The sequence below is a fragment of the Platichthys flesus genome, chromosome 17 (assembly GCF_949316205.1).
Source record: "Platichthys flesus chromosome 17, fPlaFle2.1, whole genome shotgun sequence".
NCBI classification, from domain to species: Eukaryota; Metazoa; Chordata; class Actinopteri; order Pleuronectiformes; family Pleuronectidae; genus Platichthys; species Platichthys flesus.
Window position 1 is genome coordinate 7,778,830 of NC_084961.1, and position 116,057 is coordinate 7,894,886.

Consider the following 116,057-nt stretch of genomic DNA (forward strand, 5'->3'; position numbering starts at 1 on the left):
AAATGGCCCTGTGATGGCAAAGGTTTTAATATAGAAACTCTTAACAACAAGCAACCAAAATTAAACCTAAAACTTTTGTATGTACTTATGAACGAAATTATCTATTTTTCTCAGAATCGCTCATAAATAAATAAGCTTTTTTTTTAGGGGGGAAATGGTATAAAGTATCCTCTCAGGTTGTGGTATGAAGAGTTCAGAGGTAGCACCCTGTACCACTGCAGCTAATACAGAGAAGTTTCAATAATATATTGTTCTAAGGTATATATATATATATATATATATAACATATTTTTTGTGTCTTTAAAATCATTTTCCTCAGTTTATGGATTGCAGCTTCTTGTAAAATGAAAACAGAAGTGCATTATAACATCTCAAAATACTGTATTGCAATGCAGGATAAAGAAACAAACACGTATTTTAAAAGAAGATGACTTAAAACTGCAATCCAGTATTGTAGAAAGCACCACAGCTGTTTGGGTTCTCACAACATTGGCAAAGATCTTTTAAGAATGTGTTCATGTGAGACAGAAGTGCTGGGAATTCGTCCGACCCTCGTCCCCTGAACGCATCAGGGCACCGGAGCTTCTGGATTGCAGCATTAAGAGTTATAATATATAAGAGTCAGTGTTTACCACACGTCCAACATGCCTGAAGGCCTACCCTTGATTTGAATACATTTTACATATAAGAATAAATATACATTAAGCTATTTTATACATTTCTTGTAACATAAACATATAATCTTGTGTCATTTTTATTTATCTTGAAAGAAAATGTCTTTTTAAAGGCAATAGGTTAAGATAAATGATATCAACCATGAAATCTGTAATATAAATGATTCTGACTAACATACGGAGTAAACCAACACACTGCTTATTAATTCATCACCTGACTACAAAAAAAAGGACATTTAATATACAAAGTTTACAAGTTGCTTTGTGTCTGCATTGTTATTTGGGGCCCTGTGCCACGGACTGTAAGGCAGTCGAGTCCTATGCACATATACTACACGTTTTTGCCGTCTCTCATCTTTGTGTTCATCCGATCCTCTCAGAACTTTCTTGTTGTATAATGCAAAAGACTGAATGCTGCCCTCTTTGGAAAAAGAACAGAAGAGTCAGCAGGTCGGAATAAAAAAAACAAAAAACAGATGCCTTCCGAGTAGAAAGCCCCATTTTTTTTGTACATCAGAATATCTGACTGCAAACTGATGTACTCGTCCTCATGTTTAAAAAAAACAAAAAAAAAGCTCATGCAGAAGTGTTGCACATCGATGCTTCAGAAACGAACACACAACATGTGAATAATTCTATACTTCCCTATAATATCATTTGTTTCCAGTTGCACGTTGTGGTTACAATCATAGATATTTAAATGTATTTATATTTCGCACTTTTCAAAGCAATGTTGCAAAGTGCTGTGAAAGAAATCGACGTAAACATGATAAAAAAGCAGAGGTGGACGGCTGAGAGGATTTGATCACTTTGAACAGGTTGACAGGTTTAAAAAGCTAAAGGTGAGTTGTTTAGTTTAGAATGGTCCCAGAAAGTGACCCTAGCCCTGATCAACACTGTGTCTCAGATTCAACCAGAAACAAACCGATTATTTTTATCTCTCAAGTAATTCACTCATTTGCGTGTCTAGCCAATTAAATATCAGAAAACTGTAAACACCAATTCCGAGACCCTCAAACTCAAACCCAAAGAGATTCAGCTGCAGCTGCGACAGGACGTTAATGTCGTAACTTCTTTGTTCCCTCGAAAAAGGATTTAGAAATGAATGACATTCACTGTCGAGTTCCACTGTTTGAAATGTTGTATATATTGATTATTATTGTTTTCATCACTATTATTATTATTACAAAGTGAACAACGCATTTTGACTTCCAATTTCTTTTGTAAAACCGGACTTTTCTATATAAAAAAATGTGTAGCTTTAAGAAATACTTTAATGAACAGAAATTTGAGATTGTATTTTAAGCATTGATAATATACGTTGATTGTAGGAGTTGTTTGGTGTCTATTCACGTAGGGTAGCTGGAATATAAATAATGCAAAACGATGCAAAAATCATTAATGACAACCACCTCTCTGAGTGCAAACATCTTTGCGGTGAGAATATGTTACGAAAGATTTTTTAGCAGAGTTAAATAGTAATAATGTACAGCAGGTCTCTGCTCAGGCTCTGATATAACAACAGGCTGGTTCCTCGTCACCAGGAGGAGATCTTGTGCTTGTTAAAGCCATTTCTACATTTTGTCAGCAGCCACTGAGGTGAAAAGCGAGCGTGGCACTTGTAACAGGGAAAAACAAATCATAACTCCATTTTCCTCCTCACCATATCTAGTCTCACCTCTCCCGATCAAATCAATAAATTCAATCGGTTCAGTATTGCCGTAATTGTGGCGTTGGCTTATATTTCAGTCGACGTGTGCAGAAGATTCCCCGCACGCGTCGGTCCTCACGCTAAACTGATTGTCAAGTTCTGGTACAGGCAAAGTTTGAATATGTGCAAAGTTTTTTGTTTCGTTTTGTTTTTAGGAAGGTCAGGAGATGAAGCCTCCAGTCGTCCTGCTGGATCCACTGCAGAGCTTCTTCTTCTTCTTCGTGTTTGTTTTCTATTTCTTTGTGGAGGATCTGAATCTGAGTCTTCTCTCGCTCAAATGACCATCAAGAACTCTGGTCACTCTGGAATTGGCAGTCAGGATCCTGGATGTCCACCATAGCCGTGGTTGATAGACTGGAGGGGAGAGAAAACAGGTGAAATTACTAGTTGCAGTTAAAACCTCATGACGGTGCAGCTTTAAAAGAACAGTTTAAACATTTTTGGGGTTAAATGTTTATTCCCTTTCTTCATGGAGATTAGATACTAGGGGCAGGAATCGCAGGGTAACTCACGATATTATACGCGACTACGATTATATCACGATACAACGATAAACGTGGGATGAACATATGTTGCAGAACCGATATTTCCTTCAATTAGCTTAGCACAAAGACTGGAAACAGTAGGACACTGCTAGCCTGGCTCTGTCTCAAGGTGATTTAAAAAATAGGAGAGAGGGTGGGGGGGGGTGGGGTTCTGTTATTTCTTGGCTGGGATCTATTGCCAGGCAACCAGCAGAGACTCCAGGAAGTCACTGCTCCTGGCTAATTATAGTCCAGCACATGAGCCCCTGCCTTAATTCTCCATTTCCAGTCTTTGTGCTAAGCAAAGTGATGCTAAACAGCTGCTGTCTGTAGCGTTATAGTCACTTGAGTGCTATAAAGTGGTACGAGTTCTTGGTAAAGGAAAAATTTAAACGTATTTCCCAAAACTATTGTTATGGATGTGAAAACTGTTCATTGTCACACATTGCTGTTGAAGCTAAAGCTTCGATAAGCTTTTGAATTCTTATTTTAAATTTCATCATGACTTTGAGCCACAGAGAACGGATACCGAACTATAAACTAGTTTTATTTGCAGGGTTTGGATCCGTCCTCATCGTATTTGTTTGAGTCTGGTGTAAAAACAATTACTCTCTCACAACAGACCCAGTGGAACGGTATCTTTAAACGGTCTGATTTTCCAACAGGCAATTAAGTCCTATTGCCCTCCATATTGATGGCTGCGAGGAACGGACAGCGAATTTCAAGGACGGCAGATGTTTCTACAGAGTCATTTTGGAGTAAACACAAGAGAACACAAGTGCACACACACACACACACACAAACACACGCACACACACACAAAGAGCCTCTTCCACCTGCGTCACAATCCAGCCCACATGGTGCATTTATAAGGCTGAGCCCTGAGGAATTACTGCGATGCTGCCGGTGACTCACAGACAAGGTTCCTCTAATGATTAATGCATTATGTGGTAAAACAATAACCTTTAAGTTAAGTGCTGAATACATCTTATCCCTTCACACAAACATAACAACCTCTGTAAGCTCAATCCAGCTGTCATTCGGACCCCCCCCCCCTCGCACATGTGCAGTTAAATGGTGAAAGCTCAGACGTGAGATGAACGGACTTCTTGAAAAGATGGGAAGTGGGTGACGTGCATGGCAGCTGCAAGCTCCTCTCCTGCACTGGCTTAAGCGAATGCTCTGGGTAATGATGTAAGAATGATGCAAACTGTTTTTTTTTTCTGTTTTTTTTCTCAGGACAAGACTTGGTTTGGCGAATAGAGATGATAACAGATGTAGACACAGGCACAAACCTGGTCTGTGAGGATTCGAGGCTTAATATCAGGAATGGCACCCCCTCTCAGCTCATCTTCCACAGCCATGAGTCTGACAACAGGGAAAATAGAGACAAACAAACCGGTTGACAAAAATAGAATGACGAACCCGGCGTTCTTCAGATTTACTCTAGGATTATGCGGCCATATGATGATATTAAGGTCCTGACACGTTTCCGGGCACGTTCAGCTATCCTCCTGAAGCTCAAGCTGAGCTGCCTGCAGAACGCTCAGACAGTTCAAATACAGCTGTCAGCTTGTGGAAACGTACGAGTGTGTGCCGGATAGTGAAGTGTGCACCCATCTGCCATATCTGCATTCAGACTATTTTGGAATAAGTTAACTCTAAAGGAGGCTTTCTGCCAAATGAGATGAGACCTCCGTGATAGTATTCAAATAATGCTGGCTTAGTCGCTTCTATGTTTATACTCAATTCATATGAAGTATGGATATTTATTTCTGCTTTCGTCATGGTATTTAAATGAGATACTTTTAAATGAATATTTGGGGAAATAATCAATTTATTTGCTTTCTGAGAACTGGATGAGAAAAAATGGTAAAAGTATAACCCTAGTAGTTCTATGGGGATATGTATATATTCATGTATTTCTATGTCATATTCCACTAGCATGGCCACAATAGTCATGTTCCCAAATATTGCACAAATACTAACTGAATTTCCAGAAAAAAATAAAAAACGAAAATGAAACTTGAGCCTGTGCATTTCATCTGCTGTCATTAAGCTATCATTGGCCTTCAGCAAAGGGGAAACCTGGGTAAGGTGTAGGTCACAAATATTTACGTTAAATAAATCTGTTGCAATATGCTATTAATAATAAATAAATTTCCAATTTCAGCATTTGCCTAGAAACGTAAAGTAATTCATTTGAGGTTTTACTGGGAAGTATTTTTTTAATGCTCTGACAAAGCTATTCTACCTCCTGCTTTCAAGCTTAATGCTAGGCTACGCTAACTGGCTCCAACACAAAGTAATGAGTAATATGTATTCTCCATTTAACTCTCAGAAAGAAAGCAAATAAAACTATTACCCTGGACTGTAAAAACGTTTCAATCAGATTCATACGACACAGCGCTGGTTGTATTTAAGTGGAAAATTTTTAAATTTCTCTCTGAGCTGGAAAACATTTTGTTGAATTGGAAAAGACTCACCACTTCAAACCTTTACGTTGCATGTTTCCCTCTGTGTGTCCCTGAAAACATTTGCAGCCTGTTACACTTTCCAGCAACAGCAAATACTGTTGTATAGTTCCCTGTCAGTGCCTGTCCAGGTCGCATGAACACGAGGGGCCTTGACAGACTGGAAAGTATCTCTGTGGTCAATGCACCGTCACTTATAGATGTACAGCTGGAAATAATTCGGAGATATGCCACATGTGGATTTTAAGTTTGCACAACATACTTCAACCTGAACACAAGTCACCTGTGGATGATGCCTGTGATCTGAGAGTCCTTCTCCACTTGCTGCTGCTTGAGGCGGCGCTCGCTGTCGTCCAGCCGGTTCTGATACTGCATCAGGATCTTGCTGGTCGTCTGCTCCTGCGACTGGAGCCGGTGCTCGTACTCCTCCAGCTTGCGATGGGACATCTTCAGCCGTTCTTTCAGGGAGTGGATCTCTTCTTCGTACTCTCTGACCTGAAAGAGGAAGGAAATATGGAAAAACATTTTTGATGAGTGATTTTTATATATCTATAAACCACAGATTACAACAATCTTTTTTTGTTGTTCAACCTTTGGTAGTTGTTTTTTTTCTTATTGTGCAGCACTTTGCAGCTGAAAAGTGAAATGCTTTTTAAATCAAGTTTATCATTATTATTAAAATACCACAGTCATGTAATATTTGTAGAAAGAAATCAGTCATTCTCCAAACAAACTCATGGTACTTACTGACGCCAATTCTACTACTGGTGATCCAAACTCCGTTATGGAAATGTTGTTCATGTACAATAAAATAAACACTAACACTTTGTTAACAAAATATAAAAGTCTTACATATAACAAATTAAACGTTGTTCTTTGATTTGGGTCAATAATTGATTTTTATTGTTGATACTATTTGGCTTCTGGATGGCTCAGCTGGCAGAGCTGAAACATCATGTATGTTTTGTGTCTAAATATATAGGAGAACAACTCACAACTATACAGACCAACATTATTCAGAAATGCATGATTCCCTTTAAACAATTGATTCTTGCAGCTTTTCTTAGTTGACAGTGTCCTGTACTAGAGTTTTACACTCAGACATTACGCCTTCAAGATAATGTTTCTTTGAATCTGCTTCTTCCTGTAAATCCCCATTTTCATCTCAGCTCTCACTTTAAATAGTCATATTTACGATAGACACACACACACACATTCCCACACTTGAAACTGCTGTATTTTTAGCCCACTATCAGGGGAAGCAGGTGAGCGCACTAACCCTCTCTAATCGTGACTCATCCATGCTCTTGGAGTACTCCTTCAGCTGCCCCTCTCGGTCCGGCCGCAGGCTCTCGATGTCAGCAGACAGATGTGGCATGTTGGAAACCCAGGCCACAGTCCGCTCGTTCAAGTTCGACTGAGAACCCTGGAACAGGGACACACATTTCAAACTGATGCCTGAATCATGTCCTAAAAAAATAAAAGTGTGTTTGACCGAAGTGGGAGGTTTTCAAATCAAGTTGTAAAGGTCCAGTGTGTAAGACTTAGGGTGAAAGGGATCTATTGGCAGAAATTAAATATAAAATCATCCTAGTGATGCTTTCACTAATGTGTTTCATCGGAATTGTATGAGTTGTTGTTTTCTTTACCCTAGAATGGGCCCTTTAGACTTAAATCATTTATATTTACATTGGGAGCGGGTCTTTGCTACAGAGGCACCTTGTTTTTTACAGTAGCCCAGACTGGACAAACTAAACACCTTTTGAGTATTTATGACAACTGAAGTCTACTAAGGTTCTCTTTCATGTTTGGAAGGGGAGGGTGAGGTGAGGGGTGTTCAGCTGCAACATTCAACTTCACCACTAGATGTCACTTTATTCTACACACTGAACCTTTAAATCTACTGAAGGTTTTCAGGTTGGACTCACCTGTTTATTCACTGGTTTGAGCAGATGCTGTTGTGGTGGCTGCAGCTGTTGAGGCTTCTTGGTGCTTTTCGTGGGCGTGTCAGTAGACTCCTCTGCAGCTGCTGACGGGCCCTGGTTCTCTTTGGCAGCGCTCGTCTGGTACGGAAGCCCGGGAGCCGGACTGTCAGTCACCGACAGCTGTGTGTCCTGTTGTTGCTGCTGAGTGTGTTGCTGCTGCTGCTGCTGCTGTTGCTGCTGCTGCTGCTGCTGCTGCTGCTGAAGCTGCTGCTGCTGCTGCTGAAGCTGCTGCTGCTGCTGAAGCTGAAGCTGCTGCTGTTGCTGATGATGCTGCTGCTGCTGATGATGCTGCTGCTGCTGCAGTTGCAGTTGCTGTTGCAGCTGCTGCTGCAGCTGCTGCTGCTGCTGCGATTGCCGTTGTTTCGGCTGACTGCCGCTGAAGCTTGCTTCAGAGGAGTTGAGGAGGAGGTTCCTGCTCTGTGGGCGAACCTTCGGAGGCGTGGCGGTGGCCGGATTGTTAATGGACCGCTGGGACTTGAGGTGTTGTGGGGCGATGGATGACTGGCGGACAGGATGGACTGTGGTGGGAGGTGTAGCCAGAGAAGCGGGGGTGCCCGTCCCAGTGGGAGTTTGTGATGCGACTCCCATCAGGTGCTGCTGCTGGAGAGATTCCTGAGAGGAGGGAATAAAACGAAACACACACGGAAAAAAAAGGAAAAAAAACCTTAAACTAATTTACTGAATGAATTATTCACTTAAATTTGTTTCCTGAAAATCTGTATATAGAGAATTTGAAATGATCACGCTCTAATGCCCCCCAGTGGTCAAATCCAGTAATACACAAAGGCAGACGTGAACATGACTACCCCTGAAGTACAAGTGATGTGTTTGACCCAAGGATATAAAAGAAATTCTAAATTTCACCACTTTCTTAAACAGATTCAATTGTTTTTGTTCCAAACAATAACCATATGACTTCTGGATCGTTACGAGATGCTGCGAAATGATTACATGGATGGACATGCAGATGGATTTATTCAACACATAAAATGACATTAATTCAAGAAATAAAAAGTGTCCAAGCTTATATAAAAAGGTAAATAAGGAGGATGTAAAAACCTAGCACTAAATAGAAATACATCAAAAAAATTAGCAAACATTTATGAAATAAGAATAAATGTTAAAGCATTACTTCATCTAAGTGGTGCTGCTCCAAATTCAATTTTAACAAAAGGCTTTTTCTAACATGTTTTGACAGTTTGAGCTCAGGTTTTCTGGGGCATGAAAAGCCGAATGCTGATGTCTTGGTGGGACTCTGGACTCGGATGAGTGTACAGCCGAGACCTTTTGTGTTTGGGTAGTTACATCATTTTTTGTTGTCCCGGCTCTGAGCTTCATTATATAAAATTTGACATAAAATAATGGATGTTACATTAGTCTGAGCATTAATTGGAGTAGATTCACCTCATCATAAGAACCTCGAGCATTTGCATACTTAATTGTGGCATCAATTATTTTATTTAATGTATAAAAGCGCAGAACCTAAAAATAAAACATGTGTACCTGCTCCTAGTATGGAGGCATGGATGGATGATTGATGCCTAAAGCACAGTCCTGATCGCACCATCTGTATTAATAAAACAGGACGCTCTTGTGATGTTTGTTCCATTAAGGCCCACGCAGCAGGACAGGAATAGCTGCAGATGACATGACAGTGTCATTAAACCCTGTAATTCTACACGGACGCGCTGTAGTAAACTAATGAGTGTGATCGTGTCCACCAGTCACTCGTTTCAACAAAATACAATCATCTCCTGAGTTTAATTTCTAGGATTTGACTGAAAACGCTCAAACTGGAGTCATCAGTGTGGATGAGAGTTTAACATCTCTCACCAGCAGAATCTAAGTCCGGTCTGCAGCAGGGCGAGGTTTTGAGTTCATATAACATGATGATATTTGTACCGTCCGCAGTTACGACACTTCTCGCCGCTCCATTGACCTTAAGCTAGCTTCCAGCCCTGTTGACACAAGGACGCACAGTGTGATAGATGTCAAGCATCCTCCACAGCTCGGCAGAGGAGGTGAGGGAATCATCTGGCCTCAGCGTGCTAGCTGTTGCATAACGAGTGTCTCTCAGAGGTGTCCTTAGATTTACATATTCCACACTACTCAGGAAAACCAATTGTGGTAGAAATTTGCCATTTTGTCTGGATCTTTGTTTCGTACGGGAAAACAGAAGGGCTGATCCGAGTGGGGCGATGGTAAAGGGGATTATGTCTGTCGGGCAGTTCGGCTTGGAATTTGAAAACTAGTCTGCCTTTTTTTTTTTTTATAAATTCTAGACTGACCTCATCGCAAAGAGGAAGGAAACTGTGAAAAAATTTGGATTTTCAAACTAGCATTTCCACGGGTGTTGCCAAAAAATATAAGAAGAGTTAAGATGTAAAAGATTTTGGTGCCTCATAGGTCAGGTTGGTCGTGATGGTGCATCAATAAATGCATTTGAATACACAGGTTATGGGTTTGTAATATTTTGGTTGTCACCTACAGTAGTCATCATCATGTTAACGTTAAGGGTTCAGCAAGAGACAAATATAGTTTGAGAGTTTCCTACCTGCACCTGCAGCGACAGCTGGTGCCAGGCGAAGTCATTATTCTGATTCTGTCGGGTGAAATCATCACTGTAGCTGTGCGAGTGGACGATGCTGGGCTGCACCAGGCTGCTCTGTGACCGCAGGCCGGACAAGTCCTCGCTGCGGGAGAAAGCGCTGTTGCCAAAGGCGGGTGTGTAATCATGGTGGCCATTCTCCGGCTCTGGGGCGAGCAGGAGAGGGGGGGGATGTTGCTGAGACTGAGCTGGAGAATTCTGGGCGGCCAGATGGAATAGCGGGTTCTGGAAGGATAGTGGGAAGTGCATGGCCGCTGCTGCCTGCTGTTGCTGTTGAGAGATGGATTCTGTGGGCCCCCCGATGTGGCCCATCTGGCTCAGCCTCAAACCGGAGCCCGACGAGCCCGCCGCCATATGTCCTCCCATACGAAGAGGACCGCCGAGGTTCCCAAAGCTGTGGCCGAGCCCGGCGATGGAGGCTTGAGAGGAGGTGAGCATGTCTCCCACCGAGTTCAGGTTGGAAATGCTGTTCATGCGGGAGTCCTGAAGGTCCATCATAGAGACACTTTTATTCACACTGTGGACCTGAGACACAAAAGACAAACTGTGATTGTAGATTAATGAGTTTTCAAAACACAGAATATTTACAAACACTAAAAAAATTCTCTCAGTTCCCTCTGAGGATTTTATTACGGCAGAGATAAAAGCTTTATATCTTAAATCTCCTTCTTAAAGCACTTTGAGTAGCTCTGTTGTTTTAAGGTGCTTTGATTACCTCCTTCCTGTTGTATGGCTCCACAAACCAGTCAAGTTAGAGTTAACATCCACATCTGTCCAAGCTCAAACTATACTGTATGTAGTGAGGATTGTAAAGCAATTTAATAAAAAGTATATGTTTTGGCAAAATAGAAGTTTTCACTCTATTGACATCGTCTGATTCCAAATAACTTCTATTGAGAAACATGCTATTATTACTCTGAAACTTTGTTTTTCACACATGATGTTGAATAATGAGCAGAAAAGTATTTTTGCAGAACATAATGATATCACAGGGGAAGTTAACCTTTGACCTTTTGAATATAAAATCCCTTCACTTCATAATTGGACAATGATGTGAAATCTTACAATTAGTGTATGTTATAGCCAAGAAACAGATTTTGTAAAGTCACAGGGATCTTGACCTTTGACCACCAATTTCTTGAGTCCGACTGATTGTAGCAGGTGTAATGAAATGCATGGGCCGACGGCCTCTGACCGCTGCTGTCGCTAACGTAGAGGACTCAAGATGAATGCCTTTACTCCCTGAGGTCTCAAACACACTCACAAAGTTGTGAAAGAGCTTTAAAGCTTCTTAATTATGACACCAGATGGCAAATAAACGACTACATGTCCAATTTCTCCCCACACCTTCGGATCGGGCTCAGTAATGTCCGAGCTGCTCGTGCAGTACGCAGGGCTGGATCGAGCCAGCGGTGGACGGGTCACGTAGAAAACCTCCCTGGACGAGCGGAGGTCTCGCTCTGCGTGGCGCCTCATGTTCAGATTGGAGGAGAGGGATTCGACGGCTGACACTCCCGTCGTGGGGGACGGCAGGCGAGAGACGTCTATTGAGCTGCAGCAGCAACAGAGAGAGACAAAAACAAGTAAGACCAACTGAATACTGCGTTGCATCAAAGCATCTAATAATTATTATGCATGGGCCCTGGGGAGAGAAGCACACAATGAATAGTCCCAAGTGGTATATTCGGCTTTCTGTCCTGTGTTTTTACATTATTTTGGGATGTGTTATACCTTAATTAAACCGAGGACACTGGAGAGCTGAGCTGACAGGAAAGGAGAGCAAGAAAGAGGAGGAACATAATGGAACTAACTAGGAAAGACTCTTCAGATATCCTGTGCTCAGGCCTCAGCTAGTCTCACACTGCTTCTGCACACATGTGAGAAATCTGCTCTTTATAAGAATATGTTGTTTTTTTTATCATTATTTCTTATTTGGGCAATCATCTCAATTTATCCAGTTAACCATGCATTCATCTGCGAACCCCTTGCAGGGTGTAGTTACAGGCCTAGCTAAAGTGAGCACCCACGATTCTAGACAAGATGTTTTAACCTTCGCACACATGTCTATGGAATTAAAAGGTTTGTAAGACCTTCATGTTTTATTAAGAATGATGAACGAGGCCTGACTCCATCCTGTCACTCGCTCTGAGCACTCTCTGTGTTTACTCCGGCAGATTTTGCTCCCGGCAGACAGCCGCTCGGTAGGAGGAACTTCTAATAGAAAACACAAAATAGCTGCGGTGGCGTCCTCTGATATTTCCTCTGTTCTCGTTCTCATTTAAAGACTTCTAATTTAAACAGTTAGGCTGTAATTAGAACAACCGTCCCCCGACAGTAACAGAGTGCTGACGTGAATTGAAACACAGAGAGAAACAGGGTTTAGGGAAGAGCGTGTGGGAACAGATGGTGTCCGACAGTTATGGATTGATAGAATACTTTAAAAAAAAGCCAGAGGAGTATTATGGGCTCTTTAGAAATACACCAGTGTTTTGTTATGAGCTTTTGAATTCTCACTCGCTGTGTGGTATCGATCATAAGAAAAAAATCACGATACCTGTTTAAGTCCCGCATCATCAGGCTTTGGAAGTCGGAGGACATGAGACGATTGAAAGACGGCCGTGAGAACAGTCGGTCCTTCGGCCGGTCGGGCTGGTGATTTGCGGGCATGTGCAGCTGCGGGTTCCTCAGGGCCACACTGATGTCGTTCAGCAGCCGTGGTAGAGGTCCCAGTTTGAGAATGGCGTCCTGCAACACAGACACAGTCGTGAAATCAAGGAAATCAAGCTTTCTATGTTTAAAAGTAATTCAAAGTAACATTTTGATCTGTGCTCGGTATTGACAGATGTGCTAGGTTTAGACGGTGGAATGTGTATTGGAAGAACTGAAGTTGGATCAGTGCTTTCCAAAAATCATTATTCAGTGTTTGTTTTTGCAGAATGGTAGCGTTTCCTGCCTGGAGGCAAGTGTTACCGAACCAAGGCCCAGAGGCTGAGCACCTCGGCTGTAAATCTCACTTCATCGTTCTCTAATTTCAAATGATCCAGGAGGATATTCGGGGCTGACCGCAAAGTATTAATATCTTTAATTACCTTGAAGCTACAGTAGAAATTGGGTTACATTAACAGCGCAAGAGCTAGAGTTAAATATTTAAGTTCCAATTCCACCTCTGTTTTCATAGTTCAAATAAGATTCATTATGTGAGTTAAATGGGAAAATTTTATAACATCATTATCCAAATCAAATCCTATTAAATATTCAAATGATCAAATATTTAAATTGCTCTCCAAATGTATCGTATTAACTAATGTAATCATTATTCCACCCACCTTGCTGAGCTGGCCCATGACTTCCCACAGTAAGCTGTGGAGCATGGAAAGTTCTCTGCCGAGGTCGATGTAGCCCTCGAACCCGCCGGCGTTTCCTCCCGTCTCCATGTTGGAAATCTCGTAGAGAAACTGCTGCATGGAGCCCCACTCCATCTCCAGGAACTCGTTCATGAAATACATGTACTCCTCCTTGGGGCCAAATCTGTGTGACAGACAGAGAAGAGAGTGAATATGGTAAATGGTTTTGTCTTTATATAGCGCTTTTGTAGTCTTGATGACCACTCAAAGCGCTTTACAGTACAGTTTTAAATTCATCCATTCACACACACACATTCATACAGTGCATCTATTCACAGCACTTTGTCATGCTATGGGGGGCCATTCGTGGTTCAGCATCTTGCCCAAGGACAGTTCGGCATGCAGATGGGTCAGACTGGGGATCGAACTGCCGACCTTCAGGTTGGAGGACAACCACTCTACCCCACAGCCGCCCAATATAGCAACCAAAGAGTGGATATAATGTTTACACAGTTAGCCATAGTATGGGAACATCACATTTCTGGTGTGGAGCGCCACTGGTATGACAACTGTGATCATCAGAATATTTTTTCCAATGTTTCTGAAAAGTGGACTTTATTAAATTACATTCAAATTTGATTTTTTAATACATGTTCCAGTTAAAGTCAATAATACTCAATGAATGTCACTAAAACGTTCAGAGTGAAGGATTGAATCTGTTCAGAGCTCAATGACCATGAGTGACAGTCCAAACTGCAGCCCTCCGACGTTTCACTGTGCACAAGCATCAACGTCCACACCTCGAGAACACAATCAGAGGGTGTGGAGATCCCAGCGAGGACGAGCACTCACTTGTTGAAGCTGGCCAGGTTCTGCATCACCTTGGCGATGAGTGTGAGCGTGCGGGAGGTGCGCTCGGCGGGGTACTCCTGCATCAGGCTGAACAGGGAGGGCGACATGATGGCCGGGCACATGAAGCGCAGGAACAGGGAGGAGCTGATGAGGCTGTCGGCGAGGTCCTCTCTCCCGCGCTCAGCACATCTGGCTCTCCACGAGGCGAAGACTTCCTTCAGCTCGCGGGGGAATATGCTGAAACGGGAACATGACCTTAGTACCAGCTGTCGAGGAGGAGGGAGATGTGCAAATCTGGCGTTTCATCCAGTTCCAGAGATGTACGGAAAATTACTGGACTGTACCCAGCTCAGAATAAAGAGGATGCTTATAAAACCTTTTCCAAAGAGACTAACATGGTGGTGATGTTTTATAACACTGAATGATAATGTACTTATTTCTGTTTCAAGATGAGAGTTCACAAGAAGAAAGCTTTTACATTGATTTTACTTTGTTTTGATAATTTATCAGATACATTTGAAAAAGAAGGGGTACAATTAGCAATCGAAAGTTGTCATCCTGATTCAAAAAATCTAACAATATGTGATTGTGTTGTGCTGTATGATTTATATCTGTCTGTATATTTATTTTGCTTATTGAAAATTATAATTGTTTCCTCTGATTCTGTAATGAAACATTTTTCTTGGGATATAGTTTCTTGGAGCGTAGAAACTGACCAGAGAGAGTTGATGATCTTGCAGAGTAGCAGCTCGCAGCACATGCGCAGGTTGGCCTGGTGGTCGGCGAGCACCGAGGGCGGGACGCGCATGGGGTCCACCTCACAGTTCTCCTCCGACTCGTATAAGGCTCGAATGAAGTCACCTGGATGTTGAAGAACAGACTTTTGTTTTGTTTCCGAAAAATGCATCATCTGCTACTTCAAATGTCTTCTATCAGATTCTGTTGGTCTACCTTTTGTAGAGCTGAGCTAGTTTAATCTTAATTCCCTGTCCCACTGTGAAACCCCGGCCTGATCAATATTCAGGATGAAGCATTTAAGTCTCTTGCAACCATCTGTGTTAAAAATTAATTAAAGTGAAATAAGTACTAGCAAATGTTACTAATACATGTTTTCTACATCAGATCATTCTCCTGTAATCAGCCTGGGGCACTACCTACATTCCTTTAGAATATTATTATCAGATGTTAGTTTGTCGTGGTCTAATACTGATATATAAATATAACTGTAAAGCATATTAACCCATAAAGGCGGCTTAAACTTAAAATCATAATAACTATAATTAGCAGATTAACATTTGAATAACGTAAAAGAAGAATGTTGTATATGATGTTTTTGCATAAGAGTTATTATAGCGTGATTCATATTTGCTGATGTGACATTTAAACGTTTGTTCTTCAGCTCACTTATGTATTAAATGCTTCCGTGTCGACTCTAAACTGTGACATTACCTTTGCTTAGAGGCAGACGTTTGGATAAAATGTTGAAGTGTATCCAGGTCTAAGACATCAACTTATCAAAATATCAGATTTACGTTTAACTTACACATATTCCCTTCACTCTTTCTGCAGGAAATAGGAAACATGGTGGTGCTCAGGTTTACCTATAGCGTCCTTGAGGTATCTGTGACCTATCAGCTTGAGGTACTCTTCCACAGCCTTGGTGGCCAGCGTGTTCTCCCGGAAGATCAAGTGCTCGCGGTCCATGAAGCGATCCACCTCGCACATCGCCATGTCGGACAGGAACTCCTGAGAAGAGATCCCGTTTGCAGGTCAGTGGAACAGACAGGCAAAGGAAACATCACTTTTCCGTAGAGACACTTAAAATGAACTGGTCATAGAGAACTGTACGGTGGTCGACAATGTAAAAAGCCACACAATGGAAACACAGCCACAACTCAAGTGAGCGTCTGTGGTCAAGTCGTCATTTGTGAAACCCAGAACAAGCCAATTCTGTCTCAAAATTTGATGCTTGTCTATTTGTGAGTTTACGGTACAGGCGTGCTTAACCTTTTTGGAAGCTTCAAGCACCTGAACTGTAATACCTCCAATAGACAAGCATCACATTTTAAGCGCCAACTGGCTTGACAGGGTTATAACAAACAAGGGCTCACTTGACAGCAGCGAGAAAACAAAATTTAACTTGAAACTCAAAGACAAAGATGCATGCACTCAGATATCTTCTGTCTTCACCTTTGTCTTCCCTGTGCTCTGAAGGATGTGCACCAGAGCAAACGCCACCTCCTCTTTGCTTTTCACGCTCAGCAGCGGCTCCAGGACGGCACACAGTGTTCGGTAGTTGTTGGTGATGTACTCAGCGAACTCCTTGTACAGCTCCATTGGCAGGATGTTCATCGTCTGGTAGCGAGACTTGACGCGCAGCGAGGCATTGATGACTTTGCCACTTCCGACGCCGCCGCTCTTGGCCAGGACGCTGGACTGTATCACCGGGTACCACTGCTCCACGAACTGCCGGCCCGTGATGCTGGAGATGGGGATGCTGACCAGGCCCAGGTATGTGCTCTTTTCCTGGATCACGGAAAACAAAACAACGCGTTTTATTAGATCCATAAATCCATTATCTACACCGCCGGCCTATTCAGCCTCCCATTTACACCTATGAACAATTTAGCATCTCCTAATCCCAATCTCATCTCTTCTCATCTCATCTCATCTCATTATTATATAACAACCCACTTTCCATCCCTTTACTGGGTATACTAGCCCCATTCACAGACTTTACCACTACATATTCTTATATATTTAGATATATATATATGTTTTTCTGCTGTTTTTATATATATACATTTTATATTTGATTGTACTATCCAATCCCTTTACTGGCTATACTAGCCCCATGCACAGACTTTACCACTACATATTCTTATATATATATATATATATATATATATATATATATATATATATATTTATTTATTTTTTTCTGCTGTTTTTATATATATATACATTTTATATTTTATTGTACTATCCAATCCCTTTACGGGATATTCTAGCCCCATGCACAGACTTTACCACTACATATTCTTATATATTTTGATATTTATATATATTTTTTTTTTCTGCTGTTTTTATATATATACATTTTATATTTGATTGTACTATCCACTCCAGCAGCACAAGAACACTTTCCTACTGGACACTGACACAATCACATCATTGCATTCCATTCCTGTATCTGTAAATTTGTTCGCTGTATGTGATTTATGTATGTATGTCAGTGATGTGTTAAGTGTACACGCTACTGGATGATCTGAATTTCCCACGGGATTAATAAAGTATCCATCTATCTATCTATCTATCTATCCATCTATCTATCTATCTATCTATCCTTTCGTTGGACTGTGGCAGGAAGTCAGAGTAGGCCAAGAAAATGTACACGGGAAAAACATGCAACCCTCCACACATTAGGACCCCTGCCAAGCTGGAATTCAAAAAAGTCAGGCACCAGTGCAAAGTTGTGCCCCCCCAGTTATATTCTATGGTTTCACTGGCACCCTTCCTCTACCTTGCGTCTTTTTTTGTCCGTTTCCTTGTAGAGGTGCAAGCGAAGGCTACGAATGGTAGGCAGATTGTTGAACTCAAAATGCTCGCCCCAGAAGACGGTGTCCGTGCGGGGTTTGCTGGTGGTGCGCGCATACAGCATGTCGTCCAGGCACAGCTCGCAGTAGTAGCGTTTCTTGGTGGGGAGGTCCCGGGCCTCGATGATCCACAACTTGAGCACATTGTCCACCCGTCTGCTGTTGTCCTGGAAGCGAAACGAGGAGGTCTGTTACTGCATTATAACAGTCCTTTTTCACAACTGACATTGATGTGGCACCCTGGGCTCTGCTGAGAAAGGAACAAGTGGACCATAAAGAAAAATCTATTGTATCAACCTTGTTTGGTTTGACGGCTCGTTGGAGGTTCTCAATCCACTTGTCTCTCTCTGAAGCCGAGCGGCAGGCGAAACATTTTGTCCCTGAATTGGTCGTCACCTTAAGAAAAAAACAAGAAATATATATTTGTCATAATCAGAGTCTGCTTTTTATTGCTGCAAATAACACTAATTTTCATAAATTAATCAGTCGTTTAAAATCCCGAAAAATGAAATCCTGTTTAAAAACAGAATATAAACATTACATTTAAAGGTATGCCTATTTGTTACTTTAATACACAGCATAAAATGACTACTTTAGTTGGGAAAGAAGGAAGAGAATCGGGAAAAAGTGGGAGAATTGTAGAAGGGTTAAACAGCTTAGCACACCTCAAAGCAGTACTCCTGTCCTAAAATACTCGAGTGGACAGGTTTGATTATGGCCTCTTCATCCAAAACTAGGTCCAAAGCCTCCGCAGCGCTGCTCGGCGAGAGCAGGGATTCATGGGAGTGGGATTCTTTGAAGCTCTGCATCAAGCGAGTCCTGGCGAGAGGGGAAGAAGAAGATGAAGACGAATAAAAACGAGGGGGGAGATTTATTGACAATTCAAAGTCAGATGTGATTATGTCAGTGCTTCATACAATACAAAATGATTCAGTGGGGCTCAGGAATCCTCGTGAGTCCCTCCTGCAATTTCAGCATGGTTCCTCAGACCAGATCCTTTTATAATGAGTTTATGGAGACGTTAAGACAGCCAGACTGTCAGTTCACAGTTTGCTCTGTTGACTCAGCTCATGTGGCTCATGCTGTATATAAAAATCTTGATACCATTCAATTTTTATAACATTTTTAAAATCTGACGTAGAGCTTCAAACCCTATGTATACATCGATATTGATGCCTACAGTCCCCTCATGAAACCACATTTAAAATGACGAGATCCATATTTTTATTTGGATCTGCACCAAATTGCACAGACTCATAAATATCAGTCCCATAAACACTGCAGACAGATTTTCTTCCATCAAGATTCATGAATTATTCTCTGAGAGATCGATAAAGTGTTCTAATACACCCTATCTTTCAAAGTTCTCTCTGCTCTGCAAATGGTGTGAAACTGTAAATTTGTTATAAACTGTTCTGCAGTTAGAGTCTCAAGCAACATTGTAGTGCAGGTATAAAAAGGCCCAGAGGATTTGACCTGGCGACCTGGTGACCTTTAAAACACGGCAGCTCTATCAAGGCAGAGAAAGTGTTGGTGGAAGTGGAAGAATGGAGGTGAGTCAAGTCGGTCTCTCAGGCGAGGCGAGGTCAGCGGGTCAATTGAAAAAGAAAATGTTGTGAGGAAAACACTCTTTTTCTGAGCAGTTGTGACAAAAGAGGCCAAAACAAATTAAACCCACTATTGGGATAGCTTCAGTGTGTGTTAAAGCATTCCAGGCTGAGGTGCAGCGAATAGCCGTAAAGTGAGTCAGTAAACTGATTTGGTGGCTGATGGATCAGTAAGATAAACAGGTGAAGTCCCCCCCCCCCCCCCCCCCCCTAAAAAAAAATGTATATATACTCATATTAAACTTGTCACTTTGATTCAAATGGATGGTGCAACATTTTTGGAAACATTTTGCTTTCCCCGGCTAAAGTTGGATAAGAAGATTAATGCAATTTCTAATGTCTGTGCTTTAAATGTGAAGCTAAAGAGAAGGCTGCTGTTTAGCTCTCATTAAAGTGACATGCCGAGGGAAACTAACCACTTCTCTACTGAGGGAATGTTCTGGATTACTCCTCTCATTGCCCATGGTTACAGTGCTCATGCTGAGGTTTCAGTGTCTCTCTGGGATCAGGTCAGACGCCTCATCCATTAGGTGACATGGTCAAGGTTTATTAATCCCTCAACATTTTCTGAACCTACAATTGAAACACGTTGAACTGAAGCTCTGGCGTTCATCGCCACTGACGAGCCGGAGCTTCAATCATTATTATGAACATTAGCTTTGTTCATAGGAGAGAAAATAACAGGGGGAGAAAAAGAAGAGGGCAGCTTTTAAGAGACACCAGTTAATTGCAAATGACGAGCACTAATTGGAGGCCAGATTTAATGCTGCTCAGAGATGCAGCCAATTGTCCGGTTTAAGAGCCACGGCAGAATGCAGTACGTGGAAAAGGCTTTGGTGAACCGACTTGGCAGCGGAGGTAGAGCGGCTGTGCTGGAAAGCTCGAGTGTGAAGTTGGATGGCAAGGGTTTATAGCTAAGTCAACTTAACACTACTGAGTGAATTAGGCGTGTGTGGGCAGCACTGGAGGCAGGCTGTGAAGGCAGCTGTCTGAGGCAGTGGTGGACGGCACAGTGACTGAAAGACAGAGTCACTTTCACCCCGACAACATTGAGCTTCCTCCCCATCGTCCTTCAGTGCAGCCTCCACAAAATCCCTCTGGTTAACTCTTTTTTTTTTTACTTTATCTGGGCTTCTCACTCTGTATTTTTAGAACTAAAAGATTTCCACATCCTTTGCTAAATGACACATTCCACATCTCTGAGCAGCGGACATCCACACCTGCCCTAAAAATGTCTGCTCTGCATCCTGGTGGGAGGAAAGTGAACTGTCAGCAGGATATATTTTTTGACTTTCTGCCTCTCCCTCTATACTTTTCCCATGTGTGCGTCATGACTGGATTGTGTCAGGACAGCATAAAATTTTGAACACGACGCAAGCGAGCGTCCTGGGGGATGTGACCTCACGTCAGAATACAAAACAAGGGAAAGCTCATGAGAGCATTTAAAAATGCACTATATTTCATCCTGACACGATGATAGAAATCAAACTGAGGAGATAAATGTATGCATAATTAAGCTGTGAAACTAGAATCTATTAGATTTTAAACTTAAAAATACAATGTTAGCATGAAAAAATTATAATGTTACTATAATGCCTTTTGCCTTCTGCCACGTTAGCATTTATAAAATAGATCCTGCCTCCTGCAAAATTATAAGCACAACAACATGACACCATTTCCATCATCTGTCTTTTTCTGCATGGAGTTGCCATATTCTCTCAGGGATTGTGTGGGTTTGATCAAGGGTGTTGTTTTCTATCCGTGTGAGCTCAACACAACACGAGCTGTGTGAATTATACATGTTTATAACATTGGCACATTTGGTGTTTTGGGGATTATTTCATAAATAGAACAAATCCACAATACAAACCACAAGGAGACGCGTGATTAATTGCACCCATGGCCGTTTCATAATGTGTCTTGGCTGAACTGCGAGCACTTAATCACTCAATGGGTAAGAAGATATTTATTACACTTGTAATAAACTGGCAACCTGTCCGCAGCCTTTTGGCTTGGCTATGCCCAAAACATGCTGGGACAACCTCCAGAGCCCCCACGAGTCTCAGTTAGAGTTTGCAACTAGACTGGATGAATGTTATTCCCTGAAATTATTGGAAGGCTTTGAACCGTGAAGTTTAATCACCTCTCCTGGTCGGCACTTCGAAACCGGGGCAAAATCATCTGTCGGAAGCTGCTGGTCCGGTCCAGTTTGGGCTGGCTTTTGGCCCTTTTGATGGAACCCTTCAACCTTCGATTGAGAAAACTCTGAAAATTCAAAAACAAACCAAACTACAGATAAGATATATAAGAGCAGAGTAAATACACAATGTTATTCAGAACAACTTGTATTGAACAACTGTTTTTATCCTAGCTCTGCTCTAACTGACAATTTTAATCATTTTAGAATGTTTCATTTTATTGTACTATATTTTACTTTTACAGTTCTGCCCTACTGCTTTTTCAATTTTTAAACTGCTTTCAAATGTTTTCTATTGCTTGCCTTGATTTCCAACTATTATTAAATCCTGCGTAAATCAATGAAAATACTAAAATACAAATCAATGTACATGGAAATGTTCTTATTAAAAATTAGTGAGTAAACTCTAACTCAAGCACAGCAAATATTGGCTTTGCTTCCCAATAAGAATTGGTATTTTACAATATCAGACTAAGAAAATCCAATCTATACATATTTTCTCTGTGAAATGGCAAAATAAGACAAAACACTCACCGGCTGTCTGAAGGGCTGTGGGGTGGCATTTGGAGGAGTTTCCATGCTTGACTGTCTTACAGAGGCAAAACTTGCCCTGCGAGATTGGTCTATGAGGAAAGAGCGCCAAGAAAAATTGCGATTAATAAAAGTGAAATCCATAGAAAATTGTTCATTCTAATCTAGATAATATAAAAGTTTTTAGTCTGAAATTGTATCTTTAACTGGTTCCAGATTCTCTTTAGACTACAAACAGTACAAATCTATATTATAAAAAAAGATTGGTTTGACACTTTCGGAGCAAACTGGACTACACTTTTGAATAGAATCAGAAATTAGTTTTTCCCCCCAAAAAATTCAAATGGCTAAAATCATTACCTTGCAGCCGCTTCGGACACAAACAAAGGGAAACAGCATCAGAAATCATGACAGAACACACACTGATCACATGCAAGCTACCGACACACCAACAATGCAGAAGAGAAGAAGAGTCGCCAACAAAGACAAACAGCCACAGCTCAAAACAACAAGAAGAAAGAATGCTGTGTCTGGAGGAGACGTGTGTATTGTCTGAGAGAGAAGCTATTTGAGACGAATCTATTGGAAAAACTTCTTCTGTGAAGGTCGTCGAAAAATGACGCAGATGCTGGAGTGAGAACTCTACCTATATAATCTGAAGAGGAGACACTCCTATGACTCATCGTCAACTCTACAGCCTCAGTCTGACTTGAGGCCTGTGCAAACTCTGGAACATGGTGATGGATCTATAAAAGTATGAGCAGTAATCTTAAGGGAATCCGACCTGATGCTGCCTCCGTATGACTGTGTGCTGACTAAGAATAAGGAGCAAGGAGCATAAAGATGGTGAACACTCCATACGTGATTCAAAAAAACTTATCTTGCCATACAAGGAACAATAGAACCGGAGAGGGGCTTTACCAACAGCAGAATGAAGGCAAATGAGATTGTGTCCTTCCTATCACCAAATGTAGGAGCAGTTTATTTTGGAGTACACTACAAAATTCCTCCCTATTTCCTACGTAATTGTTCCATTTCCTCGCCTGGTTGACTCTTGAATCACTGCCACTTTCACATGAGTAATATGTTTGATTCAAAGAGGTCCTTTCCCCCCTGATAGAGAAACCAATCAGATTTTACAGTGGTAGGACGAGGACCATCCTTTAACCTACCAAGTAACATCTGATTGTTTCTCTATCAGGGGAAAACGGCCGTCCATGAACCATCTTTCTAAAGAGCGACCTAGCCAAATGGTAAATGGTTTATTTATAGTTCTTCTTCAGTCTTATTAACCACTCGAAGCCCTTTTCTTTACAATTCAATTTCACCCACATACTTTCATTGAACCACATTCATTCGCTGTCAGCTCGGCCGTCAGGGGCACTTTGGGGTATAGCATCTTGCACAAGGACACGTCGGAAGGCAGACTAGATGAGTCAGGGATCAAACCACATACTCTCTGGATAGTGGATTCCCTCGTGGACTCCAGCCGCCCCTAAGCTAGCCATGTACACGGATATAGCTTGACGTGAAAGATATGTAGGAAGATATAGCAGTTAATGAGTGTAGGTGTCAAGCTGGCTAAATAGCTATGTTCATGAAAAATTATGAAAATGGTTGTAAGCCCAATATAAGCGGTTCTAGGCAGAGTTCTAAAAATAACAACGCGTGAATCGTTATGTTTGATCAATGTGAGAAACATTCAGTAACTTCCGGCAACTAACAAATTATCCTCTATCTTAATGAAATCAGATGATATGAACATGATGTCAGGCTGAATCGAAAAACTGAATTTTACTCAGCTGTTGGTTTTGTGATGACAGCAGCACAAGAAGCGGTAAAGCATTGTCTTAGGTACTTAAGGGCATAAAGGATATTTCAGCCATGCTTATACAAGGGAGGTGCATTGTATTTGATATGTATTGTCAGGATTTCATTCATTTCCCTTAAAAAAAGCTGGGTTGTGTAACCCAAACCACGCGTCATCCATTTGATCCTTTGAAACGGAGCCCAGTCATTAACTCCATTGGTACATCTCTGAAAGCTGCATGTGATCGGGTTTCATGTCGATATTCACTCGCCGCTGCTATTTCTGTCTGTGATTCATCTGTGGGGGGTCACTTTTTTATTTTTTTTTAATCGCCCATTACCCAAAGGAGCCCCCCCCCCCCCCCTACTTTGCCACAGAGAATCAAGACCCTCTGTCATCCTCTGATTTCCCTGTTCCCAAAGCCTGTGAATAGGCGACTCTCCAGGTTCTATTCTGAATCCCAGCTAATTGTTTGGTATCCATGGGAACAACTCGAAGGGCCTCTACTCGAGCTGGAGAAGATGTTGGCACGAAGCCGACCTGTAAGAGATGATGAAAAAAGTCAAAACGCTGCACCGGCATGCGCTTCTGCAAACACGCGAAACCGATCGGAACCTGTCGGATGCCCACAGGAGGGAATCTACCTAGATCTAGATTTTCAGCCTCTTTCGTGTCTCGCGTGGGTTTGAAATCTGACACTTCACCGAGGGAAGACCTGCATCCAATTGATGGAAGGCTCCTGGCAAGGGATGATTTAGCATATTTCCAATTTTAAACGTAGCTGCCACTAAATACCTGCGACACGAAGGGCCGTAAGTAAGCGTATATATATATTTCAACACACAGATGAATTCGCAGGGGCAATTCTGAATGTAAATTGCTGTCAGGACGGAGTGTGTGGGTGGCAGCAGCCGCGAGCTAACTGAGATACAGAGGGAGAGAAAGACAGAAAGAGGAAGACTGAGTGGGTGTTAGAGAAACACACTCAACCTTTACAGTATCACTCTCTATTAATACATATTTGGGAACTTTGTTTTTAAATGAAGTGAATAAAATGACCTTTTTCAAAGGATCGGATACAAATTTGATGAAGTATAATTAAGAACTCAATGTGCCATCGATCAGAGACACAAATAGCCCTAAAAAAAAAAAAAAACACACAAACTGTGCATTTAATAACCGTGAAATCTCACAGCAGCTATTCATTCAGCATAAAAGGTGCTAAGTGTAAACTGATACCAACTGATCATTCAACCGATTGGTGCAGTCATCAAAAAATCATTACTGAACCTGCACTTGGACCGATCTGATATAATGGATTGGTTACAGCTCCAATACTGGGAATCACCTATGACGAGGCTAATCCCCAAATACATATAGAATAGAATAGAAGGATTTATTGTCACTCCACAGATGAATTTCGTTATGCAGCACCTACATGTACATATATGCCTTGCTGCACACACATCTGTTTTAGCATCTCTCCTCCTACAGTAAGTTTCAACAACTAAAATGTTCAATGAAATAGAAGCCAATGTCAAAGAAAGGTGTTGGTTGAGAGAGTTGCCAAAGTCATCCGACAATGCAACGAGGTCGAAAAAACTTAAAAACACTCGACAGAAGTCACAGGACCATAAGAACCAGTAGGATTTCTCCTCTGGTCAACATGGAACCAAATTGAAATCCATCCAATAGCTGTTCAGATATTTAAATGTGGAGGACTAGGCAACCTATAATGGTAATAATCTAAAGACTGCACATGGTTTTGGCTCAGTGCTTTATATCAGGAAATAGCAATAGCAATTGATATCGGGATCAATATCAGAGGATGAAACTTGAATTGGTGCTTTTTCCATTAGAAAAAAAGAAGGAGTGAAGATTGCTAGTGAACAAGTGTTCACACATATTGCCAAACAATTCTCAGCCCCACTCAGTGTCACTGATCTGGACAGTTATTAGAGAGTTTCACTGTGTCCTCTCAAGTGTCATGTGGAGGACACAGCTAGGACAAAGGAAATACAGTAGCATGGCCAAATTCTTATAATACTCTGTGGGTGTTATACGATGGAGGATTCAGGGTGGTAAGTCAGTCCAGTAAGTTTTCTTTTTAAAAAAGAGTCAATAAACACGATATTGGAGAAGAGTGACATTATTTTTCAGCGCTTTGTATTTGAATAGAGAGAAATATATGAATTTTCACCAGATAACATCAATGACATGTTTGAGTTAATTTGCCCCCCCGACCTACTTGACATTATGCACCTCTCCATCTCTATTGTTCATGCATCACGATAGCGATGCTGAAATGATAAACTGTGCAGCCGAGGACATATTTCAGAAAATCCATTACACTGATGTCACTCTGTATCTCTAAGAAAATGGAGAAATAAACGAAGTGTCACTTGCATTTTTTTACTCATGATGAGAAACGTCACTTTTTATGCTTCTAAACTAGGCTCTTTGATTTCTGTCATTTTCATTCAGTGTTATGTCCCATGTATTATATATATGAGTTTTCTCAAGTGTTTAGCTTTAATGCCCAAAATGATCATCTCGCTGCATTGGAGGTGGGAGCTGACACTTCTGACTTGAGTGAGCGAGCCTGATTTTATTGTGACGGTCCAGCTGACGAGGCTTCCAGTCCCAGACCACGCACACAGGATCTTGTTCTGTCTGACTCTGGACCATCTGACAACGAGGACTCTCTGCTGACTCACAGACAGACCGGCCGGGGCAGATGTCGCGCTCATGTCATATGGAAGTCTCTGTAATTGCCATATTCCGACGAGTAAATACTGCTCATGTCAACAACCACCTGGTAATTAAAGCCGGGAAATTGGTATTTTTTTCCACCAGCACCAACATGTCCTTTATAAAGTAAATATGTCACGGTGGCCCAACTAAATCCGGATTTAACTACTGCAAAATCTTCCGGTCATAAAACTGTGGTTGACAAATTAAAGCAAGTTCATAAACTTTGGAAAATATGATGACATCTATATATCACAGCACAAGTCCTGCCATTAGTAACATGGTGCTGAGGCAAAGGCTCATCTTTCATTTACTTCAGAAGGTTCATGGTTTGTGACATTTTAATCGCTTGCCATAATGTTTATATTTATCTATTCAAAAGGTTATGTTGTTTCTATCAAATTGTCTAATTTTAAACATCTATACAAATCAAGAGGACTGAAGGCATTTGATGGTGCAGTTAAAAACTGATCTTAAGCAAGCAATATACTGCAGGTACGTGGATTTTCATTCCAACCTTTTTGTAGCACTAGAGATGAACTGGCCGGCCGATATATTAATGTCTTCAAACAGCCAACAGTATAAACATTTATGATGTTCCCTAAGTAGCAAATTGCACCATAGAGATGCTAATGACAAGTCTTGGTTAATTATGATCAATAAATTAAGTGAATGAAGCCCAAACATCCAGCTCAGTCACAGTTAAAGTTTTAGGGATCCTTATATCACATTTTATGTTTACAATAAACATTAATATTGGCCATTAGATCATTTTCATTTTGTGTATCCTAAAAAAATGTTGGTATCTGTCTCAAAAACAAAAGTACAATGAGTGGGACAATATTTGCTACCTCAAGCACCATCTTTATTCTTTCACGATTCCACAGTTTATGATATCATCAAAATTATATATTGAGAATCGTTTAAGTTCACTCGGATCTCTGCGTCTGGGATAAATAACTGTTTTTGCGTATGATAAAGGAGGAGAATTCAAACTCAAGCAGGGTGTTATGTTGCTCTTTAAATGATAAGACAAAGAATACTCATTTTCACAGGGACATTAACTGAAGTAGGAAGGTGTTCTGGAGAAAGATGCGACAGAAGTTTCAGAGGAGCTCGTCCCGACTACGCAGCACAAAAAGCACAAACCTATTTGCACGAGAGGCAAGTGAGAAAATATGTTTTCTTGTATTTCAGGTTGAGTGGACTCTCTGAACCTGAGAAATTCTTCTTCTTTAACAAAATAACCACAGATCGATGGAGCACACTGTGTCAAATATGTTTTATCCGCAACCACAAATTCAGTGCAGCCCACAGACAAGTGCAGAATGTTCATTAACAGTGAGCCGTCCAAACAATCAGCCTGCGTGACTGACAGGAGCAAAACCTCGCTCCATCAACCTCGTGGCTCTCTGACAAGCTGCCGGCATCGCCCGGGAGGTTTGACACGGTTTGAGCTGGAGCAGCGGTTTACAAAACACGGGAACACAGAGAGAGTCAGCTGCTAAACGGAATCAACTCCTCTCTCCTGCCTTGTGATTTCCAACGCAAGGTGAATAAACATCAGGGCTATTGTTCGTTACAGTGAAACTGCTTCTTGACTGCAAACATCGAGGAGTTATTCAGACTTACTCAATTATGCATACTGCATAATGCATACGCTAGAAAATAGCCCTGAAAATTTACCAGTGATTTCATTACAAGATGTTTTAAATCCAGCGAATAGCCTGTTGGCTTTGCGCTGGGAAAAGTTGAGCAAAAATAAGTACACGTGAGGCTTCTGACTGTTTTCAGACCCACTCTGCTGCTATGTTTAGAAAACAGCCCTGTAATCAAGTAAATGTAAGATGCACAGGAGCGGTAGAGCTGCAGGATCTGAAAGCAGAGGTGGGTGGAGGGGTTGAGGAATCAGGGGCAGTGTGGGCGCCAGGGAGCCACGGGAAGGAACCTGCGATCGGCTCGGAGAAGCTCACAGATATTTTGGGAGGAAAAGAAACGGAAGGGACTCTGAACATTTTCTCAGGTTGAAGATGATTGAGCAAATGCAAACACTCTATTAGATGGGAATAAGAACAGTAACCTGAATAAACAATCTGAAGTCGTTTTTTTTCCTCCAGCATCCCTGTCTTCATCTCTCCTGCCTCTCGCTCTGCCCGTGTGTGAGCCAGCCAACGGGAGTGTGGCCTAGTTACCATAGGAACCTGTTTGTAGTTTGTGCAATGCTCTCCATCCAACTACCTTCACTTTTACCAATGTATTTATAAGCATTATTGCTGAGGCTATAAATGAGCAAAACCCAGATTGAAGGGATGGAAATCTGGCGAAATCTGGGGATGAATCAGGAGTTTGAGGCTCTCATCAATGACTGAGGCGCTTCTGGATTATATCATCACATCACAGTTCACACCGAGGTTATTTTCAACCCAGACTTCCCCAAAAGAATAGAAACCAACTCGCTTGTTTCCGTTCAAAACAAAAAAAGACTAAATGCTCGAAATCAAACGACAGCTTTACGCGCTGCGCTAACCAACAGAGAGAATGATTTCCTCCTGCCGCCCCTGGAGGGAGCAGAAATGGCTGCTTTCATCTGGGGGAAGTGAAAGGCACAGAGAGGAGGACGACTGGGAGAGTATCAAAGCTGGAGTGAAAGGCAAATGGTGCCATCAAACCTAGGGGATGTCAAAATAAAACTCTGGGAGTGTGACAAAGCAGGGCTCAGAGGGCGAGTGTTGCTCCGCTGGAGGATTGAGAGTAAAAAAAAAAAAAAAAATGATATTGACAGTACTTGTAAAGGACTGGAAAGCCCCGGCACAGGAAAGGGAGCAGAGTGGCACAGGCTGAAGTACGTGTCAAACATTTTCATTAACCATTGGCAACGGTGGTGTCGGTGGATTTTTGAGAGAAAACAGCGTGTTAAAGGGGAAACACATAAAAACATATACAACAGAAAAAAGAAATCTCCTCGGACCATGACAGACTGGAGGAGCTGGGACGGTACAGAGGGCAAAGCGGACAACGGAGACACGTTGACAGATCGGGGGCTGAACCGACTCACTTGGGGTTAACACTCCAGGTCCGCCACAGCAAACCTCCGCTTGACCAACCAACCCAAACTGACTCTGATGCTGCAGCCACGTCTTTGATGTGTCCATGCAGCTATGCGGCAAAGACAGGTTGTTGTGTTTAGATATTCACGACACGACAATGAACATGATTTAAAAAAAACAACACAAGAAAAATATTAAAAGTGCTTGAGGATAAGAAATAAACGCTGAAATGTAAAACATTTGATTTGGCTCATTTTTTACAAAGGAAACAAGGTGAAATGTTACTTGTAGCTTAATTATTTTTTATATAAAGTCACACCTTAATTTCATTCACCATGGATAAGACATTTGAAAACATGCAGGTCTGGGTAAATGATCCAATCGTATTGCAAACCACAACGAACTGGCCTTTATAGACTGAGACTAAATGTCATGCTGCTGCCAAACCACAAGCTGTTACTATGATTAATTGATCAGCTTTCCTACAGGCACATCAGTGTGTAACTCTCAAGTCTTCTATTCCTTGTTCTCTGAATGGGCACTAATAGGTCATTAAACAGCCATTACATGAATCAATCCAAACAGGGACGTTGGCAAAACATTCAAGATATTTATTCTCTCATAACAAGATGCAGCCTCTTCCATTTACGACTAAGGCCGCATATTGTATAAAGTGAGATGTCCGTGTCTTAATTGATTATAAAGCAGGGAGGTGATATATAAACACTGGGGAAGTATCACAACACACAATCCTTGGAGAAATGCACAAAGACCAGATTCAGACACTGTGTCCTTAACTTTGTGATATCATTAAACACTAACAGTCACCACCCTCTGCCCTCAGCTACAGAGCTCTGAGGTTCTTCTGATTGGCTGACCGACTTTTTGTGGAGCTCCAGAGAGAAGTTGTTCAACTCCACTATGTGAGGTGAAGCGTTGTTAGATTATGTTAATTGGAAACCAGAGGCTCAGGATGGACAATTACCAGAATGATAATGATACCTGATGTTTTCTCTGTTGGGCAAATCCAAAAAAATAAGCATGGGTCAGCACTTCATGGCCTGAGGCAAAAGAAAGCAATACGAGAAGATTTTGAGCCAGAAGCTCACTGACAGGCGTCCCTTCGCTTTCTCTCTTTTTTAAGGGAACATTCAAACAGACTGACAAAGGCTTTCTGTCCTTGGCAGCAGCAGAAAGCCCCTCTGTGCATTTCATTGAAGATGGCGGCAGAATTATGAGGGAGAACTTGGTGTTGGAGGAGAATCAGCCCTTTGCCAGCTGACAACTGTGGCAGAGCGGCAAAGACACCAGATTCTCACCAGTTCAGAAAATTAATAAATCTCCACGACTAAAATAGCAAAAAATCATTCCACTAGGAGATGTATGAGATAGTCGTTCTCCCACATAGATGGATGTTTCATATGGAGGAGGAAGAGGAAATCCTGCGGGGGGGCAGTGAGTCAGAGTGAGCCGGACTTATCTTGTTCCATCAGAGGTGCAGCCTCAGACATTTCATTAAGTGTCGCTCGTCTCTCTACACTGCATTATCGTATTTATTCCTTAAGGTGGAGAACTGTACAAAAGACATCACACTGTCTGAATTGTACAATCAGATAGATGATGAAGATGGTGGACACCTTTTGTCACTGCTATCTTATCAAGTGTCTGAACTAGAGCTCGACCGATGATGATACTGATATTAGGGAGTAAAGAATTTCCAATACCGATTCCACCATAGTATTTAAATCGTGGGTTTGCTGTTCATATAATGCCCAGGAATTGTCCATTGTTATTTTGTATTATGTAAGTGAGGTCATTATATTTCTAGTTGCTCTAGGCACAATTGAGCCAAATTTGCTTATAATGCTAATTGGCTCATCTTGTCTGTTGATTGAAGATCACTGTCCCTATCAGATAAACAGATACATCACCCGATATGTTAAGAGTTAAAGTGCAATAATTTTGACTAAAGCACAAGCGATTCGAATATTAGGGGTTGATGCCATACTATGAGGTAATTTGGTAGTTTCCTAAGATGTGATTTTTATACCCGCATGATCAAGAAATGTTATTGAAGCAGTTTAACAATATTATTAAATATAAATAACTTTAAATGAAAAGAGAACACAAATACCACCAAATGCATTGAACTTGAAAGAAAATAAACATTGTACTGTAAAATATAAAATCAAATGCACGTATACTCTTATTCAGGCATATCGGAAAACACCGACACTCATATGTACGTGAAAGGCTCATGTAGGTTAATATAATCGGCCATACAATATAGCTGTCGGGCTCTAGTCTAAACATCATCAGATCTTGCCTGTTGAGATGGAGGAAGCTGTGGAAGGAAAACCGTCAGACACACAAAAGAAAACATGACACCCGCTGATATCTTTTTACCTGTTGCTCCAAGTCTAGTGAAACACTATAATCTTTATCGTAATCTCATTTGAGAGGCTAAATAAACCCTGAAAGTCCTGGTGGGTCTCTTTTACTTATCTTCTAACCTAAATCAAATGAAAGAAGCAACTCGTCAATATCTCATTATTCATATCCGAGCTCCCAGAAACTCCCCTGCAGTCTGTGCAGGTGTTCAATGCACACTACCGAGGGGGGGGGGCTCATTAGCAAACTGCAGGTAGCGGAGAAATCAGTGCTGATTGGAGAGCAGTCAACCTAGAACCTGCCACTTTCCTTAGACTTCACTCAGTGTGCCATCATAGGTTGGAAATGTCTTATCCATTATTATACGCCCAAGATGCAACTTGGCATAACTTATAAAATCAACTATGACACTCGGCTACCTTTTGTTTTTTGCTAACTCAATGGCACTACATAAAGTTGCAGGTATGTTCGATGTAATGGGCAAATTCAGCAAGTGATGCTGACGGCCTCGTATCCTGCAAAGAAACGTGGTTTGTAATCAGAGCTTCATGAGCCGGAACACTCCATAAATGGTCAAACCGCCCGTGGCTACATTTCAGTTTTATAATGCACACGTTTTAGACGTCTCCAAAACACCCCCGGTGTGATCACCTGTCCTCTGTGTGCAGCTGTATTGGACAAAAGCTGCTGTACACCATCCTGCCTGAGCTGTAGACTCCCGGAGGCTCTATGGTGAACAACCATCTCAAACAGCTCATGAACATCTCCAGGCTAGCTGACTCTAACGCTTCACTCGGACATGGGGTATATCTATCTCTGAAATATCTTCATGTTTTGTTGCATGAAACTCAGATTACCACACTTACCCAAAATCTCAGGACTCCCTGGTGACGCAAACTTGACAACTTGTTACATCTGTGGTTGCAGACTGAATCCCGGGGGTAGGTTTCCAGGGCACTTGGGGAAAGGGGCTGAGGCTCCAGGTTTTACTTGTAGAATCAGTTTGTGCAGACCTGAGAAACGCTTTCCAGATCAAGGCCGGCGTCGTCCACCTGGAGCTGCATCTCAACCATTGGGCCAGTTTGTTGGGTTCAAAGTTGGCGGCTCCTCTCACCAAAGCTGCTGTGTGTCCATGTCAGGTGTGAAGGAAAGTGTCAAAGGGATCCCTTCTTCGTTTTAGCTTTGTGTGTGATCACCTTCAGCTCAGTCCATCACTGGAGCCACAGCTTGTCCATCATCTCCGTGGTGCAGCTCAGCAGCTCTCCTCTGCTTCTCCTCCCTCTCCTCTCCCTCAGCTCCCTGTCCCTCCAACTCTGTTGCAATCCAGGAACTCGGATGTGATCCCCACGCAGCTTCCTCGGTAATACAGACACTCTCCCGCGAGGAGGGCTCTTGTCATCTTACTTGTCCGTCCTGTGCACATGTGACTTCAAACGGCCCCTGGCTCGCTTCAGTATCTGGCCATGATGGGAGCTCCTGTCGGGCGCTGGAGCTCTAATGATCCACGGAGCCAATTAGTTCATCCCCTGTCACTTATATTTTACATTTAAAACAAAGCGCACGCATTGTGAGTGGCTGCACCCACGGCCCCTCCTCTGCACGTTAGCGACGATGAGCGATGTTGAAACGAGGATGAAGCCAACTCTGCGCAAGGCTGCCGCACGGCGCGCGCACTAAAACCAAAAACGCATCCAAAATAGACATCCCAGAGGTTCTTCTACAGGCGGAATGACGAAGGTGTGCAGCAGCAGCATCTCCACAATACCTGCCACATTTTCTTTTTTTTTGGGGGGGGGGGTTCCTTGTGTCTATCTCGGCTGATTTAATCTTGGAAAGCGTCGGTGCTTCAGCCTGCGCGGCGCCACCACGTCCCCAGGATAATCCACAAATTCATCCCGGGCAGGTGAATCTGGAGCCGGGCGCGTCCTTCAGAGATCGCTACGTCCGTCACACCTCATCTTCGTTTAACAGCAGTGCGTGAAGGAGGAGGAGGAGGAGGTGGTGGAGGAGGAGGAGGAGAATAAAAGGCGCTGGGTGAACGTAGTAGTCTCTCCCTGGAGGGCGGAGATAGCGCGCAAGATAGACACAGAGAGAGAGAGAAACCTCCGCCTCCGAAAGGCAGCAGCAGAGTCCGCCCCGCGCTGCTCCGGCTCGGGAGTCTGTGACAGCCGGGGCCCGGACCCGCCGCCCACTGCACCGAGCCTTCACCCCAACAAAGTTCACTCAAGTTACTGCTTGACTGTGGAGAGCGAGTAACACGCATCCCGAGGAGGAGGAGGAGGCACCTTTAATCGATAACGATGTCGAGTTGGCAGAGTGAACTTATTTTGAAGAGGTGGGGAATGGATTTAATATTCCTGGGATCCATCAGGACAAACATTTTGTATGTGTTATAAGCAGCTGCACGGTGCATTAGTGACAAGTCATTAGACAGCTCGTTCTATAGCTGGGACTAAACATTTCAGATAACAACATCCCCAAAAGACCCTGGTTCACTCTGTAGGACTGGGTTTGTGCAGGCCTGGGCAATAAGACAATATCAATAAGTATCGCAATATCATTTCCATCAATGACAATATCACAAAATTTCTAAATCTTGATTATGCTTATGCAGTGTGCACAGAGGGAAGGTAACACATACTCAGAAGTGTTTGTCATTTCATTTTCTGTCCATAAAGAAGAGTTTAGAACATAAACTTCCTTCTGGAGCAAAACTCCATCTTTAAACTTAAAGCTTCCGTGTGTAGAATTTAGTGACATCTAGTGGTGGAGTGTCATGTTGCAGCTGAACACCAATCACCTCACATGCCCCTTCCAAACATGGAGGAGATCCTGTGGAAGACTTCAGCTGTCTTAAAACTCAAAAGGTGTTTAGTTTGTCCTGTTTGGGCTACTGTAAAAAACATGGCAGCCTCCATTGAGAGGACCCGCTCCCGAAATATAAATGTAAAGGACCCATTCGAGGGTAAAGAAAACAACACATCGTACAATTCAGATGAAACACACTAGTGAAAACATCACTAGGATGATTTTATATCTAATTTCCTTTTTTTTTGCTTGAGGAGACACCAAAAAGTTGTATCAATAAAAGTTAAATGCACATAAAAAAGCTATATAGTCCTGTCAGTGGAGAATGTCAGTTTGTGCTGAGGTGCTGCGGAGGTACAGTAACACAAAAATAGGAAGAAGTTAGAATGTACACACTTGATTTGCCTTGTTTTACACAGAGTTAGACGTTAGATTTTTGATTTCTTACAGTGGGGTCCTGCGAGAAGGCATCAATTAATGGAGAAAGAGTAAAACTCTCTCAGTGCACATGGTGCTTAATGGCGCTCAGTGACATTTTCTCTGTTGAAAATAAACCTAATCGCCCAAATGCAGGCGAGATCTGTATGTCTGTGTGACTCATTTGGATTTTATTAGTCTGCACCCAACTTTAGTCTGGTCACTGAGAATGTGCCAGTCCAACAACACTCTCCAAATAGGTGGAGAAGTGAGGAGGCAACAGCAACGTCTCCGGCCGATCTGCTATTTTTGAACATGTTGCATAAATGTGTATTGCTAATTGCTAAATCCCGAATGTGTCATAGATCATTCCGTGGGCTTGTATATATACATATATAAAAGCAGAATTACATAAATCCCAGATAATGGAGGTGCAACCCAGTTCTGTTTTTTGTCTTAAGATCACTAACACGATGATAAACTGTGGGTATGAAACGGCGGAAGAGATGAGTAATAATGACATTTCTTATTTGAATAAAAGATTATAGGCCCAATCTAAGAATAGAATCAAAAAATCTTTGTGTTCTATGTTGTGTATGCGGCTGTTATTCACGTGGTTAAAAAATAATTACTTAAGGGATTTTTCTTTGTCTTGCTGGTATAAAATGAGCAGGTTTGACAGATCGCACGGGGAAAAAGGCTAAAATCATGTTTTATTACAGTTTTTTCCAAATCCTAACTGGGGACACTGGGTGGCACAGGCAGTCCTCATAGATGCACCAAAAATATCAACTGGAAATGACACAGCTCCACTCTTTCACTCTCAAGCTTCACTCATTCACTCTCACACACACATAGTCAGAAACAGACTCACACATCGCCATGGAAACTGATAAAAAGAAATAGCTGGTCTGCAAAAAGAGGAGACCGATGATGAAGATACAGTATCAGAGTTTGGAGGCTCAGCAAGAAACAAATTCGCGGAATAAGGAAAATATTTCACATTGAAGGCCATCCGTCATAGAATATGGGACTAGATATTATACCATTTTTAAATGAGTAAATAATTATGCTCATTTAAATATTCCAAATCTAAAATCAACAGCTTCTTAAGTGTTTGCAATGCATCTCCATGTATTTTTTGTTTACGGGTTAATGCTTTCTTTTCAATTAAATCACAGCCTATTATATATTTGATATGGAGGAAACTGCCCCGATGCAAACGATGCAAATGTGGCAGGAAGGACTTGAGCAAATATGAAGGAATGAAAGTTGCGCTGGATGTTGCAGATAGCCGAGCAGAGAGGGGGTGGGCAGCAGAGGAGGGGGAGAGGACAAGGGAAGGAGAACAGCACAGTACACCACCTACACTCGTCTCCATGGCAACTACCACATGAGAACGAGTGATAATGCAGTTCCCTCTCTTCCTCTTCTGAAAAGCTGTTCACTTGGTACGGTGTGCACTATGTGGGAGACAAGGCGCTCGGTGTTCTGTCGGCGCGGTGATGCGAGGAGTGTTTCAGAAACGTCAAATTAAAACACTGTACCAGCCTAATGATTTAACTTCACTCATTTCAATCCGTGTATCCACCGGAGACTTTGGCCCGACACTGAACTCATCATCGCTTTAGGGGGTAACTTGTTTTTTTTTTGTTTTTTTGTTAATTAATGTGTTTTTTTGTCTCCTTCTTCGCCAAAGCCAGCGGCTCAGTGTGTGGGCAGCGAGCGCTTTCAACGATGCATCGAGGGTTGATCTGAATTGAAAAGGCACGACAAAAATAAATACACATTTCTCCCGACGTGGTGCCTGCTCCTGCTGCTGCCGGTGTGAACGTGATGCGACACCGTAACAACTCCGCAAACCCCCTTTTTCACGTGGGTTTTTTTTATTTTCCGCAGCGTCGCTCTTTGAAAATCTGTGTCCTCTGCCTGTGAGGACCTCGGTGTGCTGAACACACAGCGGCTGTTACTGTGAAATTATGTGACAATAATTGTGCAGAGGCCATGGCACGAACTGTGTGTGCAGCCTGTGCTCAATTACCATTTGTGCTTAACCATCAAAGTCTGGGGGATATTAGGTGAGACATTGACTCTTTGCGTCACCCACACGCCCCCTCTCCGTCTTTGCAGGGGGCCGAACCCTCCACGCTGGAGTTTGGTGATTTCCAAACTGTGTGTGTAGCTGTCGATAGAACTCCATTCTCCATTGGTTTGTGGTGTGAAGTTCCATCAGAGGGGATTGGATTCTGTCGCTCCGTGTTAAACTGTCAGGCAGGTTCTCATGATTAATACAACAGTACAGGCAGTCTGGTCTGTCATGCACAGAGACTGTACGGAAAGCTGTCAACTCAGCACACAGTGCAGGCGAGGTCGGGAGTCGGACTGCCCACCGAGACGGCTTCCAGATGGCCGGTCCGCCTCTGCTCTGCACATCACCAGCCCGGTTTGCATCATGACGGAGACCATGTGACTGAGCGGTGACAGAGATCTCTCATCTTCAGCTCTGCCCTTGTTTGATCTGCCCCCCATCTCTCTCCTCAATTTTGGTAACATTTTTGGAATATTCATGTTTATGCAAATTACGTTGAAGTAATGTATTATTCACTTCTTCCTTTAAGTGGATCAGCGTCTAAATAAATGCACTGTCTACCTACAGCTGAGCTAAGTGACAGATATCCATTAACACATCCAACAACAGCTCCTTGAACATGAAAGAAATCCTCCTTTGTTCCGACAAGCTAAGTGTATCTATTGTTTACTATATGCTGGTTTAGCTGTTTGTATAATAGCAACAGAATTAACAACATACGTTATCTTTCTATACTAAGAGGAACTGATGCAGTATTTTTGTGTAGAGCACAACACATATGGCTTTTTGGGAACGGTGACAATATCTGAGGAGTAAAGAATTTCTAACGCTGATATATCGGCCAACATGTAAATATACATTTGGCAATGATTCCAAAGACGTCGTAATCAAGCCCTTATGTCAAAGAAATATATTTGACATTTAATGTTTAATCTATAAACTTTAAATAAAAAAACACAAATACACCTAAATATATATAACTTGAATAAAAAAAATACACATCTTTTAATGTGAAATTCAAATGCACTTATTTTTTGCATTATTCTATAAAATATAAGATTTCTTATTGGCACATATCAGCAAATATATAGGTGCTTGATACCAATATGAAAATAAAAAGTATACGACAGTCAGGCTCTATTTTTGGTTAGAAAATAAAAAGTGTTTCTAGCTTTTCAGTTTTGAGGCTTTGAAGCTTTTCTTGGACCCTTTCACCATTTGATCAACAAAACTATTATTCACTTTCTCAAAAATGAATACTTAGCAGATTATTGGATGTAAATATAATTCTTAGGTGAACCTGGAGCCATTTTAATACCATCTTATTGGTTGATAAAGTGTCAGCAGCTTCTCCTTCTTCTTGCAATTGACACTTTTGAACACACATCATACTTAAAGCCTACGTAGATTATTATGGAGAATGGACATATAGCGTCAAAGATATTCATCTTGCAACTGATTTAAACTTTTAATTATAAAAAGAAAAAAATTCCATTTTCTAAATCCACAGGCAGGCTAAGTTTAGAGAAATATGAAGCATCCACAGTAGTTGGTCTTAGATCAGGGACGTGGAGGTAATTTCAAAATGCATTTTCTCCTGAGCAGCAGACATAAAAGAGCTGAAGAACATCAGGCATGAAAAGGCCTGGTTACTTAAAACCGAGCGAAGACGTGGCCGACTGTTTAGCGAGATGCTCTGTTGAACATCATCAGGACATTACAGGCTCAGCAGGAGAAAATATGCTCGAGTGCAGCTCGGCCCCTTTGGCAGAAACGTCAAATCAGAAATTTGGGAGCCTTCCTGCAAAAGGTAGAATATTTCTGCCTGAACCATCTGCTGGAGGCTTCAGTGACATGAAGGCAGACGCAGCAGGACTGGTACCTGAAAAGAATTCAAGGTCACCCTCGTCCATCACGTGACCGGCTGAAGAACGAGCATCTGCTCAACCTTGATGGTTTTATCCTAATAAACACATTGTAGGTATTTATTTGTATTTTTGAAGTGTGGATTTTGCCCTCACACTCTGAAAAGCTTCTGGACAAAACCTTTACATTTTGTTTTGTTTCTCAGTGGGATGTTATATAAAAATGAGAAAGCATGAGATGGCCAAAAGCTGCATGACCCCGTGAAGGGGAGTGCTCCCTCTCCGAGGGGGTCGAAAGGTCCAACGCTAGCCGAGCACTAAGTGGAGTTCAGGGTGACTGTTCCTCAGTGAATGTACTCCGAGAGAATCCATTTAAACTAATAAAGGCCCTGGAAGTCCAGCAGTGTTCTCTAATGTAACACGGGGCCAGACTGGGGCTTAGACAATTTTGAAATTGAACAGAAAACCAGACATTTCACCTTAACAAATGTGTAACCAGAACAAATGTGGGCAAATGCTTGTAAATCAGTTGTCTGGCTTATTTAGACGTTATTGAATGTCATATTTCCCCAGAAGTGACCAACAGATGAAATATAAATCTGATTAAACATTAAACAAATATATTGTCATTATTTGTCATTAACAAACCATACAAGGTTTTCAGAATTTTAAAGCCTCTTTTAAATTTGAGAAAAGAAAAATGGATGTAAGTATTTATAGCTTTAAAAAGCCTTGTGTCTCCTGTGAGGGTTTGGAATGAAGGAAGAAAATAAGGTTTTGGGGGAATATTAAGCTCTGTAGTATTTTGATTGCATTGCAGGTTTTTTGCAGTTCATTGTTGTCTGAGTCATTTCAGTCTAACTGATGTTTCAGTGTTTGATGTTCATGAACACCAGTTCATAAAAAGTAAATGTAAATTATTCAAAGTTTCAAATATTTATTTTTTTAGTTGAGATGTATGTACATTTGTAGAAACAAAATATCTGAACAGTAAAAAAAAGAAAAAGAAGAGGCATATCCTTATTTTAAAAGAATCAAAGCTGCCAGAGTGCAGATGTAAACGATTTTGAATCACAACGACAAGTTGAAAGTTTGCATGCTCTGTGTTGATTTTACAAAACAAACTCTTACTCAGAGAATCACAAGTAAGACTGTGTGTGCAGTTTGAAGGGAATAGACCAACTGGTTGGTTTTTCACTGAGTTGCTGTACTGCAAGGAAAACATTTCCAAGATATCACCATTTATTATTCCAGCAACTGTAACGTGACCATCGCAGTGACTCCTCGGTCCAAAGATGTCAAATGCTTATGATGTTTCCCTCATGTCACACGATCCAGTGACTGTACCTGAACACATTACTTAAACTCCTCAAAAGTCCAACCTATGTTCCAACCCCACTCTGCTTGACCACCACTTTCTGACGAGCGCCCTTCGACGCGGAGGAGTCAAGTCCCGTCAGCCCTCCCGAAGTGTTTGGAAATCCATGAGCAGCCACGTATTTGCGGTACGCTTCCCGGATGATGCGAAAAGCCCGTGTGTTAGCGTAGGGTATATCGGTGACCGGGTCTCGGTACAGCGCAGCCTTGTGGGTGACAGGACAAACCTCCTGGACGGGGAGCGGACGGCTGGACTGCGCGCTGCGGAGGAAGGCCGCCTCGAAGGCCTCGTCGTCACTGAAGGTGATGTAGGTCCGGGAGCACAGGCCTCCGGCAGCCTGCTGGGCCGCTGAGGTGGGGTTTTGTGGTGCAGCCTGAGGAACATCTTGATCCAACCTTTGAAAAATGACAAAATGACAAAATAAAAATTACATTGCTGCCGAAACAAACCTCAGGGCTACAGATATATATTGATTCCACTTTCTTCCAGTTCTTTTTTTCCGTTAAAGTCATCGTGAGCTCATACGTACCCTTCAACATCCACATTCTCCTCCTTCAGGACTGAGGTAGAGACGAGGGGCATCAGGACGGAATGGTAGCGGATGGTCGGTCCCTCGAAACGCCGCTTCTTGTGGACTTGTTTCTTCTTGTCGGCCTCCAGACGCTCATAATTCTCTACATGCAGAAAGTTAAATAAATCGGCGCAATCCATACTTTAGACTTATTGCAATTAAGTGAAAGAAAAAGAGACAACTTGAGAAAAAGACCTGTCATCTTATTACTAATTTAGTAAGAATAATGACTATTGAATTCATCCTTGTACAACATTTAGTTTACTCTGTTATGTTGGGCTAAATGGATTCCTAAATATTCTGAATAAAGTTGGTGACATCTGTTCCACCACACACTCCCATACAAATTCCTCTTTAAATTCATATGGACAGGATATGGAATAAACACGTCACTAACCATATCAGGTGTAATGTCTGTTTATGAGGAAATATTACTCGACATAATGTTAATATAAGGATACTTAGACTTTTGATTTGGTTAGCTAACTTTTAAGCACAGTTATATTGATATAACTTTTGCTGTTTTTGTAATAAAGCCTAATTAAATTGATGTAAAGAGCAAAAATGATCCTGATGAAGTCAGACAGTTTTATTAAAAATCATTTATGGTATATATTTTTTTAATGATGTCAGCAACCCAGGTGATTACTGCATAAAAAAGGGGCAATTTATACAAATGTAATGTATATATTTAAGCTTAAGCATTAAAACTTCACAAATACGTGTGACCAACACTCTTTTCTTACCTAGAGATCGAATGTTGAGCTCAGCTGTGATCTTGGCCCCAGCCAGCAGCTCCTCCTGGGTGAGGGGCCGGTCCCGATGAGCACCTCTCCTCCTCCGGGGGGCGTCCTGACGCTCTTGCAAGCGCAGGTTGGTCTTTCTGGTGTGTTCACTGGTGGACTGTCGCACAGACTTCCGAGCTATGAAACGATAAAGGCATACAGCTCAAACAAAACCAGAGATGACATTTGGTTTACAGGGACGCATCTTAAATTGTGTGGTTTTTGTGGGAGGTGTGTAACCAGCTTACGTTCACTAAAATCTTGGAACTCTGGTGGAATCCTCCTTTTCAGCTCCACTTTAGTTTTCTCAGTCTTCTTCAGTTCCTCAGACGGTCTTTTGGGTTTGGGTTTAGCAACCTTTATAGGTTCCTTGAATTAAACAAAAATAAAAGCCATTGTTTTTGAAAATGTATGACAAATCAGTAAAGTCCCAACTCTCCCAACAGCAAGATATAAATTCTTGTGCGCATAATATAATGTAATTCAGAAGTGTGGTGGCAAAGCTAAGTCAATTATCCTTCTGCTCCCCATGGCTTCATTTGAAAGAAAAGCATTTGGCAGCTAATTGCTCCAGTGGAGCTGCACGTGCTATTGGTTGCAGAGCAGCCACAGAAGAAAGCAGCTATTAGTGGTTCATATGTGAAATAGTGTGAAAATATACAAAAGAACACATATGCTAAGAAAAATACTCAAAAGATAAAGCACAGGAAATAATAGCTGCCGACTAACTGCTTGAAAATTGGTTTTAGAGTTTCCATGTCTATGTTCGGAGCAAAAGACAGTCATTAATAATGCTTAGTCATTCAAAAGGTCTCTTCTAAATTCATGTCCTAGTGCAGGGACTTGATTCAGAGTCTGACAGCTGCTGAACTGATGTTACCTTATAAGCTTTAGTGACAACTCGGCTTTTCCGCTTCGGTGCGTCGTCCTCCTGGTCGCTGTCTGGCTCGTCTCCTTCATCGATGTCAAAGTCACTGTCCACCTCGTCCTCCGTGTCTGAATGTTCTCCATGGTACTCATCGTCTCCTGATTCCTAAAAGGACACAAACAATTCAGAGTTTAGGTGACGAAATAGGATTAAGAGACTACCTAATCAGACTAGCCTTTCACACAGTTTTCTAAAAGTGTCAGGAAGAGTGACTGAGGCATCTCAGGATTCGTTTGATCCATCAACTCCTGTCGCCCTCGGCTGAGACGTACATCAGAGCAGCTGACCCGTCACTGTCAAATCCCCCTACACAAGGTGACCGCTGATCCAACAGCCGTTAGAGGAACATGAGCTCGACTGCGAAACGAGGAGACAAATCTGCATCTTAAAATATAAGTCTTTTATCACGTGGCTACAGTAAAGCTTGTGATGTTCTGAAACTTCATTTATCTGGAAGCCGTTATACTGTAGCTTCTCTTCTCTTTCTCGGTCTAAAGAGAGAAAGACACTTTCATCCAGTCTTCAAAGATTTTACAGATCTAAAGACGGAGTGCCAAGATATTTTGGAGTAGCGGTCATGTTTTCAAATGAATCACGTTGGCATGGCAGAGCTGACGCATGTCTCACCTAATGGGACATTTTGGAGACACTTCATTTAGAGTGCCTTCAATGTTAGATTTTTCTGTTTATGTAAATCAGATTTTTGAATGTGTTGTATTTCCTTCACACAAGTAAAGGACAGTTGACAACTCTCAGACCTGACAAAGCTAAGATGTATTTGTCCCACTCTCAAAATCCTGCAGACGGAGAAATGTCCTTGTTAAACACTGAGTTAAGTTTTATCTTCTAACACCTAAATGTCAGATGTATGATTAACAGCAGAAATTATTGCATGAACACAGTTAAAATTTAACAACATTTAGCGATACAGAGACAAACAAAAATACATTAATACACACTCAGCTGCCAGGTCATAACATGCACACAGATATAAAAAATTCCTACATGTTGGTGGGATTATTTCTATGGAGACTAAAGTGAAAAAGGAAATATTAAAAACACCTCATTGGGCCTCTCCCAAACCAAATAATTGCTTAATCTTAACACAATATTTCCCAAACATTCAATATTCCATATTGATGTGCAGGGTTATTTTAATGTTTCGATTTGTGACTCTTAATAAATTATTACTAAATATAGAAATATCTTCTTTCCATAATTAATAACACACTGCTATTGTGGTCTTCTCCAATTCATCGATTCATCTAAGACACATGCACACATCCCTTAACCCTCTCATCATCTATAGTACATCTATCAGGGTATTTCTTAAAGGATTAATAGATTATATTTGAATATAAAGTCGACTACAACCTCATAAAGACTCATTTAACAACATCTCCCTTTATGCTGCAGTGAAACGCCTCCAGCAGGCGAACTGGATGCTAAAGCTAACACATTAGCTCCCTCTGTGTGAATTCAATCGGCTCACTCACGTCGTTAAAGCCTCCATACGTGGTCTTGTAGAACTCGTCCTCTTCTTCTGCGTCCAGTAACTTAGACATGCGGTTTCCCGCAGACGTCCTCGGTTCGCGATCGACTACGAGGGTCATGGCTGCAGATTTCTTACCTTCAGCTATGAATCTGGTAGCTAGCGTCGTGCTAACCGGTGTAAACTACGGGAGTTTATATCGCTTCGTTGCTACTATCTGTGGTTACTTGGTTTTATGTTAGCATTTATATTGTGCATCAGTTTAATGCTCTTTAAAGTCGCGTTAATACGGTAGACAATGTTGTTGTGGTCTCAGCCAAATACAAAGCTAATGCTAGCTGCAACTAGCCGCTGCTTTCTGAAACATTTCCGGGTAAGGTGATGCAGTTCCGGCTGACGATAAAAAAAATAAAGGGTTTTCATAATAAAATTGCTCATCATTTATTTGGGCCCGACCATTGGCAGGCACTGACAGACAGTGAAGTCCTATTGAAATTGTAAGGATTTTTTTTTTTTTTGTTTTGTACATTTTTTTTGTTTTGAAAAAATTATTATTATTACCTCCTGCGCAGAAGTCAACTGCGCAGGATTAATTTCATTTCATCTGGCCCGAGCACTGACAGACAGTGAGGCACTATTAAAATTGTAAGGATTTTTATTATGTTATATATCGTAAATTATATAACATAATATTTTAAGTTGTGTTTCTTTTCTATTTCCTTTTTCTTTTAAATTTCATTTGAACATGTTCTTATGTTACTTCAAATGTGCTCTCTTATATAAAAACATTTTTTTTAGTAGTAGTAGTATCACTGCTTTTATTATTATTATTATGCAGAGCGTGTGAGATACCAAAAGACAACACGTGGAGGTGAACGTAGCATAGCTGTGTGGGCTTTTCACGACACAGAGGTAAACAACAAACACTTTAATGCATAGGGCGTTGCGGTTTAGCGGTGTGCTGCAGTTGACTGACCGGGTTATTTATTAATTTTGACTTGAAAACCAAGCTTCTTTAAGACTAACATGATAATTCACCTCGTATATTTGTTTACACAATTTTCATTAAACATCCTTTGGTTCTATCATCATGGAAACTTGTGCTGTTGATGCCTGGAGACTGAGCTCATGTATTACCATGGCAACAGAATGACTTGGCTGAACCACTTTGGTGATGAACATTATGATTTTTGTTCATCATCATATCTTAACGAAAATGAACGTGCCACATTTTACTTTCATTTGTGTAATTTAAGCTACATGTATTTGAGGTGTTGTGAGACTTTCAGGTGTCGTATGAAAAATTACCTGCACGGTGAAATTGTTCTCAGCAGCAGCAAACAAGATATTTACTGTGCCTGATCATTTCTGTGTGTGTGTGTGTGTGTATGTGTGTGTGTGTGTGTGTGTGTGTGTGGACTGAGAATACAGGAATAACGACACCACAATGTACATATTTGAAAGCACAATGATTTTAATGTCTGCTCTTGTTTTTCTACAGGAGACACATGAAGGGATATATTGGGGGAACAAAAACATACAAAAATACAGTGCACAGGTCTGATAAAGAATGAGTACAGTAGTAAATATGGCAATTTCAGAATAATAGCAAAAAATTTAAAAACAAATAAATTAGAGTAAAAAAGACATGCAAGTGTTTTAAACATTAACCTTAACATAAGGTTTCTCTGTTATATTCTTGTTATCTACTAAGTTAATATCTATATCTATAAAACTGAAAAAGAAAAGAAAAGAGATTTGAAGAATTGAACCAGACAGGCATATGAACTGTTGTATTCTACTTTTTGTGTACTGAGATCTCAAATAGTTTCTATTTGACAACGGGAAATATTTGCAACAGGCAGTCAACAAATAAATGTAATATATCTACATTTTGTATTTTTTATTCCACTGACTTTGGTTTAAATTTTTCCTAGATGAGCAGAAAGCAGCAAAAAAAATAGTCTTTGCAACAGAAATATTAGGTAATGTTCTCACACATACATGAAAGTATACATTTTCAGCTACTGCACACAAATTAACATGCCCTTAAGAATCAACTGTGATTTATTAGAATTGCTTAGAATTGACAATTTCTTTATTGACTCATATCAGTTTCATGGTGAACCTGCTTGTCTCCATATAATTCCCCTTGCCCCCGTTACTGCTCGAGCCGGCACTGCGCGGCACGTAGGCGATGGTGGCCGTGTGCTTCAGTTGGCCTTTGCTCTTACTCCAGAAGAACATGAAAATGAAACATACACTCACAGAACTGAGAAACGAAAGGAGGCCAATGGCTGCTGCTATCAGCAAAGTCTTGACATCAAACGGGTGTTTCTGATTTCCATCCACCCCCGGAGCGGCGGACGGGAGGGAGAACCAACCTTTAAAACGAGATGGCGACGGAAAGGCTCGGACTCGAAGGCTGACGGCCAGGCTGACATTTCCCGCCGCATTGGACGCCACGCAGAGATAAGTGCCGCTGTCTTGAGGCTGCACATAGCGAACCTCCAACGAGCCATTAGAGAGAGTCCGAATTCTACCAGTAGGCGTTAAAGGTCTCAGCAGTGGGTTTAGCCAGCTTACAGACGGCAGAGGGTCACCTTCCACATCGCAGTAGAACACCACCGTGTGCCCCTGATCCAATTTCACTACTTGAGGTTTGCGGTTCAGAATCTGCGGCCGGCGACAGGTGAGCAGGACCGGGAGCTCGGCGTCAGAAAAGTCCAGGAAATTCCAGGCCTCCAGCTGGAGAGAGGTAGTGCAAGTGGGGGACCGTCCGCCAAAGTCCAGGTGCAGGCGTCTTCGCACCACCCACAGCAAACGGCAGTCGCATGCCAGTGGGTTGTTATCAAGCCCCAGAGTTTTTAGGGCGTCCACTGATTGAAGAGCACCGGCCTCGAGGGTGGTGAGAAGGTTTCTAGATACATTCAGCAACTTGAAATGCGCTAGCCCCCAGAATGCTCCGATTCCGATGCGTAGCAACGATCCGCCGACCAGATGGAGCTCCTGGAGCCGCAGCAGGTCTCCAAGCAGGTTCCCGTGAATGTGGGTGATCGGATTGAAGGAAAGGTCGAGGTGCACGAGATATACCAGATGATGCAAGGGGACGTAGGGCACGGCACTGAGGTTGCAGTGTGTGATAGTGAGGGTTGTGAGGTTCAGGCCGAAGAGGCTGTTCCCCGTCAGCGTCTCCAACCAGGGGCAATGAGAAATGGACAGCACCTTGAGGCGCACGAGATGATGGAAGGAATAGTTTGGCAGCGTGGTGAGGCCCAGGCGGTGAAAGCGAAGGCTCCTCAGCACGCCGAGCTGTGTGAGCGCCTCCGTAGGCACAGCAGTGAGGTTGCAGCCGTCGATGTGCAGCTCCTGTAGACTGGTTAGTCCAGAGAAAGCTTGATGAGAGACGAAAACAAAGTCGTTATCCGCTGCTATAAGACACTGCAGGGCGGCCAAGTCACGGAACGTGAAATCGAGGAGAACGAGGATCTCATTGCTGCTGATGTCCAGCAGCTGCAAGTTTGGCAAACCGGCCAACGCGCCAACGGGAATAATCTTCAGGCGGTTGCGGGCGAGACGCAGCGCCTGCAGGCTTCGCAGGCCGAGAAAGGCCTCAAGTTCGACTACAGCCAGAAGATTGTCACTTAAATCCAAATCTAAAAGTTGTGTCAAACTCTGGAACTGCTGATGCACCAGAGTCTTGATGTTATTGTGCGTTAGGTTGAGTGTTTTGGCGTCCTGAGGCAGATCGTCCGGCACCGTGCTGAGTCCACCGCGAGAGCAGTTCACCTCCAGCAGCTCGGCGTCGCAGCGGCAGGACTGTGGACACGGCCGGCGAGTTTCTGACGTCAACGCCACTGAGACGGCCAACAAGTAGAGAACTCCCCAGCACAACGCCTCGGACATCTGGTGACGTGCCCGCATGTGAGTGAGCGAGAGAGAGGCAGCTGAGGAAAGAGGGAGAGAGGGATTCATGTCACGTCGGGGGGACTGTAACTTCCTGCAACACAATGATACAACAAATTGACAATATCTTATATGTATAAATCATCTTTTCTTACCTCTCAGCGAACAGGAAGTAGCTTTTCATAACCCGGCAGCTGCTGATGTGGGGCCTGTCTTCATAGACTCACAAACACTGGAGACAAAATCAGACAGAAAGGACGCTGTCAAATGATGGAAGATGATGATGATGATGATGATGATGATGATGATGAGGGGGCCACAAAACTGGGTAGAAAGATGTGGTATGAGTCATAATATTGCTACTGGCACCACAGACGCACACATAACCCTCACTATATTTCAACAAGTTGTAGTTTTGTTTGTGAAAAGCACACTCAACATTTTAAGTAGAGATTTTAATTTGTGGCTGTTCTGTGAGACTCAAGTCGTCTGGCTGTGATTTAACCAAGATAAACCTCTAAACTTCTAAACCACCGTTAATTAAATGTCTGACCTCTATAAGAGCAACACCAATCAATCAGCAGAGCTTATCCCCTTATACACAACTTAATGCAACTCTAATGATGCGACATTAGACTGACTCATCTAAGAGGCCGCCATGCTGTGGATGGTTTTTATTTCAACTTGACAGCTCCGCCGGGAATGAATCACATGAAAAGCAGGAACAGGTTGTCACGACAGATTGTCCTCTCTTGTTTGATTTATGCAGACTGAACGCAGAAAGAGGGAGACGGTGTAACCTTCCAACCAAGTGAAGCATCACACGGACTTAAACGCTCAATTATCTGCGGGGTCCACAATTACAGCAAACATCATCCGTCTCCTGGACAAATTACAATATCAAAGTGGCAGCATTACCCGGGCTCATTACATTGAGTTTGTCAGGTTTTGTTTGTTAGAGGTCGTGATTACAGGGAAGGCTGTTTGCAGGCGGATTTAAAAAAGCCCTTTTGCCATTTTCTATAATGTTCTGCATATCTCAAGGCAAATAGATTTCACTTATATGCATAATAATGTAGAAGCAACATACTGATGAGGACGTGTGGTGGCATTTAAGGCTAAATATCACTCACAAGTTAAACATACAAACATCAACTGTGTAGGATTTAGATGATGATTCAATAACAGATCAAACATGCACTCTAGTCTATTTTTTTGTTTCATTTAGAATTGATTATTCCTCTGTGTTTTTTGAATTGTTTTATTGTTCTTTTATCTGTTATGTTTCTGCATTGCTGAGTGTGATCTGGCTTTTCTATGATTTATATTTCCTATTATAAAAACAATTTGTGAAGTAAATTTCAGCTCATAGAAATAAATGTATATTATCATCACCATTATTTGTATGATGTGAAATATATTAGGCCTCTATTTAAGGAGAGGAGGATCAATACAAGACAAACATTTTCATGACTCATATTTAATAGTGTTATGAAAGTGTCATAATTCACAAAGACATTTTTTGTATGTTATATTTTTCTCAAACACATCAAATAATAAAACCTTGGATTTCAGGTATGTGCTCAGATCTAGAGGAACTGGAGTGAATAAAAATAGTAAAACCTTCCAACACAGATTAAATCATATTGAATAAAAATAACAATAACAATAGTTTAAATTCTACGTTAAATAGTTCTATATTAAGACTATTTATTGTACTGCTACTCATCCAATCAAAACATTTTATTTACAGTTTATAAACCCAACACTAGGAGGCAGCAGACGCAGGAATACATCAGTCCACTAGTTTGAAGGGATGTTGACCATCTGCAGGATTTTTCTGTCACTGCATCAAAGTCGACTGTGACTGTTCAAACGTTACCGTCACATATTTCATGACCATCACAACTAATGGATTCCTGCGATGGTCTCGTCACGCGAAGTACGCAAACAGTTGATTTATTCTCATGTGGAAACAAGTATCTGAAGGCAGCAGACAAACTGTAAATCTGTAAAGAGAAATGACTAATGCAGCAGCTCCTCGGGCAAAATGTGTTGTTCACATATCATCCACCGAGAGAGCGAGAGAAGAAAGAAAAAATAGACATAACACCTTCTAGTGGGAAGCCACCCTCAGCTTTGACAGCTCCCCTCGCATGTTGTTGTGCAGGAGGATGCAACACTTAAAGAGCGTGTGTGGACAGAGACGGTACAAGGAGAGCAACAGGAGGATTGACTGCAGATACATTATCAGTAGAAATATAAAAGAATATCAAATATCAGTTATGTAAAGAGTGAATGTTATTTTTCTTTCTTTTTCTCATCCCTGCAAACTAATTTGTTTTGGTGCCACAATTAGTGACTTGATTTAAATCTCCCGGTGATTTCTCACATCAATCATCTCAATTTGAAACTTGTGGCGGCCCCGAGGAAACTTGGTCTGACAATCAAGATGTCGTCGGACCAACAGGACAGAGTGAGGCAGGAGGATTGAGTTTTCAGGGTTTGAATGGGCCCTGGGTTTTACAGGCTGACCGCTGCTGATGAGAGACACAGGACTGATGGAGGCTGACTGCTGCTGAACTCCTCTGGGATCACAATGGTTGAATTGCAGTCACTTGCTGTGGCTATTACAGCTGAAGCTCAATAACTCAAATTATGTCACACAAAAAAAAAACTACACAAAATTGCAGTGATTTGTACGCAAAGAGGGAGGGAAATCAAGTACTGTGACTCACCGTCTCTTCACCGTGGAGGGCTCCTCGTTGCGATGGCTCCAGTTTCACAGTTTTGTAGTTAAAATAGAAACCACCAGAGTCTGTTTGCAGAACGTCACTTTTCCCCGCCTCAGAAAAACATCCAGATGAAACCTGCAACGCGAGAGAAACACACGCACGGTGAGAAGAACGCCTCATCCTCCCATTGTGATATTTTCCAATTGGAAGCGCTGTGATGCTGCAGCTCAGTTCCTCTGTTGCTTTGCTGTCCTCATGGCAACAACAACAATCTGGCTCTGCACGCGCAAGTGCATGCTGGGGGGATTATATGCACGCGCTTGTGGACAGCGTCCAACGCGCTGCGCTGGATGACGGGAGGCGGGCACGGGTCAGCCAAACGCGGAGATCGAGGGGGCCACACCAGATGGGCACGAATTTAGGAACTGACACTTGAAGAATATCTTTTATCTTTATCTCCTTCGCAGCCATTTGAAAGTTTGATTGTGATCTATATACTATATGTTTTTTGTAAAGTCATGTTTTAGTGCTGCAGGTTAACACAGTAATTGAACAATCAATGTTTAATTGTCAGATAATAAATTAGGTGGGCGTTAATGGTTATGGTAAATGGTTTTGTATTTATATAAAGCTTTTCTAGTCTTGATGACCACTCAAAGCGCTTTACAGCACAGTTTTACATTCACCCATTCACCAATTCATACAGTGCATCTAGTCACAGCACTTTGTTATTCTATGGGGGGGCATTCAGGGTTCAGCATGTTGCCCAAGGAAACTTTGGCATGCAGATGGGTCAGACTGGGGATCGAACTAGGCGGTGGTCTAGTGGCAGAAACTTGGACTATGGGCAGAGAAGGTCTCTGGTTCGTCTCTGGTTCGACTCCACGGAGAGACAACAAAAGACGAACCTGGATTGATCTGTCCAAAAATCCAAGAGTCTCCCTACCCTGTCTAGTGCCCCTGAGCAAGGCACCTAACTCCCCCAACATCTGCTCCCCGAGCGCCGTACATGGTCGCTCACTGCTCTGTGTGTCCTGCACCAGATGGGTTAAATGCAGAGGATAAATTTACCTACCAATGCATGAGTGTGTTGTGCATGTGTTTGGTATAAATAAACTAATCTTAATCTTAATCTTCCGGTTGGAGGACGACCACTCTACCCCTCATCCAGAGCCGCCCCATTAAGTATTTAAACAAATCAAAATGTGGTGGACACAGGGTCTGAGGCTGCAGTTATATCATTGATCAGAGATTAGTCAATTAACATTACTCAAGCACGTTTCTATACAAACTGAGAAGTGTGTATTATGTACATATTCTGTATTATTTTATTATATTTTTATTATATTGCCCTTTTCACTTGTATTCTCTGTCTCGTACTGACTCTGCTGCTGTAACAAGTGCATTTCCCCAGTGAGGGATCAATAAAGTTTCATCTTATCTTATCTTTAGTCAATAATTAGATTTCTGCAGGTACAATTTGAAAAATTGTTAAATACAAGTTTGGGTTCACAGACCGACAAAGCACTGAGATCAGAGAACACATGATATCTTTATCATTATATTCATGGCATTACCACATACTTACTATTGATCGATGAATATACATTATAAAAACTGAATCAGTGAAGGAACAGTCCTCTTTCCATGTATGAATCTTTTTCAGTTACCTTATTATCAGCTATTATCAGCTGCTTCTTTTTTTTTGATTTGCCTCACAGCAGATCTATGTGGAGTTTCAGTGGGAGGTTGTGGGTGTTAACATCTCTTATGAATTCAACATGTGCTGACATTTTTTCTTTTCATGCAGTTGAATCCTCCCACGTCTGTACAATACTTGAATAATTTTTCTCTTGAACAGAACAGGTGAAAATTAAACTGTGAATCTTGATGCCCCCCCCCCCCCCCCTTTGTTCAGTCAAATACTCAAAACACTTTGATGAGCAAATGCTTCTGCAGATTCTATAAAAAAGTTTAAGCAATAGAAGAATGGAAACAATCAGGTGTGTGATTGGGACGTCTCAATGCTGCAGGATTATGTGAAGAGTGTGTGTGTGTGTGTGTGTGTGTGTGTGTGTCGACAGGAAAGATGCACGATCACCACAGAAGAAAAGGCCACTGCTGAGTCAGGGACTCACCATCTGGTACCTCGGGGACGCTGTGCTCGTCAGCGAATCTCCGTCCAACCCCGGATTCCGGAAGAGGAGAGATCAGAGATCAACGCCAACTATACGGCCTCCACCAAATCAAAGTTGCATAATATCCTCCTGACGTACCATCATCCCCGCAGAGAGGCCGGCTGTGACTTCTGGGAGTTTCCCTCCTGTAGATGGTGTTTTTTGAGTTGTTCCCATTTTTTCTCGAAATCCGAGAAACAAATAGAAATGAATGAACATTTAGTCGTATTTTCATCATATTATTAGTTGTTCATATTATTTATTTTCTTTCTGGCTGAGAGTTGGATGATTCTATTGCTCTCTCATGATTTGTGGTTTAGCGTACCTTGGCTTAAAGACTGGAAACAGAGGGAAACAGGGAGCATGGCTTAAAATAAGATAATCAAAATAAGCCTGTCAGCATCTATCAACTCACAATCGAGTTTATTATGATATTCTCTCATCTTATTTCTTAGATCTGCACAAGAAAAAATACGTAAAATTATATGTTGTGGTTTTTATGGTGGTTTCATTGCCTGACAACTTGGCAGTGACAGAAAAAACAATGATCCAGGCCTGGAAATTTAAACAACTAAAGTAAATAAAAGGCTTCAAAACTGACTGAATTCACAACATTTGCCTGACAGCATCATCAGCACTAAATGTGGGTTGTGGTTTTCTCTATTCTCACTTTAACCAAGTGAAATGTCAAAGTGCTCGACCGTGAGTGAGAAAACAAGAGACAGGTTATCTCAACTATTTAACATTAGATTCACTTTCACTGTTTCATTTATCTACTGGCCTCTTCCTATCAATCAGCCTCTGTCGCTTGCACGCCTCGGACTGGAGAGATATCTCGGGCCACTGCAGCAGCTGGTTGAGAATTAGATCCACATGACGAGCCAGTGGGGGGGGGAGGGGGGGGGGGCAAGAAAAACACTGTGTAAGAAAAATTGAACTTCCTCTTCAAAGTGTGACGGTTCTCTTGTCCGATTGAACACGGTTGCACTTTCTTCTTGTGACCAAATATCCTGCTGATTATTCTGCAACAAGGTAAACGGTTTATTTGATGTTACGACACAACGTTGTTGGGCTCGTTTGTGTCGCAGAGAAAGACGATGAGAGATCACAGGTTTGAATTCCTCCTGTTTGAGGAGAAGAATATTTGTGTGTCTTCTATTGAGCAGCTTTGACTTTATTAGATTGTTGTAAATAATGTTGAGGTTTCAGACTCGGTTAACTGAGCCGTTCATTTTTCATGACTGTTGATGTGTACTTGTGAACGTTTCTACTCTACAGAGTGGGGGACTTCAGTTTATTTACTGTAGGGATGGGAAGTCCAATTCACCGTTCGATAGAAAATACCAAATTACTAAATCTTTAAAGTGTATTTGTGGCGCTTGGTCCGAATTAAATTAGAATCCAGTTTATCTGCTCATCTGTTAATGGTCCTTCACAAATTCCCTTTAAGTGATGTTTGAAGTGATGTTTTTGAGAGTAATTTTACTGGGAATTTGTTTTATTTAATCAAATATTGAAAACTATATTGACAAGTAGAATAATCCCATCCCATATAAGACTCACATAGGGGGCATGATTGTGATCACTCACATTAAGTGATCAGTTTTACTTTCTTCCTTCACAGGATGCACATTTCGCATGTGGTGTTGCTCTTGGCCCTTCTGGTCCTCGGCCACTCTTCACCTGCTGTAGATAAGACGTGGGAGGAGTGGAAAGTCAATAATCGCAGGGTTTATGACGACGAGGTGGGACTTCTCTTTATCGATATACACACATAACAGCTCCCACTGGTAGACCAGTAGTTCACCCAGTCATTGCTGGTGTTTCAGATGGAGATCAGCTTCAGGAGAGCGGTGTGGCAGAAGAACCTGAACCTGGTGCTGAGACACAACCGGGAGGCGTCAGCAGGAAAACACAGCTTCACTTTGGGCCTGAACCACCTGGCGGACATGGTACGAGTCTGCTTCAACACAAACACCAATGTTTTGACAATAGGAACTTCCGACTTCTCGGTTTTGGATAATGACAGAGAAATGTGTTTTAATGTGGATAATTCATAGACTTACAGATAATAAGCTTATTATTATCTGGATTCACATAGATACAGTTCTACTTATTAGCAAAACTATGTAGAAGGTGTGTATGTTGTATTACAGATGATTTATAATAATCAACTTAGTGTGAAATGACAAGTGCAGCACCTTTCTTGTGCTCTGTATGAATGTGGATGTGAGGTGTTGAAATGCAGTGTGAACTTAGTAAAGACAAAGAGAAGAGAAAATAAACCAAATGTTGAATTATTTTTTTTTTTCTGATAAATAGAAATCAAATTGCAAATTCAAACATAAAATCTGATCAAAATCTTACACTAATATATATTTTTTTGCATTAGCTACAAATTAAATACCTGCACAGACTAAAATCTAACACAATTGTACTTTGATTTATCTATATTTCACTTGTTTTCTTGCACAACCTTGTGTAGTTAACTGTCTAACTGTATTTTTGCTCTGTTCATCTACATACTTAGCAACAGTGAACTGAATTACTGCTTCAATACTAGAAGGGATCTCAGTGGAGCACAAACCTCCACCGACTCCCAACAGTCTGTTTAAATCCTGAATCTGCCCCTTGGTCCGGATCTGTGTCCAAACTGAACGGGTTGGTTTCTTGGCCCACGTCCCAAACATCCAATCAATCAATCAATCAAATTTAATTTGTATAGCCCATATTCACAAATTACAATTCATCTCATAGGGCTTTAACAGGGTGTGACATCCTCTGTCCTTAACCCTCAGCAAGAGTAAGGAAAAACTACAAAAAACCCTTTTAACAGGGTAAAAATATGTAGAAACCTCAGAGAGAGCCACATGTGAGGGATCCCTCTCCCAGGACGGACAGAAGTGCAATAGATGCCACGTGCAGGAGAACATCATCAATAATCAAAGTCTCTAGCAGCATTGATGAAGCACAGTCCATGCTCAGCAACCATCTAGACCACGATCCACCATCCAGACCAGACGCCACTTCAGTCCTCAGTCACCGTCCACCGCCGCCCACCAGGAGGACCCATCACAAGCCACCACTGCGGTCCTGGTCCACCGCCCGTGCCCAATGCCAACGCGACACAGGGTCCGCCACCAGCACCACGATCAGCCCACATGACTCAGAATCCGCCACACTGGATCCAACACCGCGACCCCCGGTGCGCGATCCACAAACCGTAATCCATGGTGCGGCCACAGAGGCCCTGGATCTGCGGGTGATAAAGCAAAGGGATTCCGGGGAAGGGGGATAGGGATGGAGAAGAGGAAGGAGAAGCTGGAAAGAGAAGCTCCGTGTGTCATGTGTCATAAAATAGAACAAGTAACGTTCTGGCGCACTAATTAGCTCTAACTATAAGCTTTATCAAAAAGAAAGGTTTTGAGCCTACTTTTAAACGAACAGATGGTGACTGCCTCCCGAACTGAAAGTGGTAGATTATTCCACAGCCGAGGGGCTTGATGGCTAAAAGCTCTGGCTCCTACTCTACTTTTAGAGAATTTAGGGACGACAAGTAGGCTTGAATTGTTTCATGGAATTCTGTTCTGCAGTTTTTGCGTAATCCTGTTGAAACAAACAAATCAAACAGTCGGGTGGAAGCATAACTTCCCTTTTGGAGGTAATAATCCTGGCTGCAGTACTGTGCACATCCTACAACTCACATGGCTTTAACAGCTTAAGATCAAATAGTTATATAACTAACAAAAAACTAGTAATCCATAACTTAATTTATTCAATAAAAAGGAGTTTGCAGCCAAACAATGGTCGTCCAGCAAATAACAGACAGAAATGTGTGTGTGAGACCTCTGGTGGATACAAACTTCATGACAAACATTTTAGTCAGAAGACACAATTCTCCTCACACTGTGACACCACACTGACTCATAAATAAAGTGAATTCATTGACCTTCACTGGTCCAAGGCAGAGCAACACTGTTAATCTGCATTTAAACCTGCACCATGTGGGCTTAATCTAAAGGCCTGATTTAAAGCTCAACCTATAGAACAGCTCTAATCTGACTTTATACTATCTGATTAAATTAATCCAGAAGAGGCTGCTGGGCCAATCTGGACAATCAGTAGCGTTATATGACCTATACAGATCATGAGGGGAGGCAACAAGGTTACACAAATTCATCTAAAAAGTCAAATTTTGATATATATATAATTACTATAGGTCTGCATTTTCTTCCATATTATAATTTCTCTCATTAAATAGTTGCTCTGACGTCACAATTTCAGCTACTTCAGTTTAGGCATTTAAATAAATGAGGATTTAAAAGTGGGAAAAGCGATTGAGAAAATCCTCTAGAATCTAGAATTTACAATTTACAGTATCTTCTGATATATACAAGAGTTACAACAATTATGTATTGATAAAGATGCACTGGAGGGTACCGGAAAGAAGTTGTTTTGTATCAGGAGCCTGAAGACAGCAGGAAGCCTGAGGAGAGTGGAGGTGTGGAGGTGTGACGTGTTGACGCTGCAGGAAGCTGGAAACAATGATTCTGAGACATTCAGGCGTTTGGCCTCAAGTCAAAGATCCCGAAGGACGAGGTGACAGTTTCTTTTGAGACAAATAAAGGTGTCTGGATTAATTAAAGTAGGATTATTGTCCAATTTGACAGGAGACACACACTGTGCAGCAAGAAGTAATTGAAGTCTTGGACATAATCATAATAATGATAATGCTGGACACAAATGAAAAAAACACGTGTGCAACAGTATACACATTCACACGGGGCACTTATGTGCAGCACTTTCTCTGTCATGGTTATGTCAGGAAACAACGAGGGAAACTGTTGAAACTTCCACTTTGTGGTTAAAAGACAACGTATGCCACAGATGGTGGTCGGTGGTTCGATCCCCGCTTTCACCAGTCTGCTTTCCGAGGTGCATAGAAACGGCAGATGGCAACTGGCAGTGTGTGAACGACAATGTGTGAACGACGTGTTATAGAAAAAGCGCTGTGTATAGTAACGCTGACTGAATGTGTGTGAATGGGTGGATGTGACTTGTACTGTGAAGCCCTTGGAGACGTCCATGAGATGAGAGGTGAATCCATTTAACCGGCTGATACAAAATATTCCAAGAGAAAAAAACGGGTCCAGACTTAAGTAGAGATGTGTGTTAGATTTCTGCATTGTTTCCTTTCTAGTGTTTTACGGTCCTCTTTCTGTTAAGACAGCCGAGGAGATCAACGAGAGGCTGAACGGTTTGAGGCCGGAGGAGCTGCTTCTTCTCAGGAACGACACGTTCAAGAGAGCGAGCGGCTCGGCGACGCTTCCGAGCGTTGACTGGAGGAAGTCGGGCTTGGTCAGTGCTGTGCAGAACCAGGTAAGGAATCAGATGAGCACAACCGGATGAAGAACCTGCGACGAGAACTGTGGTCATTGGGTTTTCCTCTCTTCAAAAGGGCTTGTGTGGGTCGTGCTGGGCCTTCAGCTCTCTGGGGGCTCTCGAGGGGCAGATAGCGAAGCGGACCGGCGTCCTCGTCCCCCTGAGTCCACAGAACCTGCTGGACTGCAGCACCATCGACGGCAACCATGGCTGCAGAGGAGGATACATCTCCAAAGCCTTCACATACGTCATCCGCAACGGAGGCGTCGACTCCGAGAGGTTTTACCCCTACGAACACAAGGTTGTCCCCTGGAAACAACCGGGTCCCAATTTACTGTTTTGTTATTTAACTTGTTTGTTTGTTGATTCTTTTAGTTTTTTTTTATTGCAGTATTTTCCAAATATTTTATCATTTTTTACACAATGGGAATACAATTTAGCTGCAGTTTTAGCTGTAAGTCTGTTAATCAACTGTGTAATATTGTGGTGTTATACATGTTTTAACAACACATTCATCCCATTTCTGATTTCATGTCGTCTCATTTCTCTGTGTAGAACGGGAAATGTCGTTACTCTGTGAAAGGAAAAGCCGGATTCTGCTCTAATTTCCACGTCCTGCCACCAGGGGACGAGCGCGCTCTGCAGGAAGTGACGTCCTCAGTGGGACCGGTCGCTGTGGCTGTGAACGCCATGCTGCCGTCCTTCCACCTGTACAGAGGAGGTGAGGCTGGCTCTCATCTGAGAAAACTCAAACCCTTTATTTGTAGTGAAGTAAATCAGTCACTGAACATGAGGTTTCTGTGTAAACATAACGATTATATCATGTACAATTGTTTCCTATTGACATTTGGCTTTTAACTCATTTATCCTTTGTTGATTTCAGATTTGTAGAAGTACATCCACTATATTAGGAAATCTGTCAAACAAGGAATGAGTCTGATTTTAATTTACAAGTAAGACTGTACTTGTAAAATACAAATACTGTCAATATTTCAGTTTTATGAATGGAATATCATGTGATATTCTCCTCTGATTCTGCATTTGAAGCTCACACTGTCGTTATAAAGTGGATAAATTAAGTTATCTCAGCATTTATACAGTTCCCAAGTCTCTAAAGATGACTGGACACGACCTGTTGCTCTGCATTCTTTCCAAAATGTTTCCTAAATAATTGATTGATTATTCTTTGGGTCTAATCAGATCAGATGTTAAAAGGGGTTTAGGGTTACTTTAGTTTGGCAAATCAAATATAATGTAAGTTCACAGCATGAACTCATCTCTTACATTTAACTTCTGAGGCGTCCCTCAATCTTCAAACATCAAGAGGGTTTGTGACACTTGATCATTTTCTCATCAACTGTATCATGTTATTAAACTTATGAATCTTTCAGGTTTATACAACGTCCCCAATTGCAACCCGAAGCATATAAATCACGCCGTCCTGGTTGTGGGCTACGGCACCGACAACGGACAAGACTACTGGCTGGTGAAAAACAGGTGACTGCTGCCTCTTCTGACCGGATAGTTGAAACATGTGACTCCACGTGTATGATCAATACTAAATCTGACTCTCTGTTCTTGGGGTATCAGTTGGGGAACTGTGTGGGGAGAGAAAGGCTTCATCCGAATAGCGAGGAACAAGAATAACCTCTGCGGCATCGCCAGCTTTGCAGCTTATCCAACTCTGTGAAAACGTCACCGGAAACATCTCATCATCATCTTTTTTTGTATTCAATGTCAAAGATGAGATTGTAGATGCTGTCCTGAATGTTAAAAAGAAATCACAAAAAGGTAAATTTCACAAAAATGATGCTTTCTGCCATGGTGGCCTTTCTTACAGATGATTTTAATTCTTGAATGATAATCAAGGAAAACTTGCTTTGTACTCTTTTGCATATCTCATAAGTTTTAAGTGTATTTGTGATATTGTGTGTTTATTTGAATCACAATGTCCATGATGTAAAATGTACCCAATTGAATAAAACAATGACTTGTCACCATCTTCCTACATCTCATCTATCACATTATTCTTCATTAAACTTCAGACTCATATTGAATCAATTGAGAACAGAAAATCCCACAGGGTGTAAGGAAGGAGGAGGAAGAGAGGGAGGAGGAGGAGGAGGAACTGTGTTGTACTATAAATAGAAGTGTCACCAGCAGACACGGCAGTGGCACTAGTATTATTATTAGAGGTAGCAGTTAAATGTAACAGTAGTATTTCTGTAAAGCTGTAGAAGCCTCCATGAAGAGCTAGAGAGAGTAACCTCCACACACTCATATATATCAGTGCTCTAAAGATTCAAGATTTTTTCATAAAGATCTCTGCATTGTCCCTTGAGAAATTACAATTAACCAAATAACGCCCCACCTCGTAATGTGAATGAAAGTAAAAAACAAACTCTTGAATCCAACACTGTTAATTGAATCAATTCAGTAGTTTTTGCATAATGTTCTGCTGACAAACATAACAGGCTGGGTTAAGGTGATAATAATAATTAGAATGGGGTTGATAAATGTAAAAACACAACTTTCTCTATATGAACACTTGAACGCATGAACTGATGAACACACACAAACACACACTGAGACACACAGACACACAAGCCCCTCAGTGATTTCAGGGTTAATGAGTTGCAGGTGCAGTGAGTGGGAGGATGATAAATAGAGACTCTAGTGGAGTCAGTTGAGTTTTTCCTAAGCACACCTGCTCAGGTAAGTTTTATCGACTCTGTCATTCAAGTGAGAAAATGCTGCTTTTAGTTTTTGAACCATTAAGTTGAATTATGGACTAGTGTCAGATTTATGGAGCCAAACATTGACCGTAAAGAAACCGGAGAGAATTGGCGTCAATCAATCAGACTGTCGAGTTGTATAAGCAAACTGAAAATCTTTGGGATATTTTGCTTACCTCTCAGACTGCCCTGCATGGATCAATACCTTTTAGCTTTGACTTCACTAATGCATTGATTTTGAGTTCTAAATGCTGGTTGTTATCACCTGGAGGCGTTGGAGCCTTGCTTCAGATGTCCAATCAAACAGGCCTTCAGTCTGTAACAAACATTTGACAAATTCTTCCTTTCCCAGATCAGAAAATGTTTCGGAGCCTGCTCCTCACTGTCCTGTGTGGATTTGCAGCGGCCAACATTAATTCACAACTCGATGGACACTGGGAGCTATGGAAGCAGATCCATAAAAAAGTGTATTCCCATCAGGTGACTGTCACCTATGTATATATTCTTTTGTTGGGTCAGTGACTTTTGTTGTGAAGGTCTTGATTAGCCAACAAATCCAGATTTGGTTCAGATTTAAAGCTGGGATGATTTTTATTATTTCAAATTCCAAGGATTTTCTCTTTCATGTGGAGAACTATTCATTTCACCAGAGGAAATTTATTCGTTGACGTCTATTGCATTTTCTGTAGAACACATTTTTATGCTCTGGGTTCCAGATTGAAGAGTTGGGTCGCAGGCAGGTTTGGGAACAGAACCTGGAAATGATTAACATCCATAACCTGGAGGCGTCTCTGGGTTTGCACACCTACGAACTGGCGATGAATCACATGGGCGACCTGGTAACTAGACCACAGTTGTGTTTTTACGAAACTGCTGATTTTATTAATTAACCGTTTTGGGTTCATACATTTTTGCAAGTGCCTGGAAGAATTACAAATGTTTGTCTGAACGCTGACAAAGATGCAGAAATAACTTACCGGTTTTATGTCGTAGACCAGTAAGGAGATCACAGATACATTAACTGGCACTGTAGTGCCCTCTGACCTGGAGAGGAACTCCTTCGACTTCATCGCAGTTAGTGCTTCTATACCGAAATCACTGGACTGGAGGGAAAAAGGCCTTGTGACGGAGGTAAAGATGCAGGTAAGATCCTAGTAGGTTCTGACATTTGAAAATAATCTTGCGTCAACATTTCAGTCATTGACAACTCAACCCATTCCCAGGGTTCCTGTGGTTCTTGCTGGGCCTTCAGTGCAGTCGGAGCTCTGGAAGGGCAACTCAAGAAGTCCACAGGCGTCCTGATGTCCCTCAGTCCTCAGAATCTGGTGGACTGCTCTGGGAGATATGGCAACCAAGGGTGCAACGGCGGCTTCATGACTAATGCCTTCCAGTACGTCATTCAAAACCAGGGCATTGATTCTGAAGCCGCCTACCCCTATGTCGGCCGAGTGAGTCCAATGGTTAGCCAATGTCAGATTCTTTTAAACGCTCAGATACTATAGTTAAACTTGTGGGAGTTATTCCTCTTCACGTGTCTTTCCTTTCAGCGAGGTCCATGCAGGTATGACCTAAATGGACGCGCTGCTAACTGCTCCAGCTTTGTGATGCTACCAGAGGGGAATGAGTTTCAGCTACAAGCAGCTTTGGCTGAAATCGGCCCCATCTCTGTTGCTATCGACGCTTCCAGGGCGAAGTTTGTCTTCTACCGTCACGGTGAGGTTATGATGCCAGTTTGTTTAATCTAAGCTGGATTTGAAGAAGCGAGTCATTGCCCTTGTTTCAAACTGAGCTTCTTTCTGTGCTTGTTTTGTGTGAACTACCAGGCGTGTACATTGACCACAGATGCTCTCGCAATGTGAACCACGGAGTGCTGGCTGTGGGCTACGGCACAGAGGGTGGACATGACTACTGGCTGGTTAAAAATAGGTGTCAAGGGTTTTTCTCATGTAATTTTTAGGACATTTGTAAGATTCCTTATGTTCTTGACTTTGGGTTTGAAATGTTTCAGTTGGGGCGTGAACTACGGAGAGGAAGGCTACATCAAGATGGCTCGGAACAGACACAACCAGTGTGGCATCGCTCGCTACGCATGTTACCCCGTCATGTGACCAGCAGAGGGCCAAACTGTTTCTTTTTATAACTTAAAAGCTCAGAATAAATAAAATTACTATAAGTGTCAACATCTGCAAAGACTCCTTGTCAGAGAAGATTTTTGAGGGGACACTACTGGCTACTGCTTTTTATGTTACAAATACATATTCAAAGTGTTTAGGAGCAAAGCACACTATTTTAGAATTGGTTTGACGCATCATGTAAATGTTGTCAGAGGTGATTGTTATTCATTATCCTCAAAAAAGACCAACTGAGAACCAGCTACTGCAAATAAAGAGCTCATGGAAACAAGTTAACAAGTCGGCAGAGAGAATTAAATGGATGAAGAGAGCTCACGGAATTTGAATTCCTTTGACGAGGGGGTTGGGAACCTCTGCAGTAGTGAACACTTCCTCCTGCACTGGAATGGCTTTCAGTCGAGCTCATGGCTTCAAGATGCTAACTTTTATTAGACCTTTACCTAAGAAATCGATGCTCTTGCAATGTTAAACATCTAAAAATGTGGTGAGTCATCGATTTAGTATTTGCCCAATTGGAAATAAACAAATGGACTGGGATGGAAATACAACACGCCTCGGTGGAGTTGGTAAAATAAGGGCACAGACTGCATGACAAGAGAACTACTATAGAGAGCGAAGAGTCTTAGTTTTAGTAATTATACTAACTAACATTTCCATTGCCACCACACAGCTGGAACAGGGCAAACAGTGTGAGACCACTATTCTAAAAAGTGAGGAGAAAATCTGGACTCAACATTGAACGGATTTCATGCCGTGTAATGCAAACATTTACTTTTTTTATTTCTTCAAGTTTTATTTCAATATGATTCTATCATTTTCTTCATAGATCTGGGCAAATGGCACAAAAGTGCAAATCAACTCGCACAAAATAAATACGGCACCTTTTTAGCATCACTAAAATATTCTCAATATCCAGAAGTAATAAATACTGAATTTACCAAGATGTTCAGTCTTCATTTTACAAAACACAAAGACAACACACGATAGATTTTTCTCTTCTTTTTTTTTTCTTTGAATTGAATCTTTTGTTCCACAAATTCCATACTTGCACGTACAAACATCTACAGTTTCTACACACAGTACATTGATTTCTGAATTGAACTCACATTTAGAGTAGAACTTCTATCATTGAATAAACAGATCCGAGTCAAACTAAAGAAAAGAAAAAAACAGACACTTAAAATAAGTCCCAGCGACGGTGAAGAATTCTTTGCAGAGGAAGGAGTTGTTTTTATGGCATCGGGCCGGTCCTGTTATTTTCTTTTGTCGGGATTCGTTCAGGACTGATCCGTGTGCTCTTGAGAGGAGACCAGAGGCCGGGCCATGAAAAGTCCCCTGTCCGTTTATCAGACCACCCTTTGCGGAGTTTATATATATATATATATGTGTGTGTGTGTGTTAATGTATGTATATATATATTATATGTTATATTATATATATACATAATGTAAATTTTACACATAGTCAACATTAAATAGTAAACTTTAACATTTTGGACAGGAGCTCTTGCCAGAGGATGCTCTTGATGAGTTTTGTGTTTAATGCTCACTTCCTGTTTCCACTTCACTTCCACTTCACTTCCTCTTAAATAAGACTCATGCGGACAATGGAGCTTGTGTCTAATTGTACTTTTTGCTCTTAATTTGTGCCTATTTTTCAGCTCCCTTCTCCTTAGCAGCAGCAAAGCCATTTCTCCAGCTCTGCAACAAGATGAAGTGCACGAGTAAAAGCATCCCCCTCCACAAAATCAGGCATATACAGTTTATATATATATATATTTATATTAAAGAGTTACCTGGGTCCAAGGTAAACAAGGAGCACAGTCACCACTAACTGACTTTCAGAAACACATACTCAAGTTTTACCAATTTTTAACCCCACTTTGATTAAGAACAATCACTGCAAGCAACAAATCTATGTCATCATACAACAATGAAAACACAAGTTCTTGCTTTTAGACAAAACACCGGCTGGCATACAGGACGTCCAAGAAGTCAGACAATACGATACAAACATGCGTCACAATCGGTTGAATACAGAAGGAGCGGAGGGTGAAGTTGTCTTGATTTAAGATGTGATCCTTCCACCGTGTTTCCCAACAGAGGAACAGGTCACGCGCGTTTTCTCCAAGACTGGTTTCCTTTGACAGGGTTCGTTTTAAAGACTGAACTGTGTCAGCAAAAGAGCACCAGAGTCTATTATGAAGAACAACACAAATAAATCCGACACTGCATATATTGCATTAAGTTTTTTCTTTATCTTCTCTTAGTGTAAATATATTTCTGTGGTCCCCAGCTGAGCTGTATTCATCACAGGGATGAAAATACCGCAACAGAAAAAGTAGAAAAATACGTGACGGACGATTTAAGAGTCTCATGCACACACACGTTAACAACAACAACAACAACATCCAAACTGCCTCTCAGACGACACACAACATGGAACGACGTTGTTCACTGAAGACTCACAAACAGCAAAGAAGAGATGTGATCCTCAGAATGTGATCCACATTTGCAAATATTGAAGGAAGAGTTCAACATTTTGGGAAATACTCTCGCTACCACTCGGTAAATATGAAGCTACAGCCAGCAGTCAGTTAGCATAGCTTAGCATAATGACTGGAATCAGGGGGAAAGTGTTAGCCCGGCTCTATTAGAAGTTACCATCATAAAAGATACATAACAGATGTTATCTCACGTCTCCTTATTCTGCACAAAGAATATAAAAGAGTAAAAGTTGTGGTTTTATGGCAGATTATGTGTTTGACTATGCGCCAGGCTATCTGTTTCCCCCCGCTTCCAGTCTTTGTGCTAAGCTAACCAAAGTGAATAAGTTTACTCCCAAAAAGTCCAACTCATCCTTCAAAGGCTCCCTCAAACACACACACACACACACACACACACACACACACACACACACAGACACACACACACACACATACATACACACGATCCAGAGGATGTCTTTAGGGCAGAACATTTCTCTCCACCACCACTCATGTACTCAATCACTGATTGTCTGCACACATATTGATGTACACCTTTGGAGAAATAATACCGCAGTAGTGATATGTATAAAGAACTCAATTATCTTCCCTTCGTGTCCAATTGAGATCAAATTTCCAATGGACAGATAATCTGTAAAGCAGCTGTGATACTTTCAAAGACGGTTGAACAGTATCATGCAGGAGCACGTTTGATAACTTGAGTGGAGGAATGACTGAACTCCTTCAATTAAGCCCTTAAAATAAATTGGCGAGTGACTTTGTTACCTCTGTTTCTCTTCCTGATCAAGCCGACTCTTTTAAACAACTTATTCTTCTTTTGGTCCCGTTTGATATGTGCTTATGAGGCCAATGACGCCATGTCATGATGCCTATGGAGCATTAAAGAAAAATGTTTTTGTTATTTTGAGGCCAAACAGCAAAAGACAAAATAATGAAATGACTAATGATATAAAAAAAAATCTTATATCAAATTCCACTTACTAACTTTTCTCAGAGCTTTCCTTTCCAGTAACAACTAAGCAAGGTACAGTGGAAAAGCTTTGGAAAAAGGTCTTGTGACAGGACTTTGATTATAGTTTTTGATTTTGCATAACTACTATTTCTAAGGTAAAAATGAACTGAATCCTTGTTTAGTCTCATTTTAAGATTAATGCTGCAATGCATGAGGGATGGAAAAATGATCCTGCATGTACAGTAATTCAGTGCAGCGATGCTAAAATATACTACTGGCTGTAAACATGATCAAGCATTTCATCAAACCTCAGCTACTGCATGAGAAATATTAAATATATCGTCTTTTGAAATTATCCTAAAATTATGAAACCGCTGTTCCGTACATTCTGCTGTTGGATCCAATGACTGAAGAGTGGGGCTGCACTGAATCGCAGGAAATGTTGGTGCTTAAAGGAATAAGTCACACGTGTACATAAGCAATCGCACACACTCACATACCATACACACACACACACACACACACACATGCAAATAATTCACCAATTATTATGCGTTTGTATCGGCTCTCACATTTAGCACTTGACCAAAATTGACAAAAGAACAGACGTTTAACACTGAACACTCAGGAACTGGATCAAACTTTTCCCATTTGCAACTGAGAATCCTGTGAAATGTAACTTCACCAGTGTCGGGAGGCTACACAAAGAGGAACAGACTTTATACAGGAAGAGTTCAACTCTTTGTTTATGAGTGAATCTTCTGTTTTGTGCTCAGCAGTTGGCAATGGATGGGGGCAGGGGGTTCCTGGTTGCTATTAGAGGGATTTAAATCAACCTGAAATACATTTTGAGGGCTTTCCAAATAAAAAATAGGGAATTCAAATTAACAAGCAGCACTGAAAACTAGTCACTGAGGCTGTGGACGGATGAGAAATAAATACACAATCACATACATCTGGAAATCTTTGCACACCTTCCCCCAAATCTGCCTTTTTCGGTTTCACTTGACCACTCTGTGTTTTCACCGGAGATCTATGCCCATTTTATCATCACAGCACGTTTCCACCTCTACCACATCAGCCTGTGAGTATGACACGTCCGTGAAGGATCAGATTTATTTTTACCTGGTGGCTGAAATAAAAGGGATGTAGTCGTTCTACCATGACACCGGCGTTAATCTCTACGTCGGTTAATCTCTGTGGGTCTGTTGGGACTTTGAATGACGCGATCCATATTTGAGAGGATTCTGGGCTTACAATGGGGGGGGGGGGGTTGGGCGGGTGGGGGGGGGGGGCAGTCTGTTGGTGTGAGATGGGCAGCAGCTGAAGCTCTAAGGAATGTTTGGGCTCTAGTGGTCAAACGCACTCCAGCTCTACTCTCCTGCCCACTGCTGGTCACCTGCTTTACTGCAACACTTGGCCTCGCGTTTCAGGCAACTTGGTTGCAAGGAAACTACCTGCAGCGAGCGCGCCGGCAGCAAAGATGATGGGCACGGCCTTGGTGATGCCGACGAATGACTGGAAGATGCTGATTCCCAGTACGGCCGCCAGTTTGCAGAGAGCATTCAGGAAGCCAAACGCTGTGCACCTGCAGATAAGAAGACAAGAAGAGAGGGAGAAGATTTTAACAATACTGATTCATTACTTTAATCTGATCTGTCATCAACATGTGTTTGAAAAGGATTTTACCACATTTCTGCTGAAACAACCTCTTTGTTGTAAAAATGAATAAATAGTCGGAGAGAAATTAAATCACATAAACTTATATTCACAGCAATAATATAAGAAGTGTGTAGTCAAATAAAACGATTCGTTAAAAGTAATTCATCAGATGGTGTTGTTGTAGTGGTAAACATGCTACCAGGAGTCACCAAGGGATTTTTAAACTCAAATGCAGAACCTATAAATAAATGATCAATAAAACATGAAACGGACTCTGGCTTCAATCTGAAGCAAATCTAACTAAAAGCCTCAGTCTTCTTCCGGCTGACATTTAAATCATCCTGTTTCCATGTTGTTAGCCGTATTAAAGATATGCATAGTAACATAACATGTGAGTTATTAGTCCAAAAGTAGGTTTACAAGCCAGACTTGAAACGACTTAAATGCTTCTCATGTAACAGATCATTAAATTACTCAATGTTCAATATAACAGAAATAGAAATTCAATAAAAAGAAATGTATATATTGGTAGGACAACATCAGCATATCTAATCTACGTAAAATGTTCATAATTCAAAATGAAAACAGTAATAACTGCTATATCTATTGTTTAAATGTGAATTACAGACAGGTAGCTGCTGTGTAGCAGTCGGCTGTGAGGTCACAGGATAAGATTTTCTCTGTCACGTCACCTTTTATCCGAGGGGTAGAGCTCCACTGTGATCACATCCAGGGCGTTCCACGAGGCGATGCTGATGCCCCCGAACAGACACAGGAGAGCGATCATCCCCGACTCGCTGTTGCCGAACATCAGGAAGAAACAGCTGATGCAAGAAATGACGCTGGATCCCGCTGTTCGGAGAAGAGGAAGCACGGTGACATTAAGTTGAATGGCCTCTATGGGCGCAGAGTGACGATCCTGCAGGGATTTCGATTCACTCACCCAACATCCGTAAACGACCAATCTTGTCCATTAAGAGAGCCGACACGATGTTGCCAGGCAAGACTGCCAGTGTGCCGAGGAAGTTGACGAAGTATATCATGTAGGCGTTGTTGAAGTCGTCGCTGAAGTCGAGCATGCAGCCCTCCTTGTTGTGGAGGAACGTGCTGTTGAGCAGTTTGCAGTTTTCCATCCTGTATTTGAACAAATCTGATGAAAAAAAGGGATCAAAAACATGTGTTAATACTTGGTAATATTAAATCTAAGGATCAGAAATATGTATAAGTACTGGCTGGGTCTGTACACTCTGGGTTGAATGCACTTATTCTGTAAGTCGCTTTGGATAAAAGCATCAGCTAAATGAAATGTAATGTAATGTACTGTAAAGGAAGCTGATAAATAAATGTAAGGGTATAGTTAGTACTAGGAAGAGGAGGAAATGTCTAAATTCTACTCATGTAAAGTCGCCTGTGTGTTTCCTCTCAGGCCATGTCTTATTTATGGAGGTTCTTTTGATAGTTTGCAGGCTGGGTGAGATACCTGCAGACACTGCTCAGGGCTGAAAATATACTTCTACCTCTTCTGTATGTTTTCAAGAATTTTTTTAATAAAGCAGGTTTTTATTTTACAGTTATCGTTCTTCTAAAAAAGACAAAGCTCTTAATCATATCAGGTTTCCACCAGTGTAACATTTCTCTGGAACATTGCAGGAGACATTTGATCACTTGCATCAATTACTACTTTTCCTACAGGGTGAGAAGAAGGCATACAAATCATCTCCCTGTTGAAGCATTCAGGACATACAGCCACCACACAACCGATCTACTGTCAACATCTGTTTCTCATCAAAGTTGTAAACATAAAAACAGATTAAACTACTTCATCATTTTATTTCCTGCCGTATCTTTAAATATACAGTGAATCAGGAAAACAACCGAGAAGGTCAGGGGAGGTCAGACAACTTCTCCTCGATCTTACTGTGTTTATACTTCACTGTCTGCTGCCGCTGAAAACAGCCTGATTACACATTCTGCTAAAACTGCTTCCAATAACCACAACTGGTTTTATTAAAGAGAGTCTGGCAGAGAAAAAAGTGCTGAACGATCATAAAAGTTTGGATGCAGAATAATGTATCTGTGGCTAGGGATGAGAAGTTAGTGCGGCTGTGATTGTTGGGCCGGAGATGTTCAGATTCAAAACTAAAGCTGTGGAAGCTTAGAACTGGAGGGAGAGCTAAGTGGAAGAGTTTTCCAGTTTCTCAGATGTGTTTCCCGGATTGGGATCGGACATGTTGATTTAATGGCTCATAAGCAGAAATCAAGACCACACACCAAAAACACACCAGCGACCACGGCCTTGGATCAGGAGGTGGAGGGTTTGATCTCCAGCTTCTCCGGTCCATATGCCAGTGTCCTTGGGCAAGACATTAAACCCTAAATTGCAACTGTTCCGTCGGAGAGTGAATAATGTGCGGTAGAAAAGTGCTGCGTTGAGAAGCTGTTTGTGTGTGAGTGGGTGAATGTGACTTACAGTGCTTTGAGAGGTTGTTAGGACTAGAAGCACTTAATAAAATCAGTCCATTTACCCTTTTGAATACAGCTTGGGCATAACAGAATTATCTTCAAGGCTTCTGTCACTACATCCATCTTTTTAGTGCATGTTTGTGTACAGGGATAGATCACATGTAAATGAACTATAGATACCAAAGAAGACCTAACTAAGGGACAGAAACAACAGAAAATTCAAAAACGCATGGAGACAAAACAAGAGTGTAAGATAAAGCTCTTACTTATTGCTATTTTTATATATTATAATGAAATGACTCATTAGATCAACAGGTACCGTGTAGAGAACACTGACACTGAGACATAAAACAAATCTATATGTGGACATTTGTCTCTTCAGTATCATAAAGAGCTTTGGATCTGAGAATCCAGTTGATTTATTCTTCACATCTGTTTTTCAAAGCTCTGTTTCACATCCAATCAAATCGCTCCGCCTACCAAATATCTGTTTAATTAATTTGTTTACATTGCTATGGTAACAGCTCTGCAGCAGCGTAACCAGGGGATACTAGCATCAGAGTGTTTCTATGGCGACAGACCTGCTGAGCTCCTCCGAGTTGTTTTTTGTTTTTAACCTTTAAGGCTAAAATGAAATGGTTCTGAATTCATATTCAAGCTGAAATCAATTTAAGTTGTGAGAATTAGAATCTGTATTTAAAACTCTAATTAAATAAAAATCCTAAATTAAAAATTAATCGCAAAACGTAACCATTGATTGTATAAAGTTCTAATTAATGCTGTATTTCCATTGGTATTTACCTGTGTTGTAGAACAAACTTGCAATGAAGGTGCAGTTTTTGAACAAGGTGTGTGTGGAGGTGATATCCTCGAAGTAGCACTCCTCAAACACAGAGTCTTCAAACACCATGGATTTCATTTTCAGGTTGAGGAACCTGGAGAACAGGGGACAAAAATCAGCTTTAGTGTCATATCTGCATGTTTGTATGTGAAGTGGTATTAAATACCGCACTCACTTGTCATTGAAGTAGTGTCCCTGGCTATGAACTTGGTTTTCCAGTGTGAAATTAAAAGTGACATGCTCCACTCGTTCCTTGGTGAAGGTCTTTGTCTTTAAATCATACTCCTGCTTCTGGATGTACTTGATCATGTCCGGGAACCACACAGTCAGGCCGTAGTAGCTGCGGAGTTGAGTTGTCGAGAACGGGATCGAATGAGAATCAATAGTGACCATGAAGCAGCAAAGACTCTATGAGTCTCAAGTTTACCTGAAGGACATGGTGAACCAAACAGCCATGAGCATGAAGGTAGTCCGCTTGTATTCAGGGCTGAAGCAGGCAAGGATGTTTTGCCGGATCTGAAACATGTGAACAGGAAGGTGAGGAAGACCTGATTCAACTATAAATAAATGTACGGTTCATCGAATGACAATGAAGCTCCTACTTTAATCATATGATGTGATATTTCTTTGTTATTCCTGAGAATATACATTAAAATTTGCAACATAATAGCCATGCAGGGTTTTTTTTATTTTCTACTAACAAATGTCTCTGTTTTCGATAAACTATGTACTTATTGTCAAGGCTTTTCTCAGTAGGCGTTAGGTAGGCGGTGGGGTGGCAGATTCAGAAGAAGATGGAGGCTGTAGATGTGTGTAGCAGAATGTAGGCTGGATGCAAATTAAAATCAGGCACTAGGGTGCTGCTGAAATGTACAATACAATAAGAAGGAACAAGTTTAAATGTATGAAAACCAAATGCAAAGGTAAAATCAATGCCATTGATTTATTCACACATACACGTATTCGTTAGTTTTACCTAATTACGTTTTAAAGGACCATGCCTGTTGGATTTAGAAACAACTAGTGGTGATTCTGTACATTGCATCTAAATAAATACCCCTTCCTTTCCAACAGCATCGTATTTGTCCCTCACTCACCTGTTGAGAGAGGCTGATAATCTTCAGTTTGTAGCGTTTCCAAACCGGAGTGTCGGTGCCAGTGTCTGTCAACTCGTCAATCTGCTTCACCGTCTTGATGGTGGTGACCTGGGATGTAGGAGAAAAAGTCTATCAACCAGATGTCATGGTTTGGTAGCCACTGAGCTTTCCAGAGGTTTGCTCTCCTGCTGCGTTTTTTTGTTTTGGCATCAAAGTAAAAGAGACATTTTCTGCATGTACCTTATAATAAGGTTACACATGAGCCGTTTCATCACAAACTCTGTTTAGCTATTCTGTTTTATTGCCCCATAAATGCACAGTCCTGAAAACTTTGTTTGGATTTCCTGCTGTGAGGCTCCATTATTGTTCGGTGATTTTAAGGAAAGCACATTAGGTAGGTCCGAGGAGAGTAGTTTCATCTCTGCTGGGGTATACTTACAGAAAACACCTTCTCTGGGTGTCCCTTCGCTCTCATGTTTGTGTCGTGAACTTGCTTCAGAATCATCCAGCCCTCGTCGTGTTTGCCGTTCTGTGTGAGGAAAAGGTCATACAGCACATTTCATTGATTTGTTTTTTAGGAGCCTTCTTATATGAGCACAGGCGGCGACAACTCCCAGTGAGGGGCTAACACATCCGCTGACCTCCAAGTAGAAGCGTGGGCTCTCTGGCACGACGCTGAGGGTGGCGATGGCGGCAACAGACGGAAATGCGCACACTAACACAAACACACGCCAGCTATGGAACTGGTACGCCGAGCCCATCTGGAAACTCCATCCTGAGGAGACAGAAACAAAGCATCGCTCAGAACTTATTACACCTCAGTCCATAACGGAGAAGGTCAGACTGTCGATCTTCATGTAGCAACGGGTCTGCGGTCAGACGTTTGCACACAAATGAACTCAAACCTGCCTTTTCCTATCATCTGCTGCCAAAACCAGAGATAATAAAGATACATTTCAAAGAATATACTCTGACATTCTGGGAAATGTTCCTATTAGTCCTTTTCTTTAAGATTGACACCACTTCCATGTTTGTGATTTAAGTGTTAGAAAGGATGAGGATCAGCCAGTTTGGATCAGTGCAGAAGTAGCCAACCATAAACCTGATCATTTCAGTGACATGTTACCAGACTCACCGTAATGTGGGATAATAGCCCAGGCCATAGCCGATGCGTATATTCCCCCGATCATCCAGAACATGCAGAGCCAACTGAGGTGCTCGCCACGCTTTTCTTGGGACAGGAATTCGGAATAGTAGGAAAACACGATGGGAATCGATCCACCGATCCTGCAAAGATGAGACACCAACTGAGCCAGGAGCAGAACAAATCCAAACATGCATACAGAGTTCAGGTTGTCACATTGACCTGCTTTCAGACAGGCACTGAATCCCAGACATTTCCCTGATGTTTTCCAGAGAGGCTGAGAACGTCAGGCACTGGCTCACTTTATATAACTGTATGATGGACATGACAGACACATACCACAGCCTCTTACTTCTTCTGAGTCAGAGCAAATCAAGGGTTTAGTGGAGGCACCATCGCTCGAGTCACCAACCTCCAAACTTTAATCTACTCCACTGGTTTATTTAGTTGGTCACCGAAGCTTTAAAGTAACTTTCGATTTCTCCTCACTTGTAATTCTCCATCGCTGTGGTGGAAAGACTAACTCACGGAGGCTCGGTGAGAAGGAGATTGATTTAAGAGAGGAGGGGAACGACTCCAGAATCTCAATTTGCCACTGGGCTCCACCAGAGAAGCTTTTGTTTTTACTAATGTGAATATGAAGAGGGTGAAGATTGAAAACTAAGAATACATTTAAAAGTAACATCCTTCCTCTGCTAACCCTAAAATGGTTTAATCTGATGCATCAGATCAATCCCAAAAAATATGATATAAGATTAGTATATTGATTTTGTGATCTATATTCTTGAAAAATATATTTTGCTTATACATTTTTTTAAACCATAGTCTAACAATACTTCTTTGTTTTTACTTTAGTAATCTAGATACATTTCCATAATCTTTTTAAGTATTTTTACATTTATATAGTTAAGTAATCTTGTCAACCAAGATTTGTATTTTTGTGTTTTCCTACTAGATTGTATTGTATACTATACAATACAGAGTACTCGCAGAAGAGCTGACAGGTCAGACAACAGTAAACCGGCCCAGAGGGAAGAAGAATAAATTGTTCCAATTACCCGACACCTGAGAGGAGACGGCAAAACAGAAAGGTGCTGTAGCCCTGGACGAAGGAGGAGAAGAAGGAGAAGATGCTGTTGATGGAGAGTGAGATGAGGAGAGACTGCCGACGGCCTATCCGGTCAGCCAGAGCCCCCCAGAGGAAAGCCCCCACCATCATCCCAAAGTATACGATCAGACCTGAGGAGAAAGAGCAAAGCAAATGTGAGTGTTACTCATCTATTTTGGTGAAAATAAGAGAATGTATTAAATTCGAAACTGTATCTCTCATGTATAACCCTATGATCAAACATTAACCTGTAAGTGTCTTACCCAGCATGCTCTTGTTCGGTTCAGACAGGCACATATCCTTCTCAGCGCTGGGGAGGACGAAGCCGACCACGAAGATCTCAACGCCATCGGCCATGAGAGCGAGCCCCAGCACAAAGTAAAGGGTCCACTGGAACTTCCCGTGACCGCATTCTTGCAAAATGGTCTCGTACTGTTGAGCCAGCACCTCCTGGTCCTTCCTCCTCTCGGCCTCGGCCGCCGCGACATCTTTGAACTGCTGAGCGCCGGCATCCACGGAGCCCGGCCCACCAGCCAGGCTGCCTTTGCCCGACTCGGCCCTGGGGATTCCTTGGTACTCGCCCTCGTAGATCTCATCGTCCTCATCGTGGCCCTCTGTGGAGTCACTGTGGCCGCCCTCGTCGTCATTGGCCGCCTGGCTGTCTCCGCGGTAGTAGCCTCCGTCCTGGCTGCCCTCCCTTGGGTAGTCGTCGTCATCGTCCTCTTCAAAGCGACTGTAGGAGCGCTTGCTGTATTCATCGGTCACCCGATCCACTGAGCGCCCAACCTTCTTAGAGGCTTGCCGCTTTACCTCTTTGGCAATGTCCTTGGCACCTTTAATGAAGGCAGTCCGGTTTTGGTAGCCTTCCTCCATTTCAAAAAGGTTCAGTTGACGCAAAGGTGGTCAAACGTGATGGGAAGAGGCCTCCTGAACGTTCAGGACACACCTCAGAGATCTGAAGAGCTCGACTGACAACTGGCTTTTCTTTTCTAGAGAGAAAGTGGAAATAGAAAGTAGTCAGTCAGTAGTAGTCTGAAATCATCCAGGCATGTGGGGGAAAAGCAACACTACACATTTCTGGTGAACCATGAACACTTCTCGTTGGAAAGTTGATCAAACATCCACAAAAAGACACAAAGTACCACAAAGAGATGCATGAAAGTCACAACAAAGAAGCACAAAGTGACTGGAGGGATACAAAATAACTACGAAGAAATGCAAAACGTCAATGAAAACACACAACACTCAAAAATGACAGCACAGAGAAACAACTTCCCCAAAGAAACATCCAGGTTTATTGAACATATCGATGAGAAGGGGTGTGAGTTAACACGTCTCTATCAAGCAGCCTGACGTCCATCCCTATTGTCTTGTTTGAACCGATCATTCTTGTTTTTCCACTCGTTAAATGCAATTAATTAAAAATGTAATTAAATAAATGGTCATTCACTACATGAGAATGGGATTTACAGGGTTAACAAAGCCTGGGATATTTTACTGATTGACTGCTTGATTGTTGGAAAAGAAATTCCGTCCCAGAATCTCCAAGACAAAATGGTCTCCCCCCTTAAAACTGCTAAAGCACTATATATGTTAATATTGTTGTGGCCTCATCCAATCGGTCTTTGAACTGATATTTATATTTTCGTCGAGCTAACCAAACAAGCTTTTCAACACTACACCTGTTGCATTTCCAGATCTGCCCGGCATGTGCTCTCTGCTGAGTCACAGAAGGACGGAGCAGTAACTTACAAACAGGAAGGGACAATCCAGGATTTCACAGTGAGGCTTTTTTTTAAATGCTCCTGTTGCATAGGTGCCCCTAATGCCTTGTTTTACGGTAAAGAGCTGCAGAACATCACCATGACTCAGATCTAGTGCTACTGAGGTAATGGTACAGAGGATGAGACACTATCTCTTTGCTGTTTATGTTTTCATCCGATAAAGCACGTTGACGTCTGTTCATTAAGTCGTTTAAAGGCTGCTCACAGGATCCTGCACCACACTGTAAATCTGTGACTGTTCCCAGGCGTTCAACGTCAGGTCTGAAAAATATTGCACCAACATTATCGAATGAAGTTCAAGTCGTGGATTAATCAAATAAAACCTTCCTTAATTGAAAAAGTGAACAACTGCGGGTGTGGAGGCGATGCGCACTAAAACGACTGAAGCTTGAAATTGAGAAGACGCTACAAATTGATGTCCATTTTACGAGTCGGCTGCAGAGTCACGTCTCCCCTTTGGGGAAAAAAAACACTTATCCTGAAGAAGACTTGTTAAAATCCCCTGACTGGTGCAGTTCAGCGGTGAGAGCCTCATCCATATGTTCCTGTATTAAGACTTTGTGAGCCTCGGGTGAGCGTGGAATAAAACAACATGTCACTTTGAATTTGCGGCGCAGGGAAACAAAAGACAGAGGATTAGAGAGAAACATCTCCGCAGAGCTCACTGTGGCCAGAACCGGGTCTGACAGGTTCTAACAGAGATGACGAAGCTATAAATGTTTAAAGGTTGATATGAAGCCTTTAATACAAGTCCACGGACACAGGGTTCATCCATCTTCTATCTACATTCAAATGTCAAGCTCTTACTCTTTCTGTAAAATGAATCTCTAAACTCCCAGTATATAAATTCAATGGAGAATTACTGAACTCCATCATTATCTTTTTATTTACTTATGAATTTTTGGACTAAGACTAGACAATAAGTTTGGCTTGACAATATGAGCCTTTAAATAACAACCATGAGTAATAACAGATCAACAGCTATTAAGTTTTACATTTACTAAAATCTCCAAATTAGGACGAATAGGCGACTGAGTGTCCTCCGTGGGAGTTTCAGCATTAAATATTGAGCTGGGAGAGAAAAATGTTAACGTTAATCAGCTCCTTAAAGTAATATTAAAGAAGATATAAAAGAGACTAAAACCTTCTTGTCCTCCACAGTGAATTGGAACATTTGTCTTCAGGGCTTCTGCTCTACAGTGAATTCAATAAGTGACACCAGTAAAATCGCATCCTAATTTGAGAAGTGCTAATGTTTAAGGGAGTTAAGATCATTGATTTTTCGGGTTATTTAACCAATCATTCCTCAACAATTGGTCCTTTCATCTTGTAAAATGTGAGGAAATAGTGATAGAGGTCCATCTCACTATTTCAGAGCCTAAAATCACCCATTCTGTCTAAAACCTAAAGATTCTCCCGTTGTTTAATATTAACAGAAAATTGTTTGTGTCTATCCTCAAAAACAGGATGTAAATGTTGGACTGAAATAGTCGTCCATCCTCACTTCAACTCTAGATCTACTTAGAAGTACGCCACCATCCGAATCCGGCTCAATACCAACACGTGGTTCAGTTGTTTCCATTCAATTTTAACTGGGATATCATGTCCCATCACGAGGCCGCACATCCTTCAGTGTCAGCAGGACGAGGCAGATTTACTGGCACAGACCGGCGGAGCCCCACCAGGTCTGGTCGTCCGGGCTAAACTGTGGGAGACTAAACTAATGATGTCTCAGATGGAGCCACTTACAGGCCTGTAATCACCATCGCTCCCAAAACACAGGCACACAGGCCTGGGTAAAATAATACCAGCATATGGAGCCGTGAGCGAACAAGAAAACACGTCAGAGCTGTTTGGTTTTAAAGCCATAAAACACACATTCACACACACAAACACACACACACACACACACATATTCAACCTGTTCTTTAGCTTTGGCTGATGGCAAAATGGTGGAGAAAGCACAGGTGTAACTAACACTATTAACCACGGTTCAGTTCTATTTAAATCTCTCAGCATACGAATGCAGGGCCCATAAAACCGAAGCAGCTAAATGGAAGTCAGACAATCTTTAATTTGATTAATTAACACTTACTGCAACGTGTCAAAATATTAAATTGTGATTCAATCAATAAAAAGATAAAACAGTGCCTCGGATGAAGCTTTATCCCATTGCACCTGCAAATGTTTTAAATTGTACTAATACCGAATCAGTCATCACCTCCACCAACGTTTCCACTACTGTCCATTTGTTTGTTGGTCGATTTGTTTGTTTATAAGCAGGTCTACAGAAAGACAAGTAGACAGACGTCCATGAAACACAGTGAAAGGATGCAGATCTCTTTGTTTAACACTGTGAGATGCAAACCATAGAAACCAAAGCTCATAGTCCATATTCATTATTAAGTGAAAAATAATGAGTCTCTGTAGGAAGAATCTTAAATACCAACCACAGTTAATCAGTAGACATTTAGGGCCGTTTAATTCATATTACAGACTCACTGCACATCCCTTTAGATGGAGAGATTTAGAAATAATGTACGAAAAACAAACCACAAAAAGAAGACAATAGAAAAGGATAAGACAGGGACTGAGAACATGTCAGTCTTCGGCTATCGTCTGACCATGAATTAGCCCCTGAGGGCATGTTGGGTTTTTGTGGGTGCAGAGAGCAGATATCTGGACTGAGACTCTCTCACAGCCTGACTAGTGAATTTAATAACACGAGTCCAACATTTCTCAGAAAATAACAAAAGCAGTGATACTTTTTGAAAATGTTTTAGGTCCAGATGACATTTGGGCTCATCCATATTAACTGCTATCTTAAATATGAATGCAGATCAATATAAAAGCTCCTAGTCGATGAATTTCCGTCAATGTGTTCCCTCAGGGACTATTTACCTGCAAAGCCTGCTCAAACGTGATTGGTCAAACCAGATAACTGGTCAACCGGCAAGCTTTCGATTCTCCATATTCACATGCAGAATCTGTTTATAGACATTAAATACATATATGCTGAAGTAACATTCTAGTTTTTTACATTGTACAAATGCCTTTGTGTCATTTTTATGTATCTTACACAACGCTCGTAATGGATCTTTCATTTTAACCCTTAAACAGGAGTGCAAACATTAGTCGTGCATGCAGAGGCTTGGTTTCTAACACCCGTGCATCCCACAGAGATAAAGACTCGTCAGCCTCAAAGAGAAAAGCCTAGAGCCCACTTTCCACACTTTCTCATCCCATCCATTCCCATTCAGCTGTCAAGTTGACAGCATCTCCACGGCCCCCACGTCGCTGCAACACACACACACACAGCCCTGTCAGTGGAGGGGAGCGAGGAAGGCCTGAGGATGAGGAGGATGGCGGATGGAGAATTATTGCTCCCTGGTCTCTGTTTAAAAAAAAAAAAATTCTTTTCACCCTCGTTGAAAAATCAATCAGGGTCAGTTTACCACTTGCTTCCAAGGCCGAGCGGAGCAGATAGCCATCACATCACATGGTACAGAGCTTATTAAAGCAAGGGGAGGTTTCTATCAGTCAAATGTCGTGCTGAATAACAGGGACACCTGAAGATAGCATCGCATCAAGAGAGGCAAACAACCCCCAACCCCAAAAAGAAAAACGTTAATATGATATTCTGCTTTAACAGGCCTGTTTTAATATCTGAGCTTCTTGTAGGGATCATTTCTCATAAATGGCAATTGCGTGGGAATAGAATGAAAACGTGAAAGCAGGAGTCTGATTGAAGGTGAATGAATTGGAGGATCCAGTCGGCTTGTCTTCATTGATGATCAGAGGGGGGGGAGGCCTCGTCGATTACACAGCACCACAAATATCCCCCAGCATTAAAAACAGGAACCTGATGATAAATAGCTGGTTTGTGTTCAAGGCTCCCTCACATCTGTCCCTCGTTCTTAGAAATCTCAGCCAACATCAGCATCTGGTCACGACTCGGGTTAAATCATACATATAGGCTCGATTCACAAAATCGATCCCGATTGCTGTGTGAAGCCAAACGACAGGAGAACACGCCCATCACCTCTTCCTCGTGATGATGTCTTAATACCGGCGAAGGAAAATAAAAGAGACTAACAGAATCCCAGCCGCCATCGGTCCCCACATTTGGGGTTTGGATCTCACCTTCAGTTCCTGCGACGCTCGGTGCCTCCTCCGCGCGGAGATGGTGGTGATGAAGAATGAGGAGGATGAGGAGGAGGATGAAGCCGTACGAGGCTGTTGCTGCGAAGCGGGTGATGATGCTGTGCGGGCTGGAGGAAGAGAGAGAGAGGGAGAGAGAGAGAGAGAGAGAGAGAGAGAGAGAAGACCACGCCATCCATCCATCCACACACACTCAGTGATGCGCAGGGGTCCCCTCCCCCCATGCAAAAAAAATCTCACGAGCACATTAACGCCTTCATATCTGGGGGGGGGGGGGGTTGCGCAGATTGTGTGCAGATCTGCGCCAAAACCCCTTTTGAACTTATTATACGTTTTTTTCCGCATCTAAAGGCTCGTGTGAGGTTTGCGCATCAAATTACTGCAAACGCATTTCGCATCAATTACATATATATGTGTGTGTTTGCATCCTCTCACGCATGCGCAGCCAAACACCTAAATTTACCCATCATCTGATTTTTACCAATTCACGATTATAACGCACGTTAGAATTAAAATCGTGCGCACAGGCAGCACACACACACACACACACACACACGTGCGAGCACACCTGACTCCGGTTGCCATGCCAACCACTTGCCATCCTCTTGATCCTTCTGTCTGCTTCAAGTCTTCGCCAACAAGACACGCGAGGTTTCCCACAGAGAGAAGCACTGCTCACGTCCCGTTTATAGATAATGTGTAGCATGATCTTTGTCTTTACGGCTCCAGCTGGGAGGAATATGATGGAAACTGTAAAGATGTATTTAAAAAGAATCCCCAATGCTCAGGGCAAGAAAAAGCCTGAGACAAACTCGTGTGATTGTTAATAAGCTGCAGGTCTCGTCGGATGGTTTGAGATGAAGAAACTCTTGTACCGTGTGTTCATGTCCTCTTGGCTGAGCAATGTCATATCTAATGGAGCACGACAAACTGATCATGATTGTGCTCCTTGTGCCAGTCATGAAGGTAAAAGTAAGAGTTGATACTGTTGCTTAAGAAGGTAAGTTATGAACTTAACATATTGAGATCTCATTAATGCGTACACAACACTGTATCTGACCTGTTTGTTGTGATCTGTTGTGTTCTGACAGCAAAACATCATGCTACGCGACGTTCTACAGATAAAGGCTGACTGACCAAAAAATGAATTTATTAGTAGTACATCCAAGTGAGTACTTTTATGAGCACTATGCAGTATATTAAAAAAACTATAACGAGAGGACTCATGAGAGCTCACACCTCCACCAAGGCCAAGCAGTCCCCTTAATAAACCACATTTAAATTCACTAGATCCAGAGAATCTCCACCAAATAGCAGTCCTCTACACAGGCAAGATTGTTTCATCACGACCCATGAATTACTCTGAGAAATCAACAAATGTTGAAGAAATATGTATCTACGGTCATGCCCCATCCCTACACAATATCATGGAATTTGGTTGAGTAGTTTTTGTGTAGTCCTGCTAACAGAGTAACAAACGCAGATGAAAATGAGCACAAAGATATTACTACTGGTTAGGATGGACCCACACAAAGCAGCCCACCTGCGCACTCTGCTAAATTCCTGCTGCATCATCCTTTGTAAAGTGCATAAAGATGACATCAAATATTTTTTACATTTATTGAGGAGGGCATTTGCAGAAATAAAACCAAAAGTACAATGATCCAAAACTTGTACTAAAAACTTTATTCACCAAAAGGTCTTTCATCTGTACAACGACCAAAGAAATACAAACAGGTGGTTAAATTATTCTGGCGATAACAAATTTGAGTAGATCTGAAGATGTTAAAAATAAAAAAGCAAAAAGAGACTCCTTTTTCTGCCGTCGGCGGAGGACTAGGGTGGCATGGGAGCCCTCATAGGAATGCGTGGTGGGACACCAGGGGGTCTTGGTGGCATCGGAGGTCCTCTCTGGAAGCCAAACGGAGGAGGACGTGGAGGACCGGCTCCGTAGCCAGGTGGAGGCATGGGAGGAGGACCTCTCATACCTGTAGGCACAGGAGGACCTGGGAAAGACACAGAGGGGTCACAACTAGAGAAAACCTGCCTATGGTGAATAATGGCCAGATTCAGGGATCCAGGGGACAATTCATTATGATGTCGAAAACCATCAGAAAACCTCCTGTTATAAATTATAGTTAATTCCCATCCAATTCAGGTAAACTAAGGCTTTCAATGAATAGTTTCTCCTTGCTTAAACAGGGTTTTATGTGGCGGCACATTCTCAAAATCATATTCTGAACCATGATCAAATATTTACTCCTTACTTCAGCTCTGACAATATAATACATTAAACATCTTATTTACAATAGATTTACACAAAGCTCTCAACAGATATTGCAGATTAAATATGTCTCCATTTCGCACTGTGTGAGAAACTGTGTCGGGCAGATATCATGTGAGATGTGTCAGATGGTGCAATGAACACCTGCTAAATCTTAAGATTACAATGTAAGACCAGAGATGAGACTAAAGCACGGAAATTATGTCAAGGAGCAGCTTTCCTCTTAAGTACTTAAACGTTTTAAAGATTATTGTAAATTCTAAACAAGCTTTTTCAACACTCTTGACATTTAAATGTGATGGAAAAACTTACGAGGAGATGGTGAGACGAGGAGGAGCCGCCAGGGAAGAAAGAAAAATGGAATTAGGATTTTACAAAGCGAGTTGTGTTTAAAAAAAAAATTACAACATTGAATTGGGATCATTTTGAACCAGACTGTTTATAGTTTACAGAAATTCAGGGCATTTCAAAGCTCCATATCAGCTATAAATAACTCTAATCTTATCTCGTTACCTATTCAAATCGAGGACACAAGACTATCCCTCACTTTTGTCATCTGTCTTTTCAGCTGTTTAACGGCTGAGCAACACAATATGGTTCATCAATAGGAGGCTTATCCACAGTAGCCAATTTGTCATGGTAGTCATGGTAACATGGGTATGCCTCAATAATACAAATCCTTAACGCTATTTTGCTGCATAATACAGACACAAGGAGTTAAGGTTTTTGACCCTCAGTTCTTTTACAGAAAATGAACTGAGTGGTTTTTTTTATCAAATCGATCTTTCCTTAAAATTCCCATTCTCTGTGAGTGAGGTTTAAGACGCTTTTATTTAAAAGCAAAGAAACGCAGCGCTCACCCATGGGATGTCCATATGGTGCTCTTGGTGGCATGCCCATAGGCGGGGGAGGGGGCATGCCAGGGGGCAGCGGTGCCCGTTGGTTTGATCCTGGAGGAGCAGGTACCATGCCAGGAGGAGCGGGAGGAGGCATGGGCATCTGAGGCATACCTGTGTGAGAGAAACAATGAAGTGGGTGGTGTTTACATCATTTGATAGAATCTCTACCTTGGAATTCAGTTTTACCCAGAAGTGGCATTATTATTTTAGACAATAGCTCCACTGTAAACGTTTTCAAAATGCAGGTTGTTAACTTTCCATAGGCAGCCACAATGGAAAACATCTTTTAAGTTAACAAGCCATTACCTGGATGCATGCTGCCTGGAGGGAACGGTGGTGGTCCGGGTGGAGGTCCACCGCCACCACCCTGTTGGCCCCCTGCGTTCATAGACATAGACATAGACGGGGGCATGGATGGAGGCATCGATCCCGGAGGTGGAACAGGAGGGAAAGACCCAGGGGGTGGCATGCCTGCAGAGACACAAGTTGTATGTACAATATAAGTTATCAATTTCTTATTACAACAAGCTGTTTGACTCATCAACATATAAACATAAAAATATTGCTGGTTACACCCCGAAAAAAAACGTAACCAAAGTAAATAAACACACGCTTAACATTAAGATTTAAGACGTTGACACCATATTGTGTCTTTGAACCAAGGTGGGAACAGTTTTGCAGCCGAAATGTGATCCATTGTTATACATAAAATGTGTTTGGATCCGACTGGTTGAGAATCCAGACACAACTTTTGAATCTAAGAGGAAATTAAGACTGGACAACAGGAGGAAATGTGACTTGCCACAACGCGATCAATGATGGTAGGAAACCTTACATTTGACATACACATATATATATATTATAGAATACGGACACTCCTACTACACACCTCAGCATATTATATTTTCTAAAGGCTGTGCCCTTATATTGTCAAATAGTGGGGTTCTCATTCTTAGATGATAACTTAAAATGTTTTACATGACATGAACAGTTCAGGTAAATTAACTGTTATACAGGGTAGATGTTAACGAGTGGAAGATGTCCCTTGTTTCCAAAAGGATGTAAACAAGGAACAGCTTCTAGTCATTAACATCTACACTGTATAACAACTCTCGTTCAGTCCTACCTTGCATGGACATCCCACCTCCCATTGAGGTCAGGACCGGTGTCGGAGCGGTCAGTGGCGGGGGAGCGTCTGCAAACAGCTGGTGAGGCCTGTCTGCCTGGGAGAGAGGGTTCTGTGCAGCCAGGAGTCGCTCTGCAGCCGAGCCGTGTCGCTCTCCTTTGGAATCCTTCTTGAAGGCGTAGGACACAGTGATGGGCCTGTTGCAGAGGTACTGGCCGTTCATTGCCTCAATGGCGGCATCTGACGCGTCAAAGCTGGCAAAATTGATAAAAGCGTAACCCTTGGAGTTGCCAGTGTCTGGGTCTCGCATGATCTTTGGCGTCTGGAGGATCACGCCAAAGGCACTGAATGTGTCGTAGAGCAGTTTCTCGTCAATCTCTGGATCTAGGTTACCAATGAAGATGTTTGCTCCCACGTCCAAGTTTTTGTTGTGCGCCGATGCCTTATTAACTCGAATTGGTTTGCCATAGAGCTTTATCATATTCATAATTTTGATGGCATAGTCAGCATCCTCTTCACTGAGGAACTCCACAAAGCCATAGCCTGAGGAGAAAGAAAAACATTCAGCATCATGTTTGGCTAAATGAGTACTGTTTATTCCACGTCAGACATGTTGCCATCTCCACAACAACACGGTTTAGTTCTCAATGGCTGACACTCACCCTGGTGTTGGCCTGTGACTCTGTCTTTGGGCATGTGTGTGTTGACCACAGGACCAGCCTGCAGGAAAAGCTCCCATAGTAACGGCTCAGATACTTTCTCGTCCAAGCCGCCGACATAGACAGTGGCATCTGAAAAATTGAACAAATTGAAATTAGACTTCATGCAAGTATTTCTAAGAAAAGTAAAAAATACAATCAATCGAGATGCATACGAGACATTAGTTATTCTTTCTTCTCTCAAATTGATACAGTGTGTAGAATGACTTTGAACTCTGGTGAACCGTTTACTTTCTTACAGAGTAAACAAATACGTTTTAGTAAAGTTATTAACTACTAATGGAACTTTTGCAGCCTCATAGAACGTAAATATATTGTCACGTTTTAATTTCAAGATAAGATGAGTGATTATTTTATTTATTAAGGAGGAACTAGATAATACAATTTCTGACACTAGCTAACAAAAATGACAATGGAGAGTGTGGCCTAACATCCATAATAATAACACTGATGACTGCCTATCTCCAGCCCCCGCTTCAACAACTGCTAAGAAGAAGCACACAAGACACGACACAACATCTGATTACAATGATAATCAACGTTTGATCATTTGTTTAGTCAGTTAAACAGAAGAACGGGTTAGCTCCAACTATGGGGAGTTAGCTTGATAGGCTAACTGCTAGCCACCACAGCGTAGCACTGCTTCTGATTTGCCAACAACAAGAACCGCCACAGTTAACAAATCAATTAGAAAGAGCATCGCCACGTCTGACGTCCTCAGCAGCAAGTATGTGAGATTAATACAATTACAGTTAATCGACTCAAATGGATAAATTAGCGGCAAACTAAGCTAGCGACGACTGAACACTTCCATGTGATCGAGCCGCTGGTAAATGTTCGCTAACCCGGCGGCTAACGACGCTAAACCCACCGGCGCGGAGGTTTTAAAGTGCAGCGTACGACCAGGTTCACACACGAGCTCCACCGCAGAATGAAACGTGGATTTAAACGGAGAACTTACCTTGGTTTCTTTCTGAGATTGGTCCCGCTGCCATGTTGAATGAACAACGGAGGACGAGCGTGTTAAACTGAGGTCCCGCCTCTTCCTGCGCTGCATAACGGAAACGGAACTGAACAAATTATAAAATAAAATGATTTTTATTCTGGTGCAGGAAACACATTTTAACATCTACAGCAGAGGTCTTCAACAGGGGGTCCACGACCCCTAGGGGGTCCGCGGAGGTACTGCAGGGGGGTCGCAAATTCTTTGGTTGATTAGACAATATTTTTAATTTGTTATAATTTTTTATTTATTTTCGAGCCAATTTTTTTCCCACATATTTAAATGTCTTTAAATACACATTAACATGCATCCAACATATTGTGAGGCTGATTTGACCCTCTGCCTGACAACATCCATCCGTCCAAGGTTAGATAAGTTGTTTGCTATCCATCAGGGTCTGACATCTCACTCATGTGGGAGTATGTGTGCCATCCACAGATGGCTTGAGGATTCACTGTCTCCTCTACATGCATGTTTAAAATAAAAACATGAATCTGTGAATTACTTTAATAGCTCAGTGTTGTATGCAAGATGTATATGTTTATAATGGCAGTGGCATGGCCACCCTTGCACATGTTTAAATTAAAAACATGAACATATGAACCCGTGTAATATTTGAATAGCTTAGTACTGAATGCACAATAACAGGGTAGCTATGTTTATACATGGCACTAGGCCCAGTTTAATATAAATCACAATTTTATACAATATATATATATAATAGGGGTCCCTGCTCCATCTGTCCACCATTTGGGGGTCCTTGGCCTGAAAAACGTTGAAGACCCCTGATCTACAGGAAGATATCCTAAGTCAGGGGCGGCTCCTGTTACAGACGACATAGGCGGTTGCCTAGGACGCAAAATGCTGAGTGGGCGGCACAAGAGACTGATTTATCATGACGTGACACATGCAATGTAAAACAATACATTAACATCACACCATCAGGGACGCAACGCAGGTAGAAGCGTCGCGAAAAGCGCTCCGCCTCCTCTCCTCGCCCATGATAAATACTTGGGCTGTTCGCACCGGCAGCGTAGTGCCGGGAAGAACCGGGAAGCGCCACGGCCACACACACACACACAAGCACATACTCTCCTGTGGGGGGGGGGGGGGGGTGGCGGCTACAGGTTTGCGTAGGTTAGTCACCTGTGAAGACCAGCATCATATACCCCTGAACCAGCGCGGACAAATTATGATTATGATGAAAAATGTAATATGAAATTAAATATATATTTTTTAAATTAAATTAAACTAAATATAAAAACAATTAAATTAAATAAAATTATTTTTAAAATAAAGGGTTAGGGTTAGGGTCCTGCGCAGAAGCCCACTGCGCACATTCTGCGCAGAAGCCTACTGTGCAGGAGTTGCGGAGTTTTTTTTTTTTAATTTAATTTTTTCCTGTTTTTATATTTAATTAATTTAAATTTACATAGTTTAAGATATTTAGCAATTAATAGGTGAAATCCTGCCTAATTTAAGAGCTCGGTATATTGCCAGATTGAAGTTGGTAAAGAGTGGGATACAAACCCGGGTCTTCCAAACTGTAGAACAGACTCTCTACCGACTAGGCCACACCGTCTGATGATTGCCGTGAGGAACTAAGCACTATAAGTAGATGGACAAATCATCGTGTGCGTGTGTTCGTGTCATTTCATGCTGCTTTTGATACACACTTAAGAGAAAATATTTTCTACTGCACTACATATATTTGACAGCCTTACTTAGAAGTTACTTTTATATTTTTATGATTTTAGATGCTGGATGATTTATCATGCTTTAAAAACCTATTGTTAGAGAATAACCGAGTAGTTTTCCAACCTGCTCCACTGACGAAACATGCTTCTGCGACTGCGTCTGCGTCTTTTCACGCCGCTGTGGCGCAAGACTCGTTTTCATTCATGCTTCCCCAACCGTTGCGCGTCTTACAAAGCAATTCCGCGCCAGAACACTAGGCGGAGTAATGCTTTTTGTCGAAGACGACCTGAGAGACGCCTTCTTTGTGGGTGTGGCAATCGTTGTTGACTGTTTATTTACCTTCTACCAGTCGTGTTCTCCATTACAAACACACGGTGAACCATGACAATTGATTGAGATGGAACTGCTGGACATTGAAGAGCAACTTCTTATAATTAGTCATCAGGAAAAGCGACTGGAGAGGAGACGGAGGCGTAGGTGGTCTGTACGGCCATTAAATCAACCGAGGCCGAGGTCCTTGTACTCGGACATCGACAGGTTATAAAGGTGCTCATATTTTCGGACCTCTTCCGACAGGAGTTCTTCGCGGTTTCCATTCTTCTTTTTAAAATCTTCCGTTGTTTCTGCCTGTATTATGGGGCATGAAACCGGAAATGCAGCTCCAGAAGGGATGTAGAGCAGACCAATCACAGCCTTGCGGGCTGAGTGAGCTTGCGGAGCTTTGCCGTAAGAAGGGATACATAAGCACGTAAGGGACCCGGAAGGGCTCTTGCGCTTACAGGCCCGTGAAAACGCAGAAGCATGTTTCAGGCTTAAGTAGAAGGTGGAAATTAGCTTTTAATAAATGAATTGATAGGTCGACCAACAGAAAATTACCCGTCAACTATTACGATATTCTCAAAACATTTCATACTACTAATTTCCTGTTGTGTTTCTAATAATTATTAATGTTGGTGACATGTCCTTGAAAAAAGGGTGGAGGTTTTATTACCTCCGCTAAGGAGGTTATGTTTTCATCTCTGATTTGTCAGTCAACAGGTTTATGTAATAAACTACTGGACCAATAACAACACAACTTGCTAGAGGAAAGCTGCATGGATCAGAGATGAACCTCTGTTGAGCTCTACTGAGTGCCAGTCTAGTAAATGAATCTGGAATCTTCTCTCAAAAAACATTTCCCCCCCATAGGGTTTGCAGTGTGAAGCTAATGAGGTGTTTAATAAAGATGTGATCGAAAACGTCAGACCAAGTGAATCCACTTTATTTCAGCATGAACAGAAAAAAAAGGAGGGAGTTTCATTTCACTTCACAACAGTTCCTGATGCATACAAAGAGAAGTATAAAAACCTACTCATTTTGGGTGCAAAAGGACATTTGCTGATGTCACCACCCGTGGCTCCGTGGACAGGCAAGCCAGCATCTACAACATCCTCCTGGATGGCTCCCTGTGTAAACAGTCAGGTGGCGGCTCGCACAGAATTTGCGCTTCCGCCTCAGGTTTGTCCCTGACGTACACGCTGCGGGGATAGACTGTGGTTAGAGTCAAAGATGAATCAAAAAAAGATTCAATTATCAGGTGCACAATTCAGAAAGCACCGCAGAGTAGAGGAGGAGAAGAAAGAACAATATTAAGTAAGAATCAACCCGATTGTGAACAACATTAATGTTTATTTGTGTCGACATGACATGATATACCATCAGTACAGGACTCTTTTTATATTTTTTATTATATATTTTTATTGTTTTTTATAGCTTACAAATTTGTCTGCTTGTGTATGCATCTGTTTACAGTCCAAAGTTCTTGGGGATGCAAGACAGTTTGCGTGTGTATGTTGGGGGGCGCCAATTTGAAATCTCGCCTACAGCGCCAACCTTGCCAGTAATAATACTATTAATGATGGCAATACTACTAGTAATAATAAAAGTAATACTGCTACTACTACAAATAATAATAATAATAAAGGTTAGCAAGGACAGTTTCAAAGTGTTTTACAACTTAAAAATTTATAATAGAAGGCAAAATTTGAAGATAACACAGTAATACACAACACTGGGGTCCAAATACAAGTTTCAAAATGTTACAGATGTGTTAAAAAGAAATAATAATAATAATAATAATACATTAGGAAATCATTGAAAAGAGTTGGTAAAATTAGATTAACTCCTCAAGCCTTGAGAATACTCACTTATAAAAAATGGGCCTTTAAGTGAAATAAAAGAGAATAAGGAGTTTGCCTGTTAAAGTAAAGTGAGGATGGTTTAGAAAGCTAATGAACGGTTCATGACATTATCCATGGTGAAGCAAACACTGCACACATTGTTTCTATGGGTACACATTAGGTACAGTACATGGTCTCAAGCCAAAGTTCTGGTGTGATGTAGGAAGTCTCATGTAATCCCACACTGATTCCATGAAGTTGAGATCAGACTGTGGGGGCTCCACCATCTGCTGCAGGACTTTTTGTTCTTTGTGTGGCTGATGATCGTTCTCTTGTGTGACTCAGGCTGCTTGTGGTTGTTGTCATGGATAATAAGTTTAATCTAGAGTGCTTAGAATGTTTGTGCAGTGGTGTGGAGTGAGTAGAGCAACAGTACACTGTACTGCAAGAGATTGATTGTGATATAATTATTAGGCTAGGGTCCATTTAGTTTTGCTGTTAGTAAATTTTGGTAACACTGAAGAAGAGAGATTAAATACGGATTAAATCAAGACATAATCTTTTTGTAATTTGGACTCTGCCTTTTCTACCCATTAAGACTAATGTGAAAAGGGCACATTATTTTATTGCAGTCTTAAAAAAATGATATTCTTTAAAATAGATTTGGAACTATGTAGAACTTTTTCTATAATGTCTGGAAAAGCCATTTATAACTAGTACGAAATACACGCTATCCCATTAAACCATTTGCAATCTCATTACATAATCCTGGTTATAAATTATCCTAATCTTTGTACCAAGCAGCATAACAAGTCACATGACAAACCAGTAAAGATTTGTATCAGCCAATTTATTACATCATATAAATCTACTAAAATTATAAACATGAGATACAAAATGTTCATAGAAAATACATACAAGAATGGTCTTCAGGAACACTTCAAAAACAATACTGTATCGAATATGAAACATAGAAAAACAGAAATCAACAACATCATGCATTAAAGCCAAAAGATGAAAAGCCCAAGTTTGTTTCTTTTTTATAAAGTGGATAGCAAAAAATATACTGTTTTTGAAAAGTCTTCATTGATAATGATCACAAAGAAAGGTCAAAGGCATTTGTCAGAAGAATGGAGCTCTGAGATGAATGGCTTGTTGTCAGAAATCAAACAGACAATAACAATAAGCAACTTAATTAAGAGGAAAAATGCAAAAACAAATAATTCAAGATCTCCAGCCTCATTCCTGTAACCAGCTCATTTGGAAACGTTCAATACGAGTGCACCAGCACTAAAGCATGAAGTCGGACTTCACGGGACGATACAATCACTGACAAAAGAATCTTTAGCTGGGAGTCTTTGAGCGAATGTGAGATGAACAAGGCTGAATTCAAGCTGCTGTATAGAGTTCAACTGTCTCTTTAAACATTTCAGTATTGAGAGGACAAAACCTGTTTCTCTTGGTGGAGCTGACTCCATATTTTGCAAGCCCAGTACCAAACCAATGACATATAATGGTTATAAATGTATAACAAACGTAGTGAGATAAAAAAAAAATCCTTCATAAGAACATATTAAGGTATTGTAACAGTAATATAGTGTGTAATCTGCACACTACAACATGTAACGTAACATCACCTTTACACGTAAGACAAAAGACGTAAAGTAGAGTAGCTTTAACTTTTAAAGACCCATTTAAATGGAGTTTAATGAGTCTAACCACAACAGGCTACCAATTTACTTAAAGGCACAATGGTCCCAGAGAGAAATACGGCAATAGAATATTCAAACGGATCTAGCTTTAATCGTACAAACATTCCTGCCCCCTTTGTTTTTAATTTGCAGGCTGCCTGAATTTCATGAAATCAGTTTCTGCTGTTGACGATCCAACATTGAGCAGAAGCACGAGCCCTCCCGCTGTTTAACTCGCAGAACTCACTGCAAACATTTTTCTTTCGAACCAGAGCCGCACATTATTAATTAAACTCTCAATCCCCTTTCACAGGGTTTTTAAAAAGGGACTCTTTGAAATGCCTTCATTCTTATAATGTAATAAAAAATACATTTTTAGATATGTCACACAGGGAATTAAAAGGATATCACATTTACACTATAAAATAGATCAGGTCCTTCTATGTAAAAAGGTGATTAAGTGCGAGTTACATTTGAGCTCGTGGACGTTCACCAGCACAGCTAAGAACTGAACTCTGCTTCCAATATCCTGAAAACCATAAACCACAAACACTGGTGCTGTTTAGTATTGACGACAATGACTCACACGTGACTCACACATTGTACATCGTCTTGTTAAAAAGGATCCTTTGACTCGTTTTTGTGTGAGACTGTTTGTTGACGTCGATGAGACTCTCACCAGCTCTTCTGATGACAAACACAAACTCTGTCATGGAGCTTCACCTGGATAGCTGCAGAAGCTGAGAGCACACTGAGAATAAACATTCAGCTAGTGTCAATGAACGCAGGAATAGTTCACACAAAGGATGGATGTTTTAAAAACCTGAGCTGCTGTCGGAGCGTTCAGTCTCCTGCTGAAGTATTTTTTCAATAATGTAACTGTTGCGCTCTTAAACTTAAAGAATATCTCACTGTGATGTGCTTCCATTAGATTGCTGTTTTAGAATTATCTCCTTAGTGGTCACACGTAACTGGCTGTCTGGGTTTTAAGATTCTGGTTTGTATTCTCTTTGCTGCTTTTTTACCACTTTGACCCCGAGATGTGCGAGTGAACGCACCCACAACATTAAAGAAACTCTTTGATCGGATTTACAAATGATCGTCACCTCAGCCGTGTTTGGTTTGTTGGTCATTTTACCTCATGACCTGTACATTCACAGATGAAAGGCAGGTTTTGTTTGTTACAGTCTGGAATAAAGAAAAAAAACATGTGTTACCCCGTAAGCTAGTTCGCCAAGTATACAGGTAGTATATAGAAAAGTAGTTTTCCTGTAATCACTAGGCACAAAGAGGAAACAGCTGTAGTGGCAGGTGTTTGTTTGGTGGTGGGATGTGCATACTGTAAAATCAAGTGCTGATTACCTGGTCCTCGTGAAGAAACATATGATACAAAGGGTTTTAAGATATCAGACGACTCATCTTTATCTCTGTGAAATGTTCAATACTGTTAACAGGAATCCTGCGGGGTGTGAAGGCATGATTCCACGAGCCGGGCTTAGCGTGACGGCAGGGTGGCGGTGTTGGCCGCATTGAGCTGACCCACGGCTAACATCAGGATGTCTTTCTTCTCTTTGTAAAAACGCAGTTCTCTGCCCGCCAGTCGGGCGTCCTCCAGCTCCCGATCTGTGGAGGCCAGCTCCTGTGCGATGGTGCTCGCCACGCTCTGCTCTCGGTTCACCCAGTCGGCCGCCATCTGGGTGCGCATGTCGTCGTCCAGAGCCCGGTGGGAATAGTGGGCCAGCACCTCCTGCAAAGTTCAGGCATATAAAAGGGTCAACGTTTGAGGGACTGAAGCCTTTTTCCCTGATGAAATATTCAACTAAGGGTTTTGAATGTCTCTTAGTTGAAATATTGTCTCTGATGCTTCACATGTCAGATAACCAACCAGGAAGTTAAACTCTGAGGTAAATAAAAGACATGTTTTAAAGCTTGAATTAAACCAGTTAAAGAGGAATTTAATTTGCCAGGGCATACACATAGTGTCGGAATAAGAGTTCCCGAAAAATAACATTACATGTTCCTTTGGCTGACGCTTTTGTCCAAAGCGACTTTCAATTACTACACTCAACATTTATGAGGGGCCATCTAGGGATTCAATATCTTGCCAAGAATACTTCAGCATGAAGATGGGAAAGAGTGGGGTTTGAACCGGCAACCTTCTTGTTGGGGAGCCACCACTCTAACCACTAGGCCACACCACCACACAACTCTAAATGTCGGCAGAAATGTTCCCAACTCGATGAACGGGTCCTTGCAAGGAGTAAGTAAATGTACAGTGAAGGTAAAGTAACGAAACAATGAGGCATATTTAGAGGACTGATATGAATAAGCGTGTGTAATTTGGTGCAGCCTGATTGACTTTAAGGGGAGGTTGGGCCTTGGCAGCTGTATGGGCTCCAGTGAGTTTAATTCTAGTTCAGGAACCTAAGATTAACAAAGAACTTCCTCTCTGGTTTACTTATTATTTCCAGCCTGCCACTGCTCTCATGCTGAGAGGGAGAAATTGGTCGATCTATGTGGAACAGTGCAGACCTGTCGTGTAATTACTTCACTGAAAACCACCACTGTTCTTGGATAATTGAACCCATCTGGGAAGTGGGCAGTTTCACATTCATTACCTGTCGGGAACACTGTCGCTCTCTCATGGCTTTGAGGCTTCCGTTCCAGTGCAGTAGCTGAAACACAGTCATCAGCTCCTGGAGACACAAACACAGCAGAGCCAGCGTGAGACCAATCTCTCCTCACAGCACACAACATGTAGTAATGCAGTTATTCAAACCACGCCTTCAGACGTCTCCTTTCCAGTTCGAAACGAGGTCAACATTTTCTAGCTAAGGTCACGTGTGGGCTACCACAACATGTACGTGCAGACCAGACGCCCACGAGCTGCGTAGCTGTGTCTGAGATGCATTAAATGTGACCTAACACGAATCAGACATTCCTGATTTATATGCACCTGAAACTCCAGCATGGATTTTCCTTTGTTGGACTCGAGCATGAAGCGAAACGCTCCAATCCCCGTGTTGGGATTGTCGGCCTCCTCTCTGTTTCCCTGTGAAGCACAGCAAGCGGTTAATGAGCATATGGTGTGATGCTTGACTCCTATAGGGTTTCATGGCTCACATATATACTCGCATTTTGACGTCAGCGTCACACAATGAGGGGGATAACTACAAGTTCAGATGCACATTGATATTGATAATTTACCCTGTAGTCCTCCCAGTCGTTTCTTCTTCTGATCTACGGATGTCGGTGAGAAATGCAGATTCAAATTTTAAAAGTATGGCAAATTTTTTATGAGCAAGAAAATGAGATCCACACGTTGTCTGAGAATAAGAGATCGACTCCATGTTTGCAGTGAGCAGCTTTGTTTACGCCACAGGGTATCTTGTTAATGTCTCTGTAACATCCTCAATATTTTGGCTTTCAAAATTTCTATTTTCCGTAAATCCGTTTTCTTCCTCCAGAGATTTGTTGCATCTGTTTTTCATACGACTTAATCAGAGCCATCTTGACACACGCGAGTCTTACTGGGAGTTCGTCCAAGTCACGTGAGACTTTTTCAGACATGAACTAAACAGGAAGAAGGCAGAAGGAGATCGTCGTGGTCAGACACTCAAAGCAGCTGGCTCAGACGTTTGCGTTCTCACATGGAGCCCCTCTATGGTACCAGTATGGCAGTCCTGGAAACTTGACTTTGCCTTGCTTCCCACTGACCAACGGCTTGATACCTAAACAACAACTTTCAGCTTGTTACAGTAACTTACATTGAAGGAGGCCAGAGCCTCGCTCACGCTCTTCTCGATGAAGTCGTCTGTGATGCGACGGGACGGATGTTCATTGAAAACAGAGTTCATGAGGGCGATCTTGGCCGCGCTGCGTCTGGCCTCGGCCTTCGTGGGACAGAACTGTCAAACAGTGGAGAGAACATGCACCAGCGGTCAGATACAAGCAGAGAAACAGATGTTCTGCACAGTGAAGAAGGCTGGAGAACAACAGTGTTTATATCATGGATTGAATGTTTATAAAACATCCCCAAGAGTGAAGCTAAAGCGTCTTGATTGCCCCCTGCTGGCTGGCATGGAACCAAACTCCTCCATGTTGGTGGATGGGATATGGATCATTCAATATCTTGGAGGTTTTGGCTTTATTTCTTCGCAGGAGGAAGTGGAGACACGTCATCCATCTTTATTTTCAGTCTATGTTAAGTTAGCCTCAATGTGCACGTAGCTTAATGTTTTTTTCTCCATCACACAGTAAAGAAACAGGGCAGTGACTGTACCTGGAAACTTCCGAAGCAGCTGCCTCCTGGAAGGCTAACATAGCAGACATATGGCGGGTTGTTGGACGGGACCATTTCATAAACAACTAAAGCTCCGTTGCGCAGGTCGGCCCCTCTGGTCAGCTTCATCTGCCAGAACTCCTGTAAAGCCTCCACCACGTTGACTGCAGGGAACAGATATAAATAAACCGTCACACTGAGATATATCAAATCGGACTTTTATTATTAACACTATTTAGAAGTAAAATGTTTTAGTGGCTGGAAATCTAAATGCTTTTTGTGCAGAGCCTAAGTGCCGTCGGTCTCTGGCCCCGTGCTCCGTAACATCCTCCCTAAGATGGATGGGCTGGGGGGGGGGGGGGGGGGGTCATTTCAAGGATGCCAGGGGATTTTCCCTGAAAATATTTATGTGGCTGCCTAAAGGAAATTCTGCATGAGCTCAGAAGAGCTGCTCGCTTAAAGAAACACCCCCTCACCCCCGAAACTTTCATAAGCAAAAGTTGCATTCATGTGTTCATCATAGAGGAAACAGCAACAAAGAAACTGAGCCATAAATAAGGATCTGGGTTTGCGTCTGCGGGGAGATGTGAGCGCAGCCAGCATTATCCAGGTCCCTATCACTTCTGTCACCTCTCGGCTCTTTCCTGCTGAGATCTCGCTGTTTGATACGGACACAGTCAAACTGAGGCTCCCTTTCACACAGACACACACAAACAGACACACAGAGAGAGAGAGAGAGAGAGAGAGAGAGAGTCTGGAGCCTGATCAGTATCAGTTGTTTTCAAAGCTGCAGCCTTGACGAACATAGAAATAGAAAACATATCCCGTCTTCGCACGGTAAATCACTAATATGTGATCCAAAGCTGTTATTGCTTTAACAGTGTGAAAGTAAAATGCTCACTATAAACTGTTTCTCTTGTTTTCAGCCAAATGTTGAGTAAGTTAGATTCAAAAGAGATGACATGAATCTATACTGTGCTCTGCTGAAAATAACAAAATGCAATGTTTAACTCAAGTTGGCCCTAGATGTGTGGTGAGATAGTGCATATGTTGTTTCCTCAATACAGAGAGTAAACCCAACAATGTTCGGTTCCTGACATGTTTCTGGAGCATCTAAATGGTACACAGCTGAAATGAGACTGTTAATTTCAGTCTGATAAGGAGCATTTCCTTAAATCTACAGGACAAAGCGCCAGGAAACACTGGGAGATAGTGGAGGATGATTTATTACAAAGTGACAATGGTTCTGCTCCAGGCTCAACCCCACAGAGCAGCAGTTACCATTCACACTTTCACAGCTAGGGGCTAAAATCTGAAATGGGCTTTTTTTTTATTTCCACCTTAAAGAATTATTCACCCATCTTAATTGTGTTTTGACTGAAAATGAATGCCTAGTAAATCCCTGGTCCCAGCACACTGGTGACTGTATGACATAAAAAGTGTGGATAACCCCGATGTGGCTGCATTTTTTGTTACCAAAATCCTGAAATATGACCGATGTGTTTATTTTGTAATGTTTGCAACAATTTACGTAACATCAACATTTTCCTCCCGAGACTAACAAGAGAAATTGGAGCATTAAGGCACAAATAAAGCCAGTGAGGCGTCTTTAAGGTGCTGCCAATGTTGACGGTGTTAAGTAGCCTAAATGGGATCGAGGAGGGAAGACGGGAGGGACAATCTTTTGGGAATAAATCCTATTAGCGCGAGACAGGAACACTTGTCTTAGCTGTGACTGCCAACATTATTGCAGCATTTGGTCTAATAGTTGTGTGTTAAGCCTCCTGCCAATGTGTTACAGTGAAAAACAACATGTTTATTACAGATCAGTAAACAAGGATCGTTAGGTGATCGTCAGCAGACAAGTTAACACAGATTACAGCTAAATCTCAATTCTGCTGTAAATTTAACTACAAAGAATGTGAAATTGAATATAGAGTCATTATTATTTTATCTTATTTGCATTTCCCCTTATTATTATGGTATTATTATTTGGTGGGGCCTTAAACATGTTTCCATATAATATTGATATATGATGCAATGAAATATGTTTGTTGTGAGGTTGTTTGTTATTTGTGCTTTTTCTTTCTATTGTTTTGTTATTTTTTATTGTTTTTATGACATGAATGATACACAATTAAACCATGAGACACAATTATCAATGTACTGACAGCAAATATCAATAGTTTGAAATATATGTAAATATTGTTTGAACTTTTGCAAGTTTAAGGCTATGTTTCATCTCAGATTGAGTCAAACTGACACCAAAGTGTAATGAATAAATACATAAATCCTGCACTTTTCTATTCTGTTCTTCAGTTTGACCGATATCATGATGTATCGTTCTATGATTGTCTTTTAATACATCAATCAGAATCGCTGTGTCGTGTTAGTATCGTGTATGATGAGTTACCCTGTGATTCCCACGCCTATTCGTTCCTTAAAAAAGTTTTTATGTTTTCAGAAGATTCAAAACTCAAGCTGTTCTGAGTAGGAGGCTCTCATCCTTGAAAGAACTTCATCCATCTGGTTTTACTTACACTCTGATGACTGTTGTGCATTTAAATATTCTGGCTACATATTGAAAGATGAATAAACTCAATTTTTCTCAATTAAAACTTAAAGGCTGATTTTACAACTTTCTTTTGTCATCTTACCTGACTATATTACATTTAACTTATCACATTTAACGGGGCAGGATCAGTATTGTGTGGTGGCTCATGTATATGTATAATAGTTTATTGTTCGCAGATGTAAACCGGAGCCGTGGTAGTTAATCCTGTGATGAAGTGAGCTTGTGTAAATATCATTAGAAAACATGATAGTGATGTTATATTAAGTGGAACTGTTTAATCTACAAGGTCAATCTGGATACATGTGATATTTGACGCTGTGGAACTAAACACAGGAATGTAGTGTGTCTTTTTTTTTTACGTTGCTGGTCTATTCCCAAACAAATGGCGCAGCTAAAAGTGGTTTTCTGCCCCAGCTCCCCTCCCCAACTCAGCCTGAAACATCCGACATAAACATGCTTATTTCACGCGGTTAACGGGACGTCGGCCCCGCGGGACGTTACCTCTGCCGTAGCCCTGTGTGTGTTTGGCGAAGCTGCGGACCACAGCCTCCACCGCCTCCTTCAGCACCGCCGGGTTCCCCGGGTTGCAGTGGCCGGCAACCCCCGGCCCCAGCCCGGCCCCGATGCCGCCGTACAGGCTGTGGAACTGCAGCGGAGGCGGTGGCGGGGGAGGCCCGCAGGACGCGGCCAGGGAGGCCGGGGACGGCAGCAGCGGCGCGATGGGGACCGTGACCCCGGGCCGGAGCGACGAGGAGCGGAGGGTCCCGGTGGGTCCCGAACCGAATCCGATACCCGGCTGCAGCCGCTGAGGGCGGATACTGTCCGGCATAAGGTGAGATTCCATTGTCCACACGTAACGTCTGCGGGGTCCGGGCTGTGCGGGGAATGTGCGGCGATCTGCGGGACGGGCTCGGGTTCGGTCACGGTGTGTGAGAGCCGGGGGAGCAGGGCGGGATCAGGCTGGAGACAGTCACCGCCTCATGGAGCAGACACAGCCGAGTCTTCGACACATTTCACCGCAGCTCCTCATCCTCACTGCCAGGCTGCCCCAGACACAGGAGGCGTTCACTGACCCCGGGGATTCCCCACACTCACCGACAACAGCTGCACACCAGACAGAGTCTCTCCATTCAGACTGTTTAAAAAAAATGTTTAATCTTTAACTAATGTCTCCTAATTTCATTCATAGTAAACACACTGTTAAATAAACCTTTTTTAATGTATCAGAAACAATTCAAGGACTCTGAAACAATAGTTATCCACTACAAATCTCAATTGTTTATTATTATGTTGCTCAATACAGGTTTACATATATACACTTCTGATTTTAATCTAAGTGAACCGTATATACTGTACAAATATAACTTCACTTCTGTTGTGTTATTCAATTACTGCATGTATATGAACAACACAAATGTTTGTGTCAACCCTTGCTCAGCTTGTTGAAGTGTTACACTACTGTATTGTTGTCACAAATAGAGTGAAACTGTAATTCACTCTATTTGTACAACAGCGTTGACTTTGGAGTCGGTTGTTGCTGTATGACCATTAAGTTTAAGGACACTGAGAGCAAATAACACTGGAGTCAAAGTCCTAGTATGTGTGCACATACATGGCAAATAAAGCTCATTCTGATTCCTCACTCAGGTTTTCCACTAATTCAATTGTGCCCACATACACAAATGTTCCTGTTTGCCAGATCTGGGCCACAATAAGCAGCAGCAATACCGCATGTCAACCAAAGGTGGCCCAATTTTGTTTGGTGCCATTTGGACCATGTTCACTGTTGCCACAAGGCCACTATAGGTTTAAATCCTGAAAATGTGCTACTTTACAACTGGGTCACTGTTCACGTTCATTTTGTCTGGGCCCCAAGAAGGCCAGATGTACCAAATCATTGCCTGAAGTGGTCAACATCCAAATGTACATTTGCCCTGAATGCTTGTTTGTTTGACTTCTTGTTATTGTTGTTTGAGTCTATAATAAACTGCAACAGTATAATAAACAAAAAGGGAAAACATGCTGTAACTATAACATATCAAATAGATACGTAAACACCACATTTCGGCAAATTGGTAGAGGGAAGTTATGGAAGTTATATGCATGTTGTTGTCATATTTCCTGCATTTTCCACAGGGCTTGAAGGCACCAGTGAAAAGTCAGAGAAATATCAAGCCAAGAAATCTGAGCCTGCTCTGTTCTCTCCTGTGGCTCCAACAGAGAACAACTCCAGTGTGGGCTCAGGCTCCAGCTCTGCAGCCTGAAGCATGTGATTAAAACCTGCAGCCACAATAACTGCGTTTAGTCAAGAGAGGGAGAGACACTCGGGTCACTTCTTCAACCCACTCAGACAGAAACTGAGTTAGTAGTTAGTGAGTAGTCAAAGGGTTTAACTGTGAGTCAGTGGGACCACCAACCTCACACAAAACAAATAGCTGAAGGAGGAAACGGGACCTCCTCTCGCGCTTCCTAAGAGCTTTTTACGACTTTCTGGGCCTTGTGTAATTTCTCATCCTCGATGTGGCCTGGGAGGAAGCCAGAGAAGTTCAGAGCAGGAACTCAGGAGCTTTTGATTGAATCTGTATTCTTTTTTTTTCTTCCTGTTTTTCAAAGCTGAGTCTGCAATATAATAAACATTCAGTCATTGCACATCTGGTTCCACTAAAAAACACATTTTAAACAAATTACAGCAAAGTGTGAGGCTGAAACCCCCCAGAGCAGACGAAGACGAGGCCCGTCTGATGTGGTTCATTATGGAGTGAGCAGACAACAGAAAGAAGAAGGAGAAGAAGAAACAGACATATATCATAACTATAATGAGGCTGGAGGACGCCCTCTCATTTCATGACATCAGTGATTAACCTCAGCTCCACTGCTTTACGTTCACATGACGTTTGGACCAATCTAATGTAATTTAATCTGCTCTAATCTAATGCTCAGTTTGCATGAGTTGCTGTGTGTTTGTTTCAGAGTTAAAGTCATGTACTCACAATCAAGTTAAAGCGATAAACCAGGCTTCATTTAATTTGAATGTGCACGAGGCTTCATACCTCGGTGCCACAGAGTATCATCTGACCTAAACATGAATGTACTTTAGGGCTGTATTTCATTTCTTTTTATTGTTAAAGTATCACTATTGTAAACAACAGCCATTGTAAACAAAACAAAAACCACAGAAGACCAAAGAAAACAAGTATATTAACTTAAGTGCGATATTTAAATGAGAGAGAGAGAGAGAGAGAGAGAGAGAGAGAGAGAGAGAGAGAGAGAGATCATGAAGGCATTCAGTGGCTTCACACACACAGGGCATTAGAACGTCTTTAATGTTTCTAAGTCCATTTATATTATATAATTGGTTTCGGTTTCTAGTCACCTTTCTATACTATTAGAGTATTAGTAACAGGCATAAGAAAAAAAATAACAGTTGAAGTACCACTTTTTTCCCTTCGCTCCTTCACCATTATCCATCTCATGATACGTCAGATTTTTCTTGTGACCTTTGGACGGGTCATGGCTCTGATGGTCGGACTGGACTTAACTCCAGTAGCATGCTCATATAACTTTGTTGTATCAGTATTAACATGATGGGTTGGATCTATTAGCATATGTGTGTGAAAATGTTGCTGATTTGAACTTTTACTTTGGTAACATGTTGATTTTGAGACTTTTACTGGAGTATTTTAGTGTGTATTTTTTACTGTCTTTACTCATTTTTAACAATTGGACAAACACAAAACTGGTCAAGAGTTTTCATTCTGCATTCATGCCTGAACCAACACTAATAAATGTGGATGACTATAACTCTCTATTATTTAGTGTAAATGTAGTGTCAAATCTTGGAATAAGAGTCAGGGTCTAGTTTCACCTCTTCTAAAGCTTTCATTCTGTATTTGTTGCAACGTAAACTACTCACAGAGTCAAGACTCGTGGTGAACAGCCTCTGTACAGAGAGAATATTCTCTTGTTTAAAAACATCCCCACATCTGGTGTTGATTTTCATCTGACCGTTAAACATCTAATTTCCTTCCAGATTAATAAAGAATTATTCACATTTGATCAAACAGCTCATGTTGTTTATAATATCTCGTCATATGTTAATATTAAAAAAAAGTGACTGGGGTGAAGTCATGTTGTAAATAATTACTTTATGAGGACTATAAAGATAAACTGGTCCCAATAACACGCTGCTGGATGTGATGTGAAGCAAAGGTAAAAGGTTTACATCCACATGTTGACTGTAATTCATGACCTCTCCCTCCAAAGTGCAACTTAATGACAATTCACTCATACTTTGAATACATTTAAACTGTATTTCATCAGATTTCCATGAAACTTGGTGGAATGGTGTGAGGTGGGTCTGGAGAGAAACCATTACATTTTGGCGCGGATCCAAATAAAATTGTGGATCTAGTTGATTTAAAGGTGGTTTCCTAAGGACTGTTGGGCCTGAAGACAGCTGACGTGTCACAACGTTTAATCTCTATTCTTTATGTACTTATCTGTCGAGTCTGACACATAGTGACACGTAATGATATAAATGAAATTCTAAGTCATAACGCAACTAAGAGTGTTTTTCCTGTGTCCTGCTGTTGATACTTGTTGATGGTCGGTGAGTTGCGATCATAGAATCACATAATATAAAGTGTAAATGTGACTTTTTTTTTATCAAATAATTAGAATTAATCAATGCAACAAAAATACAGTAACATTTTGAAAGTGGAAAGATCCCGATCAGTATTACAAACATGACTTGTCTCTCCTTTAGATGGTTAATAACAGAACTTCATGATTAACTTTATTTAAAGATCTCGTTTCTTCACAAAAATTTACAATATGCGCTCCATTGGAAATTAATGAAGTTAAATTTACAACTTTTTCAGGTACTTTTAATCCAAAAGTACTTGACAATCTAAAGGTCACGTGGACATAGTGGAAATCGAACGTACCACGAGACATTCTGTCAGTTCTCTTATTTGTTGTTGTATTTGTTCATGTAAGCAACCCACCCGGCCTCAGTGTCGTAACAGTGACGCTGCTGCCGCTGATGATTAAGTGTTTCGTTGAATCAACGTGATAGGATGAGCACTCAGGATGGATGTTGGACAGTCAGCAGAGGGACTGTTGGACTTTGGCTCGGTTTATCCAGGTGGCATCATGAGCAGCAAGGGTCAGCGCTGTGATTCCCTTACTGGCACCAACGTCCAATCGTGTCCCAGCTTTTTATCTTGTCCAATCGTATTCGCATACAGCTGCATCACCGAGCTGGAGTATAAGAGGACTGAGAGTCCCATAGCTCGGCACCATCCGGTCCAACTTCTCCTTCGGTAAAGGTGAGTCTGCTCCTATTTCAAAATCCACACGGCACACTTGGACACAAATCCCACAATTCTTCCTATTTTTTCTCCAGTATTTACAAAAAACTTGGATTTTAATTTGAATCTTTGAAAGTAACATATTCGTCTTTGTCATTTTGAATGGGAAAGCTGATGTTAAATGATGCCAGGGCGGAATTTTACTAGATTTTAAAGGAAGAATGTTCTTTCAAAGTGATGGCGTAATCATGACCAACAAGTTGAAATCAAATTAATAAAGTAAACTTCTTTATTTAATGTTTAGTTTTGCCTCACAGAGGTTTGTAGTAGGCAGGACACAGATATTGAAAACATTCAGATTTGAGACAAACACACACCAAGGAATTCAGTAACAGAAAAGACAACAAAAAACATTAATAAATATGGGCCATCCCATTATAGCAATACATCAATACAACATATACAAGAAGTCATTTATTCTCCACAACAGAAGTTTCTACTCATTCTTCTTCTTCTACATTAAAATATCTAATGAAAAAGAAAAGAAAATGCCAAATGTATAAAAAAAAAAACCACACAAACCAGGTTAAATGTTTCTTTTGCTGCTCATTCCTCACAGCAGTTGAAAAAACATGAGGATTGTCTTTTTTCTTTTCTTGACCTTATCTGTGATTAATTCTTTTTAAAACTCAAGGCTCCCACTGAACTGCTGCATGTCTGTGATAGGCCAGGTAAAGATTACAAGTTAATGTGTTTGATGTGGACAAACACGCAGGACCTATATATTTATCTAATACCCATGTGACAACAACAGGGATACCTGGAAAACTTTGATCAGTGAGTCATCAGATTGAGCAACAGGAGGCCTCCGTAGATCTGAAAAACAAACTGTGTAACTGATCTTTGTGATTAGATCCAGGGTAAATAAAAGGGAAGATCAACAACCACACAGAATGATAACTGAGCACTGTTTGTCTCTGTAGGTCTCCTCCACTCAGCAGCCATGAAATTCTCCCTCATCGCCGCCGTCGTCCTGCTCGCTCTGGCACAAGGTACGACCATCACACAGCCACTGTTTGGAGGTGCAACCCTGCTGTTTGTTAGAAAGCTCTCTCCTTTACTGACTCCTTCTTCTTCTCGGTCTTCGGAAACCCGCAGGAAGCTTTGCACAAGATGCAGCTGACCTGGAGCAGGTCAGTCAGTACTTTGAGGAGTTGAAGAACAAGATGACTGCTGACGTCAGCGCGTTCCTTGGCAGCCAGGACCTCGCCGGACAGGCTCAGTGAGTACAACGACCCCCCCCCCGGTACCGGCACCCTCACACACCAGGTCAAGGTTCAGTTGTGACTCACGGTCAGGATGATCACATCTTCTCCCTGCTTATCACACTGGACCTTGTCCTTTGTTAAATACCAGTGCAGAGTTCACTTAATCAAGTACAAATCCCAGATACTAGTACTATTCCTATCATATCTCTTAAGTATGACATAAGTTATTAGTTACATTTAGCAATTATTAATTTACTTATGATTCATCTTTATAGATTAAATAATTAGGAAAATTTGTAGTTACAATAAATACATGGTAAATAGACAAATCAATACGACTCTGACAAGGGGCCAGTGTTCTGAATGAACACTTCTTTTGATACTTGGAGTATTTCTTGTTGCTGATATACATAAAATATATACAATTTCCTGGTTATTAATTGTTTTCTGTTTTGTATACATGATGGTTTATCTTCTTTTTTATTTTTTTAACTCCACAGGACCTTCGTGCAGGATAGGAAGACCCAGCTGGAGCCACTGGCCGCCCAGATCCAGGAACAGCTGACGGCCGCTGCCGCCAAGCTGGAGGAGCACATGAAGCCCCTGGCCGAGAACGTACAGCCCATGGTAGAGAACTTCCAGAAGCAGATGGAGGACCTCGTCAAGAGGCTGATGGATCAGACCCGTAGCGTCGCCCAGTAAGCAAGCCGTCCTTCCAAAGGAACATGCAAACGTGCCACCACAACATCATCTTCTCCATCAAGGACTGAGCTCATGGAGCAGCTTGCATTCAAGACTGGCCTGACAGCGCCATGGCTTAAAATGTGTTTCAGTGCTTGTCAACACTGATATTTATTTTCTTTGTCCTGAAGCACAATTAAAAACCTTGGAACACAAATCCTGCTATTGAATTGTATTTGTTTTTTTCATCTCCCTGTGTGAATGAAGGGTTTTGAATCAGTTTAGAAATATTTTTGCTATGACCAAAACAATGAATATAAAATCCTCACTTGTGTTTGATCATCTAAATTGTACAAATTGCTGGTTTCTTTACCGTAGATTGGACCCTTTATATTTAAATACTTTATATTTACCTGGGGAGAGGGTCTCCTCCTACAGTAATCTAAACTGGACCAACTAAAAACACACACACATATGACAACTGAAGGAAAAAGCTTCAGTCATGTTCTGGGTGAGGGCTATTCAGCTGCAACATGCAACTTCACCACTAGATGTTACTAAATTCTAAACACTGAACCTTTATAAGAGATTCTGATCGTGTTCATTTAAATTTGGGATGTTACATGGAAATGTTAACATGCTCTAATATTCAAAACACATCACTCTCCTTTGGTGTTAATCCTCTTTTCAAACTCTAGCTACATCCACACCCTGCGTTTCATCTAAAATTGCTTTTTAAATAATCTTCAACGATTTGTCCACAGAAGCATTTTCGCACTGCATCAGTATTAAATCTGATCCACACCTGCACATCAATGAAACACTCAACACTGGGTAGCCCACAGTGGAAACAGGAATCATTTGGTTGTTTGTTGCAAATTGCTGGAATTATAGCTAATCTGCTACAAGTTGACAGTTACGTCACAGTAAAAAGCAGAATTAACGGCACTGGAGCCTTTTCAGCTTCTAATGGATTATCCATGTTCTACACTAGCCACCAAGGCTAATGCCAGAGAGGGGTCATGTGATAACGGTCCAATGAATCAGCAGAGGCTACGCCATGACCACAGACCCCATCAGTAAGCAATTGTGAGTGGCTTTAACGAAACGATGCATTAAAGCCAATGGCCATGCATTATCGTATATCATGATGGTGCAAGTTTCGGCCCGACTACTGACAAGTTTATTCCGGAGCTTCTGTGTCGTCTGTGCAACCTTTACCTCATACTTCAGTATTTAAAAATCAGTAACGTCTCCCACAGCCAACAACTGACACATTGATAATTTTGTAAAGTTTTATTGAAGCAAGCAACAAACATTCAACTGGGATAAAATGGCAGAAAGGAATGCTTTCAATCAAAACTCTTCTAAAACCCCTCAATCCTCATTTTTAATTTTAACTTTTCCTCTTTTTTTGTGCATTTTGTCTTTTTAACACAGCGCAACTCGCCTGGTGTTCATGATGAGCCGTGCTGGAGACTTGTTTCTGTTTTTTTAACATATTTGACTTCTTTTACTTTGTTTTGTGTATTTTTTACTTTTTCACTGTTGGATTCTTTTTTTTGAATTTTTGTTTTCCCCCCGTCGGTGAAGTTAGTCTCAAGAGATCCCCATTCCTGTAAAAACACAAAAATATGATATGAATATACATTATACGTTTACAGTGAGAACAGTAAATTCACAGTACTCAGTTAAATCCACTATTAGTATTGACAGGTAAGTGGCAGTGTAATATGAGGAAAGTACCTTGAGTTCAGACACTTGGGGCACCAGCTGAATTTGTCGCAGGCTTCTGGGCAGTCTCCTTGGCCTGGTGGGCCTGAAGCACAGCCACTGCCTCATCCACCTACAAACATGAAATTAACCAATGTTAGAAGCGTCACGTCATAGTTGGATCTCTGCTTCCACAGGATCTAATTTTCCTGTGTCTCAACGATACCTTCAATCTGTGTATTAAACTTGAACTATTCTTCACGTCTTTAAAAATCATCTGACTGATTTCAGTTGAGCTCTAATATCATGGAACTGACCTTTGAGCGGAGAGACTCTGGAGACTCCAGCATGTGGAGCAGCTCGGAGTTGTCGATTTCCAGCAGCATGCCAGTGATCTTCCCGGCCAGGCTGGGATGCATGTTCGAGATCATTGGGAAAAGACGCTCACCTAGAGGAGGGACAAAAAGACAGCTCAAGTCAGGGGGTAATAAACACATGCCAAGGGCCAAATGCTCAAATGTAGTCTTAGATGAATTAATCTGGTGCAACCAGTCCTAAGTTATAAAAAGACTACCATGTAAATACATGCGTTACGTAATGCACTTGACAGAAGTAGCATATACTAAATGCTACATCATGCTAACAGTATTCACTCATGAAGAGCCACTGCTGAATCTTACCCAGCATCTGCTTCTGTTCCTGTGGTGGAGCAGCAGCCAGCATGGAGGCAGTCAGAGGCTCCTGTCCCAGAACGTGGACTGCAGGCTGAGGGACACACAGAATTTTAAAGCACCGCCACACATAAAAAAAAATCTTTGCAACTAGAGGCCAGTATAGGTGAGTGAGTCTGGCCAAACTATGGAATGTGCATGCCTACCTGCTGCATGGCGACCTGTTGCTGAGCAGTCATGTGCTGCTGGGGATTGCGGACTCCTGGGGTGTACTTGTACTGAGGGACTCCACGCACCGGAGCGGCTGCTGCAGCTGCTGCAGCAGAGACTGGTCTGGGCCCCATAGACTGACCTGATTGGAGAAAAGCCAACAAGGGAACATGCTTACATAAAAGATACAAGAAGCAATCATACAGTTGAACCATATTTGCTGTGCAGCTTAAAAGCTATTGACTGAGGATAGGGGACTGACCAACACGCTGGGTCATCATGCGAGGCACCTGAGAGGCAGGTCGCATGGTGCTGAAGGACTGAGGCCGTGGGGCTGAGGGACGCATGGCACCTGGCATGTTCTGGAAATCTATGAAAACACAAACATAATGGCATCATGTACAAGTACAAACAGTTATTGTTAAATAACTATAAATACACAGTGATAGAGGGGTACGTACGCTGTGGCCGGACACCTTGGGTAGTCCAGCGTGGGCCTGGTCGCAGCTGGGCCATCTGACCAGCTGCTGGGTAGTAAGCAGCACGGTTCTGGGTTTGAGGTATGGCTGCCATGAAGTACCCAGAGGGCGGAGGCTGCTGGTAGGGATTGATGACCGGGTTTGGAACTGCCCGCACGCTGGCCATGCGCTGCATGTACTGGTTGGTCAGGTGGGCTTGACGCTCCTCTTTCCTCTGGGCCAGGGCCACGTACAGCGGCTTGGTGGCTACGATGCGGCCGTTCATTTCAGTCACAGCTTTGGTGGCCTCCTCTGGAGACGAGAAGCAGACAAAGCCGAAGCCTTTGCTGCGCCCTCCTTCCATCATCACCTGAGTGGAGAATCAAAATGAATTGGTTGAATGTCAAATATTTACAGTAGTATGTACTACACATACTAAGTCTGTAGCTACAGTGTCAGAGGTGATGACCAACTCAGCTACTGATAAAATCAAAGACTGTTTTTAAAGACGGGTCTCGGCCACCATCTGGTGACTGGCTGCAGTACAAGTCATAAATCCTGCCTACTCTGTCTTATTAGATAAGCCAAACCAAAAAGTCAGATATATATTTTTTATGTTTCCGTCATTTGAGGTTCTTATCACATTGATTTACGTTCACTATTCCTGTAGGTTTGGTTATAAACAGGGTGAAAAGTCATGATTGACAGCGTTAGTATCATGGATATTTGGGATTGATTTCTTGATAGTGGAAGGAAGTGAGGTCAAATAAGAAAGCTGAAATCTTACCTTTGCACTGGTAATGGTGCCAAATGGTGAGAACTCCTTTCGCAGGCGTTCATCATCTAGTCCATCGTCGAGGTTCTTCACGTACAAGTTGACACCCTACAAATAATACAGGAAAGAGTTCAAACATTTTGCTTCCTTATGGTAATGGTAGATATGAAGCAGGAAAAATATTCCTTTATAAGGTTTTTCTTGTATGTAGTACATATTTATCCCCAGAGTCTATGGTGAAGACATATGGGGCCCATGAACTACAATCACTGTTGCAGCTATTTTGGCCAGTGCAAACTACTGAAGAGGGAGCACTGAATTTGACAAAGCTGCAATTTTTGGAAATGACAAAGACAGGAATTTGAAACTCTCAGTATAAGGAAATCGGGTTGATGAAGCTGTATGCTTTGGTTTCAATTTGGTCAAGAAACTAAACCGTACCTGGTAGCGAGTCATGCGATCTTGTTTCATTTGCTCAAACTTGCGCTTCAGCTCCGTCTGCCGCTCGACCTTCTTCTGGGCGCGGCCGACGTAGATCAGTTTCCCGTTCATCTCCCTGCCGTTCATCTCATCCACTGCCTATAGAGACCAAGAAAACCACATCAACTTTGTGGCCAGAAATGGTGGAACACTTTCTGGTGGTCAGAAAAAAAGCTAGTTCCTCTTACTTTCTGGGCGTCCTCGTGCCTCTCAAAGCTGACGAACCCGAAGCCTCGAGATTTTCCACTGTCATCAGTCATGACACGGATACTCATGGAATTTCCTAGAAAACAGAGAGATCCAACTTCATAATTTATCCCCATAATCTTTTACTTCAGAGGATCTAAAACATTGCATATGCTTGTTCAGGAGCAGATTCATGTCAACCACTGACTCACCATAATCAACGAAGAGCTCCCTCAGGCTCTCCTCATCCATATCGTCACCAAAGTTCTTGATGTAGACGTTTGTAAACTCCTTGGCTCGGGCACCAAGCTCAGCCTCGCGTTCTTTGCGAGATTTGAAGCGACCGACGAATCTGCATTGAAATGGACATTTAGCCAAATTAAAATGCACTACAGGAATAAAATGTTTTATCACAACTGAAAATATAACTGGAATAGACCATGAGTTAGTTTAATGTCATCGAGCTGATTGGAAACATTGTAAATAATGCAAACAAGTCTTCATTTGCCACACCTTGTTATTCAGTCCCATTATAAAACCAAACTAAAAAAAACAGACCAGGTTGAATACTTCACTCTCATTCACATGTTACCAAACTAAACCGCTAAGCCCAAACAATTTTAAACTGGTTAAGGACATTCACTTACACTTTTCGGTCATTGAGCAGCATGCCATTCATTTTCTCAATGGCTCGTTCGGCGGCCTCCTGAGTCTCAAAATGCACAAAGCCGTAGCCTTTAGAGCCATTCTCATCACAAACCACCTTAGAGGGAGAAGAGACATGCCGTTTTTAAAACTCCACACACATGCAGTAATAGTATGTTAAACTTGAACATTCTGTTGAACCACACCCAAAATATTCCTGACCAATTTATTAGATTACAACTGATCGGCCATTCTGGGAGACTCAATATAAAGATACATAAACTGTATATTAGTTTATATACCAAGTCATTATTTCAGGGCACAAATCCCTCCTATGCCTTGTCGACCCCACTCCACATGAGCTTTTATGCACTTAACTGGCATGTTTTTGCATTCCCACATCTGCCATGTCTGCATGTACAGAACCACTAAAGCTCTTATCTATTATTGATTTTAAACCAGCGTGAAAACGGACTCTTAAGCTGCTTTCAGGCAAGACATTTTCCTCGGGGGGGTTTGCTATATGTGAGACTGCAAATGTGCAAGTCAGTTGCTCTGGACACTTTCCAGGACTTTTTGTTGAGAGCTCATGTGAGAATACAGTACAAAAATATCTGGAAAATTAAAAGGTAAGCAATTGGCTGCGTCGAGGTTTGCAACAGTTGGAACAATCCAACTGTGAGGTCAACTGCAATTTTCTGAACATTTTGTGAAGTTAATGGATTTAATGTACCAGTATACCAGACTGGTATCACTGGGTGATGACTGTTAAAACTTTGTTTTTCATGACTCGACAGTCATGACAAAACAAGGACATTTTCATTGTCCACATGCAAATATGCTACCACCCAATGCAAAACCAGAGCAGGAACAGTTGCCCATCCCCCCGTTTTAGGGTTAGTTAACAAGGCTGAGCTGACCATGGCTTTTGTACCTTGCAAGACAGGATGTTGCCAAAAGCAGAGAAGGTGTCATATAGAGCCTTGTTGTCGATGGACTTGTCGAGATTCTTGATGAAGATGTTTCCCACGCCACTCTTTCTCAGCGATGGATCACGCTGCGACCACATGATGCGCACAGGCCGCCCCTTGATCACATCGAAGTTCATTGTGTCCAAGGCCCGCTCCGCTGCAGAGAGAAACACAGGGACGTGGGTTAGGGTTTTTAGAACATACATTTTCAAGTGGCGGATACAGCTGCATATGTTAATGGTGTTGTTGCTGCTGGGAAAGTGAAATAGGTCAGAAAACTGGATCTACGGGTTTCTCCCCCGGCCACCCAAAGAAATGATAAACGGCCGTTGGCTCAAGGCTGCTGCATATATTTACATTTCTTAGTACTAAAGGTGTCGACTTTCTTTTAATCTCTTGCTCAAGAGCAGCTAGACAGTGGGTGTTAATGAAATCATCCCCTTGTCATGGTGTAGAATTTCAAACTGAAACGTCATGGTCACCAATACATTAGCCCAACTGTATAAGGTAACTCTGGCTAAGACTAGTAGGAATTTGCAGTGTAATAATATAATAGTATTATCACACTCTATCTACAGTATATGGCCTATTAAGAGGCTAATAGTGCAAAGGACTCAACAGAATATGTCTGTGAAAACAAAAATACGCCCTAGAGAACCAAAGTTCACTGCAGGTCCATGCTCTTATCACTGGAATGCAGACAAAGTCATGTGGAGGGTTGATACGTGGTTTGTTGGGTACACAGGGCTGACATCTGCTTTCACACCATCCCTGAACATTCCTAATTGTTTTTTAGATGAGTTGTGTGTAAAACCCCAAATGTCAAAGTCAGCTGCTCTGGACATCTTACTTTACCAGCCTCCCTTATAGGATGTCCAGAAAAGTCTAGATGGCGCCTACATGCAAATACAGGAACATTCCTAGGAAATTGACAAAGTAGCCATGTTGATGCTTCTAACAAGCAAACTGTAGAAAAACTAAAAGATTTGTAAAAGTGGTGCCACACATTGAAGACACCAACGAATGCGTCAACTTGAAAAGACAACGAGATTGGAGGGTTAATGGCGATACAGTGGGACCTCGGTGTTGTTACCAAATAGGTGTGATTTACATAGAGGAATTCACGCTAACCGCCTGACCCTATGTTAAAGGCAAACTGCGGGAAATGTCCAGACCCAGTCTTCAGCACGCCATCCAGAGAAAGTGTCTGAAAATGGCTCAAAACTGATCCATCATATATCTTAATGGATAAGGACATATTAATACAAAGCTGATATTAATTCTTAAATTACCCCAGAGCCTATTTTATGGACATTATCTGGAGTAGATTCGTGACGCCGTTCTGATCGGAACAAATTCATTACATGTCCAGATGGATGCGGACAAATGATGACCAGGAAGCTGTCCTGGTCATTACCTGGTGTTCATTTTCTGAAAACCTCTCTGATCGGCCATTTTCTAAGTTACTGTCTCTATGCCCAAATCATGCAACGCAACATGCCCAGCCTGGATTTAACAGTGCCAGCACTTCCGGTCGAACATGTGGGGTGTTGTCCCGATACATCAGCGATTAAAAGACCCAAATGAGTGCTGGAAACCCGCAGTGCTTTACTACATTACTGGGGTGGGCCTTGGCGCCGTGTCTGCTACGCCACTGCTGGGGAGGTTCAGCTGAGGAGACCCCCTCTGACAACATGTCGGCCGCAGTCACGTGTAGCGCAAGCATGCTCGATCGTTCTCGCTTGTCGCAGACTGTCATTTAAAACGCACACATCCATTTTACTCATAAACGCCTTATAATGGTGATACATACCGTCCGGTGGCTGCTGGAAGTTCACATAGGCGTATCCGAGGGATCGCCGGGTGATCATGTCCCTGCAGACCCGGATCGACAGAATGGCTCCGGCGGGGCTGAATTTCTCGTACAGCATGGCCTCCGTCACATCTTGATGCAGATCCCCGACGTACAGTGACGCCATGGGGTAACTGGGAGCGCTGGGATTCATGGCTAGTCGGCTGGGGTTGGGGGGAGACTAGCTAAACACGCGGACGATGGCTAGTTTAACGTAACCGGTAAAAATTTAAAGAGAAAAAGGTTCGGCTACGGAACGAAGCTAACGGTGGCTAGCGTGGCGTAGGTTCGGGGATGTCGCACGTTAGCAGCCGTTAGCTTGTGCGTCGCGGTGTCTCTCGAGTGCAAAGTAAAAGCGATGCGTTTAAAATGTCGGCTCGACCTGACACACTGACGATAAAAGCGAGAATCACGTTACTTGGCCTGAACACGTCGACTGAAACACTCGAGTTTAACCGCGGCCGCTTCCTTCTTCTCTACGTTACCGTCCTGTCCGCGGGTGTCTGCTCCGGCTTCACCGACTTGTTACAAAAAAGGGGGGGAAAAAATAAAAGGATTTTTTGGCTTTTTTAAAGGTTTTGAGTTTTTTTTTGTATTTTTATTTTTTATAGAACGTGTGCCGAGCGGGCTCAGGAGCACACGCGCACTCACACAGCGCTAACAGCCGGGGTAGAGGGGAAGTACGCAACGAGGAAGTGGTGCTATATATACCCCGCGTGTAGTCATCTGAGCAGGCGAATCAGCGGCCCGGTGGGGAAATCGACACGCAGAGGGGCGTTACCTGCCGAACTGTGCGCATGATGATGAAATCCTGTAAAATTTGTTATCAAATATATTAAGTGCTCACAGTTAAACACAACCACACACCCATATATACACAGAGTTGTGTCTCCATGACTTTACGTTGACATATTCATGTCCAGAAGACTTGACCAACCCGGACTTTATCGTTAATCTAAACTTAGTCTAAACATAACCCTGACCTAAGGTTAATCTTTACCCTTTTCTGTGGTGGAGCCTCGACTTCCTGTACAAGCAAGTGCACCATCAGGGATAAATAAATATAAATCACTCCTTCAATTTACCTAATTGTAATTTATATCTAACATTAACCTTATACCCTTAACCTAAATTTAACTGTAAACCAAACCCAACCTCACCCCTATCCTAAACCTAATG

At 41.9% G+C, this 116,057-nt stretch overlaps 10 protein-coding genes and 1 non-coding gene across 15 annotated transcripts; 3 read left to right on the forward strand and 8 right to left on the reverse strand.

Moving 5' to 3' along the window:
- Positions 1-1,528: 1,528 nt before the first annotated feature.
- On the reverse strand, positions 1,529-34,087 carry LOC133972943 (ras/Rap GTPase-activating protein SynGAP-like). 3 transcript variants are annotated; one of them, XM_062410570.1, is made up of 20 exons: positions 32,969-34,087; positions 29,720-29,820; positions 22,107-22,195; positions 21,519-21,640; positions 18,434-18,587; positions 18,066-18,164; positions 17,696-17,935; positions 16,363-16,698; positions 15,774-15,918; positions 14,889-15,033; positions 14,173-14,409; positions 13,303-13,504; positions 12,531-12,721; positions 11,324-11,528; positions 9,923-10,501; positions 7,312-7,980; positions 6,663-6,800; positions 5,667-5,878; positions 4,205-4,277; positions 1,529-2,739 (listed from the first exon to the last, which is right to left on the reverse strand). In XM_062410570.1, exons 2-20 carry the CDS (start codon positions 29,814-29,816, stop codon positions 2,701-2,703), a joined length of 3,972 nt encoding a protein of 1,323 aa, XP_062266554.1. In that variant the 5' UTR covers positions 29,817-29,820; positions 32,969-34,087; the 3' UTR covers positions 1,529-2,700. The 3 variants fall into 3 exon arrangements, with proteins under 3 accessions (XP_062266554.1, XP_062266552.1, XP_062266555.1); XM_062410568.1 differs by having other exon boundaries at positions 6,663-6,809; XM_062410571.1 differs by lacking the exon at positions 4,205-4,277 and having other exon boundaries at positions 6,663-6,809.
- Positions 34,088-40,204: 6,117 nt separating this feature from the next.
- vps72a (vacuolar protein sorting 72 homolog a) lies at positions 40,205-44,802 on the reverse strand. The gene is made up of 6 exons (XM_062410554.1): positions 44,440-44,802; positions 42,896-43,048; positions 42,264-42,384; positions 41,977-42,153; positions 41,189-41,333; positions 40,205-41,054 (listed from the first exon to the last, which is right to left on the reverse strand). The coding sequence occupies exons 1-6, from the start codon at positions 44,554-44,556 to the stop codon at positions 40,664-40,666; spliced, it is 1,104 nt and encodes a 367-aa protein (XP_062266538.1). The 5' UTR covers positions 44,557-44,802; the 3' UTR covers positions 40,205-40,663.
- A 1,120-nt stretch (positions 44,803-45,922) lies between these two features.
- LOC133972055 (leucine-rich repeat and immunoglobulin-like domain-containing nogo receptor-interacting protein 1) lies at positions 45,923-51,502 on the reverse strand. Its single transcript, XM_062409243.1, has 3 exons — positions 51,080-51,502; positions 48,497-48,573; positions 45,923-48,382 (listed from the first exon to the last, which is right to left on the reverse strand). Exon 3 carries the CDS (start codon positions 48,357-48,359, stop codon positions 46,542-46,544), a length of 1,818 nt encoding a protein of 605 aa, XP_062265227.1. The 5' UTR covers positions 48,360-48,382; positions 48,497-48,573; positions 51,080-51,502; the 3' UTR covers positions 45,923-46,541.
- Positions 51,503-54,179: 2,677 nt separating this feature from the next.
- On the forward strand, positions 54,180-60,627 carry LOC133972877 (procathepsin L-like). 2 transcript variants are annotated; one of them, XM_062410485.1, is made up of 8 exons: positions 54,180-54,285; positions 54,878-54,998; positions 55,083-55,205; positions 58,480-58,632; positions 58,712-58,936; positions 59,191-59,356; positions 60,027-60,132; positions 60,226-60,627. In XM_062410485.1, the coding sequence occupies exons 2-8, from the start codon at positions 54,879-54,881 to the stop codon at positions 60,323-60,325; spliced, it is 993 nt and encodes a 330-aa protein (XP_062266469.1). In that variant the 5' UTR covers positions 54,180-54,285; position 54,878; the 3' UTR covers positions 60,326-60,627. The 2 variants fall into 2 exon arrangements, with proteins under 2 accessions (XP_062266469.1, XP_062266468.1); XM_062410484.1 differs by having other exon boundaries at positions 54,277-54,364.
- Positions 60,628-61,327: 700 nt separating this feature from the next.
- LOC133972970 (cathepsin S-like) lies at positions 61,328-63,550 on the forward strand. Of its 2 annotated transcripts, none has more exons than XM_062410603.1 (8): positions 61,328-61,350; positions 61,723-61,850; positions 62,087-62,209; positions 62,364-62,513; positions 62,594-62,830; positions 62,918-63,083; positions 63,194-63,296; positions 63,379-63,550. In XM_062410603.1, exons 2-8 carry the CDS (start codon positions 61,731-61,733, stop codon positions 63,476-63,478), a joined length of 999 nt encoding a protein of 332 aa, XP_062266587.1. In that variant the 5' UTR covers positions 61,328-61,350; positions 61,723-61,730; the 3' UTR covers positions 63,479-63,550. The 2 variants fall into 2 exon arrangements, with proteins under 2 accessions (XP_062266587.1, XP_062266588.1); XM_062410604.1 differs by having other exon boundaries at positions 62,594-62,818.
- A 708-nt stretch (positions 63,551-64,258) lies between these two features.
- LOC133972921 (synaptic vesicle glycoprotein 2A-like) lies at positions 64,259-81,391 on the reverse strand. The gene is made up of 13 exons (XM_062410539.1): positions 81,203-81,391; positions 75,539-76,264; positions 75,226-75,406; positions 74,159-74,310; positions 73,665-73,798; positions 73,463-73,552; positions 73,024-73,131; positions 72,354-72,442; positions 72,102-72,266; positions 71,887-72,020; positions 69,566-69,772; positions 69,315-69,474; positions 64,259-68,548 (listed from the first exon to the last, which is right to left on the reverse strand). Exons 2-13 carry the CDS (start codon positions 76,146-76,148, stop codon positions 68,365-68,367), a joined length of 2,214 nt encoding a protein of 737 aa, XP_062266523.1. The 5' UTR covers positions 76,149-76,264; positions 81,203-81,391; the 3' UTR covers positions 64,259-68,364.
- A 1,494-nt stretch (positions 81,392-82,885) lies between these two features.
- sf3b4 (splicing factor 3b, subunit 4) lies at positions 82,886-87,317 on the reverse strand. Its single transcript, XM_062410463.1, has 6 exons — positions 87,210-87,317; positions 86,192-86,320; positions 85,530-86,072; positions 84,710-84,874; positions 84,365-84,514; positions 82,886-83,208 (listed from the first exon to the last, which is right to left on the reverse strand). The coding sequence occupies exons 1-6, from the start codon at positions 87,241-87,243 to the stop codon at positions 83,057-83,059; spliced, it is 1,173 nt and encodes a 390-aa protein (XP_062266447.1). The 5' UTR covers positions 87,244-87,317; the 3' UTR covers positions 82,886-83,056.
- Positions 87,318-91,937: 4,620 nt separating this feature from the next.
- On the reverse strand, positions 91,938-100,735 carry lix1l (limb and CNS expressed 1 like). Its single transcript, XM_062409777.1, has 6 exons — positions 100,158-100,735; positions 97,082-97,245; positions 96,567-96,707; positions 95,756-95,851; positions 95,418-95,495; positions 91,938-94,546 (listed from the first exon to the last, which is right to left on the reverse strand). The coding sequence occupies exons 1-6, from the start codon at positions 100,498-100,500 to the stop codon at positions 94,295-94,297; spliced, it is 1,074 nt and encodes a 357-aa protein (XP_062265761.1). The 5' UTR covers positions 100,501-100,735; the 3' UTR covers positions 91,938-94,294.
- Positions 100,736-104,848: 4,113 nt separating this feature from the next.
- LOC133972409 (type-4 ice-structuring protein-like) lies at positions 104,849-107,134 on the forward strand. Its single transcript, XM_062409853.1, has 4 exons — positions 104,849-104,986; positions 105,952-106,020; positions 106,127-106,250; positions 106,737-107,134. Exons 2-4 carry the CDS (start codon positions 105,972-105,974, stop codon positions 106,936-106,938), a joined length of 375 nt encoding a protein of 124 aa, XP_062265837.1. The 5' UTR covers positions 104,849-104,986; positions 105,952-105,971; the 3' UTR covers positions 106,939-107,134.
- Positions 107,135-108,198: 1,064 nt separating this feature from the next.
- pabpc1b (poly A binding protein, cytoplasmic 1 b) lies at positions 108,199-115,560 on the reverse strand. Its single transcript, XM_062410037.1, has 14 exons — positions 114,840-115,560; positions 112,990-113,183; positions 112,058-112,173; positions 111,623-111,762; positions 111,413-111,507; positions 111,186-111,323; positions 110,757-110,852; positions 109,973-110,339; positions 109,774-109,881; positions 109,508-109,653; positions 109,311-109,395; positions 108,948-109,078; positions 108,664-108,763; positions 108,199-108,533 (listed from the first exon to the last, which is right to left on the reverse strand). The coding sequence occupies exons 1-13, from the start codon at positions 115,030-115,032 to the stop codon at positions 108,671-108,673; spliced, it is 1,902 nt and encodes a 633-aa protein (XP_062266021.1). The 5' UTR covers positions 115,033-115,560; the 3' UTR covers positions 108,199-108,533; positions 108,664-108,670.
- LOC133973013 (small nucleolar RNA SNORA5) lies at positions 110,944-111,078 on the reverse strand. The gene has a single exon (XR_009924504.1). It is a non-coding gene; the product is annotated as a small nucleolar RNA SNORA5 (small nucleolar RNA).
- Positions 115,561-116,057: the final 497 nt, after the last annotated feature.

Bases quoted from the DNA above. Each gene is read 5' to 3' on its own strand.
- vps72a (XM_062410554.1), bottom strand. From the start codon at position 44,556: ATGACCCTCGTAGTCGATCGCGAACCGAGGACGTCTGCGGGAAACCGC. The intron at 43,049-44,439 runs GTGAGTGAGCCG...GTGTCCTTTTAG, and splicing joins CGTATGGAGGCTTTAACGAC to GAATCAGGAGACGATGAGTA. The intron at 42,154-42,263 runs GTAAGCTGGTTA...ATCGTTTCATAG, and splicing joins GTTCCAAGATTTTAGTGAAC to CTCGGAAGTCTGTGCGACAG.
- pabpc1b (XM_062410037.1), bottom strand. From the start codon at position 115,032: ATGAATCCCAGCGCTCCCAGTTACCCCATGGCGTCACTGTACGTCGGG. The intron at 110,340-110,756 runs GTAAGATTTCAG...TTCTCCACTCAG, and splicing joins GCACCATTACCAGTGCAAAG to GTGATGATGGAAGGAGGGCG. The intron at 108,764-108,947 runs GTCAGTTCCATG...TCATGTTTGTAG, and splicing joins CAGAGTCTCTCCGCTCAAAG to GTGGATGAGGCAGTGGCTGT.
- lix1l (XM_062409777.1), bottom strand. From the start codon at position 100,500: ATGGAATCTCACCTTATGCCGGACAGTATCCGCCCTCAGCGGCTGCAG. The intron at 96,708-97,081 runs GTACAGTCACTG...ACTGTTTGACAG, and splicing joins GCTGCTTCGGAAGTTTCCAG to TTCTGTCCCACGAAGGCCGA. The intron at 94,547-95,417 runs GTAATGAATGTG...TGAACTTTGCAG, and splicing joins AGCGACAGTGTTCCCGACAG to GAGGTGCTGGCCCACTATTC.
- LOC133972943 (XM_062410568.1), bottom strand. From the start codon at position 29,816: ATGGACACATCAAAGACGTGGCTGCAGCATCAGAGTCAGTTTGGGTTG. The intron at 22,196-29,719 runs GTGAGTCGGTTC...CTTTCCTCATAG, and splicing joins ACCTGGAGTGTTAACCCCAA to ACCAATCTCGCAGGGCAAGT. The intron at 16,699-17,695 runs GTAGAGGAAGGG...TCCGTGATCCAG, and splicing joins CGGACAAAAAAAGACGCAAG to GAAAAGAGCACATACCTGGG.
- LOC133972409 (XM_062409853.1), top strand. From the start codon at position 105,972: ATGAAATTCTCCCTCATCGCCGCCGTCGTCCTGCTCGCTCTGGCACAA. The intron at 106,021-106,126 runs GTACGACCATCA...GGAAACCCGCAG, and splicing joins CCTGCTCGCTCTGGCACAAG to GAAGCTTTGCACAAGATGCA. The intron at 106,251-106,736 runs GTGAGTACAACG...TTAACTCCACAG, and splicing joins GACCTCGCCGGACAGGCTCA to GACCTTCGTGCAGGATAGGA.
- sf3b4 (XM_062410463.1), bottom strand. From the start codon at position 87,243: ATGGCAGCGGGACCAATCTCAGAAAGAAACCAAG. The intron at 86,321-87,209 runs GTAAGTTCTCCG...TCAATTTTTCAG, and splicing joins AATCTCAGAAAGAAACCAAG to ATGCCACTGTCTATGTCGGC. The intron at 86,073-86,191 runs GTGAGTGTCAGC...CTTTCTCCTCAG, and splicing joins AGTCACAGGCCAACACCAGG to GCTATGGCTTTGTGGAGTTC.
- LOC133972921 (XM_062410539.1), bottom strand. From the start codon at position 76,148: ATGGAGGAAGGCTACCAAAACCGGACTGCCTTCATTAAAGGTGCCAAG. The intron at 75,407-75,538 runs GTAAGACACTTA...CTTTCTCCTCAG, and splicing joins ACCGAACAAGAGCATGCTGG to GTCTGATCGTATACTTTGGG. The intron at 68,549-69,314 runs GTGACGTGACAG...TCTTATCTGCAG, and splicing joins CTCTACCCCTCGGATAAAAG to GTGCACAGCGTTTGGCTTCC.
- LOC133972055 (XM_062409243.1), bottom strand. From the start codon at position 48,359: ATGCGGGCACGTCACCAGATGTCCGAGGCGTTGTGCTGGGGAGTTCTC.
- LOC133972877 (XM_062410484.1), top strand. The intron at 55,206-58,479 runs GTACGAGTCTGC...CTTTCTGTTAAG, and splicing joins TGAACCACCTGGCGGACATG to ACAGCCGAGGAGATCAACGA. The intron at 60,133-60,225 runs GTGACTGCTGCC...TTGGGGTATCAG, and splicing joins TACTGGCTGGTGAAAAACAG to TTGGGGAACTGTGTGGGGAG.
- LOC133972970 (XM_062410603.1), top strand. From the start codon at position 61,731: ATGTTTCGGAGCCTGCTCCTCACTGTCCTGTGTGGATTTGCAGCGGCC. The intron at 62,210-62,363 runs GTAACTAGACCA...TTTATGTCGTAG, and splicing joins TGAATCACATGGGCGACCTG to ACCAGTAAGGAGATCACAGA. The intron at 62,514-62,593 runs GTAAGATCCTAG...ACCCATTCCCAG, and splicing joins TGACGGAGGTAAAGATGCAG to GGTTCCTGTGGTTCTTGCTG.